This window comes from Lepus europaeus, chromosome 18, assembly GCF_033115175.1.
Source record: "Lepus europaeus isolate LE1 chromosome 18, mLepTim1.pri, whole genome shotgun sequence".
Lineage (NCBI taxonomy): Eukaryota > Metazoa > Chordata > Mammalia > Lagomorpha > Leporidae > Lepus > Lepus europaeus.
Window position 1 is genome coordinate 32054035 of NC_084844.1, and position 121896 is coordinate 32175930.

A 121896-nucleotide genomic window follows, 5' to 3' on the forward strand; every position below is an offset into this window, starting at 1 on the left:
ACCCAAACCTGCATGGGACACACCAGCCCCACAGATGTCTCACTTGCCCTCCTGCCCCTCCCAACCTCCCACCACCTCCAGGCACCTGCATTTCAACTTCTATGGTTTCTTTGGCTCTGAGTATTGCAAAGATAGCCTGGTTCTCATCCCACCCCAACTGAGCCAAGACAGAGCTAAAGCAAAATTCAACAGAATCCCGTTAGCCATCTCAACCAGAGCTTCACAGAGGCACACAGAGCTGGAACTGCTTCCCAGCCTCCCTCTGTGCTGACGAGGAAACTGGGGCTCAGGGAAGTGATGTCATTTGCTGAAAGGCCTCTGGTAGCCTGTCGTTGCCCAGTCTAAACTTGAACCCAGGGTCTTCTCTCACCCGGCCCCAGGGCACAGGAGGGAGGAGACGTTATCATCCCCAGATACTGCAAACAGCCTGGGCTTGGGCAAGGCGGACCGGGTTGGGAAGAATGTCTAGGGAAAGGTGTGGCCCAGGAAGAGTCCCTGCACATCCTTCCCTCCCTCCGGAAGCTCGGTCTGCAGGGCTGTGAGCGGGCCAGCTCGCAGGAGGCCCCCGCTGGGCTGCGGCCAGAGACACCCAGGCCGCAAGAATCCAGTGTCCTTCTGAGTGGCTGACGGCAGGCAGACTTTCACCTTAATTCTAGGAATCCGATGAGTCTGTGCACATCTGCCGTGGAGGTCCGGACACATCAGTTTCTCTTTCTCCAGGGCCTGTCCTCCAGCCACCCCGCCCCCACCCCACCCCTGCCTCGCCCTCCTTCCCTAGGCATGAAGATCCTCTCCTGGTTGATTTGGTTTGAAATGGGACACCGAATGAATGTTAACCGAAATCCATCCTGCAGTCTTGGCTACAAAGTGGTGCTGCTGTGTTTGGGAGATGATAGTAAAATAAGGACTTTTTTTTTTTTTTAAGCTAATGAATTGGTTGACGTTATGATGTCAGAAGGCCTGGAGCCAAAGGTGTTTTGCTAAAGGGAGGCTCCCCACAGCCCCCTCCGGACGACACGGCACCCCTGGAGCCCATAGTACTTGCGACTGTTCACGTTGTTTACACACCCAGCTGCCTGACTGCCTCTTTGTGGGAAGTTGTTTACATGAATTTATTTTGGGAAAATTCCATTAGACAGGACCAGGATTTCTTCACAAATCACTGCCTCTCACTTGTGTCTTGATCAAATCTGGGCAGGCGACTCTTTCTTCAGAGCCCTGTCTCCCCACGTTTCTGTGAGGGCTGGGGTGGGCAGGGGAGGGGGAGGGGCGAGGAGGATGGTCAAGTGCCCAGGGACGGCTTGGGAAGAAGAAGGGATCCTGGCTGATGGGATCCTGGGAAGAGAGTTTGGGGAGCACAAAGGGGTCCCCACTGGCTGGGGCACTGCAGACTCACACGCGTGCTTTTCCAGGCTACAGCCACAGAACGGACTGGCCCATCTTGTACCTGGCCCTGTGCTAGGACAAAGAGACAAATGGACGTTGTTCCCTGACCTCAAGATGCTGGAGATTCAGAGAGAGAGAGAGAGAGCGCGCGCAGCTGGAGCAAGCAATCCCAGTGAAATGGTCTTGAGGTTCTGTTGGGGGTCTCCTTGCCCCTGCCCCACCAGCCCTGCATCAGGTGCCTTGATCCCTTCCCACCGCTCCCTCTTGTCAAGCACAAACATGGGACACAACTCAGTTCATCATCATTGGTTGGACCTGACATTGGCATCACATTCACAGAGGCCTCCCGGGAGCTTCTGCAGCGTCAGAGCAACTCCCCGTTCCTCTCCTGAATGTAGGCCTGCTGGATTCCTACCACAAATCACCCACACCTTGTGCAACCATCCACACGTACTCTGTAGGAGCTGGGCCTGAACCCAGCAGCAGGGGGAAAGGAGTGGGGACCACAGACAAGCCAGAAAGCAGATACTCATCCCTGAACGACAGATGCTGGCTGTGCTTCCAGGTGGAGAGAGGGGGCTGCTGCTGGCGGTGTCCTGACCCCTTCCCTGGGTTGAGTGGCCTTGGGCTGTCATCCGCCCAGCGAGCCTGGATGCTCTATCCACTTCTCCTGACCATAAAGCTACTAAACCAGAGTTTAGTAGTTTAGTGGCAGAGTTCACAGATCACCACCGGGAAAGGCCCACTTCTCTGGGTGTGCTTCCTCATCTCTGATTGGAGGAAAGTGCCCCATCAGGTCTGCAAGTGTGTTAGCCACGGAACCTCTGTGGCAACAAAACCCTGGGTTGTGGCCGGCGCCGTGGCTCAACAGGCTAATCCTCCGCCTTGCGGCGCCGGCACACCGGGTTCTAGTCCCGGTCGGGGCACCGATCCTGTCCCGGTTGCCCCTCTTCTAGGCCAGCTCTCTGCTGTGGCCAGGGAGTGCAGTGGAGGATGGCCCAAGTCCTTGGGCCCTGCACCCCATGGGAGACCAGGAGAAGCACCTGGCTCCTGCCATCGGAACAGCGCGGTGCGCCGGCCGCAGCGCGCCTACCGCAGCGGCCATTGGAGGGTGAACCAACGGCAAAAGGAAGACCTTTCTCTCTGTCTCTCTCTCACTGTCCACTCTGCCTGTCAAAAATAAAAATAAAAAATAAAAAAAAAAAACAAACCCTGGGTTGCGTTAGTGGTCCAACGTAGAGAGCACTTACTGCATACCAGGCACAGGTCTAAATGCTTCCCATGTGTCAACTCCCCTAATCCTCACAGAAATCCTGTTAACTTGAGTTCTTACTGTAGGTAAGCCAACTTACGAAATAACTAGTAGCTTACTCAAAACTCCAATCAACCTGTGAGCCAGATAAAAGTGCAGTTCCTCTTGTCAGTGACGGGGGGTTTGCCTTGCTCCACCGAGTTGACTCTAGACTCTCAGATCTCAGCCCATGGCCCTTAGACTTTTAGAAGCCACTCCCAGGATCCCGGTTACCAGATCTTATCAGCAGGGAGGCAGTGGGACAGGGCAAAGTGGGCACTCATCTCAGATCTCATCCCTACCCCAACTCCAGTTATCACCCCAGGGCCAGGGGCTTCAGAAAAGCTTTAAACCTCCCCAGATCCTGGGTCTCCCAGGGTTGTCACGAGCATCAGGTGAGACAGTGTTGCAGCTTTCTGTTGTTGAGATGGATGCAAGACGCAGTGTGTTGTGCTGTATTCATGCAACACGCAGTGCCTTTATAGGCTCTTCCTGGAGCCCTAGACTGGCTACATTTGGGAGATGGACACCATCAGAGAGACTGCCTCTATTTTAGTTTATATTCCTCATGTACCTGTAAGTGCTACTGAATAAATGAATGATTTAGTGGATACAGTTAGATGGATGGATGGAGGGATGGATGGGTGGGTGGATGGATGGGTGGGTGGGTGGACAATCAGTCCTTTTTGGTCAATTCCCTATAAAAGTCTCCTGCACACCCTCGTATATGTCTCATTTCAGTACATCAGGATCCAACTCCTCACTGCTTCAAACCTGCCAGACACCTCATTATTGCCTGCCTGCCCAGCCCCTTCACACTGATGCGCTGTTCCACTATCTGGGAGTCCTTGACTCTGGCCTCGCCTCTAAGCCAGTGTCTTTTGGAGCCATCCTCCAAAGCCCACGGGCCAACTCTATCCCAGTTCCCAGCTCTGCCCTCCAAAACCCCAGTCTGTGCACAGAGCTTGAAAGCTATTGGGGAAGAGGTAATGGCCAGGCATTCATTCCCTGGAGCCCTAATCCCTGGAGACCTGGGCTGGAACAGTGGTTCCTGTGTGTCTTGACATTCCATGGCCAGACCCCAGCCATGCACTGAGGTTGCTTCATGCACAGCCCTAAGTATTCTGTGCTCTGCCTACGTAGGAGCCGGAAGCAAGCCCAGCCTGAGGCTCTATCGCCCTCCATTGGTGGCATCTAGAGGAGAAATGAGCCCAGTCTCCAGTTGCATATAGAACCATGGCCTGCTATGGTTTCCCCAGGGCCAAAGCAACCCTCCAACCACATCAGTCTAGGTGCAGTGAGCTTCCCCAAGGTCCAGGCCACCAGTCCAGCACACTCAAATAGCCAGTGTACCACCAATATTCTCTCACTGTCATCAGTCCCAGAAAACCCACCTGAGAGCTCACAGAATCTGTTCCCTTCCTCTGACATATGCAGCGGTCCCAAGGAATCTCAGGTTCAGGCTCCCATAGAACAGTATGCATCACCTTCCCAGTTTCATGCCTGGCAGGGCAGGTAAGAAAGGTGATATTGCCCCTCCCCTGTGACTGGGGAGTAGGGTGAGACCATGGTTATGGAGGCAGGCCTCAGTTTCTGGAAAGAGTACCCCACATTTCAGCAGGACTCTGGGTGGTGGGATGCTAATGAGCAGCTACAGACTCAGTGGGGAGGCGCCGGTCCTCACCTGTCTGAAGGCCAGCTCTGTACAACCACACACCCATGGCAGGTACCCCTGGCTGGAGAAGTGGGGGAAGGGCAGTTTGTGGTCCATGAGCTGCTCCCCCATGGAGCATGTGGAAGTACAACCACAGCTGGTGTTTGTCTGACACTTGTGCTTGCTTTGACTCTCGGTCACTGGCCTCTCTTGCCCAGAGGCCCTGATCCTCCCTTCTCCCAAGAAACCCATTGCCTGGGCTTCAATGCCGCCCTCTCCTGGGTACCACCTCTGTGTTGTCAGTTCCAGGAAAATGGGCATTTGATGGAGCAGACATGGATTCTAGGAGCTGCTCTAGAATCACTTCCATCAAATTTGGCCCAGAGCCCGTGTCTGTAATAAGTGCGTCCACTGTGCTTGCGATGACATCAATACCAAGCCCTCACCTTCCCTGCAGAGTCTGCAACCTGCACCATCCTGGACAGGAACAAGGCGCAGGGAGGCACTGGAGTCATCCGAGTGGACAGTTGGTCCCAAAGACCAACCAAAGCTAAGCCAGCTAGTTACCTGGTTGAACTAAAATTTAGAGTTCCTTTTCCTATCCTGCCTCTGTCTTCTGCAGAAGAGGAAGCTCACAAAGCAGACAAAATCCATTGTAAGAACTGAACTGCAGTCCCACTGTGTATGTGATTATAGTGGGAGGAAACTTATGTCCCTACTGAAAATACCTAAGCCATGACCTCAGAGGTGGGGTGGGATGCCCAGTGCTTGCGCTGGTTCCTGGCTTGGAGCAGGTGCTTAGATGATAACTGTCATTATTCTTATTTTTATAAAAGCAAAGTTTATTATTACTCTGCTTCAGACATCATAGGGATCAACAGAGACTTGCTCAGGGTTCTGATTTATTCCAGACAGGATCTATAGTCCCTAACATCTGCCCTGACACCCCCAGCCTGTCATTAGAGCCCCTTGCTCTGAAAAGAGGAGTCTCTGGCCTACCACAAGCCCAGGCTCCTGGAGTTGTTGGAGGGGGCAGACATGGGTAAGGGGGAAGTTGTCTACTCCCAGTTAGGACTTTGACCCTGCCCAGGTCCCTGGGATGGGAGTCTTGGCAGTTTTTTTTTTTTTTTTCCTTTTTTTTTTTTACAGGCAGAGTGGATAGTGAGAGAGAGAGAGAGAGAGACAGAGAAAGGTCTTCCTTTTTGCCGTTGGTTCACCCTTCAATGGCCGCTGCGGCCAGCGCATCTCGCTGATCCGAAGCCAGGAGCCAGGTGCTTCTCCTGGTCTCCCATGCGGGTGCAGGGCCCAAGGACTTGGGCCATCCTCCACTGCCTTCACGGGCCATAGCAGAGAGTGGCCTGGAAGAGGGGCAACCGGGATAGAATCCGGCGCCCCAACCAGGACTAGAACCCGGTGTGCCGGTGCCGCAAGGTGGAGGATTAGCCTGTTAAGCCACAGTGCCAGCCGGCAGTTATTTTTTTAAATAATTTAAAAAACAAATGCCCTTCCCATAACCTCTGGGCTGTTCATAGCGCCTGCCCTGCTGGGCAGAGGGGAGCATCACTGCAGATGTTGCTCAAAGTGTCTGGTTTTGTCCCGGTCTTTGAGAGATTGGGTCAGGCCAGCAATGGCTCCTGCGGGACATTTTCCTCTTTCAGAGCCTAAGCTTGAGTCATTCATTCGCCCATTCAATGCACTTACACACATCACTCTTGTCAAGTCCCAGACTGGGCTCTTCATCCCATACCCCACAATGCATCTGTCTGTATTAGCCAGGACATCACCTTAAGCTGGAGACAGAATCCAGAGGGGATGCCTTCTCCCATGGCCCCACCTTCCCAGTTTGCCGGCAGTTACACTGCAAATTCTGCTTCAGGAGGCTCTCCAGACTCTGTCTCTTCCTCTTCATCCACACAGCCAGTTCTTTAGTGTGTGTCTTCATCCAGCGTACCTGGGCCATTACAGCGGCTGCCTACCTCCTACCTCTGCCTACGGCCTCCGGGTCCTGGAAGTAACCTCCTCTGTTGCATCAACAGTGTCATGGATGGGGGGGTGGGAGGACCTTTGATGGCTCCCAATTGCCCACAGGGACAAGGTTCTGAACTCTTTGCTTGGCTAACAAGGACCCCTGTGACCCAGAACCATAGCCACTGCATCCCTCCCTTCACCTATCACCAACTAGAGCGGAGCACTCTCCACCACCCTGTACTCCCAGTACATGCAGGACTGCACTCACATTATTCTCTCAATCCCAAAAGCTCTCCTCACCTCCCCAGCTTTCCACATGTCACTGGGCATACAGAACTCCACTCAGAAGTGATCTGTGAGAAGCCTTCTCTAGTCCTCAACCCAATTTAATTGCCTCTTCATTTGGCACCAGCTACGTGCTGTGAGGTTTTATTACCATTTGACTAGTCTTGTCATGACCACTATGTGATCAGAAAAACCAGCTAGCTCCACCTAAGAAATGATTCCAGAACTTGTCCCTTTTCAGTCCCCTCCAAGGCTACATCCTGGTCCAAGCCACCACAATTATCTCCTCCTAATTGTTCTCCGTGCTTCCTCTTTGGCCTCCACCCAAAACGATGCTCTTAAATGCATCTCAGGTATTATTACTCTTCGGCGCCAAGTCTTTCTCAGAATAAATCCAAAGTCCTCACCACATGACACAAAGTCGAAGGAAAACAGCCCTGGTCACTTCTCACTTGGTACTACAGGATGGGACCCAATCACCTCTGCACAAGGCCCTAGAGAACAAGCCCTGTTATCTTTCTACAGGGTCCTACCCAGTAAGTCCAGTCATCCCTCAGAAGGTCCTCTAGGATGAACCTGTCTCCTCTCCACAGGGTCTTACTAGTTGGGGTCCAGCCATCTCTCTGTAGTATCCTAAGGGACTGGGCCCAGATACCTCCCTACAAGATACTACAAGATGGAACCCAGTTACCTCTATACATGGTATAGATGAGGTCAATGGTTCTACATGATGTGGTCTAGCCCCCTCTACCAGGTGCTACAAGATGGAGTCAACTCTACACAAGTTCATACAGGGCTCAGCCAGGTCCCAAGGGATGGGCCCAGTTACCTCTGTACAAGTTCATATATATCATAAAACCTAGGTGTCTGTCTACAAGGTTCTCTGGACAGGCCCTGTCTGCATGGGTCTCCTGGACAAGGCCCAGTCACCTCCCTAACCTCAGGATTTTTCTCTTCCAGCCCCAGCACATGCATTTGGCTGTTGCAATGCCTCAACCATACCAACAATGGCCGTGCTGCCGGGTCAGGGCCTTGGATTTGCTGTTTCCTCCCGTTGGTGAGTTCTCCCCCTCTTTTATTACTGCTCGGGTTCACTCACAGGAGAGGCCTCATCACCATCTCTCCTCAACCCTTCCCTTCTGTCCCTCCAGTTGCCTACTTAGTTCTTCACAGTACCTATGCCCCTTCCAACATGATACAGATTTCTCTCCTTCCTGTCTGTTGATGCAATAAGAACACTAGCTCCCAGTCAGCCTTGTTTTCAGAGCTGAAAATGACACGTAGCCTACAGGAGATGCTTATGAATTGAATGAACGAATGACAAGCACATCTGTTTTCCTTCACTACACGGCATTAGTTAGAAATACTTTGCCTTCATAGGATAGAAAACCAATTTAAACCAGTACAAACCAAAAGATATGGGGGTTGGCTCATTGAATCCTTGGTCAGATTCTACAAGGTGGTTTGTGGAATCTGACAGTTCTCACAATTCACGTCTAATAGCTTAAGCCACTCAGCCCACTGAACAGCCCACTCAGTTTCACATCCAAAAATTCCAGGGAAGGAACACTGATGGATCTTTTCACTGATGGTGTCCTTCCCTGAACCAGTCACCCGTGGGCAGGGGTGGGGTCACCGTGGACTGATAACATGGCAGCCCCCACAGTCTTGGGGTGAATGGGGAAGGAAAGGAAAGCTCCCAAAAGATGGAAGCCTGGCAGACAGAGGTAGCTGGACAGACAAGCCCACAGTGAACCAGGGTACCTAAACCCTAGCAGCATTTGTGTGTCCCCAGAAGAGCTTGACACAGGGTTTGCACTTATATAACCATCTGCAGTGTTTTTTTTATAATAACTGCTAATGTTTTTTATTTATTTATTTAAGAGACAGAAAGATGGAGAAAGAGAGCTCCCAACCACTGGCTCACTCACCAAATATCCACAGTGGCCAGGACTGGGCTGGGCCAAAGCCAGGAGCTGGGCACTCAATCCAGGTCTCACACGTGGGTGGCAGGTGGCCAATGTCTGATGCCTCCCAGGATGCACATTAGCAAGAAGCTGTAATCAGAAGCACAGCTGAAACTTGGACCCCTTACTCTGATGTGTGATGTGAATATATTAACTGACGTCTTAATAATTAGGCCAAACACCCAGCCCTGCTGCTTGTGAGTAATCTGAGCTGCTCTGTGTATATTAGTCCTTGAAAAGCAGGACCGAGGGGGTCTACTGTACAGGACACCTGATGCCTGCCCTCGGGGAGCAAGCAACCAACTAAAAATTATTTCCAGACATGCACTCGTGCTGCAGGCCTTTCTGCTGAGCTAATATGTAAAACAGGTGACAGAGGAAGCATCCTGGTGGGGAGGGGGGAATCACTTGTCCGCCTGTTCACCTTCCAGGCCATGCTACTCCCACCTCCAGAAGACTCAGCCTCTACACAGAATCCATCAGACCATGTAGAGCCAGACCAGGTGATCCTTAAAGGTAGGTTTATGTCTTTTCCATCCTTCCACCCCTAGCGCCCTATCAGTACATAAAACATGTTTGTACTGGTAGACTGACTCAGTGATAGAAGGAATCCATAACATGAATCCACAACATTGGAAAGGGAAATGCACATGAAATATTTAAAGACTTGCTGCCACAAAACAATGTGTTTCATAGATAGTTGGCCCAAAGAAAGCACTCAGAGTTTAATAGGGAAAAGCAGGGGGGACTTTCTGGGAGAAGAGGACTTTGAAATAGAATCTGGAGGAAGCATAGGATAATAGAGTAAGGCAGAGAGAGAATTCAAGGAGCAGAGCCAACCGGAACAAAGATACGGTGTCAGGATAGAGCTTCGCTGACATGGGGTAAACTGAGGGCTCTAACAGGGCTAATGAGAGTGGAAGTCAGTGCAACAGCTCCATCTCCTTTTGCTTATACATTTCCCAGTGTTCCAGAGGAGGAAGATGGAATTCCAACAAGAATGTCAACGTGGCCCTCTGGTGACATTGACATTAACTGGAATTGTTTCCTGTTTAACATGTCTTCCATCTCAGTGAAACTGTGGGACAGGATACAGAAGGTGCTCCAGTCTACTGCCGCTAAAAATGATGAAAAGAAAAAGATAACTCTTGCTTTTCCCTTGATTCAGCTCCTAGCAGTTGAGGACATTGTGTGCTGGACATGACTCTAGAGGCAGGAGACACCAAGTTAGCTAGACCAGCCTTGCTGAGGTGACTTTGGCTAATACACACGCAAAGACCTAACCCCTGGTGGTGATCACCATCATGGAGGAGGCAACACAGGTGCAGAGGACAACTTGGCTAACTTTGCCAGAGAAGTCTGGGAGGCTTCAAGTGGGAGACAACTCTGAACTGAGTCTCTTTGCTTTTTTTTTAAAAGACATTTATTTCTTTGAGAGTTAGAGCTACAAAGAGAGAGGGAGGAGAGCTGGGGTATGTGGGGAAGAGAGATCTTCTGTCCACTGGTTCACTCTCCAGATGGCTGCAACGGCCAGGTCGAAGCCAGGAGCTTCATTCAGGTCTCCCAGGTGGGTGCAGGGGCCAAGAACTTGGGCCATCTTCCACTGCTTTCCCAGGTGCATCAGCAGGGAGCTGAATCAGAAGTGGAGCAACCAGGACCTGAACAAGCGCCCATATGGGATGCCAGCACTGCAGAGAGTGGTTTAACCTGCTATGCTACAACACCAGCCCCTGAACTGAGTCTTATCTATGCTGTAGAGGACCAGACAGTAAATATTTGAAGATGTAGGCCATACAGTCTCTGTTGCAGCTGCTCGGCCCTTCCAGGGCAGTGCAAAGTCATCACAGATGACAGGTCAACGAATGGGCATGGCACTGGATGACATTATCCATGGACATTGAAATTTGAATTCTACGTAATTTTCACTTGTCATGAAGTACTGTTCTTCTGACAGTTTTTCAGCCATTTAAAAATTTAAAAACTAACAATTTATAGGCCATAGAAAATCGGGTAGTGGGCTGGATGTGGCCTGTGGACAGTGGTGTTTTACAGAGCCCTGTCTTTAAGGATGAAGATGGAGGGAGAGTGAGAAATACAAGCAGAGGTGCCTCCACAGTGTAAGAGCCTCAACAACACAGAAAGATATGGTCTACCTGGCAGAGAGGGGCTTGGTGTGACAGGAGGAGCTGGAAGCCAGGTGAACTGGAGAAGTTACTTGGGATTGAATGAAGAAAGTCCTTATCTTACAAATTACAGAAATCCCAAATGCTTTGAGTTGGTTAAAGACACAGTCAGGGGGCCAGCATTGTGGTGTAGCAGGTAAGGCCACCACCTGCAGTGTGCCAGCATCCCATATGGGTGCCAGTTCAAGTCCCTGCTGCTCCACTTTGGATCCAGCTCTCTGCTGTGGCCTGGGTAAGCAGTAGCAGATGGCCCAAGTTCTTGGGCCCCTGACCAGCATGGGAGACCAGAAGAAGCTCCTGGCTTCTAGCTTCGGATCTACCCAGCTCCGGCCGTCGCCACCATTTGGGGAATGAACCAACAGATGAAAGACTTTTCTCTCTGTCTCTCCCTCTCACTGTCTGTAACTCTACCTGTCAAATAAATAAAATAAAATAAAAAATGTTGAAAGAAAGAAAGTTAGTAAGTAAGTAAGTTAGTTGAAGCCCCAAAACTTCTTCTAAGATCAGATGAGATCGGGCACGTTCGGTGTGGTATGGCCATAGATTCCAAAAGCTTCTAAAAAAAGTCAGGTTTGTAGTTTAGGCACTTAATTGAGGAATGAGAAGAGACAGGGGCATTCATAGTGTTGGCCTCGATCCTACTGATTCCAGCCGGTGAAAGCTGATTATTAATAGTGAAGAGTTGTAGAAGCCAGCTCTTGAACATGGTCACTGGTGGATATTTATATTATAGAAATTTTCAACAAAATGAATTACATTTGAAGCAAAGGTGAATACTCAAAAACACATCACTGCCTAGTTTATGACATTTTAAGATGATATTTGCTCTTGAGATTATTTGTGCTGGTGCATCCCTTTGGTAGAAATGCTATGCAACGACAAGGCACCGTGTCTCTCACCCAGCTCTGTATCCTGTGATGTCACACAAGCAGCTTGCAATTGGCCATTGTGGGAATATTTACACCACAGGAACTGACAAATGCTAAGACTCGGGGCTTCTCTGTTGTTCCCCAGAGAATGGGTTGGGAAACAAGGACCAGCACGCCACCGAGAGTGAGCTAAAGAAGACACAGCCAGGGCTAGGGCAGCGGTGGTGTCCGGAAGAGAGCAGGATGACTGGGAGAGAATCAGACTCAGTCCCAGAGCTTTGGAGGGATGAGGGAGAAGACTGGTCCCAAGCCAGAGAAGTAATGATGTATTGATGTAATGATAAAGAAGCACTCGGCTCTGCACCTCTTCCACGTGCCTTCTCACTAATGTCTCACTTAACCACAGAGCTAATCGTGTGAACCCAGAGATCCTGCCCTCTAGCAGTCCCAGGCATTAGGACGGAGGGGAGCTCTTGCCTAAGACTGCCCCCGAGGAGGAGCTGATGCAGTGCAGGCCCCAGATTCCACGCAGCCACAGCCGCTGCACCGCAGCTCCTGAACAGCCGCGTGCAGAGCTGTGTGGGCAGCCCTACATACAGATCTCCTGCCATCCTTCCACACATCCCCCAGGTGCCTGGGGCCTGCTGCTTGACCTCACATCAGGGGCCATGTGACTAGTAATTGACTCTGATGGGAACCACGCTCTGCCAGCCAAAGACACACAGCCCACCTCCCAGGGCCCCCACCCTCCAACAAACCTGGAGGCCCGGGCCTTCCGGGTGAAGCCCTGCTGCAAGGCAAGCTATAAACATGCCACAGGTTGGCCCCGCACATGGAAATGAGGCCTGCGGTGGCGCTGGCGCGCAGCCACACGCCTGTGGCCTTGCCACTGCCAAGTCTCTTTAGCATGAACTTCGTTCGCACTGGCCCTCCTCCGCCCCCTTCCAGTCTCTCTCATCCCGTGTCGTGTCTCGCACTCCCAGTTTGTGGTAGCTCTTTCTAAGCTGGGATCTCATCATCAAGCCTGCACACAGGGTGTGGCCCCCATTTGGCAATAAATAATAACCACAATGGCATTGGACTTGCACTTGCTGCGCCAGGCTGCTCATATCTCACTGAAGCATGTAGAGGCTGCATTTTACCAACAAGGAGCCCAAGGCTATAGAAGGAAGGGTCATTGAATCGAGGGAGCAGAGGCTGAAGAGGTCAGGGTTGGTGTAGCTGTTTGGGGCTCCCAGAGCTACACATGCCAGCCCAGAAGGACCACTGGGTGCAGGAGAAAGAAGCTGAGGCTGGCACAGGCCAATGATTGCCTGGGTAGAGAGAAGGGGATTGTTGATGCGCAACACACAACAACCAGGTAGCTTTGGAGGGGCGAAGGAGAAAGAAGAGGAAAAGAAAGATGCCTCCAAGCCAGAGAAAGAGCTATTTATAAAGAGGACAGTGAGCCCTTTTCTAAGCAAAAGTAGGCAAAGCCATCCAGAAGGCTGTGACAGCAAGCAGGGCACCACGCCATGGGCACAGGCTGTGCCTGGTAGGGCAGGGTGCTCCCGTGCAGGCTGTGCCAGCCTTGGGCTCCTAAGGGGTCTGGTCTGGAAGCTCTCTTTGAAGGCACAGCCCAAACAGCTCCCCAGGCCCATCCTCCGAGGATGTCAGTCTACCATGTCATCACCAGCATTTCACAGCCAGCCCTGGCATGGGGTCCAACAACCTTGGCAAGAGAGGAGACCAAAGACTTCTCTTATTCTCCAAGGACAGTGGCCCAGGGAAGGCTTCCCTGGACTTTGTTCTCTTGAAGCCCCTGAGAGACTGAGGTTAGTCCCAGGCTGGGGCTCAGCTCACCTCCTGCCCTCAGCTCGGCTCATCTCCTTTGCAGTTTTGCCCACTTAAGTATTGCACATGTGAATATGCAAGCTTCTGCCTGCCTCTCCCTTTCCTGCTCTCTCCTCCTCCCTCCGGACCCTTTTTTCCTGCAATCTTAGCAGAATATTCTTTCTTGGGTCAAACCACTGTGATTTGCACCCCCTCATCTCCTGCTTCTGCCCTCAGGGGCCACGCTACACACATCACTAATAACAATGGCAATGGGGAGAAGAAGAGGAGAGAGGACAACAAATAATATTATTCAGCTCTCAGTTTGTGCTAAGAAGTGCCCACGCATTATTTTTACTGACCTCATCACCAACCCCAGAATAGGTTCTTTTACTATGCCCATTTTAAAGATGGAGAATTGGAAATTTGGAGAGATTAAGTACCTTGCCCCATGGTACACAACCAACAAGTGAAGGGATTAGGATTTGTTCCTAGGCAGTGAGATGCAACAGCCTGTTTTCTTAACCACTGGGATGTACTGATTTCCCTCTGTCTTCCATTTGCAAATCTTCAAAAACCAAGACTCCACATCTGTGTGGGCCAGGATGCTCTGGCTTTGTGGTCATGCACTTGCCAGCATCTGCTCCCTCAAGCTGGTTCCCCCAGGCACGGCAAAGCCACATCTTCTCTACCCTGCTGTTCCTGACCCAGACATTTCAGAGCTGAGTATAGGGCTTTACCCAAATGCCTGTCAGCCCTCTCGAAGTTCATCTCATCCATTCTTTGCTTTGGGGCCGGAATGCACTGGCCTGTCTGAGACCTTAAAAATTCAACCACGAAGGAGAGATGACAGAATAAACTGTGCTAAGCACCCTCAGGCACCACGCCCACCACCTAGCTACGTCACCTGCGGTCACCCATGTGGCATCTTCCCTAAATCAACCTCCCATCCCTCTGTGGCTCCTCCAGCACACCCCCTCCCTTCCCAGCCTCTGTCTGCCGCTCCCATGCCTTGGGCAGCAATAAACCCAGCTAAAGTGCAAGCCCAAACCCTGGCCATTGTCCCTGTGGTAAACAGCCTGGACCCGAAGCCCACCTCCCTCACTCCCCAGAAGATTCATAAATCAGATTCAGACGCCTATTATTCTGGACACAGTCAGAATCAATTGCAGGATTTTAAATCTCTCAGCACAGAGCAGCTGGCTGGCTACACGAGGCCCCACCATGTCTCTGGGAAAGCTTGCTGGAGATGCGAATCAGGAGGAAAAAAGGAAAATCAAATAATCAATAGTTCCCGCAGACTCCGGGGCGGCTCCGCACGTATCTCTCCAGAAGAAGGTCCCTGGGTTTATCACGATCCTTCCCTATTCAGGGCACCAGGAAGGGGTTAGAAAGTCAGGTCGGGGAAGGCAGCGAAACAGAAAGAGGCAGGTCTGGTGGGCCCAGGGCTAGCCCTCAGCTGGATGGGGCCACTCCGCACCCACCTCCTACCCTCTCCAATAGCTCATCCCGTGTGCAAATGTTTGCAAAGTGAGCTCTCACTGTGAATTCCAGTTTACGATCCCAGAATTCCCAAGAAGAATTCATAGAAATCCTTGTATCGTAAACTAATTATCACCCTGGCCACCCCACCCCTTCGGCTTGGATTGTGTTGTGTTGTTTTGTTTTTTTGAATCCCTTACTCTCGTGGGAGACATAGTGTGCCCGCCACTGCCGCCTGAGTGGCTGCGAGCGTTTTCCCGAGCTGTTTATGTGGAAAATCATAAAAATATTTGGTGGCCAAAAAAAGAGAAGGGAAATGCTTTGGTGGTCTGATGCAACAGAAATGCTTTTTTGGAGGGGAAAAAAAAAAAAAGCTGGATGTCTCATTCTAATCCAAAAGCATGCATAAATGCCGTATTGATTGAAAAGTACTAGGTGGAAGGCACATTTTTCTCCGAGACCTGCCCACCCTGTCCCCTCTAAGCAGACAAAAGCACTGTTGGCAGCTGGCAGAGGCTAAGTCACTTATAATCCGGCCACAGGGTTTGGGAAGAGCTGAAAGCAGAGATTCTTGTGGGCTGTGTTTTACTCTGGGCCTGGCATTCAGCTCCTGCCCTGGTGGCCTCGTTCTGCGGAATGAGAGAGGAGGCAACGATGCTGATGTTGATGTTGATGGTGGTGGTGGCGATGGTAGTAGTGGTATTGTGCCATTGCTGCTGCAGCCAGGGCTGATAACCCACTCCCCCTCCACGCGCACACACACATCTGTGCTGCTGTTTTGAAGTAGAAGTCACAGCACCTGCACTCTCTCCTTTGATACTCACAGAGACGCCCTATAGGAGGTAGGGCAGGCAACACCGTCATATCACAGCCATTTCATGGAGGAGGAAAATGACGCCCAGACAATGCATCTGGCTTAGGAGAGCACATCATGTCAAAGCAAAGCCAAGACTCAAACCCTGCAGATCAGCTTTAGACCATGTGGCTTGACCTCTGAACAGGCAGACACTAGAAAGATAACATGAGTCACAGGTGTCATTTAAAGTCTTATAGTGGCCATTTCTTGAAAAATAAAAATGGTAAAGTTGATTTGAATAATGTAAATGACACAACCCATTCTATCTAAAGTACTATCATCTCAACACATCATCAATGCAAAAATCATCAACAGAACATGTGACATTCTTTGATTTCCTACCGCTTGTCATCTGCTGTACAGTATGCACTTTGCATTCACCTCATTTCAAACTATCCCCACATGACTAATGGCTACATTGCTGCCTGGCACCAGCTTAGCAGGATTTGGCAATGGCAGTGATGTTGAGTGTGGGATCAAGAGAACCTCAGAGAGAAAAGTAGGATCATTGCTTGATTCATTTTGATTGTAAAGAGGCAAATCTCAGCTTCAGCTCCCCAGAGTCCTGAAGGCAAAGTGCAAAACTCATTTCAGCTCACAAACTGTATTTCTTCTCTTCTTTCTCCATCTGCTAAAACAGCCAAATATTAGGTGACATGTAAGGCAACTGCAAGCAGCTACTTGGTCCCTGCCTGAAGATTTCTCACTTGCAACCCGAGTACCCCTGGGCTACCCCAGGCATGATGCAGAAGTCATGCTCCCTCCAACAACAGTGGGCACTAGGGCACAAGAGGAACAGAGGGATGGCTGGAGGAAAGAAGGGAGGAAGAGCACGGGGAAGGCAGTGTATTGGGTTGATCGTGTCCTCTGCAATTCACCTGGGACCTGAGAATGGGCTCTCACTTGGAAGCAGTGTTTTGCTCAAGCAGTTGATTCAGATGAGGTCAAGCTAGATTAGACTGGGCCCTAACCCAATGACTGGTATCCTTGGAAGAGGGAAATTTGCTCATAGACCCAGAGGGCATGGGTCAGGACACCATGTGAAGTGGAGGTGGACGCTGAGTGATGCAGCTACAAGCTGGGGAAAATCAGGACTGCTGGTGACCACCGGCAGCCAGGACACAGGTGTGGACAGGTTCTTCCTCAGGGCTTCCAGAAGAAGCCAACCCTGCCCGCACCTTGGTTTTGGACTTCTGGCCTCCTGAACTTGGAGAGAATATATTTATCTTGCTTTAACTGTCCAGTTTGTGATGACTTATCACAACAACCCTAGGAAACAAATACAGAGAGGAAGGGCCGACCTAGACTTGTAAAAACTCAGTAAGGGGATATGTGACCAAAATAAGCTTGCAGTTGAGAAAGTGAACTTGGTCCTGGCTTCCCTGTCCACACTCTCCCAGGTGCCTGTGAAGTCGCATCAGCTTCTCCCACCTTCTCCACGCTCTGTCATCTGTTCCAGTAGTTACACCTAAGACCTGTGAAAAGACACAGCCTTCAAGGGGGTGGCTTAAATATTTAAAGAGTGTCCTACAAAAGAAGAAATCGCTTACTCTGGGTGGCTTCCCAGGACCTGATGGAGACGAAAGAGTAAAAGAGGAAAGCGAATTTCAGTTCAGCCTATAGAATTCTTGAGTAACCAGAAGCAATGGATAGAAAGTGGACCACAGCATGGTACTGGTACAGAAACAGATGGATAGACCAATGGAACAGAATAGAAACACCAGAAATCAATCCAAACATCTACAGCCAACTTATATTTGACCAAAGATCCAAATCTAATCCCTGGAATAAGGACAGTCTATTCAATAAATGGTGCTGGGAAAATTGGATTTCCACATGCAGAAGCTTGAAGCAAGACCCATACCTATCACCTTACACAAAAATTCACTCAACATGGATTAAAGACTTAAATCTACGAACTGAAACCATCAAATTATTAGAGAGCATTGGAGAAACCCTGCAAGATATAGGCACAGGCAAAGACTTCCTGGAAAATACTCCAACAGCACAGGCAGTCAAAACCAAAATTAACATTTGGGATTGCATCAAATTGAGAAGTTTCTGTACTTCAAAAGAAACAGTCAGGAAAGTGAAGAGGCAACCAACAGAATGGGAAAAAATATTCGCAAACTATACTACAGATAAAGGGTTGATAACCAGAATCTACAAAGAAATCAAGAAAATCCACAACAACAAAACAAACAACCCACTTAAGAGATGGGCCAAGGACCTCAATAGACATTTTTCGAAAGAGGAAATCCAAATGGCCAACAGACACATGAAAAAATGTTCAAGATCACTAGCAATCAGAGAAATGCAAATTAAAACCACAATGAGGTTCCATCTCACCCCGGTGAGAATGGCTCACATTCAGAAATCTACCAACAACAGATGCTGGAGAGGATGTGGGGAAAAAGGGACACTAACCCACTGTTGGTGGGAATGCAAACTGGTTAAGCCACTGTGGAAGTCTGTCTGGAGATTCCTCAGAAACCTGAACATAACCCTACCATACAACCCAGTCATCCCACTCCTTGGAATTTACCCAAAGGAAATTAATTTGGCAAATAAAAAAGCCATCTGCACATTAATGTTTATTGCAGCTCAATTCACAATAGCTAAGACCTGGAACCAACCCAAATGCCCATCAACAGTAGACTGGATAAAGAAATTATGGGACATGTACTCCATAGAATACTATACAGCAGTAAGAAACAACGAAACCCAGTCATTTGCAACAAGATGGAGCAATCTGGAAAACATCATGCTGAGTGAATTAAGCCAGTCCCAAAGAGACAAATATCATTTGTTTTCCCTGATCGGTGACAACTGAGCGCCAAAGGGGAAACCGGTTAAGTGAAATGGACACTATAAGCAACAATAAACTGATCAGCTCCTGTCCTGACTTTAGATGTACAATGTAATACTTTATCCTTTTTAGTATTTGTTGTTGTTGTTGCTGTTCTAGTACTATTGGTTGAACTCAGTAATTAACACACAATTATTCTTAGGTGTTTAAATTTTAACTGAAAAGTGATCCCTGTTAAATCTAAGAGTGGAAAAAGAGAGGGAGGAGATGAACAATTTGGAACATGCTCAATCGGTCTGGCCGCAAATGGTGGAGTTAGAAATGTGCCAGGAGATTCCAACACAATTCCATCAAGATGGCATGTACCAATTCCATCGCACTAGTCCAAGTGATCAATTTCAGCTCACAATTGATAGCTCTGATAGGTCTAAGAGTCAAAGAGATCACACAAACAAGACAAGTATCTGCTAATACTAACTGATAGAATCAAAAAGGGAGAGAAAGATCCAACGTGGGAAGTGGGATACACAGCAGACTCATAGGATGGCAGATGTCCTAAACAACACTCTGGCCTCAGAATCAGCCCTCAAGGCATTCAGATCTGGCTGAAGAGCCCATGAGAGTATAGCAGGCATGGAAAGCCAAGATATCATGGAAAAAAAAAAAAAAAGACCTAAATGAATGATCTCTGTGAGATCCCAGTGGAAAGAACGGGGCCATCAAAGAAGGAGGTACCCTTCTCCGAAGGGGGGAGAGAACTTCCACTTTGACTATGACCCTATCGGAATAAGATCAAAGTCAGCGAACTCTAAAGGCTTCCATAGCCCTGGCAACTCATGACTAGAGCCTAGGGAGATTACTGACGCCATGAACAGGAGTGTCAAATTGTTAAGTCAGCAACAGGAGTCACTGTGTACTTACACCCCATGTGGGATCTGTCCCTAATGTGTCGTCTAAAGCCAAATGATGCTATGACTGCTACTGAAACAGTATTTTTATACTTTGCATTTCTGTGTGGGCGCAGACTGATGAGGTCTTTGCTAATTATATACTGAAGTGATCTTTTGTATAGAAAGAGAATTGGAAATGAAAAAAAAAAAAACAACCTGGTGTTAAAATGGAAATGGCATAGAAAATTAATTAATTTGGAAAAAAAAATTATGTAGGATCTCTGTCTTTAATGTGCTGTACATTGCTATTTAATGCTATAATTAGTAATCCAATGGTAGTTTTTTCACTTGATGTTGCTATATGGGCAAAATGTTGAAATCTTTACCTAATATACACTAAACTGATCTTCTGTATACAAAGAGAATTGAAAATGAATCTTTACATGAATGGAAGGGGAAAGGGAGCGGGAAAGGGGAGGGTTGCGGGCGGGAGGGAAGTTATGGGAGGGGGGAAGCCATTGTAACCCATAAGCTATACTTTGGAAATTTATATTCATTAAATAAAAGTTTAATAAAAAAAAAAAAGAAAGTGGACCACATCACCAAGTCCCTGTTGAAAGATGCTCCTGGAGGTATTAAAAGGGGGCCAGGTGGGGCAGTCATTTGGCCTAGAGGTTAAGACACTTATATCCCAGGGCCAGCACTGTGGTGAAGCAGATAAAGTCACTGTCTTCAGGGCTAGCAGACCACATGGGTGCTGGTCCAAGTTCCAGGTGCTCCACTTCCGATCTAGCTCCTTTCCAATGTACCTGGGAAAGCAGTGGAAGATGGCCCAAGTGCTTGGGCCCCTACACCCATGTGGGAGACCTGGAAGAAGCTCCTGGCTCCTGGCTTCAGATCAGCCCAGCTCTGGCTGTTAAGGCCATTTAGGAAGTGAACCAGTGGATGGAAGATCGATCTCTCTCTCTCTCTCTCTCCCACTCTCTCACTCTATCACTAACTCTGCCTTTCAAATAAATTTTTAAATCCTTTAAAAAAAAAGACACTCACATCCCTATACCAGAGTACCAAGGTTCAAATCCCAGCTCCACTTCTAATTCGAACTTTCTGCTAATGTTCACCCAGGGAGGCAGCAGGTAACGGCTGGAGTAACTGGGTTCCTGCCACCCACATAGGAGACCTGAATTTCATTCTGGGCTTCTGGCTTCAGCCTGGCCAACTGTCAACCACTGATGACATTTGGGGAATGAAACAGTACATGGGGATGCTCTCACTCACCTGCCCTCCCTCCCAGGACCTGTGGGGCCCCAACCTCCAGAAGACAAGGCCCTGGCCCATAACACTTGACCCTGCCCCTGGTGTTCGGTGACCAGATCATCATGCATTTTTTATTGCTATGGAAACTAATCAGACAGCTAGGGGACCTAGAGCAAAAAGTTGGTTGGATAACTGGAACCACAGAAAGGAGACTCCCAGTGTTCAACTTATTTCTGCGTATCAAACTACTCTGGAACTGAGTAGCTCAAAACAATAGCCCTTTCATTTTATATTGTGAGTTTGTGGGTTGGTAGCTCCAGCAAGGCTCAGCTGGAAGTCACCCCCATGGTAGTCAGTTGGCAGGTGGACTGCTGCAGAATGTCTAAGATGCCTGCACGCTTGGACACCTTGGACAGCTGGAAGTCAGGGCTCAGATAGGGTTGAAAATGTGAGGGCCTATTGTGGTCTCCCAGGGCAGCTGGACACCCTAGGAGGTGAGTCAGGCCTCCAAGAGCAAGTGTTTCAGCAAATGAGGCAGAAGTTCCATGGCTGGGGTGTGTACTTGGGTCATCCACGTCCCATATCACAGTGCCCAGGTTGGAGCCCCAGCTCTGCTTCTGGCTTCAGCATCCTGTTAATGCACACCCTGCGAAGAAACAGATGCTGGCTCAAGCACGTTTTTCCCTTTCCTCCACATGAGAGATCCAGATTGAGTTCCAGACACCTGATTGCAGCCTGGCCCAGCCCTGTGGTTGAGGACATTTGGGGAGTAAGCCAGTAGACAAAAGGCCCTTCCCATCTCTCTCTCTCTCTCTCTCTCTCTCTCTCTCTCTCTCTCTCTCTCTCTCACACACACACACACACACACACACACATTTCTGTCTGCCCTTTATGTCCAGGAACAAACCAGGTCAGGAAATCTCAATTTGATCCAAGCTCTACTAATTTCACTGAATTTTCCTAGATTTCAGCTTTACAACAAAGGGGTTGGCTACAGACGACTTCCAAATTGCCCTTAGCACTAAAGACAACGGCCCGTCATCTCTGCACAGAAGTAGCGCTCGCCTCCTGCCTCTCACGGAGTAACCTGGGCTCTGCTCTAATTAGCCGGAGCAGCTGGCAGCACCTCTGGGGCCTTGACCCCCTCCAACAGGAAATGCACTTGTTGCCTCCAGGGCCCCGCTGACACATCTGCCCTTTTTCCTGTAGATGCATTCCTTGGGCTTTCTGCCTTGAACAAGAGTGTCCCCTCCTGGCCATCTCAGGTCTTCTGCATTTCTCTCCATTGCTTTGCTATCTGTGGCACCTGGTTCCTTCCCACGTTGACCGGTGAACACTCCTGCTCCCATCCTTCACCCCCCCCATCACAGGTCACCCCATCCACCACCCTGACCTGCATTTCAAGCCCCCATTCCACCATCACAAGGGGGCCCTTCCAACACCCATCTCTGACCTCTCCACAGCATCTCCTTCCTGGACACAGCAGCATCACCCTCTCACCAGTGCCTAAATGCCCACCCCCTGTCCTCACCAAGCCCTCTCTTTGCAGCTTTCCAACGTCCCTCCCTTCCTCGCCAGCTTGTAGGTCATCATTCCTCACTTAATGTACTCTCCTGCCATCATTGTCAGCCCCTCAGCACCTTGTCCCTCGGTCACATTGAACCCATACAGCCTTATAACTCTGTAGCCAGCCCAGCAATGCACCTACTCCACCTTCAGCTCTGGCTGCCAGAATTCCACCAGCAAACGCCATCGAAGTGCATGGACAACTGTCAGAGCAAAGGAAAGGCGTCTTGCAACAGCTGGGCCTCGACAGAGATTGGCCATGCCTTCACGGGTCCCTCTCAGGCCTTCCTCTGCCCCTGTGGTGCCTTCCAAGCTTCCCGGGCCTGGGAAGCTGACCGTCTCGCTCTCTGGGGATGACCTCACCTCCTCCTTCACAGAGAAAATAGCGGTAATCAGGAAGGGACGCCCTCACCTTCCTGCCACCCACCTACAGCTTGGCCCCCTCGCCCTGCCCTTCCTGCCTGCCCTCCTGCTGTACTGAAGGGGTGCTTCTCCAACTGTCCAGGGCTAATCCCACCACCTGTGCCCAAGATTCCACCCCACCCCCATCTCCCTAAGTCCCTGCTCCGCCAAGAGTGCCACCCCTCTGCTCCGTGTCCCCTCCCCCATCTGCGGCACCTTTCTCTCAGCCCATGTACTTGGTCATGCCTCTCCCTGTTCCCCCCTTCCCTTCCTGGCTGCCAGAACTGAAAGCAGGCACTAGGCTGTGACATCTTTCTTATCTGGTACATTTGAAAAGTGGCAATCTTTTAGGATCTTCTCCCTTTTATTAATAAGTGGATATGTGCTCATTACTTAGTCACAAAAGAACCAAACAGGCCGGCGCCACGGCTCACTAGGCTAATCCTCCGCCTTGCGGCACCGGCACTATGGGTTCTAGTCCCGGTCGGGGCACCGATCCTGTCCTGGTTGCCCCTCTTCCAGGCCAGCTCTCTGCTGTGGCCAGGGAGTACAGTGGAGGATGGCCCAAGTCCTTGGGCCCTGCACCCCACGGGAGACCAGGATAAGCACCTGGCTCCTGCCATCGGATCAGCGCAGTGCGCTGGCCGCAGCGTGCTACCGCAGCGGCCATTGGAGGGTGAACCAATGGCAAAAGGAAGACCTTTCTCTCTGTCTCTCTCTCACTGTCCACTCTGCCTGTCAAAAATAAAAAAATAAAATAAAAATAAAAAAAGAACCAAACAATGCAATAACATTTAAAAACCAAAGTTGAACTCTCTCCTGCCGGTGAGTTCTACAGGTTGAGCGCGCTGCTGCACAGCTTTGCTCCCAGGCGTCTGTCACTCACAGATACGTGCCCATGCCACACTTTGCACAGATGGGCTCGTAGTCAGCGGATGGCCCAGGAACCCACTTTTCTCGCCACATGGCGGGCCTGTCCATGTCAACAAACACGGACGCCCTCATGGATGGCTTCCAGCATTCCTGTGTATGGACTTGACGTCACTCACTCAACCAGTCTCTCCATGCTGCATTTCGTTTGCCACGTAACTCTCCTCCTTCCAATTCTCCCTCCTCTCAAGTAAAAGAAAAGCTTGTCCAAACATTCAGGGGACTCTCAGAATTCAGTTGTGGGAAGTACAGTCAGGCCCAGAGACCAAGAAATCAAAATATCACTCTCTCTCTCTCTCTCTCTCTCTCTCTAATATCTCTGTTTCTTCCTGGGTGCCTACTCAATTCTTCCTTCTCTACCAACTAGTCCCCCTGCCCATCATCAACAGGCCCCTGTCCTGCCAAGGCCACACACACACACACACTCCTGCATCTGCGTGGTTCTCCAACGTTGTTCCCCAGGGAACACACTGTTCATTCAAAGTCCTCTGAACCAGGCCACACTCTGCCACCACGGTCCCCTGGCAATCATACCAAAGACTTCCCAAGATCCAGAGACAGTGGCAAGTGCTGTTTTGCTGGCTTCGCTCTTTGATCCTCTTGCACACTGCCACTGTTGATCTCACCATCCTGCCTTCCACTTGCTTCCAGGCCACCGCCACCTGGCTCTCCCTGAATCTCCTTGACCCTCAGACCAGGTTTTCCCATACCTTAAAAGCATCTGCCACCACCTCAAATTCAGCTTTCTCTCAAACCATTCTCCACCTCTGCCTCCTGGGCCAGCACCATCCCAGACCCCCTCCTCGGGGACTGGTGCCCTACACTGACCTGCAAAGGCTCTAAGTAAAATCCAGGATTTCCCTTACTCTAGGGCAAAGGTGGCAAAGATCACATCAGTGCCAGCAAGACCCAGGGAAGGTGCACACACACCAGGCTGCAGGGCCAGCAGCATCCAGACAAACCCCAGGAGAAAGTCCAGGGATGAGCCCAGCTTCCCTGCTGAGCCATGGAAGAGCGGAGTCCAATGGGCCCTCCGTGGCCCAGCTGCCATGTGAAGTGGAGGCAAAGACACCATCTCACAGACTGGGGTTTAAATCTCCTCCCACTCCCAGCACTCAGCAAGCTGCACAACGGCTCTGAGCCCTTCCCTCTCTGTACAGTGGAGCTAACAACTGCAGGGGTCACGGCAGAGGCAGACACATGGCAGGTGCACCGTACACTGGGGCGCAGGCTCGGAGGGAGGCAGCAGCGGCCATCGCCATCATGGCTGCTACAGGAGTGGAATGGTCCCTGCATACAGAAAGAGTCTCAGAGGTGCAGAAAATGTAGGGACCTGAGTCCAGCTGGATGGCCTGCACAAGGTAAGGGGACGAACAGAGGCTAATGCACTGAGCATTTAGGCCTTGGTTAACTTGTTTCTCACCTAAAGCCCCTGAGGTGTCCATTTGGAAGCAGAAATCACTCCAGGTCCTTCAAATAGGGAGACTGAGGACAGGGCATGGGCTCTCTTGGCAGAGAAGCCAAGCAAGGACAGGGACAGCCTGGAGATTGGCAAGAGGAGGAAGCTACTGCTGGGCCGACACAGGGCCTGGTTGTTATGGCCTCTGCGGTAGTCCGGAAGCTGGGACCTCACAAACAGGCAGCTGCTTCCAGAGTTCAGGTGGAAGCAGATAGGGAGGGAAGAAATGCACCCCACCCCCCGGCACCTCCCATTGGCTAAACTCTGCTGGAAGACAGGTAGGGGGCGGAGCTAGGAAAGTCAGGCCTCTCCCAGGCCCTTGCTTTACCAATAGCTAGCAAGGCACACGGGCAGGGCCAACATAGGTACCATTATTCTATGTACACAGGAAGCAGTAGGACACAGGAAAGTTGAGCCACCTGCCGGAGACCACACAGCTGGTGGGAAGTGAAGCCGAGGCAGCCTGCCTCCCGAACCCACCGTTTCCACTGCGATGCTCTGAACCTGCCTGGAACCCTCTGGCAGCTCGTGACTCCCATGTTGCGTTTCTTGGTCCTCTGTCCCTCCAGCTTTTTCATTTCTTTATGGTACAGATGGTGTTGCTGATGCAAACAGGGGTCTTCAAAGCCAGGCACACATAAGTTCCATCTCCAGCCCGGCTACTGACTAACTGGATAAAGCCGCTCCATCTAGTCAGTCAACGTGCATTTACTGAACACCTAGTGTATGCTAGAGTCCCCAAGTGCTTAGCCTCTCCCAGCCTCTGTCTTCTATTCTGGACAGTGGGTGTACTGATAGAAAGGGGCCAAGCACATACATCAAGGTAACTGAGGCTCTGTTTCCCCCAAATGCAAAGTCTCTACTCTTCTCGCTTTCCCATATTCTTGTTCATCATCTCATCACTGCTCACATCTTCTTGGGGCTCCTGGAGTGGACATCCCTGGCCCCTGTGGAGCTGTCACTGTTGAGGGACCCTGTGACTGGGAGGAGTGCAGGACACAACCCAACCTCTCCTCTTGCCCTCTGGGGACCTGCAAGTCTTCTCCTTTGGACAAATCCAACAGGAAGCCGGAGAGCCAGGGACCCAAGATACTGTGCTGTGTAGAGGTCTGGCCTCCCATGTATGTGCAGAGCAAGAAGGACCAGAGTCTGCCTGGAAGGGCAGCAGCCATCCCACTTCCTCACAGTGGCCCTGCAGGAGGCCCGGCTGCTGCAGATCACCCGGCATGCCTGGTCCCTGCTGTGTTCAATACCAGTTGCATCGTCCTGTTTACCATGAACACTGACCCCACTCATCCCAGGGGATGAACTTGGCTTTCCCTTGTCTTCTTAGGGAGGAAATAACTAATTTCAGCTCCAATCAGATGGTGAACCCCCACCTCTCTTCTCATGTCACAGAATTGGCAGGGTGCTAGTGGGTGGGTAGAGCAAAGCCCCTGAGCCCCCCACCCCTTCACCTGAGCCTCACATCCTCGGGGCTCCCACCATCACGTGCTCTTTGGCTCCCAGAGTCAAGAAATCCAGGCAGTGAATGGACACTAAGCCCTGCGTACCCTGTGGCTCCCTCGTGCAGCACAGGGGTTAGCAGCACGCACCACTCGGGAGCCAGGCCAGCCCCAAATATGCTGGTGACCTCCTCTGAACCTGAGCTTCCTCACCATGAAAACGCAGCTGCTGCCCTCCGGCAGGTGGCTGTGAACACAGACAGGGAAGGTCCGGCATGGCAGAGAAGAGACTCTCGCTCACCTCATGGTGCAGGTGCGACAGACGAAGAAACAAGGACCAGCCCAGGTGAGGGGTTTCCCAGGAACCCCAACCAGCACACTGCTCTCCAACTCAGGTATGCACAGCTCAAATCAGGGTTGTTCCACACCCACTCACCCCCCACTTCTCCTGGCTCACAGACCCCATCAGAAGATAATCTCTCTGCTGGGAAGAAGCCAAAACCATTTACTTTGTAAAATTTGTTTGTTTATTTTATTTTTTAATTTTTTTTTGACAGGCAGAGTGGATAGTGAGAGAGAGACAGAGAGAAAGGTCTTCCATTTTGCCATTAGTTCACCCTCCAATGGCCACTGCAGACGGCGCATCTCGCTGATCTGAAGCCAGGAGCCAGGTGCTTCTCCCGGTCTCCCATGCGGGTGTAGGGCCCAAGCACTTGGGCCATCCTCCACTGCCTTCCCGGGCCATAGCAGAGAGCTGGCCTCGAAGAGGGGCAACCGGGATAGAATCCGGCGCCCCAACCAGGACTAGAACCCGGTGTGCTGGCGCCGCAAGGCGGAGGATTAGCCTGTTAAGCCACTGCGCCGGCCTATGTTTGTTTATTTTAAAGGCAGAAGGAAGGAAGAGAGAGAGCTGGAATAAAAATGAATGAGAATCTTTCTTCCACTAGTTCACTCCCCCAAATGCCCACAACAGCCAGTGCTGGGCCAGACCAAAACCAGGAGCCAGAAACTCCATCCAGGTCTCACACCTGGGTGGCAGGGACCCAAGTACTTGGGCCATCACCTGCTACCTCCCAGGGTGTGCATTAGCAGAAAGTGGGGTCCAGGCACTCGGATAAGGGATGCAGTTGTCCCAACTGGTGGCCCAACCCACCATACAACACTCACCCCAAAAACATGTCGTTTCTACTTGGTTTGAGGACACAATCTGTGGCTTTATTTTTCTGGTAATTATTTCTTTGTCCCTGTGGGCAGATGGGAATATGGGTTTGCGACCATCAGCCCCCACGGATGGCAGCTGTGGACACAGCTCTGAAGGCCACACTGCGCCGTGGGAAGTCTCAGGGTAGCACATCCACGCGAGGAGACCGAGGGACTGACGCCATCTGGCTGCAAACTACCAGCATGGGGCTTTGGAGTCAGAACCCTGGGGACCCCCACCCTTATTCCTGACCCCCGGATCCCATCCTCCAAATCTGGAAAATGGTGACACAAAGTCGTCCTGAAGTCTGGGATCCAGTAGTCACCGTCAGGAGCGGTCTGGGAATGAACTTTGAAGCCAGCAGATTTTAGCTTGCGTCCTGATGTGAGCTGTTTCTGTATGACCTCAGACAGGTTGCTCCATCTCTCTAAGCCTCAGTCTTCCTGCAAAGCAGGGTGATGAGCATAACTCCCAAGGTCATCAGAAGGCCAAGGGGCAGGGAGGCTTCCCACAGCCCTGCCAGGTGCACGGGGAACAGGGCCAGTGGGAGCAGAAGCTGCCCTCCCCTGCCCACCCGGACCATGGAAGCCCGAGAACAGCTTCCCAGGCAGGTTCCCGGCTGCTTGCCTTTGGCTTCTGGGCCTCTGTAGGCCAGAGCATCCTCTGCCTGGAGACCTTTGTCCTGACTACTCTGCACGGCCATTCCCTCCATGCAGAGTGTGTCCTGCCACTTTTCTGGGTTTTAAAAAAATATTATTGTTTACCTAACAGTTCCTCTGTGAGAAATGGGTGTCTGTTCCTTTAAACAGAGCACAGCGTGCAGACAGAGTGGCTCCGGGGTTGTTTGCAGCCCAGGGGCGGGGGAGAAGCAGAGCATCCTGTTGTTGAGTGGAAATGACAGCGAGGGACAGACTGACCAGACCGACAGACGGAAGGGGGAAGAGGTCAGCTCAGTGTTTTCCAAAGCAGAATTTTCTTTTTTCAAAAAGAAAAAGTTCATCCTTTTTTTTTTTTTTTTCTTTCGCTGTATCCTGCCAGTCTAACCCAATATACTACTGGGTTACTTCTGACTCGGGAGCTTCTCCAGCCGGACTCTGCCAGGAGTAGTGCTGCAAGAGAAAGATGGTGGTGCCAATCTCCAGCGCTTGAGCTACATGCACAGGGTGGCGAGCGCTTCGGCCACATTCAGGACTTGGGGACTGGACCAGGGAGCACACGCCTGGTTGACTGAGTGGTCATACTCTTCCTGCGTAACCTCCGATCTTCCCCACAGCCCTGCCCAGGGGGTCTGGGCCTCCCCATGTGACCAGCTGGAAGCTGAAGCTCCAGAGAGAGCCCCACTGGACAAGTGTTATCACCGTGAGTCTGCAGGCTGCTCCTTCCAGCTCTCCACACGGCCTCTTTGTGGGCCCAGCACCCATCCGAGGGGAGCCCAGGAGGGGACAGGGAGAGACAGAGGGACTTTGGCTGTGTGTGGTTGACCGGCCTCTCCTTCATACCTCGGGCAACCTCTTGGTTCCCTAGGGTTCTCCAGCTTCAAAGACCAAGCCCAGGACTGGAATCTCCTCCCTGCTGCAGGGAACACGTTGTAGGACAGTGGGGAGAAAATGGGTCACACAGGAGCTCGCAGACCATCCCCGAGAACAGGGTTTCTCCAACAGCACTGCTGAGACATGGGGCTGGAGAATTCCTTGCTATGGGGAGGCCGTCGTGCATACTGTAGGATGTTCGGCAGCACCCCTGACCTCCGCCCACCAGGTACCAGGAGCAGCCCCTCAGTCATGTCGATCAAACAGATGCCCCTGGGGGGCAAAGTCACCCCTGGTTGAGAACCGCTGAGTGAGGACCCCTTAGCAGTAGTAGCAGCAGCAGCAGCACCTGGAAACTTGTTCAGGATGCAGAGTCTCAATCCCACCCCCACCTGCCAGATCCCAGGCCCCGGAGGTGAGCCCAGCGATCTGTGTTTGCACCAGTCCAGTCGTGATCTGGGCCTCACCGGAGAGGAGAAGCCCCACTGCTGTAGGGGTTGTAGAAGCACCTCAGGAGCGCCCGGCTGCAGCTTCCTTCCAGGCTACATCGCACGGGCATGTCGCATGAGTTGTCTTAGATCATGTGCCCCACTGGGGCACGGGAGAGGCAGCCACACAAAGTACATCAAGTCCGGAGGGGGGCAGTGCCCGAGAAGGTGGTGGTGAGGAGTGCTATTTCCAGAAGCTGCAGGGATGAGGTGCTGGGCAGGATCAGCCCCTCCTGAGCCCCTGGGCACTCACAGGCATCTTCAGGACCTTGGATGGTGCTGAGTGCAGGTTGCCTTGGGTGGTGCCAGCAGGCTCTACTGGGGACATCTGTGGCCTTGGAGAAGAAAACCTGGTTTCCCTCCAAAGTTGCGCTCTTTGCCAACTCCATACACTTGGGCTCCTCAAGCCACAGCTTCCTATTCGGCACAGGGCTATGATAATCCTTGCCCCGGACGTCTGTTGTGAGGGTGAAGTACAATGATGTCAATGTCCCAGATATTTCTTGCGGGAAAGGCTCAGATTTGCAGAAGTGAACAGGGCAGGTAGGCAGGGGGGGCAGTGAATTACAAACCCCTGTTTTCCAGCATTTTGAAAATAGTCCACCAGGCATGCTCCACACCAGAGGCCCCTCCAATTCCAATTAAAGTATCAGCAACGGGAGTTCTCACATCTCAGCCCTGGCATCAGGATACCTGGTGTTAGAGCTTTGCAAGTGCTTTCTCATGCGTTATCCTGGGGAATTTGATCTTTACCACATCCCTAGGAGTCAAGGAAGCCTTCAAATGTGTATTTTGTACATCTGGATATTGAGAATCGGCATAATCAAAACTGGACCAGGATCACAGCAGGCAAGTCCAAACTCTCAAAGAACCGGAAGCAGGTGGGGAATGGCAAGCCAGGACACCTCACTGTGGTGAAACCCACGAATGTGCAAAGGTTCCTGAGAATAGGTGCGCATGCTCACAGTCCCCGTCCCGTTCTTGGGATGTCTTGACCTAGAGGTGGACAGAGACCCTGTGGACCCGTCAGTGGCCTGGTAAGTTTTATTTAAGAACCAAGTGTACTCAGAAATGCCACATCTGTCCTCAATCATGCACACCAAAACTCAGCAGATGCCACCCCAGGTAATCCCTTTGTCACGCTCAGAAGATTCTACTTAGATGATTGGCTGAGCCTAGGAAAGCCACCACGCCCGGGAGGCCAGAAGCAGATCCTCACTCACCATCCACAATGAGAAGGGGACTCCTCCTCCACCCCATGGGCTGGCGAACTACACAAAGAAAGCGGATGCAGGCTGGAATCCAGCCCAGCTCTGCCTTCCCCTGACCCCCACCCTGAGTCACGGATCCCCTGACCCAAGGCTCGGAAAGTAAAATGTGAACCAGGCTTCAGCCTCCAGTGGCCACTCGTCTGAGCACGCTTGTGCAGTGTACAACCTGCCCAAACACACATGGCAGCCTTGTCTCCCCAGATAACACTGGGCTCTCCCCTCCCCGAAGGGTAACAGGCAGAGGGAGCCAAGTCGTGGCTGCAGGGCACACTGCGTCTGTAGCATCACACTCCCCCTTCAGCCTCTTGTTTATGTGGCCTTCCTGGTCCCCAAGGTATGTGGGTTTATGACCCTTGTCTTCAACAATAACTTTTTTTTTACATTGGTTTATCCAGATAATTAATTTCACGGTCTATTTCTGAATGACATTTTGCTTTCCCACCCAGCCAGCACTCCTGGTTCATCTATTTATTTTTACTCTACCTCCTGCTAAAAATATATATGATACAACAATATTTTCAAAAAAAAAAAAAAAAAAAGAAAGGTCAGACTCCTGGTAGTCTCTGGAATGTGGGACAAGCGCTCTTACCGCAAAGTTATATTAAGAAGTTTAATTATCAGAAAATGACTGTATAATAAATATATCAAACATGCAGTGTGTGCACTGTATATATGCACTGAGAATTCCTGGGCAGCCTTGTCTACAAACCCGCTCACCTCGCCCACAACCTCAGCCGACTCTTTCCTCCTTTCTTTGACTGGCCTAGGAGATTTTGAGATCCACATTTGCTGCGTAATCTCGGGCTCTCCCTGAGACCGAGACTTAGGCTGAGTTTTGAAGACCATCCGGAGGACTTTGTCAGCTCACCTCCAGCCCACCCTCATCTTCCCCTTCTGTAGCACGGACCACTCTCAAATTGTTAGGCATTTACTTGTCCACTCCCCTGTCCTGTAGGAAGCCGTGGGGCTCCAGGTGGCTACTGTAGGTTGTCGCTGTCAGCTACAGTGTGTGACAAACAACCACAAACATCACAGTGGCAACAAGTATTTCTCGCCTGTCCGCCTCGGGGTCAGGTGGGGTGGTTTTGTCAGGCTTCAGGTCTCCAGGTCACCTGGGATGGCTTTATTTGATGTGGCTCTCATTCCACTGGGCCCGTGTCACATTTTCTTGTGGCAATAGCAGACACGCAAGGTGGCAAGCGGAACAGCACAAGTACGTTTCAATGCTCGCTCATGCCACACCCACTAAGGCTTCCTTGGCCAAAACAAGTAAAAATGGCTAAATCCGAAGTCAAGGGCAGGCAGGGAGGTACGTTTGCCCTGTGGAGATGTACAGAAAGAAAAACAACTGAATATTCACAGACAATGCCTACCCTCTGCTCTTTGGGCCACAAATAGTCACTCTCACCCCATATGCAAAATAGCCACTCAGTCCCTAAGAACTCCAAAAATCCTATCCAATCCTAGTACTGAGCTGCAAAACCTGATCTACATCAGGTCTCAGGGAGGCTCCTTTTGGCTTGATAGGACCTAAAGATCAAAAAGACACACCCAACACTCCCAACACGCAATGGTGGAGCAGCGCAGAACTGTTACACAGATGCTCGCTTCTGAAAAGGACACAGACAGGAGGGCTGTGGCGCTCACTGAAGTGCGGCCACTCCGACACTCTGCTGGGAATTTCTTGCCAGGTCCCCATAGCCTGGAGGTGGACAGTGTTCCTCAATTTGCCCCTGTTCTGCACGGAGTTGCTCCCCGGCCCTTTCTCATCCAGGCTCTTGGCTCTGCCCTCTGGGAGCTTTTCCCTCCCTGTCAGCCTAGAAGAGCTGAGGAGCACACTGGGGCTAGGACAGGGGTGACAACTACCTGCTTCCTGGCTGTGCAAAGGTGGGGACCCTGAGATGTGGGTGCCCCTCCACCAGTCTCTCATTCCTTCACATCTGTCTGGCAGTAGTAAGTAATATTTATTGATTTTCTGCAAACTTGATTGGACTCAACTCCAGGAATCAAAAGCTTCATCCATAATTCTTTCGGGGACATGCATGCCCTTGCTTTTTCTAGGCAGCCTTTCATGCAGCTAAAAGGCTACAACTAGACATTGAATGTCCATGGGGGAAGAGCAGCCTAGTGGAGGTCAGAATCAAAAAGCATCAACTAAAGAAAATGAATGCAATTGAGCCAAAAGTTTCCCTGAGCTTCCTGGGGGCCAAGGCACAGAATGTGCTAAGGGGGCACCACTAAACAGTGTCCGCTAGTTTACTTGGCAAAACACCACCATTTCTCCTACGCACCATCCAATACAGTAACCGGGACAAAATTCAGATGGAGAAAACCTCCTGCAGCGCAGACAACTTCCTGCAGGCCTGAGAACTCAACCATGACCTTGGGACTTGAAAAGGAGGACCTGTCAGAGCTCACATAAGCCTCAAGCAAGGACATCACATCCTGAAGGCAGCATCCTGTTTCCTGGGAGCGAGACGAAGCAGGGGTAGGGGAAAAGAGAGATGGCATTTCAAGCACCTGCCAGGAGAGAGAAACTTGAGAGATACCCAACTGTGTTTTACTTGGTTTTCCAATTACAAACAACTGGGAAGAATAAAAGCTTAATTAGCTCAGCTCGCTGGAGAGCAAGAGGAACATGCATTATTTCAGGAGTTCTTTGGGTTGTTGATTTGCAGGTTTCATTGAACTCTTGTTATTTTGGGGGTGCTATCTAGTCTAAGGGATGATGTGGGGGGTGGTTTTGAGTATGTCAGGGGGGTGTTAAGATTTTGGGTGCACCTGCACTCCTGGTTTGGAGAAGAGTCATACACTCAAGCCCTTGGGCTTTATAGGCGAGAGACTGTGCTGTCCCCTCGGGTGTGGAGGGACAGGGCGTGTGCCAAAGAAGGAGTTACTGGGGTGGGCACTTTGTTGCAGCAGGTTAAGGGACACTGGCATCCCAGAAGGGTGCCGATTCCAGTCCTGGCTGCTCTGCTTCTGATCCAGCTCCCTGCTAATGTGCCTGCGGAAGCAGCAGAAGATGGTCCATGTGCTTGGATCCCTTCCACCCACATAGGAGACCCAGATGGAGTTCCAGACTCCTGGCTTCAGCCTGGCCCAGTCCTGGACCTTGCAGCTGTTTGAGGAGTGAATCAGTAAATGGCAGATCACTGTCTCTTCCTTTCCCTCTGTCACTCTGTCTTTCAAATAAATAAAATAAATTAAAAAAAAAAAACAGGAGGGTTATTATGTTAATAATAGGAAGTGTTAAAGAGATTCCTTGTGTTGAAATTCCCTTTTACCATATGGGGTAGGATTTGGTTCCTGGGACAATCAGTTTCCAAACTCATTGCTTATTCATGGTTTTTGCACAACAGTCAATGCCTGCAACCCTGCAGTTGACATCATTGTGTTTTGTTCTGGAAGCTGGGCTTTGGGGCTCTGAGGGGCACTGTCAGAGAAGGGCAGAGACAAGTCTTCCTAGGTCCAGCGTACACTTTGCTAGCAGTTCCAGGAAAACCAGCTGCCCTGTCGCTTCCGAGCTCCTGGCCCATGGCTCCAACCCTCCTCAGTTCAGTTCTGTTGGGCTTTATGTGGAGGTGGGGGCTTCAGAGAAAGGAGGACAGAATTTACTGGATCCCAAAGATGGAGTTGTAAAAGCACCGTGGAACTAACCGATGCCACCAACACAAGAGGCAGTTTTGTCTCCCCGGCCGGTGTCCTGTCTGGTTCATGGCCGAGTGCCGAAGCCAAAATTTGGTCAAGCTCTTTCCCGGATTCCCAGCTGGGGCTCCCCTGTCCTAGGTTACTGGCATCTTCTCTGCTTGCTAACTGTGCTTTGTGATCCCAGCTAGTGGGAGGCAGCAAACCCACTGCTAAACAGGGAAGCAACTGAAAACCCAAAATGCCAGCACGTCTAGTCTGGACACAGTAAGGCACTCTCCCGTTCATTCATTCGTTCGTTCAGCTCTCCATTCACAAATATCTCTTGCCTGTCCACTGCAAGGCCAGGGCTTTCAGATCTACAAGTTTCATTCAAAACAGGAGAGGTAGAATGAGGGAGGGTGCCTCCAGTCTATAACAACGCAATTGGCCACAGCCTGGAGCCAGGGTCCTCCCGGGAGACCCCTCTCCAAGCTGCGACTTCCTAAAGAGCAGCGTGAAAAATGAGATGGAGCCAGTGAGTTAATAAAGCAATCACCGAACAAAATGAGGACAACGCTCAGTGCCAGCCCCCAAAGGGAGGTTAAGAATTGGAATGCAGCCCTGTGAGCTTCATCAGCACCTCAGTAGGAGACTGTCCAGGGACACCGCGGAATGGGAGGCGGCCCCCCCTGCCAGGGAGCAGGCATCCTTGGCCAGCACGAAAATCTTCAAAGGCTCCCGCAGCAGCAGGGATGATGCTCCAGCCATCAGACAGGGGAAGACAGATTTCCTGTAAAATACGCCTTGAAAGGCCGCTCATTTGCCTTCATGGGCCCCGGGAAAGGCTGAGATAGGTGTCATCAGGAAACCCGGACACTTTAAGATCCACATGGTTTAATGCAGCATGAGCCCCAGGTCAGGCCCAGAAACGACTTCCTGCCTGTCGGGGCTTATTGGACCATGAAAGAGGACTCCTAGAGAGACTGTGAAATCGCCTCCTCTCAAAGGGTGTAGATGCTGGTGTCTCCGGGGCGGTGGCCCGAGGGCCAGCCCACAGACAGGCAGAGGGCTCTCATAGGTCTTCCTGCCTGCCGTCTCAGCCCAAAGGTACCCTCCTGTGTAAGAAGCCTCTCTGTCCACCCTCTCTGGGTGGACAGTTGAGTCCAGAAAGTGGGTGGAGGTGGCAGATGCTAAATTCAGCTTGGATGGCTCTCAAGCACTTGGGGGCAACAGGAGGATGAAGCCGGCCAGGTTTCACCTTTTTGTTTGGTTTTGTTTCCCAGAGATGGGGTCAATTGGGCAGCAGGCTCCAGCCCTTCAAGCACTGCCTATCTGGAAGCTGTGTTCATAGTTCAAATGCGTGTGCTTTCTGCAGCTCTTTGCCAGCCGTTGAATGTAAAATACAACCTGTTTCTCTCCCGAGAAGGCTAAAGCATCAAACGGTACATCAGGGAGGTGGGAGGCAGGGATGTGTCTTAAACCTCAGAGCTCCTGGAGCTGCAGAATTGAGATCGGCAGATCTGAGAGCTTTGCAAGTGCCCCGAGCATTTGCATGCAAGTTCCCCGGATGACGCCATCAGACCCATCAGATGCAAACAGGCTGTGCCTGCCCACAGCTGGAGCTGACATTTCCGGATCTGAAGAGAGCAGACTGCATGGAGGAGCGGGGGAGGGGGAGCCCTTTCATCTGGGCTGCTTGGGTTTGTGCTCCTCCTCCAGGATCACTCTTAATGGGTCTCTCCAGGGCACCACGACTGCCACCCCAAGACAGCTGCCACAGCCCACTCGGCTAAATGAGACCAGGTATTTAATGCCTATTTATTGGGCTCTCCCGTGGCTCCAGGAAGGGAGCTTTGTGGGTGGAACTGGGCCTCTGAGAGGGCCACTGTGGCCCCTGTCTTCCCGGGCCTTCCTTTCCAGCTAGAACTCTATCCTTGGTGCTTTGGCAAGCACAGAACGTTTCACTCACTCGCCCTCTCACTCACTCATTCATTCATTTCAATGCATTCAGTAAATACTCATGGCACCATTCCCAAGAGCTGGAAATGCAACATTGAAGAAGACAGTCTACTACCCTGCTCCTAGGAGCCTCACCTTTAGACTGGTAAACTATGAACAATGGTATGATAGAGATAGAGAGATGATAGAACAATGATTTTATTTATTATTGATAGAAAATATTTTAAATTTATATATACACATAAATACATACATACACACATACACACACACACGATTTCAAATAATGATATGTGCTAGGAAAGAAACAAAATCAAACGGGCTGGGCCCAGGTAATAGACCAGGAGGAAACTGGGCCCAACGTTAGCTTGGGTGAGCAGGAAAGGTCTCTCTGTGACACTTAACACTGCAACCTACGTGAACAGGAGCTCCCCGGCCCCTGAATGTCCGGGGAGGACTCTCACGTGGAAGCCTGGCAGGTGCTCAGGCCATGGGTGCAGGAAGGAGCCTGGCATGTTCAAGGAGCAGACAGAAGGGCAGCAAGGACGGAGCATGGGGAAGAGCAGGCCCGCACAGAATTACACAGGTCCAGCTGGGACTTAACCAGAATTAGTGCCAGGCTGAAATTTAGGGATCATGAGGTTCAGTTCCCAGCCTGATGGCTGGAAACTCTGAGGCTCCCAGAGATAATGTGACTGGCTCAAGGTGACCCAGCAACTGGAGCAGGGCCAGGACCAGTCCTTGCACCTGCTGACTCTTGCCCAGTGTTTTATCCATTGTGTCACATGGGTTACAGCTCATGTGTGTACAGTGCAGGCCCGGTAGCAGGCCCCTGCATATTTAATACCTGTAGCACTTAATAGGGTAGGTCAGATTGGAAAAATATAAAAGAAACAGGAGATGAAAAAAGAGAATGAAGAATTAGACTTCAGTGTTAACCAGAGCCAACCTCAAGTTCACATTATCCCTTACTAGATCCATGACCTGAGGGACATCTTTTAATCTCTCTCAGCATTGATCTTGCCATGTGCAAAGTGGGACAACATAATCCAATGTCATAGATGAGCTGTAGGGATAGTGTGTGATGGTGCAATTAGGGGACTTAGCACAGGGTCTACTGCATATAAGAAGCCCCTTTTACATGTTCTTTGCTGTATGATTATTATATAGTCTTGGGGACTGAAGGTGCTTCCCCCATGGTGCCAAGGAAAGCACCCACGTACAAACACTTATTCATGCACTCATCACTGTTGAACACCCGTTCTGTGATAAGCACTGCACTAATCACTGCAAGGAACAAACGCAAACATGGCTCTGCTGGCGTAGGAGACAGGCAACTGAGGCACCAGGATAGCAAGGCTTTGGAGGCTTTGAGAGATCAGCAAGAGGAGGGTAAACTGGTTGGGAAGGGTGGCTCAGGCTTCCCTTAGAATCTAAAGCTTGGGGTGCAACATGAGCCATGAACTGGGAGTAATTAGTAGTTGATGAGAGCAAGCATGTGCCAAGGCCTTGGGGTGGCAAAGACATGGTGGGCTGGAGTGACTGAAAGGAAGCCAGTGGCTGCCAGAGGGTACAGGCCAGTGGAAGCAGAGCCCCGTACCAAGCACAGCATTGTTGTAAGCATGGGACCCTATACACGTGCACAAGTTGCGTGTGCGTGAAGCCTGCCTGGGTAAATTCCATTCACTCTGCAGATCAGAAAACCGAGACACCTGGTAAAGCACTCTGCTAGTGTCACTCAACTAGAAACTGATAAAGGAAGGCCCCAAAATAAATGTGGGCCCTCTAATTCCAGGTCCAAGACTCTCCCAATGAACTAGGACTGGCCTGGTTTCTTCTGGGTTGTGGTATTCCAAGCAGGGACATTTTAAGTATCCATAAAAAGCAATATAGACAAAGAAGTGCGCTGTGAATGTTTAGGACACTGCCCTGTGGGAAACTTTTCAACATTTCCCATTGCTCTCAGGACAAAGGACAAAGGCTTAGACTGATACACAGACCTTTTAAACTGATGGCCAGACCTTTTGTGGTCTGACCCCTGATTAAAATTCTCCTGCTGCACTGCCTATGTCTGCTCCCTGCCTCTAAGTGTGCTTTCCAACCTCACACAGCTCCTGCCATTTCCCAGCTGGGCCTTGTTCCTCTGGCCTGCAGGCCTTTGTTTAACTACTTCCTCTGTCTCAGATGCTATGTTACAAAGAGTGACAACAAACCAGCCAACTGAGGCAAAGGATGGGATGAGGAAAGGCAGCTCGAGCAGAGGGGGAAATCACAATTTGTCTGCATCCTTGGAACTGAGGTCCATTCTTCCATCCATCCATCCTTCTTCCCAACCATTTGTCTACTTTTCCTTCTTCCCTTCCTACTTTTCTTCCTTCCTTCTCCCTATCATCCATCCATGCACCCTTGCCTCCACCCTTCCATCCACCCATGGACCTTTCCATCCAGTTTCCTTCCACCTATTCATCCATCCAACCATCTGTCCTTGTATCCATCTATCCTTCCATTCTCCTCTTTCCATTCTTCCACCTATACATCCGTTCATCTATCCATACATCTATGTATCTACATTTGCATCCACCCAGCCCTTCCATCCACCAGTTCCTCATATATCCACTCATTCATCAACCCATATATCTATCCATCTGCCTGTCCTTCCATTATTCCATCCACACTTCCATCCATCTATTAACCTCCCATCCATACATCTCTCTTTCCATCCCTCTATCCATCCCTCTATCTGTCCATCCATCTATCCACCCATTTACCTACCTATCCTCCCACCCTTCCACCCACCCATCCATCCATTTATTCATGTACACATGCATCCACCCATCCATTCAGCCATCCATCTATCTATCCATCATTCTTCCACCACCCATCTACACATCCACCCCTGCACATACACACCCACCATTTATCCAACAACCATTTACTGAGCCCTGTGTGCTATATGCCAGGCACCAGGGATCCAGAGATGAGCCAGTTAGACTTTCCTCCTCAAGGAGCTCATAGTCAATGGAAAGACAAACAAGTATCACCCAAACAGAGATCACTTTAAACCCTCCAATTTCACAACCTGTGCGTGTCCAGACCCCTCCCCACAATCTGCAGAAATTCTTGCTTTCTTCCTCCTGATCCCCTCTCCATTTCTCTGCCCATAGGTATCGTCCCAGGGTGGCCTTGTGCTGGCGGGGAAATAGTCCTAGATCTCTTTACCCTTTTACCACAAGAAATAAAAACCCAGTGATGATAATGAGCAGTTGGTGACCTCACTGTAGATTTGAAAATCTATAGTGAAGGGTCTTTCCCTATACTTTGCAGCCTTCCACCTCTTATTTATTTCCCACCAAAAGCCCCAGCAACTAGCACTGGACCCTCCTCCAGTGCAGTCCCCTGGGAGTGAAGTGTACTCTTCACTTCCTACTGAGACATGCCCCCCAGGACAGAGGGCTGCCAGAATCTAGCAAGCACATTGTGCTCCAACTCCTTGCAAGAACAGACCCCACAGTACAGGGTGGCGAGTGCTACAACAGAGGGAAGTTCCGATGTCCCCACAGAGGCTGGCACAGAGAAGGGGGCCCCAGTTAGCCCAGGTGTTGGGGAGGGGGTTCTGGGAAGGCTCCCTGAATAAGAGGGGAGGTAGGGAGAGGACATTTCAAGCAGAACAAGTGACAAAGACAGAGAAGCCAGAGAGGACATGTTGTGTGAGGAGGTCCAAAAGTCTTTCAGTATGGCTAGAGAATCCAATATGAGGAACAGCAGGAGACAACACCAGACAGAGGTAGGCTGAGTTACACAGGGCGGACCACGCGACTGTGTGTTGGAATCTGTTAGGCCACTGAGGCCTGATAGAACCCGTTAGGGCACTGAGGCCTAAAACTCCCAAACCCGATAAAACTGGGCACAGATAATCTAAAGGTTAGTGGAATGTTCATTGTTTGGACATTCCAAGTTGCTGAGACAAGACATTGTGACAAAGGGACTTGGCCAACCGGCCCTTCTGCAACAGAACCCCTCCCGAAAAAACAACATAGTTGGACTGCTGCCCGTCGCCTCCCTGCTCTCCGGGCGGTCTACAGTCCTATCCCAAACTCCCTCTATGCTGTCCTGTCTACAAAAAAAAAAAAAAAATGTTTTCTGCTTCTCAGTGGTCTCTGTGCCTCTTTGAGCCCTAAAATCCTAAAACCTGACACTTCGGACTTTAAGCTACAGTCATAGAGTTGCTATTAAGGGGTCTTAAGCTCTTAAGTTCAGAAGTGATGTGGTTGGCAGTTCTAGAAAGAATATAGGGGGCCTAGCACTGTGGTGTAGCAGGTAAGGCCACCGCCTGCTGTGCTGCATCCCATATGGGCACCGGTTGAAATCCCGGCTGCTCCACTTCTGATCCAGCTCTCTGCTATGGCCTGGGAAAGCAGTGGAAGATGGCCCAGGTCCTTGGGCCCCTGCACCAGCATGAAAAGCCCTGGAGGAAGCTCCAGGCTCCTGGCTTTAGATGGGCACAGCTCCAGCCATTGCAACCAATTGGGGAGTGAACCAGCAGATGGAAGACCTCTCTCTCTCTCTCTCTCTCTCTCTATCTCTGCCTCTCCTTCTCTCTTTGTGTAACTCAAATAAATAAGTCTTTTTAAAAAATTGAGACTGGGATATGGGGTCCCTTAACTGCAACCTCGGGACTGTGGGAACCTCAGAGTCAGGGCCAAAGCTATGGAACAACAACAGTTCCTTTCTCTCCTAAGGAGTGGGTGTGAGACCAGAGCAATCCTATGGACTCAGGCCTTGTGCTAAAGACAGGCAGTCTGAGCCCCAGGGTAGCCAACTCTGCGTCCTGGGGAGGTAGCCTGATGCCTGCTCTATTCTCCAACAACCCTTCTTGGGGCTCTGTTATCAGACCAAAAACTCAGTGCCAGATCCACAGACAGTCACGACCCAACAGATGGATTCATACTGATGCTCAAACAGGTTCAGGGCAGAGAAACCTCACATGCCTTTTTCCAGAGTGCTTTCCTGCTCTCCACATCCCCACAACCAGCCTTCCTGCTGCTTAATTCTAAAAGCCACATGGACTTCAGAGGGAATGGAATCGGTCTGGGCCTGGTTCACGTACACTTGAATCCTCAAACAGGCTCTTTGGTAAGAGATCCCGAACTCCCAAGACACCTCCCCAGCGCCCTTACACAACATCTTGTTTTGAATCAGGGAATTGTATTTTGCCAGAACTGTATGTTCAAGTTCAATGTTAATGTCAGAACCCATGAAATGCGAGTGGGTTCTAAATTTGGAAACCATGGTCTCCCATCTCTCCCCCAAAGCATTCCTTCAGCTATTGACCTTGGAGGCAGCTTCTCTATACCATGTGACTGTTTGCTGGGACTGACACACTTCGAGCCTTCCAACCTGTGGGTGCTGACTCAGCAGATCGATCACCAGATCGATCGCACGGTCCCCAGTCTCCACAGAGCACCACAGAGGCGATCCCATCTGCAACCAGCTTCCTTTCTTGGCAAAGCTGCCAAGTCCAATCTGGTTTCCAGGGGACGCGTCTGTCCTGACTTAAACTTTGACTCTCTACCAGTGTCCTTTTCTAAGCTATTTGCACTGTGAACATAGCACCTAAAAAGATTTATTAAAGAAAAAAAAGAGAGAGCCGAATGTCATTTTTAGAAAGGCCAGACACCCGACACATCCTCCTCTGAGTAGATTTCTTTGACAGCTTGTGATGTTACCTGAATGGCTAATACACCCTCAGACTCCAAGTAAATAATCCATGGCATGTAACTTGGGTATAAAAGAGGACATTTTACACAACGTGGCCACAGACGCCTTGTCATTTCCCAGAAAATTAGAGGGTCTCCCAGTGACCCTGCAAACGGATCGCACAAGTATTCTGCCACAGCTGCAGGAACAGACGGGGTCTGTTGTAATAATGTTTTCCAGTCCCCACAGATAACATGCTGGGGACGGGGAGGAGGGGGGACGCGAGCCAGCCTCCGATGGCTCAGAAGGAAACCTGCGCTCTCGGCCTCCGGGGGTGTGAAAGACACTTTGTTAGCAGGCAGTGCTTCAATGCTGAAGGGAGGCAGTGAGGAGAGACGGGGTGAGCCCTGGTTTCTTCATTGGGAGCCCCTTGGGCCACCAAGATAGAAAAGGATTGGCTGAAAGAGAGGTGCACACCCAGAGAATGGCTCCAATCAAAGCTTCAAGGGAGCTTAAAGGTATCCTTCTGCCTCCAGAAGGGACCAGAGAGGTTTTGAAACCAGAAGATGATTTCACAGCTTCCCTTAGCAACTCTTTCCCAAATCTCTGCAGAGATGGAGGAAGAAGAATCTCTATCTTCTGTGCAGGACCTTGTGGTTTGCTTTAAACCAGGTCTTCCCTTCACTCATAACAATAGCTCATGGCAGCTGAGGGATGCCCAGGTGCCTGGTGCTACGCTGAGTCCCTGATGTATTCAATGAAATCCGTCAGCTGATCCTCTCCATCGTGAACACCAGAAGAGGAAGACGTCGTTCAGAAAGCTGACACCTCGCCCAGGGCCAGCACCGGGTAAGGAAGGGGCTGGGGGCGGAGCATGGTCCCCGCAAGGCTCTTGGGCTCTCGCTAGGTTTTTGCTTGCTCTTCAGTAAAGTGGATCTAATCGCTGTCACAAGAGACTAAGGGGTTGTTTATGTTTGGTTGTCTGGTTGGTTGTTTTGGTGGGTTGGTTGGTTGATTGGTTCTTTTTCTCTTTTTTACTTTTTTGGCCGGGTCTCTGTACTTTGCATCAGTATTTCAATGATGCATCTTATTCCCAATCCTCGCCACCCAGCTGCTTAACAATGCTGAACTTGACATTGTACTTATATTTATGCCACCGCCATCCAGACTTTTCAGTCAGGGTCTTTTAATTAGTCAGTCCATTGCCTTTTTATGCCATCATCATGCCTTTAACCACATCTCATTATGCTGATCTCTGCTTAACAAAAACAGACATCTGTTTTGTTCTTTGCTTTCCACGAATCATTTTATATAGACCTATTTGTATGTGATCCTTACAACAATCCCGCCAAGAAAAGATAAACGGAGGGGAGGGTTTTAACATGGTTGTTAAGACGCTGGTTGGGATGCTCATGTCCCATATCGGGGCACCTGGTTCGAGTCACAGCTCCACCCAGACACCCTAGTCCAGCTTCCTACTAACGTACACCCTGGGAGGCCACAGATGATGGTGTAAATAGCTCCGTCCCTACCATCCCTGTGTGTCTGTCTGCCTTTCAAATAAATAACAAGTTTAAAAAAATATTTAAAGAAAGGATACACAGATAGATTACTTATTAGTAGTAAGTAGTAGTATTGTCACCTTTTACACAATAGTTAAAGTGAGGCCCGGGCGTTTTAAGTGAGTGCAGGGTGTAGAATCTAAACCCAGATCTGTGATGGTTAAAGCTGAGCCCTTCCCGCTACTGCATGTGACACAGCTGTGGGCACTGCCTTGTGCAAGCTGCCCTCCGGCAGGAAGCACTGATGGACATCCCTGAGCACAGTCAGCAGCTCCTGACCCAGGAGCCCGGGTTCCAAATCTTGCCTCTGCTCCCCACTAGCTGGGTGAGCGTGGGCAAGTGCCTCAGTTTCCCTATGGGTAAATAGGGACACTAATAGAACCTTCCACAGCATTGTTGTAAAGCTCTGAGGACAGTGTCTCAGCTCAGGAAATGCCATCTCAGGGCTGGTTGCTCTCACACGGTTACAGAGATACCTGGAAGAAGGACAGAGTAGGGCAAACGATGCCTCGCTGGGAAATAGGAGAAAGGTAGCAGAAACTAACAGGACACGCGGCTCTGCAGCTCCCCACTCTGCCTCTGCTCCCGGGGCAGCCTCACACCAGTCGCTTTACTCTTCTTGGGTTTTTCTCCTCAGGTGAGAAAATTCAACAAGGTTGTGCAGGAAAAGTTTGGCCAAGATCCCTCCTAGGACCCAGCGCCCCTGGAGACTCTGAGGAGTACACGCAACCACCCCACCCTGACTGAGACTGACGGGTGAAGAGCACCAGTTACTGTCACGTAGGTCCAGGCTGACCTGCTCATCCCGGTTCCGCATCCTAGGAGCACAGCAGCAGAAACCCAGGAATGCTTGATCACCCATACTAGGTTAGATCCTTTTGTAAAAAATCTTCCATCAGGGTGGGCGTTCGGCACAGCAGTTAAGACGCTGCTTCGGGCGCAGCCTCCCATGCTGGAGTTCTCCTCCGCTTCTGATCCAGCTTCCTGCTAATGCGCACCTTGGGAGACAGCAGTGATGGCTCAAGATGTTGGGGCCCTGCCACCCACATGGGAGACTTGGATGGAGTCTCAGGCTCCTTGCTTCTGCCTTGGCAGTTGTGGGCATTTGTGGAGTGAACCAGCAAAGGAAAGATCTCTCGATCTCTCTCTCCCCCCCCCTCCCCCTCTCCCTCCCCCCTCCCTTCCTCCCTTTGTCACTCTACCTCTCAAGTACATGAAAATATAAAAATAAACAAAGTCTCAGATCTTAGAGAGACAGCCCTCCATGCACAGCGGTTCACCCTGCTTGTTGGTACCCAGTCATCTGGCCACCAAGACCTCCCCCTCCAAAAACTGCTGCTTTGCCCCAACATCCCTGCCTTGCCCAGACACTGCCTGGGGAGCACGATGGTGTTTTTATGGGCAGAGACACAGGAGCCCACTCGGGAGAGGTCCTTGTTCCAAGGAAGAATTTCAGCAAAGGAAAGAAAACCAGCAGCAAAGGACAGAGGACATCGCCACCTCCGCCAGGCTCAGCCAGCTCCCCCAGCGGACTAAGGCGACGTGAGGCAGCAGCATGTGGCGGAAATGCCAAGGCCCATGTCACCACTATTTCTTCTGAAAACATGCAAGTGCAAAAACTGGTTTGCCACCCAAGACTCATTACCCAGACAAACGCCAAACTGTCCTACAAAGGCGCTCCACCCCTAGCCTGCCCCCCTCGCCCTGCCAACCCTCCAGGTCTGTGAACACCACTCGCTGTCTCCACCCCAGGACTGACCTCCCCCTGCCCACGGCTCTCCATCCCAGCCCCAAACCCGTGACTCCCAGGCTGCGCCCCGAGCCCAGCCCGCATGCTCCTCTCCAGACCTTTCCCAACACCTCTGCAGGGCCTCCAACGAAGCGCATCCAAAACTCAACATGTGCTTCTGCTCTGTCCAAACCCACTCGCTCTGCCACCATCCGGCCCTTCGTTCAAACTCTGTGCTGCCTCTTCCTCCTTGTCCCCATATCCGACCCCATCAACTCTATCACCTGGACACTTGTCTGTTTTTTAAAGATTTGTTTATTTATTTGAAAGGCAGAGTTACAGAGAGGCAGAGGGAGACAGAAAGAGGTCTTCCATCTATTGGTTCATTCCCCAAATGGCTGTAGTGGCTGGAGCTGGGCCAATCTGAAGCCAGGAGCCAGGAGCTTCTTCTGGGTGTCCCCTGTGTCACCTGTACATCCACAGACCCTACCCCCACCCTGCACCCCAGCCCTGCCCCCCTCCTCCAGGCCACGTTCCCCGCCCTGCCGTTTCACACCTGTTGCAGAGGTTCCCAATGGTCTTCCACAGCCACCTTGGCTTCTCTCCCAGCCATGGGGCAGGCAGCTGCCTGTAACTTTTTTTTTTTTTAATGCAAACCTCACTGCCCTACTTAAAATCCTCCTGCTGTCTCCAAAACTCTTGCAATGATTCCCCAAATCGTTCACATGGCTATCGAGCTACTGGCTGACCTGCTGTCCCTCCCTCTGCCAGCTCTCCTCTCCTCTCCCTGCCCTGCTCTTCTCAGAGCCGCCTTCATTCGCTCAACGCTTCCATGGTCTCGACTCCAGGGCCTGGCACAGATGGGAACAGGCTACCTCCTGCTTACCCCTCAGCACTCAGCTTAGCCAGTGCTCCTCTGGGAAGACCACCCCCCCTCCCGATCCCCCTGTCCCAGATACACGCCACAGCTCCCTGAGCTCCCTGGCCTCCTCCTTCACCACACTTTCTTGCACCTTAGCTGTCTACCTTTGGGCTGCAGCTTCCACAGACACAGGGACCACCCCCAGTACCCCCACACCTGGCACTGCGCCCAAGGAGGTGGCGAACGGCCCACAAGTACTTGGTGACTGAATGACAACGAGGAGGCTGCCACCCACATAGAGGTCTCTGTCCTCCTCTCCGTCCACTTTCTGAAGGAAACTCAACAGCACGCATGCTGGCCCGAGACAGCAGTATCTGGTGACACCACTGGGAGCAGGGACAAAAATGTTGGCGTTGTAGGCTCACCCAGCTCTCAGGAAGGACTAAGTATCGGGTCACGCCGCACCGCACGCAGGAAGAACACAAGCCGGTGCCGGCCGCCGGCGCGGGGTGTCCCAAGCCTTCGGGCTTGGGTTTCTCTTCCTTGGGTATTTTTATCCATCCGGAGGAGCCGGCTGGCCTCATTCATTGTGAGTGTCCGTCCACCACGGCAGCCACACACAGCACGCACTGGATGGCACACCTTAAACGCACGGCCCGGTTCCTCCACCTGCTGTGGATAAGCAACGGGAAGCACAGGGCTGAGGCAGTGCCGAATGTTTGCCTTCCTCGTCTTAGAGGAGCCAGGCTGGTGGGTTGGGGTATTGTTGGTGTTTAATGGAGTGCATTGTCCATTGAGAAAAGCAGGGTTAGGAGGTCCACAGTGTTGGACTAATTAACTGGACAATTCCGAAGTGGTCCCCAGAATACAGATTCACCCTCAGGCTGCAGCTTCCATGAAGACGGGGCCGCACCGGTACCCCCACACCTAGTGCTGCGCATTCAGTGTCCAGAGCCTTAAGACGAGAACCATGAACACATCATAGACATCTGGGCCAGGCACCATTCAAAGCAAATGCGTTAGCTCACTCCTCACGACAGCTCTACGAGGTGGGTGCTGCCAGCGTGCAAATAGGGAAACTGAGGCAGGGGAGGTGACTGGCCCAGGTGTAAGTGGCAGAGCTGGGATCCCAGCCCAGGCAGCCTCATCCAGAACCCAGGAACAGTCAGGCCCCAAGGATCCCCACGGTAGGAACGCAAGCCACACCCAGGGGACTGCTCCCAGGCCCCAGCCCTGGTCTGGCCTTTTCTTTCTGTGAAGACTACAGAGAAGCTACAAGCACAGCCCTGGCCTCAGACTGGCATTTTTGCAGGGAGATCCAACAAGAGCCTGCACAATTTGCCATCACACTGGTAAAGAAATGGAGGGGAGGTGCAGGGCAGGGGATCCAGGCACCACGGAGAGGCTGTCTACGGAGGCAGCAATGCCACCCCTGCACCCCTGCCCTGTGCTAGCTAGGTTTTGTCACTGTGGGTGAGTGAGTTACCCTTGCTGAGGCTCAACTTCCCAATCTGTAAAATGGGGATGATGAGGACAACGTACTAACTCCTATCTCACGGCATAAGGACTGAATGAGAGGAAGCGCGCAAAGCACTTTGGGCAGGGAATATGCTGGCTATCCCGGGTACCATCATTCACTCATTCACAAACACTGATCAAGCGCCTACTAGCAGTGCACCAGGCACTGAGCTGGGCGCTAGGGACACAAAGGAGAGAGCAATCAGGCTCAGAGAGAGGTTGCAAAACAGGTTCTGAGAGCGACAGCACAGAGGCTGCGGTGAGAATTTGGCTAACCAGCAGGTTGGAACCCTGGGTCCCTCGCAGAAGGAATCAGAGAAGGTGCCACGGAGGAACGTGACAAGGACAGGGAACTGGGTGACAACTTCAATGCACGCAAAGCACCTGCAAGGAGCAGACTTCCGGGAGTCCCACGTGCAGGGCAGGTGGCCTTGAGACTGGCTGGTGCCGCACAGACAGGACAGGGCCAGGATCCCGGCAGGTAGCTCTGCGCTGGGGCAGCCTCCCCACCCTCCCACAAGTGAACTCCTCTTTATCTCCAGGCCACAGAGAAGAACCAGATACAGAGGGGGGAATCTAAGTGGGTTATTCTGTGTGTCGCCAAGTCATTTGCCTGTTTGCCAGATTGATAATAAAACAGAGTTTATGTCTCACCAGAGAGGCACCAGAAAGTACAGGCGGGGAGAGAGAGATGGGGGAGATGAGGCAGCACCTCCCAACCCCAGCCTTCCAAGTGTCCCCTGCGGCAGAACCCCGCAGATCTGTTCCCCTGCAGAAAGCGAAGGACACTATTTCCCACCCTTGTGCCTTGGCACACCCTGCTGCCGTCCCTGTCGGTCTCAGGGAACTGCCAGCCGGCCTCGCTGCCCGGCCCCTTGTCCAGGCAAAAAACAGAACAGGAAGAATTCATCCGAGTTTCCCTCGTGGCACCCTCGGCAGCACCAAGATAACCAGAGCCCAAACCACAATTGGATCCTTTTTCCTTCGGCCCCGGAATGCAAAGGTCGGGGCAGTTGGCCACCTTGGCACCTTCCCGCCATGACAGCCGGCTTGTTTAGTCGGTCCTCTGGTCTCCCTTCTCTGCTTCGGAGAAAAATACATTAGTAATTTTTTTTTTTTTTTTAGCGTTAGGCAGGAGATGTTGCAAGCTGTCAGACAGCTGGCGCCTGCTCCACCAGGTAAGCGGCGCGCGTGCTCCTGCGGCGGAGACACACTGCCCCCTGGCGGCTGGCCGGGCGCTTGCAGCGGCGGCCGCGGCTCGGTCCAGGCGCTCCCGCGGCCCGGGGGCAGCTCGATGCTGCAGCGTGCTGGCGTGCTGCGCGGGGCCGGCACCGCGACTCCACCGCGGCCCGACAAACGCACACGCTCACACATCACACCCACTGTGTGCATTCTCTCCTCCAATCCAGAGAGGCAATTCCTTCTCTCCTTTGCCAACTCCAGGCAGCGCGCATCCCCAAGACCCCTAAGCATCCCCAAGACCCCTAAGCGGTGCGCTCTTTGGGCTCCAGATAAGCCCTGGTGCTCTGCTCTTGAGCGGTTGGTGGGCGAGGCCGACGGGGGAGCTGCATGACCAGGAGAGGGAAGAAGGGAGCTGGCGTTTGTGCAAAGGCTCCTGGGGCCAGGCCCTGTGCGCAGTGACACCACTGGAGACCCACAGCAGCCCCACTGGAAAGATCTGGAAATCGAGACTCAACGACCGAATGCCTTGCCCAGGTCTCTCCCCATCCCCACCCCATGACCCAATTTTTTTTTTTTTTTTTTTTTTTTTTTGCTTTTAATAAATATTGACATAGCACTTATCCACCAGGCATACCTGTGGCACTGTTCCTAGACTAAACTTACTCATGTGGCCTCTTCATCATAACCCTATGAGGGAGGAACTATTAGCCCATTTCACAGACGGAAAGCAAGGCCTAGCAGGAGCGACTCCATGACCGAGAGTCCTTGGCCCCCGCACTGGCCTGGGCACACCCTGGATCCCTGCAAGCTGGGGCCAGGAGTCTTCCGTGCCGCTTCCGTTACCACCTAGGGGTGAAGGGTAGGAGAGGGGCCAGGGCTCAGGCACCCCGGGAGGAAGGCCCCAAGCTCCTGGAAGACACAGACCCTCGGAGTTCTCCCCGGAAGTTTAAGGATAGGGCCGTGGGACTGCTGGGAGAGAGGCTGAGGGCACCGCTTGGTTCTCAGAGACCGCCTACGAGAGGTGCTCACACCCCCAGGCTCCCTGTGCGTGTGGGGGCCGCATGAGCGCATGCGCTGAGCCACACCTGAGCAGCCACTTGCTCACTGACCTCCCAGGAGTCCCACGAAGGCCTCCTGACTCCCTCAAGTCCACCACGGGAGCGCGGAGGCCTTTGCCGGCCAGGGGACTCATCCCCAGTTTCCACTGACGCAGAGACCCCCCCCACACCCAGGTTTGTGGGCGCTGCCAGCAGACACCCCACCCCAGCAGCGCTGGCCTGGTCCCCAGCGCTTCCTCGCGCAGGGCCAGGCCTGAAGACCTTTGTCCCAGCTGGTCCCTCAGCCCGGCCTGCCCTTCCTGAGTGTGGATCATCCCGCACTTGGCTGCCTGCTGTCATTCCGCTGTCGGCTCAGATGTCCCTCCTCCAAAGCCTCCCCTGTGCGCCAGCCCGAAATAGCCTTCCAGTCACTCCCCCGTTGCATCACCCTTTTATTGACTTCCCAGCAGTTATTAATCTCTGCTAATTTCTGCGTCCGTTACTATTGTTAGTCCCGTCTCCTGGGTGAGACCCACCAGTGACACAGCACAAACCCACCCAGTGCCAAGCAGGGCTCCAAAAGCTGCCTGCACTGGAAGTCACCGAGTCTGCACAACCGCCCCTTCCTGGGGGGGCCTGGCGTTATCCCCATTACACAGGAGAGGAAACTGAGGCAGGAGAGCTTCCAGAACTGTCCGAGATCCCACCCTTAGTAACCTGAGCTCTAGTCTCTCTCACATACACACCAGCCCTTCGACAGCAAAGGACAACCCAAGAAGGTAAACAAATAGCTAACAAGTATATGAAATGCTCAAATCATTTAGAATTTGGGGAACACAAATAAGATATCCCCTCACAATAAGATAGCCCCTCACACCCACTAGTTACTACTTAATTAGCAATCATACCCATTGACTACTAATTAATTAGTAATCATATCCACTAATTACTGAAAATTAATTTTAATGTTTATTTTTTATTTTCATCTACTTGAAAGGCAGAAAGAGAGAGAGAGAGAGGTCTTCCATCCACTGACTCCCCAGATGCCCACAACAGCCAGGACGGAGCCAGGCTGAAACCAAGGGCCCAGAGCTCTACCCAGGTCTCCCATGTGTGTGGCAGGGGCCCAAATGCTTGATCCACTGCTCTCAGGATGCACGAGCAGGAAGTTAGACTGCAAGTGGAGGAGCCGGAACTCAATTCAGCACTCGTATGTGGGCTGTGGGTGTTGCAAGAGGCGACTTAACTCATTGCACCACAACACCTGCCCCTCAATTTTTTTTTTAGAAGTGGGACATAAGAAGTTGTTGGCAAGGATGTGGGGAAGCTGGAACATTCGCACTTTGCTGGTGGGAGCGGTGCAGGGGGCTGCTGGGTGGTGTGGTTCCTTGAAAAGTTACCCAGAGAATGGCCTGGGTGTTTACCCAAAGGAATTGGCAACAGGTACTCAGACCTGAATGTTCACGAACGTGGACGTATATGGCAGCATGGCTCCCAAGAGCTCAAAGGTGGAAGCAACCCAAAGGTTCAACTGGTGAATGGCTAAACAAAATGTGCGTGACCCATAACGGTGGAACATTATTCAGCCGTGAAAAGGAATGGAGTCCCAAAAGCTCTCTGCCTTAGACACGCTGAGGGCTGGAAGGCCACGTGGTGTGTGGCTCCACTGACATGAAATGCCTGCAAGAGGCAAATGGGGGCATGCAGAAAGCAGAGTGGCGGTTGCCAGGGGCTGGAGGGAGGGGGGAGGAGTAAGGGGTGACTGCTTAAAGGGTCCAGGATCTCATTTAGGGCTGACAGAAAGTCCTGCAGCCAAAGAGGTCGCGGTTGCACCACGTGGTGTCCGTACTAAGCACCACTGAATCGCATGCGGTAAAGACGCTACTGTCTACATCACACAAACTTCATCACAAGTATCCTCAACCAGCTCGGCCTCATCCGTCCACCTCTGCCTCCCTGTGGCGACGCAGGGTGCACAGTAGGTGCTCAGGACCTGCTTCCTGGAGAAACGAGTCAAGCGGCTGAGAACCCACACTCCCCAGGCCTCCGTCGCAGCTTCTTCCCACGGCAGAGGGAAGTTTCGGGAAGCCCCAGGCTGAAACGCCCAGAAGAGGCTGCTGGAGCCCAGGGCTGGGCCTTGGCCTCTGAGGATCCTGACACTCAGCGCCCGAGGGTCTCACACGCTGCCTGCCGGCCCCCAGAGCCACACCTTGGAAGCCAGCTGTGTGCCAGGTGAGCCTCGTGAAGACAGCTCTGCGGAGGGACTCCTTATCTCTATCAGCTGAGCCAGGGGAGGTAACTCGGCTGCCTGAAACCTCCTGGCTGCCCCGCAGGGCTGGCCCCCTGTTCTGACTTCAAGGCACGCCCTGGCCACAGCTTCCTGCCTCTCCTCACATCTGCTTCCCTGTGCCCCTGGAGTAATGTCCAAAGTCCTCACCTTGTCACAGAGGTGGCCAAGGCCTGCAGGCCCAGCCCCTGCCTGTCTGCCAGGCTCACTACTCTCTCCTCGATCTTCGGGTGAGGTTTCAATAACTCTGGAAGCTCCTAGAACAAACCAGCCCCCTTCCTGACCCAGGGCCTTTGCACTTGCTGCTGACTGCCTGCAACAACTCTCTCCACCCCATCCCGCAGCACCCACCCCACCCTCACCCCCAGCTCCTTTGGCCACCAAATTCCTTAGTCACTGAAAGTGCCCCTCTAGGAGGCTCTCCCTGATGAGGCTGGGGACCTGAAATGCCCCACGCTCCTGCACATCTTGGCAGCGGGCCTCATACGACGTTGTCCTCCACTGCTGGCTCCTGTGTGAGGGGAAGCCTCATGAGGTCGGGATTGGGTCCCCAGGGCCTAGCACAGGGCCTGCCACACCGGGAATAACAAAGCCAGAGAACAAAGGCGCCGTGCGCCTGCTCCAGGGCCGGCATCCCAGCCACGGGGCCCCGCTCTTGATGGAGAGCTGCAGGGAGAGGTGGGGAACCAAGTCTAGGTATGTAGAAGCAGGTACCTTGCACAGAGCTTGTCCCTGGACCTGGAGAAGCTTTCTTGCCCCTTTCCAGCTGGCGGGCAGCGGCTGACCCTTCCTGCCTCGGCTTCCGTGGCACTCCCTGCTGACGTCATCCCCAGGCTCCCGGCAGAGGAAGACCTCAGGTGCTTCTCCTAACTCATCAGAGGGCTGTGTTTGCAGTTCAAGGCCAGGATGGGCGCTGCAGCGCAGGACGAGCCGTCACCACTCAACAAATAGCTATTCACGGAATGCTACCCAGGTGCCTGGCATGATCGAGGCGTGACACACCACACCCACAACAGTGAAGCCACCGCTTGGGGCCCTGCATCTCGTATCAGAGTGGCTGGTTCAAACCTCCCAGGCTAATCCATTTCTGATCCAGCTTCCTGCCAATGTGCACCACGGGAGGCAGAGGTGATGGCTCACGTAAAAGTTGGGTCCCTGCCACCCACAAGGAAGATCAGGATTCAGTTCCTGGTTCCCAGCTTCAGCTTGGCCCAGCTCTGGCTGTTGTGGACATTTGGGGAGTGAACCAACAGGCAGGATCTCAGTCACTTGCTAAGTTTTTAAAATAAAAACAGGGGCCAGCGCTGTGGCATAGAGGGTAAAGCCGCTGCCTGCAGTGCCAGCATCCCATATGGGCGCTGGTTCGAGTCCCAGCTGCTCCTCTTCCAATCCAGCTCTCTGCTATGGCCTGGGAAAGCAGTAGAAGATGGCCCAAGTCCTTGGGCCGCTGCACCCATGTGGGAGACCCAGAAGAAGCTCCTGGCTCCTGGCTTTAGTCTGGCCCAGCTGTGGCCATTGTGGCCATATGGGGAGTGAACCAGCAGATGGAAGACCGACCTCTCTCTCTCTCTCTCTGCCTCTCCTTCTCTCTGTGTGTAACTCTGACTTTCAATTAAATAAATAAATCTTTAAAAATAAATAAAAATAAAAACAACACACTAATAGCTAGTGACTATTCAGTAAAGTAATCATCACAATGCATTTTGAACTAAAGTACTATAATTACTCCCATTTTATAGATAGGGAGACTGAGGCCCCAAGAGGTTCATCAAGGGCCCACCCAAGGTGTGAACACACTGGACTGACTCGGAGCCTGGATTCTGAATTCTGTTCTGTGTCGTTGTGAAGACAGTCCTCTGACGCTGTCACTCTGGCTCCACTGCCAACTGTGAAGTTTTTGGGGTGAGGGTTGGCAGGTGAAGCTGCAGGGAACCCACCATGGGCCCCTCCCTCTGTTGTGGATAAGCAGACGCTCTGTGTGTCCAGGGGCAGGAGGCTGAGAACCAGGCTGTCCGTGACTCGGGCAGAAGCCTCTGTGCTCCCCGTGCGGAGCTGGGGCCCCTGGTGCGAGAGTCACCGTGGGCTCCCTAGCACCTCCAGGAAGCCCTCCTGCCTCTGCCCGGATGCAAGCCTGTGCCTCTGCTTCATGCTGAATTCTGCCACTCTCCTCTCTGCTGGGACCTGTGCATCCCGTCTCCACGTGCACATATTCACCTCCTACTCCTGTTTTAGGATTTATTTATTGGAAAGGCAGAGTGACAGAGAGGGAGAGACAGAGACAGAGGTCTTCCACCCGCTGGTTCACCCCCCAGATGGCCACAATGGCCAGGGCTGGGCCAGACTGAAGTCAGGAGCTGAAAACACCATCCGGGTCTCCCATGTGGGTGCAGGAGTCCAAGCCCTGGCACCATCTTCTGCTACTTTCCCAGGTGCATTAACGGGGAGCTGGATCGGAGGCAGAGCAGCCAGAACTCAAACAGCTGCTCTGATACGGGATGCTGGTGCCACCAGTGGCGGCTTCACCTGCTGCACCACAAGGACTGCCCCTGAGCTCCTCCTCCTTAGAGAGCACCCTGAGAGGCAACTGGGGACGCGGCCTAAAAGGGAGCGTTCTGCCCACCACTTCTGCACACACCCCAGGCCAGACCCAGCCCCCACATTAAATGTCAGTGCCTGGCACCCAACCGATGCCTCCCCTAGGTGTAGGGTGCTGTTGTGTCCCTCCCAAGATAAACACATCCCCAGATCTCAAGGAACTCAGTTTAAAAATATTTATTTTACTTATTTGAAAGACAGAGTTACAGAGAGAGGTAGAGACAGAGAGAGAGAGAGAGGTCTTCCATCCTCAGGTTCACTCCCCAGATGACCGCAACATCTGGAGCTGCGCCGATCCGAAGCCAGGAGTCAGGAGCTTCTTCCAGGTCAAGGAGCTCAGTTTTAAAAAAACCACTCAAGGCAGGCCAGCGCTGTGGCATGGCAGGTTAACCCACTGCCTGCAGCAACGGCATCCCACATGGGCGCTGGTTCGAGTCCTGGATGCTCCACTTCTGATCCAGCTCCCTGCTAGTGCACCTGGGAAAGCAGTGGAAGATGCCCCAAGTGCTTGGTCCCCTGCACCCATGTGGGAGACCTGGAGGAAGCTCCTGGCTCCTGGCCATTGCAGCCATTTGGGGAGTGAATCAATGGGTAAAAGATACCTTTCTCTCTCTCTCTCTCCCTCTCTCTAACTCTACCTTTCAAATAAATAATAAAGAAATCTTTAAAAAAAAAAAAAAAACCACTCCAGGGACAGGTGTTTGGTGCAGCAGTTACAACATGGCTTGAGATGCCCACATCTCGTATCGGAGTGCCCGGGCTTGAGTCCCGGCTCAGCTCCTGATTCCATCTCATTACTAATGCACACCCTGGGGGCAGCAGTGATGGCTCAAGTGCCTGAGTCCCTGGCACTCACGTGCAAAACCTGACTTGAGCTCCTGACTCCTGGCCCAGCCCGGCCCAGCTCCAGCTGTCATAGGTATTTGGGGGAGTGAATCAGCAGATGGAAGATGCCTGTCTGTCTGTCTGTCTCTCTCTCTCTCTCTCAGACAAATATTTTAAAAATACAATTTCAAAACGTTTAAAAACCACTCAGGGGTTGGAGCAGGCATTTAGCCCAGCCATTAATATGCCCACATCCCACACTGGAGTACTGGAGATGGGCTCCTGGCCCCAGCTCCTGCGTCCAGCTTCCTGCCAATGTGGACCCTGGGAAGCCAGATGATGGCTCACGTAATTGGATCCCTGCCACCCATTTGAGATTCCTGAATTGTGCTCCTGGACCCAGCTTCAGGCTTGGCCCAGCCCCAGCCATTGCAGTATTGAAGGAGTGAACCAGTGGATGGAAGATGCCTCTCTCTCTCTTCTCTCCTCTCTTCTCTCTCTCTTTTCCCTCTCTCTCTCTCATAAATAACTACACAACTCCAGGAAGAAGAGGCTCTGGGTTAGGACATAGGTGCAGCGTTAGGGACCCAGAGTAGTGAGGGCCTTCCTAGGGTCAAATTCTAGCTCCTCTGCCTAACAGCTGTGTGAACTTGAGCTTGTGGTTCCACCTGTGGCAGGCAGAATAATGACCTCTCCAGAGATGTCCATGTCCTGATTCCTGGAGCCTGTGAATACCTTACCGTACGTGGCAATGGGGAGTTAAGGATGCAGGTGGGTTGAGAGTGCCAATCATGGGGAGAGGAGCCTGAATGGGCCCAGGGTAACCACACAGTCCTCTGGAGTGGAAGACGGGGCAGAAGGGAAAGTGCGGATGATGTGCTGGGAGGCAAATGCAAGTCACAGGAGGCTGAGCAAGGCATCGGCCTCCGGAAGCTGGGAGGCAGGAGACAGGTTTGTCCCAGAGCATCCAGAGAAAGCAGCCCTGCTGACACCCTGACTTCAACCCAACGGGACTTGTGTGGCACTTCTGACGTGAGGGAGGTAAGATGGTCAGTTTGTATTCTAAGTGATTTGTTATAGAAAACTGATGGACTTGGGGCTGGCGCTGTGGCGCAGTGGGTTAAAGCCCTGGCCTGAAGCGCAGGCATCCCATATGGGCACTGGTTCTAGTTCCGGCTGCTCCTCTTTCGATCCAGCTCTCTGCTATGGCCTGAGAAAGCAGTGAAAGATGGCCCAGGTCCTTGGGCCCCTGCACCCACATGGGAGACCTGGAAGAAGCTCCTGACTCCTGGCTTCAGATTGGCAAAGCTCTGGCCGTTGCAGCCATCTGGGGAGTGAACCAGCGGATGGAAGACCTCTCTCTCTGTCTCTACCTCTCTCTGTAACTCTGTATTGCAATTAATAAAAATAAATATTTTTAAAAAACTGATGGACTCCCTAAATTCAGCAAGCCCCAGCTTCTTCATCTATGGTCTGGGGACAACAACCAAATCTACTGCATGGGGTAGGTGTGATGGTTCAGAGGGAGTGTACGTAGAAAACCTACGCAGGGCTCACCCTGTGGTAAGCATAAAGTGAATCTTGGTATCATCCTTGCTAAGAGGCTCAGGACCTCTCTCCCTACACAAGCCTACCCAGCCTCCCTTGGCACAGGCCCTGTTCTGTGGCCCGGGTGCATAGGCATCCCTCCCCTTACCTTATCTTGAGGATTCCAAATTCTCCTTTCCCTCAAGCCATGCTGCCCACCTCCCCTTGCTCTCTGAACTTCTGCTTGTGTTGGTCCCTGACTGTCCAATCCCTGCCTATGGGTGGTTGGATATAAGAGTTGTGCAAAAAATGTTGCCTTTGCCAGTGGCATTGAGTTATAACCCTATCTTCAGAGGTGGCCTTTGCACAAAGGAGCTGGGTGCTGGTGTTTTCTTCCATTTGTGTATTCAAAGAAAAGTAAGATTTAGGAAGCTGGATTTACAAAGATAAATAAGGGAAGGAAATCTTGGCATCTCTTCTTGCAGGGGGATGAAAGAAGACACCACAGAAAGCAGGTTTGACATCAGCATTTATTAGGACAGAGACAGAAAGAGAAAAATACTTGACCATAAACTCAATGGCCCCACGTGATGTGCCTCATTGCAGGGAAGTCATGGCCAGGCAGCTGCCCTGGCTCCCGGTCCAGAGATTCCAGCTCTGTCAGTCCCAGGGAAGAATCTGTCTGCCCAGCCTGATGAGTCAGCAGGAGATGTTTGAGGGCAATGGGAGCCACACTTAAAGCTATTAATTGCAAAGATTCATGCAGGTTAGTCTATTGAAGCGGCATATATATTTGCCATCCCCAAGGCAAGCTTTGGCACACCCAACAGTTCACAAGGTCTGCAGAAATCCATCTCCACAGTTTGCAAACAAATGAAAGGAGAAGTTTATCCTGTTTTGGCATTGTCCAGGCCATTGCCTATCATGATGCTTGCTGGAAAAGAACAAGAAAAAAATGTTAAGGTGATTATGCGGAGGGGGGGGGGTTGATGGTGATGACATGGGGGTGATGATAGTGATGATGGTAATGACAACAGTGGTGGTGGTGGAAGTGATGATCTTGGTGGGGATGGTGATGATGGTCCTGTTGACAGGGAAGGTAGAGGTGGTGGTAATGATGATGGGGTGGTGATGATGATGGGGGGGATAGTGATGATGGTAATGGTAATGACAACAGCGGTGGTGGTGGTGGAGGGGCGATGATAGGTGGATGAGAGTGGGCATGGGAATGATGGCGGCAATGATAAGGATGATGATAAAGTGATGATGGCGATGATAGTGATGATGATGTTGATAAAAAAAGGAAGAAGACAGGAGAGGAGGAGGAGGCTAAGGCGAAGGAAACAGCCATCCACCTGTCCCTTCCTGAGCAATTCCTGTGTCTATGCCAGGCAACGCTATTTTCCACGCACTGACCTCTTCCATCTCCAGGACAGCGATGGCATTACTACCCTCATTTTGCAGATAAGGAAGCTGAGACATTTTTCCCAAGGTGGTTCAGCCAGTGAATGGGGGAGTCAGTACCCGAAGGCTCTCTGACCCCAAGTTCCAGGTGGACGCAGCCCACCAGCTACTGCTTCCTGGGCACTGTGCAAGGGGGACCTTCCTAGCCAGAGGCCTCCACGGATCCCTGCCTCACCAACACTGCTTTTTCCTGCCTGGAGGAAAGCCCTCCCATTTATAGAGGTACTCATTAGGCCTCATCCTCCATGGACATAATTTTTTTGTTGTTAATTTGAGAGACAAGGAGACAGAGAGAGATCTTTCCATTGGTTCACTCCCCAAATGCCCACAACAGCAGGGGCTGTGTCAGGCCAAACACAGGAGCTGGAACTCAACCTGGATCTCCCACATGCATGGCAGGGACCCAGGTACTTGAGCGAACACCTGCTGCCTCCCAGAGTACACAGGAACTGGAAGGTAGAATTGGGAATCGAGCCAGGACTCGGATGCTGGCACTCCCACACAGGACACAGTGTCCCAACAGGCACCTCAACCATTAGGCCAAATGCCTACCCCTCCATAGCCATTGCCATCACTCCAATTTACCCACATAGAAATGGGGAGCCAGAGAGGTCAGGCTACTTGCTGAAGGCCACAGGGTTGGGACCCAGGAAGTCAAACTCAGCTCTGGCCAGTTCCAGAGTCTGAGCGTGTAATCCCTGCACGGTTCCGTCTTCTGGAAGAAGATGTATGATGGTTTCCAGTGCTGGAAGGGACACGCCCTGGGTGCAGGGCAGGCAGCAGCCTGGGGATCAGGAAACGGAGCCAGAACAGAGTGGAAGGGGGACGTCAGCCCGGCTGCCAGCCCTCCCTGCAGCTGAGCAGCACCCTGTGTGTGACAGCTGCTCACGGGGATTCCATTCCACACCTAGGATCAGGCCGTCAGTCAGAGAGAAGGGGCGGGATGTGGAGAGGGCAGGGACTGATACCCAGCATGAGTTAGTGGCTCCGTGGGGCTCAGTCAGCTCCTCACCAGAGTTAAAATGCACGCCTTCCAATGACACCAGGACATGAGGAGGGTTCAGCGAGAGGGTTTATGTGATGGCCCCCTGAAAATTACAGTGATAAGCTAAAGGGCGGGTCCCTGTGCCCATTCACAGTAGCAGAAAACAAACAACAATGTGAGATTTCTCTTAACCACGGACGATCATCCTGTCCTGCTCGGTCCTGCTCTACAGAGGAAGAATGAACTTCGCTGGCTTTGACCTCTGAAGTATTTTTGCTACCTTAAGTAATAAGATTTAGGAAGCTGGGGCCGGCACTGTGGCGCAGCAGGTTAAAGCCCTGGCCTGAAGCGCCGGAACTCCATATGGGCGCTGGTTCTAGTCCCGGCTGCTCCTCTTCTGATCCAGCTCTCTGCTATGGCCTGGGAAAGCAGTAGAAGATGGTCCAAGTCTTTGGGTCCCTGCACCCATGTGCAAGACCTGGAAGAAGCTCCTGGCTCCTAATTTCAGATCGGCGCAGCTCCGGCTGTTGCGGCCATCTGGGGAGTGAACCAGTGGATGGAAGACCTCTCTCTCTGTCTCTCCCTCTCTGTAACTCTGTCTTTAAAATAAATAAAATAAATCTTTGGAAAAAAAAAAAGATTTAGGAAGCTGGAAAGGAGATGAGGACGGACAGGAAGAAGCAAGCAGCCCATCTAGGAACAGAGGTGCGGAGCTGGGGTGTGTGGGGTATGCTGGGAATGCTGGGAACGCTGGGCAGGCCCTGGCAGGTGGGCTGGGGGAGAAGGCCCAGGGGGAGAGCGATGGCGGGGAGAGGGCGGGCAGACTGCCAGTGGGAGAGCTGTGGGAAGGCAGTGAGGAGCAGGAGCGAGACGCAGGAGAGAAGCTGCCAATCCTGGTGATGCTGTGATGATCACAGTGAATGTCAAGATCGAGCCCACAGGTGCTGACCCCACCTGGGGAGAGACCCATGCCTCAGCAGGCCACCCTTCTCCAGGCAGGACAGATTCCAGAATGATCTCTGCTGGAGGGCAAAGGAGTCACGTCCTAGTGACTCCGCAGTCTCCCCGATGAGCCCTCGGAGCTCCTCTTAACCTGGCTCCTGCCCGTCTCCCCTGCATCACTCTCGACACCCCAGCCCACAAGCAGCCAGCCGGCTGGTCTCCCTGACACCGTGTTCTGGCAGGTCTCCCAGCCCGTGCACATGCCACCCTCAGCAATCTCCCTCCGACAGAAGGCCCCCGGGACACAGGGACGTACCAGGCTGGGCCCGAGCCCCCTACACGGGGTGGACCCGATTCCTGTCACAGTGGGGCTTACAGTGTGGGTTCAGCCAGTGCTCCAGGAACTGCTCTTCAGCACGATGCTCCAGGGCCAGCAGGTGCAGCATGTACTCCTGTGGAAACAGACCCACATTGAATGAACACGAACAGGGGGCTCTCGCCAGGGACAGCTGGGCAGCGCATGTGCGTGCTGTGGCTCTGCTGCCTCGGACAGGGCGCAGCCAGCAGGAGGCAGTGCAGGAGCAGAGACGGGGAGGAAAAGCCAACAGTCACGCCCACACCTCTGTGGGAAAGGCCAACCAGGCCCATGGTTTCACCCCAGATGGCTGCAACGATGCGCTGATCTGAAGTCAGAAGCCAGGAGCTTTTTCCTGGTTTCCCATGCTGGTGCAGGGGCCCAAGAACTTGGGCCACCTTCTACTGCTTTCCCAGACCATAACAGAGAGCTGGATTGAAAGAGAAGCAGCCAGGATTCAAACTGGCGCCCATATGGAATGCCAGTGCCACAGGCAGAGAATTAACCTACTCTACCACAGTGGTGGCCCCAAAAACATCTTTTTTAAAAGGCAAGGGGTAATCAGAAGAAAGCTAGAGTGGCTACACTAAGTCCAAACAAGATGACTTTAAAACAAAACAAAAAAAATTAGTAGAGGGCCAGCACTACAGCATAGTGGGTAGAGGCATCACCTGTAATGCCAGCATCCCATATCAGTTTGAGTCCCAGCTGCTCCACTTCTGATCCAGCTCTCTCTAATGGCCCGGGAAAAGCAGTAGAAAATGGCCCAAGTATTTGGGCCTCTGCACCCACATGGGAGACCCGGATGAAGCTCCTGGCTTCGGCATGGCCCTGTGCAGGCTGTTGCATCTCTCTGGGGATTGAATCAGCAGGTGGAAGATCTCTCTCTCTCTCTCTCTCTCTCTCTCTCTCTCTCTAACTCTGCCTTTCAAATAAATAAATCTTCAAAAACATTAGTAGTTATAGAGAAAAGTTTGTAAAAACATTCTGGCCAGCCATTCCTCAACATGTTAAACATGGAGTTAGCACTTGGACGCCTGGCAAGTGAACTCTGGGCTGCACACCCGAGAGAAGCGAGAATGGACATCCACGCACAAGCGAGAACCCGGATGCTCCCAGCAGCACTCCTCTCGTCAGTGAAACACAGAAACGGGCCAGCGCCGTGGCTTAACAGGCTGATCCTCCGCCTTGTGGCGCCGGCACACCAGGTTCTAGTCCTGGTTGGGGCGCCGGATTCTATCCCGGTTGCCCCTCTTCCAGGCCAGTTCTCTGCTATGGCCCGGGAAGGCAGTGGAGGATGGCCCAAGTGCTTGGGCCCTACACCCGCATGGGAGACCAGGAGAAGCACCTGGCTCCTGGCCTCGGATCAGCGAGATGCACCGGCCACAGCGGCCATTGGAGGGTGAACCAACGGCAAAAAGGAAGACCTTTCTCTCTGTCTCTCTTTCTCACTATCCACTCTGCCTGTCAAAAAAAAAAAAAAGAAACACAGAAACAACCCGAAGGTCCACTAACAGAGGGATGGAGAAGGAAAGCATGGTGCCTGCACACCGCGGAGGACGAGGCGAGAGTAAAATCCTGGCACGTGGTGCCACCTCCCAGACAACCTTGAAATCATGACTCCCAGGGAAGCAAATCAGACACAAAGACCCGCGCGCTGTATACTCCATCTCTGTGAAAGAAAGACATGAAACAGCCCTGTATGGCGACACCTCCTTAACAGGATGCGGACCCTGGCCCTGCCCTGCCCGCCTCTCCCCTGCACCTGCATCTCCCTAACAAGACGCAGACCCTGGCCCTGCCCTGCCTGCCTCTCCCCTGCACCTGCACCTCCTCAGGCACTCAGCTCTGCACACAGAGTCTCACCGTCTTCCTCACCCTCAAACTCATCATAAGACTGAGCACCAGGACTTGAGTCCATCTCCTGAAGAGTTCTCAAATGTTCTCCCCTCCACTTCTGCCATTTTTGTTTGTTTTTTCAAAGCAGAGAGACAGAGAGATCTTCCATCTGCTGGTTCACTCTTCAAAGCTGGGCCAGGCCGAAGTTGGGAGCCATCATCCTCTGCTCTCCAGGGTGCCCATCAGAAGGACGCTGGGGTCCCAAGTGGAGCCAGGACTGGAATCCAGGCCCTCAATCTCCAGGGAGCCCAGGCTGAGGCCAGCCGATCAGATAGCTAGAGAACAGGTAAGCTGTGTGGTCCCCAGAGTCAGCCTCCAGGTGCCCAGAGCAGGGTGGAGGGAGGACTGGGGCTGGTGGAGAGAGCCAGCGTCAGCCAGGATGAGAGGTGACGCTGCACTGCTGCCAAAAGAAGGGCACAGAGAGTTCCACTTGTTCACAGCCTGCCCTCAACCCCCACGGACGCCACCTGCAGCCTGCAGACAGGCCTTCTCCAAACGTGGTGCCGAGGCTGCGAAATTTCTGTATACCATCACGCACTGGGTCACCACAACGAGTCATGCACGAGCAGGGGCGTTTAGCTTAGCAGCTGAGACATCTGCATCCGAAATGGGAGAATCTGGGTTCAGTTCTGGCTCCGGCTCCTGACTCCAGCTTCCTGCTCGCGTGCATCCTGGGAAGTAGCAGTGAGGGCTCAAGTGACTGGGCTCCTGCCACCCACGTGGGAGACCCAGCTTCAACGGCCAGCCTGCCCTGAGCATTGCAGGCATTTAGGGAATGAACCAACAAATAGAACCCACCCCCAATAAATAAATATTTTTAAATGATGCATACAACAGAATGATTAATCTACAAAACGCTTCGTAAATAAAATAATGCACCAGCTCTCTTGTCTTCATCAGTGACGGAAGTCTCTTCCTTCTCTCTCCACCTCGTTTCTCTGTCTGTTGGTGCAATATCTGCCCCATGAGCTCAACCCAGACTGCCTGGGGTGGTTCATCACACAGCCACCCACGGCATTACAGAGCTAGCGAAGCCAGAAGCTTCCACGTGCGCCCCTTCCCTACCCCTACCCTCACCATGGATGCCCCTGAACCCTTCTTCCCCCAGCCCTGCCACGGTCTCTGCCCCACCTCCCTGCCTCATCCTCCACTCGACTCTTCTCCTTCCTCTCATGGGGTTTTCAGTTTGCTTTGTTTTAATAGACCATATTTTTTTAGAGCACTTTGAGGTTCCCAGCAAAACTGAGCAGAAGTACAGGCAGTTCTCATATAGCCGCTTCCCGCACCACACACCCACAGCCTGCCTTCCATCAACATCCCCCACCAGCGCGGCTCATCTGTTGCAACTGATGAGCCTCCGCTGACACATCAGTGTCACCCAAAGGCGACAGCAGACATGCGTGCTCTCTCATGGTGGTGTACATCCCATGGCTTTGGCCAAAAACAGGTGGACCTGCATCTGCCAGGTCAGCATCACACAGCCTGGATTGTGCTGCCCTAAATTCCACTTTGTTCTGTCTCTTCATTGGCCTAACACCTTGCCACTACTTTTGGCTGTCCCTAGCATTCTTCCTTTTCCAGAATATCCTATAGTTGGAATGGTACAGTATGCAGCCTTTTCAGATTGGCTTCACACACTTAGTAATATGCATTTACGGGGGCTGGTGCTGTGGCATAGCAGGTGAAGCCGCTGCCTGCAGTGCTGGCATCCCACATGGGCTCCGGTTTGAGTCCCGGCTACTCCACTTCCGATCCAGCTCTCTGCTATGGCCTAGGAAAGCAGTAGAAGATGGCCCAAGTCCTTGGGCCCCTGCACCCACATGAGAGACCCAGATAGGCCCAGTTCCGGACATTGTGGTCAATTGGGGAGTGAAGCAGCAGATGGAAGACCTCTCTCTCTCTCTGTCTCTGCCTCTCCTTCTCCATCCGTGTAAGTCTTCCAAATAAATAAATCTTTCAAATAAAAACATGCATTTACATTTCCTCCATGTCTTTTCTTGGCTTGAATGCTCATTGCCTTTTAGTGCTGCATAACAAATACCCCATTGTCTGCAAGCACCAAGCTTATTTATCTGTTTTAACTCCTAAAGGATATCTCTGTTGCTTCCAAGTGTTTGCAATTATGAATAGAGCTGTGTTATACATCCGTGTGCAGGTTTTTGCATGGACATATGTTGATACCAAAGAGTGAGATTGGTAAATCTCGTGGCAGGAGGATGCCTGGCTTTGTAAGAAGCTGCCAAACTGGCTCTCAAAGCAGCCGCAGTTTGCATTCCCAGCAGCTACGAACGAGCCTTCCTGTGGCTCTACATCCTCACCAGCACTTCTCGCTGTCACTGCTCTGGATTTTGGTCACCCTCACAGGTTTTAATCCTGCTTCTCCCTCCCAATGACAAATGACACTGAGAGTCTTTTCACATGCTTATCTCATCTCATCTCTGATGAGATTTCCATTCAGGTTTTTTCCAGGGTGGGTTTCACACAAGAAAAATGAAAATGGCTTCAAAAATTTCTGGGGAGAGTAAGTATTGTGGTGCAGTGAGTTAAGCCTCTGCCTACAGTGCCGGCATCCCATATGGGTGAGTCTTGGCTACACTGCTTCTGATCCAGCTCCCTGTTAATGTGCCAGGCAAAGCAGTAGAAGATGTCCCAAGTGCTTGGGACCCTGCACTCACATGAGAGACCTGGAAGAAGCTCCTGGCTTTGGCCTTGCCCAGCCCAGCCTGTTGTGGCCTTCTGGGGAGTGAACCAACAGATAGGAGATCTCTCTCTTTCTCTCTCTCTCTCTCTCTCTCTCTCTCTCTTTCTCTCCTTCTGTAACTCAGTCAAATAAATCAACAAATCTTTCTTTAAAATTATTTTGGCATCTATCAATATCATTAAAATCTTAAATCATGGAAACCTCCCACAGCAGGGATAAAGCTTTAACAAAGAGTACAGTTTGGAACTTTAGGTTGTGGAGTTTCCAGAATGTTCTCCAGGACTGTGCACTCTGTATTCATACGGTCCTTTGAAAGACCACGCCAGGAATGAGGCATGACGTGCCCGACTTCACTGCAGACGGTTTTCTTCCCCCCAGAACCCATGCAGTTTGGCTTTGTTTTGGTCATCGTTGCTTTCATGGAACTCATCAAAATACGCCCCACGTCCCAGCAAGGAGCCTCTGGGGTGGCAGGGAGAACGGTAGACAGAGAGGGCTCCTTGTGGGACCAACGATGAGTCCCCAGCGGTGAATTTGGGACTAAATCCCTGCCCTGGCCAGAGCCTCTTTGGGCAGCGTGCAGCCCTATAAACAAGGAACAAGCCCCTAGCACACAGCTGCACTTGTTCAACCACTACGTGGACGTGGCCCAGCGGACACCCACCTGACCTTCTCCACGCCTGCCTGTTTGCCAGGAAGTGTGGTGTAGAAGCAAAGAGGCCTGAGTCTCCTTCAAATCCTGATCCTGCCAAGGCGGCTTTCCCTCCCCTGCCTCAATAGGTCCATCTGAAAGATGGGTGTAACACAGACATTGACTTCACCAGGTCAGTGACATTACGTGAGATGAGACAACTAAATCTCTGTGCCCGAGAGGGAGCCTGCAGTTGTCCCTCCAGACTCGTCCTCTCCCTCTCTCTCCTGGTCCTGTGACCTGGATGAATGGTAACCACAGAGCCCCTTCTCCTGTGGCTGCCTGTCAGTTTCTTTAAGATTGAAGGAATTACAGAGAGAGGGGGAGAAAAGGAGAAAGGGAGAGTGGGAAAATGGGGGAGAGCGAGACAGAGATCTTCCATCTGCTGGTTCATTCCCCAGATGGCCACAACAGCCAAGGCTGGGCCAGGCTAAAGCCAGGAGCCAGGAGCTTCATCTGGGCCTCCCATGAGGGTACAGGGGCACAAACACTTGGGCCATCTTCTGCTGCTTTTCTAAGGCTATTAGCAGGGAGCTGGATTGGAAGTGAAGCAGCCAGGACACGAACTGGTGCCCATATGGAATGCTGGCTTCACAGGTGGCAGCTTAACCCACTACACCACAACGCCAGCCCCTCCAGTGCGGGAGGGACTGGGGGCCAGGAGGAGGTGGAGGCCAGGGTATTTATTCCCCCTGGTTCTGTCCTGAGGGTCCCAGCAGGTTGGAATACCCAGTTCCTGAAGGCCACGGCTCCTAGGGTGCCAGCTTTGCTGTTCCGGGAGCCATGCCCTTCCCTTATTCCTCCTGCCCTAGGGGTGGTTAGCCTGGCACCTTTAGCATTTCTGGGTTCACCCAAATCCTGCCTGTGCCTCTGTAACAAGCCTCTTGTGAGCCCCCCTTCAGGAATCCAGCGGGACTCCACTGCTAAAGGAGCTTGGGAGACCACTGCTAGCATCCAGCCAGTGTGAGCTGCTATTTGGTTATCACTCACATAAGAGAGAAACGCTCCAAGGACATTTTGAGCATCTTTCTGCAGAAAAGACTCTTGGAATAACAGCCCAGAGCAGCATTCCGCAATATGTGGCCTGTGCTCCCCACGGGGGCCTGGGAGGTCACTAAGTGTTTGTAGAGCAGTATTATTTTTAGAATAATACTCAGACATGATTTGCCTTCCTGCTGCACTGGCATTTGCACTGATGTGCCAAAGCAACGGTGGGTACGACCGGCGCCTGCACAGGGAGGTGGGCAGCCGGACCCGTCTGTTCTGGCCATCCCTGACTCCCTCGCCACCACACACGCAGAGTCACGGAAGTAAAGAGCAAGCATTCAGAAAATGGCTCGGTTTCCCTGCAGAAGCGGTAACAAGCGACCTCTTGGGGCGTTTGCAGGCAGCTCTTGTGTGACAGAGAGCAAGGAAGAGCACCCGTGTTCTGCGGGTGCCAAGGACTGAGCTGTGTGGGTTGGGCAGACATCTCTCGAATGGGCCAAGTGACCCTGTCACCTCAAAGAAAATGATTGTGGGGGCTGGCGTTGTGACACAGTGGGGTAAGCTGCCGCTCGTGATGCCGGCACCCCATCTTGGAATACCAGCTGGAGTCCCGGCTGCTCCACTCCCGATCCAGCTCCCTGCTAATGCACCTGGGAAGGCAGCAGAAGGTGGCCCAAGCGCTTGGGCTCCTGCTACCCATCAGGGAGACCTAGATGGAGCTCCTGGCTCCTGGCTCTCTCTCTGTGTCTCTTACTCTTTCTCTTTCACTCTGCCTTTCAAATAAATAAATAAATCTTTCTTTGAAAAAAAAGAAAGAAACTGACAGTAGTTGTTGCTACATGATGAAATTTGAGCTTTCAGGGGGAAATTGGAAATTGAGAAAATGTCTATCTGCTACCGTGACACCAACAGCTTCTCAACACTTAAAGCCCTGCCAATGAGGTCGCCGGAGAGACGGCAGAATGTCGCCACTGGCGTACAGCACCTTCCATGATCAGTGCTCATTTGCAGCCTTACTCACTTAGCCAGTGCCCCTCTAAGCCAAATGTCCAGTTGGGTTTTTTGATGGCAGTGACCAAGGTATCCCTAGTACGTGGCTTAGCAGTGGGCCCACCGTAGGACTCCAGTAAGACTCACTGGGAACTGTTCAGCTGAGCGAACGGATCATTGAAGTGCCGGTCCCTTCTCCCTAATCTTCCCAAATCCCCCTCGGGAAGTTCCTTGACCGTGTCAGCCGGTTCATTATAACGGCTCAGGCCAAACGCACATAAAAAACATCAAAAAGTCATATATATTTCACACTGCTAAACAGCAGCTGAAATCATCGCTGAAGAAAAACAAGCAGAACAGACACACACGGAGAACAAGAAAGAAACCAGCCCCGGTTTCCATGACATTTCACTATTTATTTAAAATGTTAGGAAAATGAATATGCCACAAAGGCCTAGAAGTCATCATTAGTCAAAGATGAAAAGCCAGGCTGTAAATCTGCGGCAAACCACAAATTCAACAATTGCATTGGCTGGGTCAGCAGTGACCCCGCATTGATGATAATCTCAAATGTTCCTGGACTTAGAAAGAGGGGCAAATGGAAAATAAGCCTTAATTCCTTTAGATTCCTTTCTTCAAGGGAGGAAAAAAAAACTGAAGCAAAACAAAAACCAATATCTCTGTTCCGTGTCCAATGCCAACCGAAATGATTTCAGTAAATAACTTCCTGGTAATTAGGGAAATAATCCCTTATTATGGCCTGGGAGTGGTGTGATAATGAAATTAAATATCTACCGGAACCTGATCTAAGCTGAGTATCACCAAGCGGACACTTAATCTATTAAGGAAGGAACTTTCCCAAGAAAGCCAATTCCTTCCTGCGGCTTTCGCATGGAACTAAAGATCCATCGACATTTGGAGGAGCTGCCGTGCTCATCAGAGAGGGGAAGGTGGTCACAGGGGCAGGAGGCTGGCTCGGAACGTAGCTGCTCTGCAGACGCTGAGGGCTCTGCCCCAGAGGGAGCAGCCGGGTGCTGCGTGGGCTGACATCACAGTGGCTCTGGGCTGGTCCCCATGAGATGCTGAGGGTGCTGGAGTCGCCATGTGCATTTATCAAGGGTTCCACATTCGACAAAGACGACTCACAATAAGGCTACTATGATTTATATTTGCCCAACCAGAACATTCCTGAAAGGAACACGGGCCAGAATGGAAAGTTTCCTAGGAAGGCGTAGTCCCAGGGTACACAAGCACTTACGAATCCAATCACAAAAGACATAATTTAAGCTTGAATGTCATCTTTTTAAAGAATTTCCATGGTTCATCCCAGCACTTGGCAAACCATTTCCTCCCTAAAATTTAGGAAGAGTGGGAGAAATTTAATGAGTGTAAGTGAGGCAATAGAAAATATTTCTTTGAAATAACCTCCAGGTCCTACAACAAAGTTATGGCTCACAAAACTTCTCCCCTGGAGAGAGAAGCAAGGAAGGAAATGTTAGTGAGTATCATGAGCATTTAGCAAATGCCAATCCGGTGCTTGGTGCTAGGCACCCAGGAGTGAAATCCAAATACTCCCCCACCACAAGCGATGTAGAACAGTCTCGGAGGAGGCACGGGAAAAGGTCAACCAGAGCCATCTTGGGCTGCAGGATGTTGTGATTCACTGGGGAGGAAACAGAGACATCGGAAGGCCTCTCGAGACAGACATCAGCCAGGGCGAGTCTCGATGCGCACACAGGAGCTCACCACATAGGACAAAGGCAGGTGCCCTGAAAGAACTTGAAACACGCCACCGTTTCACCTAATTTGCCTATCCTTGGGGATGTTGGAAGCCAGCAAATGGTATTAGAGCATCCACACCGAACTGTAGAAGCCAGCCTTTATTTCAACTCCCTCCTCACTGCACCTGTTCCTCCAGCCCCAGTAACAGACAACTGGGCTTGCATTTAAGGCATCCTAAGCAGGTTCCCAGCCAGTTTACCTTAAAACTTCTACTAGAACAGTCTCTCGGAGGTAGGAACATCAGTTATTAACACTGTTTGGGGGGGGGGGGGTTCGGCACTGTTTGGTACTAGCGCTGTTTGGTGGGTAAAGTCACCACCTGTAGTGCCAGCATCCCATATGGGTGTCGGTTCAAGTCTGGGCTGCCCCACTTCTGATCCAGCTCTCTGCTATGGCCTGAGAGCAACGAAAGATGGCCCAAGTCCTTGGGCCCCTGCATCTGCATGGGAGACCCAGAGGAAGCTCCTGGCTCCTGGCTTCGGATTAGCACAGCTCCAGCCATTGTGGCCATCTGGGGAGTGACCCAGCGGATGGAAGACCTCTCTCTGTCTCTGTCTCTCTCTCTCTCTGCCTCTCTTTTTCTCTCTGTGTGTAACTCTGATGTTCAAATAAATATATAATTCTTTAAAAAAAATACTGTTTGGGAATGCAACTTGATAGTGTAACCTAAAAACCTTAAAAATATTCATTATCTTTAGACACACTGATTTATTTTCTGAGAATATACCCACAGCAAGACTATTCCCTACAACAACTTAAAATATGAAAAGCACTTTGTGCACAAAAATGTTCTGAGTGCTGTTTATAAGAAAATTATTGGGTGGGGGGTATGTTTGGCCTAGCGGTTAGGATGCTGGGTTGGGGCGTTCATGTCCCATATCAGAGTGCCTGGGTTCAAGTCCCAGTTCCACTCCTAATTCCAGCTAATCTGTTAGGGCGGGAGGCATTACCCTGGGAGGCAGCAGGTGATGGCTCAGGTGGTCCCTACCACCCATGTGGGAGACCCAGATGAAGTTCCAGCCTGGCCCAGCCCCAGTTGTTGTGGGCATTGTGAATCAATAGATGATCTCTTTTCTCTCTCTCTCTCTCTCCCTCTCTCTCTCTATCCCCCTCTCTCTTTCTCTCTCTCCCTCTCCCTTTCAAGTAAAATAAATTAAGTTTAAAAAAATTTTTTTAAAAACAACAACTATGAGAGGCTAAGAATACTGCAAAGGAGCCCTCCCAGCAGGAGCCCTGACATGGGCCGGGAACACTGGAAATCCCGTGAGCCGAGCACTCAGGGCAGGCAGAGAGACCACCTGTGTCGACAGCAGGGCCTGAGCCCAGCCCCTCCACAGTCCTGGAGGGCCGGGGCCTTGTGAAGGCGCAGGGCCCCTGAGGGAGGTGTGGGAAGGAGCAGGGGGCCCGCCTGTCTGAAGGGCTCCCAGGCCACACCCACACAGCCTGCAGGGAGCACATTTTACATAGCAGGAGCTTAGACACCACCCCCCCACCCTGAAAACCAACAGGAGCGCACTCCACACTGGGAGACACTCCGGCATACTCTGCCAAACACAAATCCAGCCTTTCTCACTCAGCCCTCTGCTCATCACTTTGTCCCTAAGCAGAGTTTTCTGTCCCCATCAGAATCCCTGGGGCTTTGTGAGACCCACGAGGCCTCTGCTGTGATGGGGCAGCAAGTCCATTCACCTGACGCCCACCTGTCTCCACGTGGGTGTCCCCAGGCCAGCTCCATCCCCCGGTGAGCGCCCACCCCATTCCTGGGAGGCCTTAGAACCCTGCTCTCCAACATCTCTGAGGATCGGGGACCAAGAGCTTCCTGAATCGGTCTCGTCACCGGTTTCTCCACCAAAGCAGCTCCCAGATGACCTTCCGTTTGTCAGCCGCCATCAGCCCACACAACAGGCCAGCTCCAAAGAGCCTGAACACCAGGTTGCTGTGTAGAGATGTTTCCTAGGTTTGAACGGCAGAGGGCATGCACAGCTCAGAGCAGAAAACAACTTCTATCTCAAGGTCAAGTGCTTCCTGCTACAGGGAATTTTGCACTGGTGTAGCCTCTGCAGGCCCTCTCGCTCGCTCACTCTCTCTCTCTCTGAGCCCTGTTCTCATCTTGTCCCCATACACTGGGTCTTTCATCCTGTCCTTCCTGGTGACCTCCATATATTCAAAATCCCTTCCCCTTTCTTACCCACGCCATCTGCCCCCCTCTTGATCTCCATCTCCAGCTCCTCCATCGAGGGCTCCCACAAGGTGCTCACGCTCCTTGTGGGGGGGAGGGGGGTTGGCCCTCCACACAACAGAGAGGCACAGCAGTGATCTCTTCTGTTGTGCTCTCCAGCAAAATGTCAGGAAACAGCAGCCGTCGCAACCAATCGGCAGGATCTACATCCAACAGCCACATCCCTTGTGTGCACCAGCATGGCTGCTCTGAACGTGTTTCCAAGATGCCTGCATTTCCACAGCAGCCAACACTGGCCCATGTTGAAGAGGGCAACTGTCAAGAATACATATATCTATATATTAAAATTTGTTTTTCATTTGAAAGGCAGAGATAGAAGGAGAGAGAAATCTTCTATCTGCTAGTTTGTTCCCGGCTGGGCCAAGCCGAAGCCAGGAGCCAGGAGCTCCTTCCAAGTCTCCTATGTGTTCTCCCACAACAGTGCAGGGGCCCAAGGACTTGAGTCATCTTCTGCTGCTTTCCCATGTGCATTAGCAGGGAGCTGGATTGGCAGTGGAGCAGCTGGGACTTGAACCAGATGCCGATATGGGATGCCAGCACTGCAGGCAGAGGCTTGACCTCCTAAGCCATAGTGTCAGGCCCCATGTGTCAATTATAAACTGCTTCACAGATCTCTGTGGGGAGAGATAACAGCAAATTTTTGAACTTGCTTTCATGTTGAGTTAACGCCTCCCCAAAGCACGGTGCATTGGCCCTCACCAGTGACCTCTCGAAAGGGTTTGCTTTTGCACAGTCCCTGAGAAGGGAGAAGCCAAATCAAATAACCTCGCCTGTCAGCCCTCGGTAACTTAGAGTTGGTAGTGAGCACACGAGTCCCAGGGCTCAGTTCCCAAGGGCACACACATTCCCCAAAAATCACAAACTCCACTCATCTGCCTACGTCCACCTGCTTTTCTTTCGGACACCATGGCAAGGAGGTGCAACCACACATCCAAAAATGCCACTTCCCATTTCCCACGGAGGGCAGCGTCTGGAAACCAGCATTTAGCAGGCTCCGTGTCCTGATAGACAACCCTGTGAACCAGATTCAGTCACAGCATTCCCCCTGCTATGATCCCTGAGTGCTTCCCTGCTGTGTCAGCCCAAGGACCTGCCAGCCTGTTCCAGGACAACCTTCCACTGGCCATCTCCCTCACTCCAGATAGCCCAGGTACTCAGGTCAAGGTCAAGGGTGGGAGCCAGACCTTCTGCAAAGCCTTTTCCAAAACACACACCCTCACATACACACACTCTTAGACACACAATGTTGGCAATCTCAAACACACAGGGTGATGCACCCATCCCGCCCTGCTCCCTGGCAAAGGGGCTGCCCGTAAGCAGATGGCTCCTGGCCTATGTTAGGAAAGAGGCAGGTGCAAGGTGGCCTTGGCTGAAGGGGAAGTGTCCTTCTCCAGGAATCAAGGGTCCTGAAACGCTTAGCTCCTTCATTCCTGCACTGAGGAGATGCGAGCCCGTGGGGAAGCCCTTGACCTCTGCAGGCCACAGGTCCAGCCGCACAGCCCCTCACGATGTACTGACCAATCCGCGGCTCCCATATCTTATGCTCAGACTCAACTGGGAGTGCACGGCTGGGATGATCTGGATGGTCAGCTGCAAAGAATAAATCACCTCTTCTCCCACATCAGCCTTGCTATTATTAATTTTGCTTTAAGTAAATCCATAAAAAGGAAAAGAAAACAATGAGACCCAAGGCGGGTGGGGAGCACAGGTGACCCAGTGCATCCTGGGTGCTGACTTTCTACTTCCTACTCCAGAGGCCTTAAATAAACCACCTGGCTCCTCCCCCAGGTAGGTGCCCTGCTGCCTGTAGCTCTTCCTCCAGCTGCGACACCAGGAAATCTGTGTCACCCTCAAAGCCCTATCCAGAATCCTGGAATATGAGACCTGGAATGAAACTTCTAGTCCAGATTCTGGGCCAAATACTGCATTTTATAAACGAGAAACTTGACTCCAAAGTAGGAAGTAGAGTCCACACTCGTTGGTGATACAATATTGACGTGAATTGCCCAGGGTCGAACGTTCTGCCCACCTCACCTCCACCCCTTCCACTGCCTGAGAACTCCTCAGGCCTCAAACCTCAGCTGGGTGGACACCTCCTCTAGGAAGCCTTCCCAGCCTCCCTCTTCCTTTCAGTAAGAGTTCAAGGCCCTCATCTCCTGTTAGAGCCCAGCGGCCCTAGTCCCAGATGTTCTCATTAGAGGACTTGAGACCTGCTGGCACACGCCGCCTCCATCTTCTCCAGCAGGCACCTGAGATAAAGGAGGGATGCCTAGCTCATCTTCCATCCTCGGTCTCTGGGGCTTGGCGGGGCACGGTCAATGTAAAATTTACTTAAGTGCACATCTTGTCCTGCAGCCTGCACCTGACACTCACTCACGTGCCCTCTGTCTAAACAGTGGATTCTTACTCTCCATGACATTGGTTCAACATCAAACTGTTGTCAAAATGCCTTGGAGTTCCCAGCGAAACCACAGGAGCTGGTATCACACGTGGCTGAATTCCCCCAGAAGGCCTTGCCCAGTGGGTCTCAGCCCCAGCTGCACCTCGGTAACCAGTAGGGAGCTTTAACTGTGTCCCCCTCCCCAACCTTAACACACACACACACACACACACCCCGGCCACTCCTCTAGGAATGGGACCCCAGGCACCAGATTCTCCAGGTGGTTCCACCAGGACAGAAGGCCTGAGGATTTTGGACAGTGGAGTCAAATGTCTGGGGGAGGGACATGCCGAGCTGGGGTGCATCCGGGGCTGGCTGGGAGATGGTGCTGGGACCGCAGGAGGATTCTAAGGCAGGAAGGAGTCATAGAGGAGTTAGATCAGGCAAGGCCAAGGCACCTAAGTAGAGCAGGCAGTGGTTAGATCTGTACAGATGAGCCAAACAAATGAGAAAAGGGCCAGGCATTCAGTAAAACTATGGAGCTGTGAGCCAGTGGAAGGTTGTCGAGGACTAAGGGAGGTGAGGACCATGAGCTGGGAGAAGCAGTTCTTGGGGGGTAGGTTCTGAGCAGGAAAAGGACCACTCGCAGCAGAGCTCCAGGGCACAAGTCAGCAGAGTGACAATTGGCAGGGTAGCAGGTGCTGGAAGGGGCCTGGAGGCAGCAGGCTGGGCCACAGTGGTACAAACCCTCCGTTAGTCCACAATCCAAGTTCAAAGCAGCCAGGTGCTGGCAGAGGAACTGTCAAGGGGCCGATGCTGGAGAGCCTGTCTCCCAGCACCTGCAGCAGGTGTACCCTCCTCGGAGGCCCTTTACCCAGGTTTCTCCAGCCTCCCTGGCTCCCGGGCCCCTGCAGACATCACAAGAAAATCCATCTGGAGGGACCCCCAGTGCCCCTCTCTCCAGGCACGTTCTTCCCCATCCTCCTGTGCTCACAGAAAACCCTCCCTCACCCCACCACCCACCTCTTCCCTCTATCCTGTCTGCATCCCCTGCCAGCCCCCCGTGTCCGCCTCTGAGTGTGGCTGTCCTCTGACTTCACCCCTGGGTCTCTGCTCTTTTCATTGCTTCCTAGGCCACCTGCCCAAAGCCCGGATCTGTACTCCCTTGTTTGAAAAGTCCTTTACTTGTGCAGGAATGAACGCGAGACAAAGTCCAGGGTTCTCAGATCCTTTGGGATGCCAGCCTGACCGATCTCCCAGACTCCTCCCCCTGCACCCGGATATTCTGGGCCACTTATTATTTCTTCTGCCAAAATATCACAAGCCACACCCACTCAACAGCCTGAAGTCCTTGACATTTTAAGTCACTCTGGAGCACAGCCATGAGCTCATCTCCACCAGGGTCTGAGCAGAAACCCAGGGGATGCACCTGCACAGCCTCAGCACCTCGCCTGGCCCCTGCTATGGCAACTCTCCGAGGTGGCGTTAGCATTGGCTGAGCTCTGCCCTAAGGGCTCTGCTCTGTGCTACCTTATCGTGCCTTTCATGAAGTACTTACTTTACGTTATTGTTTATAATATATCATGATAATATAAGTAATAATACTTATTATCCCTATGTCACAAATGAGAATACAGAGTTTCAGAATACAATGAAACATCCCTAAGGTAACACAATTAGAAAATGAGGAGATTCAGACCCAATCTGACCCTACAGCCAGTACTCACATCAGTGAGAAATATCACATTCTTAATAAGAGCCCCTTGAAATTTTTTATTTGTTTTTTTCATTTTATTTGAAAGGTAGAGAGAGATCTTCCAGCTGCTGGTTCACTCTCCCATCAAGCAGGGCTGGGCCAGACCAAAGCCAGGATCCCAGAACTCCATCTGGGTCTCCCACATGGGTGGCAGGGACTCAAGTCCTTCAGCCATCATCTGCTGCCTCCCAGGGGCATTATTAACAGGGAGCTAAATCAGAAGCAGAGGAGCCGGGACTTGAACCCGACACTCCAACAGTTGTCCCAAGCAGCAACTTAAGCTGTGCCAAATGCCTGCCCTTAGTAAGAGCCTTTTCAATGACATAAACAAAGTGCGTGATTCTTCATGGAGTGGAAGTAAATGAGGATGAGCCAGTGCCCCCTAAGGAGGCACAAGGAGGGAGACCTCCCCAGACATCCCGACTCAGCTGGATCACTGCTCCTCACCTCCACCTACGTGGGGTCAAAGCACTCAAAAGTCTGGACCGCTCCAGCCACAGGAGGAGCAGAGCCGGCTTTGAACCAAGTCCAGGCCTGGCATGCCAGGGTCTACAGTGTCCAGGAGACTTGCAAGCAAAGGCAGGAGGGGGTTCCCTGGTTCAGAAAGACCAGGAAGGTGGTCACCAGGGACCCACAGGGCAGAGCTGATGCCAAAGAGGGCCGCAATGGTGGCCGAACCTCACAGGCTGTGGGGAACCAGCTGCTGTTGGCCAAGGATGCTGGCCCAGCCTGTCGGGGCCCGGCGGGGGAGGGAGAAGACGGGAGTTGGCAACGGCTGAAGGGACAGCGCCCAGCAGCAGCTCATGATGACCCTTAGCAGCGTGCTCAGCATCCGGGGACACAGCCAATGACTGTTCACAACAGGTGGATGTGCAGGTAGTTTGCATGTTTCTTGCACCTGAAACTTTAACCCACCTTCCCCACCCCACCCCCAACTAGCAACCCTCGCTGGGACCAGCGCCTCCCTGGCTTAGCTTCCCACCAAACCCGCATTCAAACGATCATGATCGCGTTTCCTCCAGGACCCCCAGGGCCGGGCACTCACGCGCATGGGCTCGTCACGGAAGCCGGCTTTGCGGGGCCACTCCTGCCTCCGGGATCTCAGGAGCTGCTTCGCCTGCTTTTCCGTCAGGAGCAGCGGGGAGGCCTCTGAAAGAGTTGGTGCAGGGTCCTTCAGGGCTTGCTGGCCGGGGGCAGGTCCGCGGGTCCACGCCCTCCTCCCCTCCCCCCGACCCCAGCCAGGACAAAGGTTGCGCAGGCTCAACCTGGGCTAAAACAAAGCCCTTCTCGACCAAGGGCCTGGCCCAGAAAGCATGGGATTCTGGGCGGCTCTGCAAGGAATTTCAGTGGCTTCTCATCGAGTGAAGCCCGAGAGAAAGCTGCAGAACTGAAACCCATTTACCTCCTGCAATGCCCTGCTCCTTGCAAAGCGAGGGTTAACTGAACGAATTCGCTCCAGCCTAATTTCTGCAGGTCTCTAGTCTGCTTCCCATCCCCTGCTTTTGCCTGAGGAAGGCTTTTTTTTTTAAATCCTCAACAGACAAAATCAAGTTTAGAGCTGTTGAAAGCTGCCCATGACAATAAGATTGTGCCAAACTTGACCACCAGATGTAGCTCCTCAAACAAGGTAGTATGCTAATACAACTGTACTGCTTTGATAATCACCCATTCCAACTGTGAAAGATGTCATAACACAAGTATATCAGATCTGGGGGATCTCATGAGCTCTAAACAAAGGGATGAGGGTACTTCAAAAAGTTCACGGAAAAACAGAATGAAAAGCCAAGTCTATATAGCTGCCATAATGTATTTATGTCAGGATGTCTAAAAGATCTTAAATGTTCTCACTGCAGAGAAATAATAAGTATTTGAAAGTATTTGAATTCCTTTGCCTTCATGGCACAATGCATGCCTCTATGGAGACATCACATGTTACTCTAAATTTTTTTTTTAAAAAGCCTATTTTTGGTGCAAAAAAAGTTTCGGAATTTGTGAAGAACAGGGTCTTCAAAAAGTTCCTGGAAAATGCATATTATGAAAAGACTATGCATGGATTTCAGAAATTTTTGCACCAAAAGAAACTTATCTTTTAAACATCATTTTCCACAAAAGTCCCTTTGTATGTTTGAAAATTTTATCAGCATTTTTAAGAACTAGTGCTCAATTACCTTTACGAATTTTTTTAAAAATAACTTATCTCTAATGATAGCAGTTCTAGAAGCCTGCTCTAGGAACAGAAAAGGAAAAAAAAAATCACTGAAATATCTATGTACATTATACACTATTTGAAATGAAAAAAAAAAAATACGACATATAGAGTACCAGCCTGGTTCACCACGCCAGCATGGAACCAGGCTGGGTTGGGAGCGGGCGCTCACCTGAGCAGAAAATCAGCCCGGTGATGAGGAGGAGCAGAAACATCTTCATCCTGCACAGCGTCCTGTGTCCGCGGTCGCTGAGTGAGTCCTCCCAGCTCGGGTGCACCAGCCTATTTGAAGGAGGCACGGCAGGCTCAGGGCCAGCGCGTGCTTCCTCCAGGAGGACTCCGGGGTGATGCTGAGTGGATCTGACTAGGAGCTCCAGTAATGACCGCCAAAATATTTCCCTCCGAATTCCTGTGAATTTCCATCCTGAGGAAGGACATTATCCTCCAAGACATTTTTTTAAAAACATATTTTCTTGAGAGTTTTTTTTTTTTTAATCCTCAATACCCTAAATCAAGTGTAGAATTGTTGAAAGCTACTCAGGGACAATGAGACGGCTGAGCCCAATCCCCAGATAGAGCTCCTCGAGGAAGGTGTTATAGTAATAAAATGGTGTTGCTTTGATGATCACAAACATGAACTCTAACAGTCATTTCATTTCAACACAGCGTAGGAGGACCGACCTGCTCCATTGACAGTCATCTCTTATGTTTGCTTACTTTATGACACTTTAACGAAGCCCCTTCACCCATCTGATCCGAGCCTCCCGATAATCTCAGAGGGAGGCACAGAAATCAGCAAGGAGCGTGATGAAAGAGAAAAAACTTTTTATTTTTCTCAGCTGACTTAGGGAGCGAGGAAAACCAGAGTTTAAACTGTGGCTTCTGCTCTTGCCGGCAACGCAACCTCAGGCGAGCCGCTGACCCTTGTGGAACTTCAGCTTTGTCCCCTGTGAGAAGGGAGCCTCGTGGCAGCCGGTCCTACCCACCAGAGCCACCTCCACTCCACAAACAAGCAAAGTGCTGGGCCAGAGCCTCCTCCACCTCCTGCCGCGCCCCGCGCAGCAGGCCCCTGGCAGCCTCCACCCAGACGGAAAACCGGAAGGTATGTGGCCCGTACTTGGATAAAATTCTCTAATCAAAGAAACTGACCTGGTGTTCCTCTGGCCGCTTCGCCAGCTCAGAAGAAAACAAGACTGGGGCCGGGGTTTGTGCTAATGTAGTGTAGCTGATACCAACTCTAGATGTTCTGTCCACGGCCCCACGGTGTGGGAACAAAGATACTTTGAGCAGACTGTAAACAAGGGGGAAAAAATCATGCTTTGTGAGCAAAGGTGCCCCCAGTATGAATTTGCTCAGAACTTGGTGTCTGATTTCACGTACTCTGTGGCTGTGAATAGCCTTCTGTTGTCCTGTAGTTTTTGTTTTTGTTTTGTTTTTGTTTTTGTTTTTGACAGGCAGAGTTAGACAGTGAGAGAGAGAGACAGAGAGAAAGGTCTTCCTTCCATTGGTTCACCCCCCAAATGGCCGCCACAGCTGGTGCGCTGTACCGATCCGAAGCCAGGAGCCAGGTGCAGAGCTCAAGGACTTGGGCCATCCTCCACTGCAATCCCGGGCCACAGCAGAGAGCTGGACTGGAAGAGGAGCAACCGAGACAGGATCCAGCACCCCAACCGGGACTAGAACCCGGTGTGCCGGTGCCACAGGCGGAGGATTAGCCTAGTGAGCTGCAGCACCGGCCCTGTAGTTTTTAATAACCAAGGAATTTGGGGAGCATTACTTTGGGGATGCATCTTTGTCACATTAAACACCTTGTGGTTCACTAGAATACTATTTTGTTATATCAAATAAACATTTTCCATGGATGAGAAAAAAAAAAAAAAACCCTGTACCCAGCTAGCATTGGCTAAGGTGTCCAATGTTCCAGTGTAAATATGCGATCAAAGCTTTTTTTTTAATTTAGTAACTTTTATCTATATCAGCACTGTCCAATAAAGACAAAGTAGCGATGGAGGTTTGGCGCAGCAGTTAGAACAGCGGCTAGGACGCCTGCATCTCCTAGCAGAGCGCTACTCTGCTTCTCCTCCAGCTTCCTGCTGATGCACACCCTGGGAGGGGCAGCAGATGACGCCTCAAGCAGTCAGGTCCTTGCCATTCTCATGGGAGACACAGATTGAGTTCAGGGCTCCTGGCTTCAGCCTGGCCCAGCCCCGGCTGCTGCAGGCATTTGGAGCATGAACCAGCAGATGGCGGATCTCTCTCTCTATCTCTCTGTCTCTTTGCCTTTCAAATAAAATGAAAATACATGATAAAGAAAAAAATTTTGAAAACATAAGGTGAGCCAAAGTTGCAAGACACATACATAGTTGAAGTTTTTCCAGTAGCCACATTTTTTTTAAAAGTTAAAATTTTTCATATACTTATTGTAGTTATTTGAGAGACAGAGCATCTCTCTATTGGTGCCCGCAAACAGCCAGGGCTGGGAATTCAACCCAGGTCTCCCACAAAGGTGGCAGGAAGTCAACGATATGAGCCCCACCGGCTGCCTCTCAGTGTGCACAGCAGCAGGAAGCTGGGGTCAGGAACCAGAGGTAGGAGTCCAGCCCAGGCACTCTGATGTGGGATACAGGTGTCTGAACCGCCAGGCTAACCACCTGCTCCCTACTCTATGTCACTGAACACAATGAAATGCCCACAGGTTAGCTCAACCTGCAATCAACACAAGCAAATGATTAACCCTCTCTTTTTGTAAAGCCCTCAGAATCTGCTGTGCCTTTTACCTTCGCAGGGTCCCAGAGCTCAGAGCCGCAGGTGGCTGGTGCCTGCCAGGTGGACAGCGGGGGTCCAGAGCCATCCCCGCCCTGAGTCCACGCCTCCGTTACCGTCCACGCAGCTTCCTGCTCCAGGCTCCTGCCCCGTCTCCCAGCTTCCCTTCCCTTTGCTTCGATCCATTCTGCCTGCAGCAGCAATGATCTTTGTAAAACAGAAACAGGAAACACAAGTTGGGCCTTGTTCTTTCCCTGCTTAAGAACCTTCATTATTTTCCCACCGGACTCAGAACAACAGCCGAGTCCCTGCCACGTACTACCAACCCTGGGTCATCTGAGCCGACGGCTCTCTCCAGCCACCCCCTAAGGTCATTGCAAACCAGCTGCACACAACTACTTTCACCTTCACAAGCTTGTTCCCACCTCAGGACCTTTGTACATGCTCCTTTTTTATAAAAAGTTTTATTTATTTATTTGAAAGGCAGAGTTACAGAGAGGCAGAGGCAGAGAGAAAGAGAGAGAGAGAGAAGGGGTGGGTGGGCAGGTCTTCCATCCACTGGCTCACTCCCCAAATGGTCACAATGGGCAGAGCTGAACTGATCCAAAGCCAGGAGCTTCTTCCAGGTCTCCCACATGGGTGCAGGGGCCCAAGCACTTGGGCCATCTTCTACTGCTTTCCCAGGCCATAGCAGAGAGCTGGATCAGAAGTGGAGCAGCTGGGACTCGAACCAGTGCCCATATGGGATGCTGGCACTGCAGGTGGCAGCTTTATCCATTATGCCACAGTGCCAGCCTCTGCACATGCTTTTTTAATCCTACATCCTTCTCATTCTTCAGTTTTCAATTTGAAATTTCTGCTGCTCAGACCAGCCTTCCCTTACCATCCTACTTATAAGTTCCCTATCCCACCACCATCACTATCCATGTCACAGCTCTTTACTTTTTAACAATCTAGCTCCTCTGCTGGACTGTAAACTCTAAGTATGCTCACATGACCTTTACAATTTTTAAAAAAGCACAGGGGACCTATGGAGGTGACACTGGAGAGACTCAGAGTCTCGATTATACCCTGGGTTGCAGGTGCCAAGTCTCAGGTGGTGGAAAGGGTCCTTCAGGTGTGATACCAGCAAGGCCACTCAATGTCCTCCACCTTGGCCTCTGGAAATATTGTCCCAAAACTGCAGAGGTTGGGGTCAGAGTCTATAGGAAGATAGAGAGGTGGCCGGTGCTGTGAAATAGCAGATAAAGCTGCCACCCCACCTGCGACACCAGCATCCCAAATGGATACCAGTTCAAGTCCCGGCTGCTCTACTTCTGATCCAGCTCCCTGCTGATGTACCTGGGAAAGCAACAGAAGATGGATCAGAAGTCCTTGGGCCCCTGCATCCATGCGGGAAACCTGAATGAAACTCTTGGCTCTTGGCTTTGGCCTGGCCCAGTCCCGGCCAGTGTGGCTGTTTGGGGAGTGAACCAGAGGATGAAAGATCTCTGTCTCTCCTTCTCTATCTGTAACTTTGCCTTTCAAATAAGTAAAATAAAACTTCTTAAAAAAAAAGGATGGAGAGCAAGTGTTACCTGTTGGGGAGAACTCTCTTCTACCTGCTACCCCCAGTTCCATTGAAAGCCACAGCCAAGTAACTAGGTGAGTCACCTGGATGCTCTGCGGAAGGTGCGATTCCCAACAAATCCACAAGGTGGCAGAGTAGAGAGCAGAACTGGGTCAGCCAAGGTCATGGGAAAGAAACTCCAGGCCAGGAACCTAACTCTTGAAGAAGCTGCCAGGCGTCCCAGGGACTCCGCCGGAGGTGGAGAGAGACGATGCGGTAGTGCTCGAGAGCACGTCCCTGCTATGTTAACTGACGTCTTCATCAGACAGTGAGGCCTGAGAAAGCTAGGTTGCCAATCTGACATTTGAGAAAGGAAGAATGATGGCACACATAGTCACAGCACTCTAACATAACCAATATCTCCATTTTTGTGAGTTTCCCATCTCTTTTTCAATGGGATTCGCAAAGGGCACGGATATTTGAGGATCACTGATAGAGCCAACACTATGGAGTTCCCAGTGTTATAGATATGGTGTCCAGTCTGGGGGTGGCTTGTTATACAGCAGGACCCAGATCACAGCTAACTGATGCAGGGGGTTTTAATTGGATGGGAAGTGTGTCCAAATCAGGTGCTACCAGGCCTAAGACAAAAATAGGGCCGTGCCAGAATATTCACACAAAAGGCAACATATAGCTACTGCTCCTGTGTGGGCAGTGTGGTGTGATGGTTAGGAGGGTGGCTATCGAAGCACAGGACTCGACAGGCCTGGGCTCGAATCCTGGCTCTGCAACTTACTACCTGTGTGACTTCAGCATATTTCTTAACTTTCCAAGTCATTGTTTTCTCATTTATTCCAAACATGTTAATAGTCTTTCCTCCTAAGGCTGTTCTATGACTTAAAAGAGACAGTGCATCAGGGCTGGGAATCCACGAGCCCCACATCCAGGGATTTCACCAACGTGGATTGAAAATATTTGAAAAAAAAAATTGCACCTGTACTGAGCACATACAGACTTATTTTCTTGCTGTAATTCCCTAAATACCGTATCCCAACGGTCTGCACAGCAGGTGCACTGTCTTAGGTATTCTGAATAATGCAGGGAGCATGCGGGGGTGTGCACAGGTAATACACATTACCCCACTTCAGAAAGGGACTGGAGCACCCTGAGATTCCAATACCCACATCTGGTCCCCAAATCGATGTGGCGGGGATAGCGGATTCGGACAACTGCGGAAGCAAGACGTTTGACAGATGGGAGTGTAATACAGGAAAGCATTATTATTATTGTTAATTTTTTTTGACAGGCAGAGTTAGACAGTGAGAGAGAGAGACAAAGAGAAAGGTCTTCCTTCCATTGGTTCACACCCCCCCCCAAGTGGCCGCTACAGCCGGCACACTGCACTGATCCAAAGCCAGGAGCCAGGTGCTTCCTCCTGGTCTCCCATGCAGGTGCAGGGCCCAAGCACTTGGGCCATCCTCCACTGCCTTCCCGGGCCATAGCAGAGAGCTGGCCTGGAAGAGGGGCAACTGGGACAGAATCTGGCGCCCCAACCGGGACTAGAACCCGGGATACCAGCGCTGCAGGCAGAGGGTTAGCCTAGTGAGCCACGGCACCGGCCTTATTATTATTATTATTATTATTATTATTATTATTATTATTATTCCCACACCTCCCCCAACCACACTCACCCACAGTGATGCAGTCATGCATCTGAGTTACACTCAGGACTGTATCGTTAGGTAACTCTGTCATTGTGAGAACGTCACAAAGTGTCACTGACGCCAATCACCAGGGCTATGACATCGCCAGGCGACATAATCCACAGGACCACCGTGGTGTACGTGGCCCATCCCTGAGCAGGGCAAGCCAGATCTGCACACTCATCCCCCTCTCAGACACAGGATCATCTGTGAAAACCAAAATTCAGAGCTCAATCACACACATACAAAGATATATCACTTTATGTATTATTAGGGGGAAAAGAAAGTGCATTTTTATTAGGAAGAAAAATATGGCTCCTTTGTTCTCTGAGTTGATCTCTGTCACTGCACCCCACGGCCCTGGCTTCCCTGTGTACCTCCTCAGCACTTCCACACACACGCCCCCTTCCTGTTTGGAGCAGCAATACAATGGCAAGATGTTTGGCCGTGGACAGGGGCCTTTCCGGCCTGCTGCACGCTCCCACAAGTGGACCACAATCCCTGCTCTGTGTCTAAGACATTGACCTCAAGTGCAGTCTGCCCAGCAGGTGAAGACAGCCAAGGTCGGCGTCAGGTTCCCTGTGGCCAGGGCCAGGCTTGCCTCCAACCTAAACTGGGGGGCAGGAGCGTTGGCAGAGGCATGGGAATGTAAGATGGGTACAAATAAACACACGAGGGGAGCGCGGCGCAGATGGAATAATTCGTGAAGCCACTTCTAAGGCTACTGTCATATTACATCTCCTCCAGGAGAAGGGAAGTTCTAGTTCATCTAAGGAAAAAAATACTGAAACGAAGCTTGTTTTTCTCTGTGAGGTCCTAGTTGCAATGACAAAGACCCAGTGACAAGATGAAGAGCTCTCGCTCACTTCCTCTTGCTCCCATATGGGTGCTGGTTCAAGCCCCAGCTGCTCCACTTCTGATCCAGCTCCCAGTTAACACGCCTGGAAAAGCAGTGGAAAATGGCCCGAGTCCTTGGGCCCCTGAACCCACATGGGAGACCTGGATGGAGCTCCTGGATTCAGCTTAGCCCAGCCCTGCCCATTGCAGCCATTTGGAGCGTGAACCAGTGGATGAAAGATATCTCTCTGTCTCTGTCTGTCTCTCTGTCTCTCTGTTCCCCCTCTAAGTCTGAGTTTTAAATAATTTAAAATAAAATAAAAAACAGGAAACTCTAGCAGTGATTCACAAACCTCACAGTGTGTAAGAATCACCTGCAGTCTCATAGACATCTGAATCTGAGGATGCCTCTGGCACAGAAAATTTAAATAGGGAGAAAAAAGAGATTAAAAAGAGAGGGGCAGGTGTTGTGGCACAGTGGATAAGCAGCCACAGGGGACACCCACATCCTGCATCCGAGTGCCTGGTTCGAGTCCTGGCCACTCCAGCTTCCTGCTCCTTCACATCCTCTTAGGCAGTAGTGATGGCTCAAGTACTTAGGTCCCTGCCTCCCACATGGGAGACTTGCATTGAGTTCCATGTTCCTGGCTTCAACCTGGCCTACTCCCAGCTGTTTTGGGCATTTGGGGAGTGAACCAGCAAACGGAAGACCAATCTCTCTCTCTCTCTCTCTCTCTCTCTCTCTCTCTCTCTCTCTCTTCCTCTCTCTCTCTCCTTTTCCAGTGAAAATAAATAAATACAAATTTTTTAAATGAGAGGACTTTTACCCAAATGAGTTAAAATTCATGTCCTCGTGAAAACTTGCATACAGGTATTAATAGACTGATCCTTAATCGACAAAACTTGGGGGCAACCAAGATGTCCCTCTAGAGGTGAATGCATTGATAAGCTCCGGTCCATCCAGACAAAGTACTGTGATGCGGCAGTAAACAGAGCCATGAGGCCCTTGCATGTGTATGGCTACATGGAAGAAGCCAGGCTGGGTTCACACTGCCGGGTGAGCCTGCTACAGATGTGTGCTTGCATTTTTGGTGCTCACCCATTCCCCTCTTCCACACGCTAGAGCCCGCGTCAGACATCCCTCCCTCCCTGGGAACGCATCCATGACAACCTGCTTCTGAGAACCCGAGGGAGGCCCTGATGAGCTGAGACGGGAGAAGAGACAGCTACCCCTTCCCTCTGCAGCCACGCATTCATCAGATCTCAGACACCAAGCTGCCCAGGAGGCCCCTCTGGGACTCACCAACTTCCCGAGACCCTGCCCACGGCCTTCCCACGTGGCGTCTTCTCAGGGGAGCTGAATCCAGGTTCTGTCTCAAGGACGCTGTCAGCTTGTCTACTCCTGGAAGCGTCACAAACAGGGCGAGGCTTGGCCTTGCTGTTCAGTCTTCTGAAACAAACCTGCATTGTCTAGAGATACTTTGCAGCGTGGCGCACCTGCAGAGCAAAGAACGGAAATGAGGCCGGCGTAGACCAGGACAGCAGTATCCTCTGATGGAGGGTGGGAGGGCGGGCCACCAGGCAGGCACGTGGGAGCCCCCTGAGGGTCACTCTATTAGGCTGGGCAGAGGGCACACAGATGTCTCGTATTATTATTTTCAATGGTGCATGTTTTAGAACCGCTTCTGTGTGTGGTATGCTTCAGAATGTCAACCAAAGACAAGTGAATTTCCCACATGACAAAAGTGTGCACATAGAGGTGAGTGTTTGAACTAGTAGCTAAAAAGTTATTTAGGGGGCCGGCACTGTGGCGTAACAGGTAAAGCCACCGCCTGCCGTGCCAGCATCCCATATGGGTGCCAGTTCGAGTCTTGGCTGCTCTGCTTCCAATCCAGCTCTCTGCTGTGGCCTGGGAAAGCAGTGGAAGATGGCCAAAGTCCTTGGGCCCCTGCACCCACATGGGAGACCCAGAAGAAGCTTCTGGCTCCTGGCTTCGTATTGTCACAGCTCCAGCTGTTGCAGCCAATTGGGGAGGAAACCAGCGGATGGAAGATCTCTCTCTCTCTCTCTCTCTCCCTCTTCTCTCTCTGTGTAACTCTTTCAAATAAATAAATAAATCTAAAAAAAAAAAAAGGTTGTTTAGGATCCCTTGAGGGATCCCTCGAGGCCAGTGCTGGGGCACAGCAGGTTAAGCCACTGCCTGCAACCCTGGCATCCCAAACAGAGCACTTGTTTGAGTGCTGGCTACACTGCTTCTGATCCAGCTCCCTGTTAATGCACCTGGGAAAGCAGCAAGGATGGCCAGCAGGCCCCGGGCTCCGTGAGAGCTGGGATTCCTTGCATAGTGCTTGGCACGTAGCAGGTGTTCAGCCAGTATGTGTTTAACGAAATCAGAAAGCTCCTGATTTTTATTTTAATGCAAAAAGTGTTTGAAATCCCACGCGTAGCTTTCATAAGACACATTTTCCATGAACTTTTTTGAAGACCCCCGTAAATGCATAAATTTAAAAACATTGTGCACCCAACGTTATCTTGTCGTTCCATCTTCCAGGAACTTTCCTAAGTGCCCTCACAATCAGCAAGCATGCAGGTGACATTTACCCGGGACTTGGGCCTACCCCCCTCTCTAGTATAGACATACATGACACTGCCAAAACTGCCAGTTCTCTTCCTTCCAACATGCAAAGCCGTACCAGCTGCCGCCTCCACCGCAGCGGAGGTACAAGGTCCCAGATAAGCTCAAGGCATACTGTAACTCAGCCATACCAGCAGTTTCCGTTACGAATTACAGCGTGCAACCATCCCGCCCCTCTAACGCCTCCACTGTTACTCCGCCCACCGTCTTCCTTGGCCCCGCCCCCACCGCGCAGAGTCCCGCCCCTCCTAGCTCCGCTCGGCTGGTCCACGGCCCGGCGAGGCACGGGGGCTCGCCGCCGCAGCCCCCCCCCCCCCCCGGGCCGAGCCGGCCGCCCAGCGCTCCAGCGCCAGCCGCAGGCCCAGCGTCCCGTCCCAGGCCGGGGCCGAGGGCGAGTCGGGGTGGGCAGCGCGGAGGCGCGGACCTCCGAGCCCTGGAGGAGGAGGAGGAGGAGGAGGAGGAGGCAGCGCCTGGGCCCAACGCCGCTGCGAGCCCCGGAGTGGAGCACGGGCCCGGGCGGCCGTGCCGAGGGGCACAGCCCCGACGCGAGGGCGGCCCGCGCGGGTGTGACGCGCCCTCCCTAGGCCCGGCGGGCGACGAGGCGAGGCGGCAAGTGGCCGTGTGCGCAGGGCGGGGACGGACGGCGCTCGCGTCAGCGCCGGGAGGCGGGAAGGAGGGCGGGGAGGGGGCCGGGCCCGGCGGACCCACCTGTCTCTTTCGCGGGTGGACCGGTCCTCGGAGAGAAGATGGAAGGGGAGCGGCGGCCGGCGCCGGGCCCGCCCGCCAAGGGCCTGTTCGCGGACGGCCAGCTGGTCCTGTGGACGCTGTGCTCCGTGCTGCTGCCCGTGGCCGTCACCCTGTGGTGCAGCCGCCAGCGCTCGCGGCGGCAGCTGCACCGCAGGGACATCTTCCGCAAGAGCCAGCACGGCTGGCGCGACACCGACCTGTTCGGCCAGCCCACCTACTGCTGCGTGTGCGCGCAGCACATCCTGCGGGGCGCCTTCTGCGACTGCTGCGGGCTGCGCGTGGACGAGGCCTGCCTCCGGAAGGCCGACAGGCGCTTCGCGTGCAAGGAGATCGTGCTCAAGAGTGACGCCGGGGCGCCCGACGCCATGCCGCACCACTGGATCCGGGGCAACGTGCCCCTGTGCAGCGCCTGTGCGGTCTGCCGGCGCCAGTGCGGCACGCAGCCCAAGCTCTGTGATTACAGGTAGGGCCCCTGCCCGGGGAGGCTCGGGGGGGAGGCGGGCCTGTGTGCAGCGGGTGTGAATCCTTGCAGATGGCCTATGCTGCGCGCTTTGCCAGCATGCCCGGTGTCGTGCCAGCGCGGTGGCACCGCAGCCGTTTGCCGAGACGAAGCGCCTATCTAGACGCCACTCCTTGGCCGCCCTGCCTTGGTGGAGCGCCAAGCTTGGCCCTGACTCCTGCCGGGAAGCCTCGGGGTACTGCCTGCTTCCTGGGCACTGCATGTTGCTGTGTGCTGGGCTGTCGTTGGTGATCTCCCGGCTTTGCATAAGGCAAAACGAAGCGCTGGGAGGGTTGGCTTACGCCCTTCCTCCGCACGACTGTTTGGGCCTCGGTGCCCTGCAGAGAGCGTACAGGATGAAAACAAGTGTCCCTGCCAGGCAGCCCTTGGGGCACCTCGCGCTTGTTGCCGTGGTGAAATACATCCAAAAAGAACAGGGCTCTTCCGAAGTGACCTTGATTGAGCCAAGAATGTTTTCATGGCTTTGGCACACGCAGTAGGCAACGCACTTGTGTTCTTGAATAGTGTCTGAGACAGAGGATGCCTTGGGCTCCTGTCGGAGGTGGGTGGGAGGGACGCTGCTTCTCGGATCATCTGTGCTGGCTCCCTGCACCCTGGGGAAGGTTGAAGGTAAAGGGGGACCAGCTCGAGACCTCTGACCTCTGACCCCTGACCCCTGGGAATGCTCACACCTCGCCTTCTCTGAACCTGGGGTCTGGACATCTTCATTGTCACGGGTTTTATTTCCAACGTGTAGAAATGTGCATAAACACGTTTAAGAACTGAAAGAGAAAGCAGGCACTAGAGAGGAAGCTTCTGTTTTGTTTTTACAGGGGAAAAATAGTTTTTTACGTAACATGAGCACTTTTATGTCAATATCTGTTCTTAAATCTTATTTTAATTTTACACTTCAGATGTAGGCAGTAAATTTTCAAAATCTTGTGTTAGACAGCTACAGAGTTTTGTAGCATTCTTATGTGATGTCTTTAGGATTTAGAGTGTTCTGTCTTCCCTCTTTACTGGGAAGAGCCGTTACCCATGACCTTCTGTGCATTTCATAATGAATCGACCACTGTTACATTTCCTTCCCTTTTCTGTATTCGTGCAGAATTAGATAAAGATGGCCTCTGTAAATATCTGACCCGTATTTCAGATACTCCAGGATGGATAACCCCAGCACTTCTGGTCCCTCACCCGGAGGAGCTCCCTAAAACCGCACATCTGACCAAGTCCCCGCTTCCCTTCACAGCCTTGAAATTGCTGCCTGTGACTTACACCCTGGGTCTGACAGCGTCAGCTCCCCAGTGCCCAGTGCTCACCGCCGTGCACCTGCACCGCTCGGCCTCTGCCCTTCCAGGCTGAGCTACCACCACCTACACTGAGCTTTGTGAACCAGCCACACTTGGCTGTCTGCAGTTTTCTGCAAACATCACAGCTTGTCTCAGGGCCCCTCTTTTTGCCCTTTTCTTGCTGACCAGCTTCTGGGCATCCGCAAAGATGCACCTGTGTCCTCTCCCCCAGGGTCCCTTGCCTGACCTGCTCATTTTCCTCTAGCATGCCCTCTGTGTGCGTGGTGAGATCATATCCTGTGCCTCAGGGCTTCTCAGAGGAAGAACCCTTAGATCCGATCTGTTAGAAACGCAAGTTCTAGGGCTGCCAGATGCTGCAAATAAAAAGTGTTTGTCGTATTTGGGACAGACGTACACCAAAAATTTGTGGTGTTTACTTGAAATCCGGATGTTGACTGGGCATCCTCTGTGTGTCCCTGGCCACCCCAACCCCACCGCAGACCCCACTGCACCAGATGTGTGGACGGGGATCAGCAGTCTTTGGTTCAGCAGACTCTGCGGGTCATTCTAGAGTTTGGAGAACCATGCCTGTGATTTTGTACCATTTAAAACCTGAGCCTCTGTCCTGAACCTGTGTCCTCCTCCTGCTGAGCACAGCGAGTGCCTCCTTAGCCTGTCCTTGTGGGTTATCCAGCGGCCTGTTCCCAGCAGGCTGCACTAACCGCCCACGGTGGTCATGGTCTCTGTGTGTCCAGGAGGAAAGAGCGCGGTGCCCTGAAGAGCTACCTGTGAACTGATTATGTTAGTGGACGGGGAGAGGCAGGTTACAGTCTGTTGAAGCTTTCTCTCTGAGTAAGGCTTTCTGCAGGAGAGACAAATTGCTGTTTGGAAGCTTTGCCAGGACGTGCCTGTCTGGGTCTTAGCCAGCCCTGGGGAGGGCTTCTCCCGCCGCTGCATCCCGTTCCCAGGGAAACCTGGGAGCTCAGCCCCACAGGTTAGTTCTTCAAAGGGCAGGAATGACCACAGAGCCCGAGGGCCTGGCGACCTCAGCAGAATACACCACAAACACCCCTTGGTCATTAGTGTGTTTCACTGGCATCTTCTCTCTCCATCCCCATCCTTCCTTCCCCTCATCTCTCTTCTGACTCCGATCGGGAGTTGGGTTCTGTTTTATAGTTTCGTTATAGTCATTAAATAAGCTTTGGTTCTTGTACTCTTCTGCCGCTGGGGAAGCAGCCATGTGACTGATAAAGCCTTTTCTTCGTTTCACCCCTGCAAGACATACACCTGCTGAGGAGTCAGAGGAAGCTCCTGACTCTGAGAAGGCAGTTCTAGAACGGCCGCTGTAGTCTCTGCCTCCAGCCTAAATGTTGTGTTTTTGTATCCTATTGGTTTGTGTTCCTTCATTTCACAAATCACCTGCAACAAGGCCTCTAAATAAACTTCAAAGCAAAAGATAGGTCTGTATCTGAGAAAAATAAGCTTATGTTTATTAAAAAGTTAATTTAAGAGAAAACGGAAACGTGCTTACAGTTAATATGGTAGGCAAGAGGTTGATATGTTCGGTAAATGGAAGTGCAGCAGGGGCCGGCGCTGTGGTGTAGCAGGTAAAGCCGCCGCCTGCAGTGCTGGCATCCCATATGGGCACCGATTCAAGACCCAGCTGTTCCCCTTCCAATCCAGCTTTCTTCTATAGCCTGGGAAAGCAGTGAGGATGGCCCAAATCCTTGGGCCCCTGCACCCGTGTGGGAGACCTGGAGGAAGCTCCTGGCTCCTGGCTCCTGGCTTCGGATTGGTGCAGCTCAGCCATTGCGGCCACCTTGGGAATGAACCGGTAGATGGAAGACCTCTCTCTCTCTCTCTCTCTCTCTCCCCCCCTCCCTCCCTCCCTCCCTCTCTCCCTCTCTCCCTCTCTCCCTCTCTCCCTCTCCCTCTCTCTCTCTCTCTCTCTCTCTCTGCCTTTCCTTCTCTGTATAACTCTGACTTTCAAGTAAAATGAATGAATCTTTAAAAAAAAAAAAAAGTGCAGGCAGGTGTTGACGCCTGGTAAAAGATGAAGCTAGGATGTTCGTGAATTCACTAAGGCAGGCAGGAAGCGTTTCCTCAGAGAGGCTCAGAGGCCTCCAGTTTAAAACAAGAGGAAGGGGGCCAGCGTTGTGGCGCAGTAGGTTAAGCCTCCACCTGCGGCACCAGCATCACATATGGATACCAGTTCTAGTCCCGGCTGCTCCTCTTCTGAGGTTCTAGTCTGACTGATCCGGCTCTCTGTTATGGCCTGGGAAAGCAGTAGAAGATGGCCCAAGTGCTTGGCCCCTGCACCCATGTGGGAGACCCGGAAGAAGTTCCTGGCTCCTGGCTTCGGATCAGCTCAGCTCTGGCCATTGTGGCCATATGGGGAGTGAACCAGCAGTTGGAAGACCTTTTTCGCTATCCCTCCCTTTCTCTGTCTGTAACTCCACCATTCAAATAAAAATAAATAAATAAATAAACAAACAAACAAACAAGAGGAAGATCTTTGCTATCGAGTCATCAAGGAAATTAAGTACAAATCAGCACCGTTAATGGGCAGTGCCTGTGATGAACTGTGCTGGTCCCAGGCACATGGGATAGACATGGAGTTCTGCAGGGCAAGGCTGGCTCCCATAGCACTAACCTCTGCGGTTGGCAGAGAATCTCATTTGTGTTGGGGCCGTTCATCCCATCTCTAATTTAAAGATAACCTGTCCAAATGTTTCAAAAGGCAGAATAGGGGTTTAGGTAAATTTAGTATATCCATATGATGTAATATTATACATTTACAAATCATGGCTTTAAAAAAGATTTAGTGGCATATGGAAATATTCATGGTACAATGTGGGAAGAAAAGCAGTATCTAAATATATATGTATCATATTCCTAACCTGAAAAACATAGCTCTATAAAACTGAGAAGGGCTAGATTAAAAAGTTAAGAATATCTCTGACTGGTTTTTACTCTGTGCCTTTCAGTATTTCTAAACTCTAAAGCATAGGCTAGCGTGTTCTTAGAATGGTTTTAAAAATACATGCAAGGTGTTGGTGCTGTGGCGTAGGAAGTAAAGCTGCCACCTACAATACTGGCATCCTATATGGGTGCTAATTTGAGTCCCAGCTGCTCCACTTCCGATCCAGCTCCCTGCTATGGCCTAGGAAAGTAGTAGAAGACGGCCCAAGTCCCTGGGCCCTTGCACCTCTCTCTCTCTCTCTCTCTGCCTCTGCCTCTGCCTCTCTGTAACTCTGCCTTTCAAATAAATAAATAAATAAATCTTAAAAAGTAGTCTGTGAATATATTCTGGTTTTTAGGAACTCAAAGTACAAGCACTAACACGTAATGTTCTTCCTATCCCTCGGTCCGGGTCCTTCCCAGAGGAAGCCATTAGGAAATAATTCAGTGGTCATTCTTTGAGGTTACTTTCAATAATAAGCTGTTGTTTTGAAGTGAATGATGGGCCAGTGGGTGGGTGGGGGAATTAGACGCAGGCTGCGTAGCCAGTTTCTCAAGCTTAGTTTGCAAGTAAGCCTCGCCGGTTACTGTGCGAGTTACTTTACAGTTTTCTCTTTAACCAATAATTCTTTTTAAGGGTAGGCAGAACTCCTGAGTAAGCAGCAGAAATTGCTCAACAAATCTGAACAACCAGAGGTGGGGGAAACCTCTTAAAATAGAAGGGCCCTGCGGTGGCCTCCAGGTGAAGGAGAGCTTGGCCCCTTTATTCATCTAATTACAGCCATTCTTTTCTGCTGCCCTGCCTTTGTGCCCTCAGATCAGCCTTGTCTGTGAGTGGATTAAATGCTCAGCAGATTAGTGGCAGAGCCCCAGGCCCTTGCCAGCCTGTTTGAGCAAAGCAAACATAAACATATACATTATTTTTGGTTACCTGTCTCTCCCCCACCCCCAATGGGCTATTTCACTCTTTACAAACCAGGAGACTTGATGCTGGGCCCCAGGAACTCTCCAAGGGCCAGGGCAGTGGGGATGTTTAAGCAGTAGGGAGTTGAGGCCTCCAGAACCTGTTTTGGCCAAAACAGGACTGATTGGTGACCCTTTGTTCTGGGTCAGCTTTGGTTTCTGTGGTACTCACCATGTGACAGATTTCAACAGAAATTGTTAAAGTATGTATTCATTTTCAGAGTAATGGCAATATAAATAATGCATTTATATGCAAATAAAGGAAAATGCAGTGAGAAGGTTCTGTGCACATTGTCTACCATTTGATGTAAGGGACCCTAGCTTTTGGTGTGTTTAGGATGGGGTCCTGGAACCAGTCCCCTGAGGATACCAAGGGATGACTCTATGTTTGTTTGTTTGTTTGTTTGTTTTCCTGACAAGAATGATTGGTTTGTGGATCAGTAAACTTGCACTTCAAAATTAACGAATGCTTCTGTCGCTTCCTTTCCTCAGGTGCATTTGGTGTCAGAAAACAGTGCACGATGAATGCATGAAAGCCAGCTTAAAGAACGAAGAGTGTGATTTTGGAGAATTCCGAAACCTCATCATCCCGCCCAGCTACTTGGCTGCCATTAGTCAGATGCGAAAGGACAAGAGAAAAGATTATGAAGTGGTAACTACGGTTTACTTACGTGCTTGATTCCTAAAAAAAGATTGTTTAAGTCAGGGCATAAGACAGTTCAGGCTGTGTATGGGAGAAGAGTTAGGGCCAGGAATAAAATAAGCATAATAAAAATGTCAAGGCCAAGCTCGGGGGAAGTACAAAGTCATCCTGTAAGCCATAAATCCTGCCCGTTCCTAGTGATGTGGCACAGATTTCAACTCCTGGGTTCTTTCATGTCTGGAGCAAAGCAGGAAGCATCAAACCAGTGGTTCTAACTGCATCCAAACCCTTGGAGAAATTTCTTTTTAAATAGATTCATGAGCCCACTCCTAAAACCACATCAAATGTTGTAGATTTAAAAAACCTACATACATATATATATATATATATGTATTATTTTAAGGTCCTCAGATGATTCTGACAAACAGCTAGATTTGGGATTCTTAATCATTGTCAGTCAAAAGAAAACATGGATTTTCCTCTGACCTTGTTCTAAAAAAAATTGTTCCATTTAGAACTTTACATAGGATCCCTTGAAGTAAGTTCACATTGCACGTTAGATGCTACCGCAAGTAATGCTGGAGTTAAAGTGCAGTGTGTATGTATATGCATGAAAAGCAGCACGGATACAGCTCCCCATCTTTATGTTGCTCTTGAGTACTGACTATAAAAAAGGACAGACTTAAGTCCTACTTGAATATTCCAACAAATTTATTTTGTTTTAAAATTCAGCTTTACCTTGTTGAAGCTCAGATTTTCTATCTTAACCATCAAGCCTCCACATTGTGATACAGATGGGTGATTTTTCACTGTACAAGCCCCTTCCTGAGTTCACTCTGAGATCACTAAGTAAAGCTATGGAATAGCTTCCTCGGTGGTTCTGTCCACAAGGAGAGGGCAATGTGGCAGCATACATCCAGCAAAAGAAGGTCAAGGTGAAGGTGGGAGAACGGTCGGTGTCCATCCCGCAAGAGGCTGGAGGACCGTGGGACGTATTGCCCAGCAGAGAAGACTGGTCAAAGGTGCAGTGCTTGTGGGTTTGAGCACAGAGCAGTGAGGGGCAGGAAACAGCCATTCCTAGTTGACTTGGGAAACAAAATCAGAATAGGCTGCCTTATAGTGAGTCCCTTCTTAATGCATCAGAGCATATGCTGGGTGACATATAGAACAGAAGATGGTCAGAGATTAAGCAGAAGCTTCAACTAAGCTCTGTGGTCCCCTTCCAGGCTTAGACTTCTTCCATTTTCACATTGTTTTGACAGCACCAGTATGGTTTGAATTTCAGCAAATTACAGCACCATTGTTATCAAGGTGTGAAAAGTAGGTGCCTGCCACCTTTGAGATGTTAAACCCTTTTCACTCTGGTTATCATTTTTTTTTTAAGCTAGCTTCTAAGCTTGGAAAGCAGTGGACCCCATTAATAATCCTAGCCAACTCTCGAAGTGGAACTAACATGGGAGAAGAACTGTTGGGAGAATTTAGGATCCTGTTAAATCCTGTCCAGGTAAGTAGAAAGCTTTCCTTTCTTTATTAATCTTGCATTATCCCTAAAATGTAGTGAATAATGCCTTTGATCATAGCAAAGAATAATAATGACAGAAGAGTGACACCACTCACATATGAGGAGGAACAGGAGTCCTTGAGTAGCAATAGACAGTGGTACATCCACTTTGACAGTTTTGTTTTGTTACTGTAAGATTTATTTGTTGGGGCTGATGTTGTAACATACCCAGTAAAGCCATTGCCTACAATGCAAGCATCGCATATAGGAGCCAGTTCATGTCCTGGCTGCTCCACTTCCTGTCCAGCTTCCCTGCTAATGGGAAAAGCAGCAAAAAAAAAAAAGCCAAAGTGTCTGGGCTCCTGCCCAGATGAAGCTCCTGACTCCTGGTTTCAGCCTGGCCTAGCCCTGGCCATTGCAGCCATTTGGGAAGTGAACCAGTGGATGGAATCTCTCTCTCTCTCTCTCTTTCTCTCTCTCTTTCTCTCTCTCTCTCTGTGTGTGTGTGTGTGTCCCTTTTTCTCTGTAACTGTATTTCCAAAAATTTGAAATGGAGGGAGGGCGCGTGGTCAGCGCTGTGCCACAGTAGGCTAAGCCTCTGTCTGTGTTGCCAGAATCCCATATGGCCATGGTTTGAGTCCCAGCTGTTCCTCTTATTCAGCTCTATGCTCATGGCCTGGGAAAGCAGTAAAAAAATGCCCCAAGTGCTTAGTCCTCTGCACGCACATGGGAGACCTGGAGGAAGCTCCTGGCTTCAGATCAGCCCAGCCCTGGCCATTGCGACCATTTAGGGAGGAACTGGTAGTATGGGAGGCCTTTCGCGCTCTCTCTTCCTCTCTCTTTCTGTAACTCTACCTCTCAAATAAATAAATAAAATCTTTAAAAAAGAAATTTGAAATCAAGAGCCTGAAACTCCATCTGGGTCTTCCACATGGGTGGCAAGAGCCCAAGCACTTGGGCCATCTTCTGTTGCTTTCTCAGGTGCTTCAGAAGGGGGATGGATTAGAAGTGGAGCAGCTGGGCCTCCAACCAGCATTCATATGGGAGGCAGGTGGCAGCTTAACCTGCTGTGTCATGATGCCAGCCCCTTGGCAATTTCTTAAAAAGTTAAACATACATTTGCCTAGCAATCCCACTTATAAGAATCTGCACAAAGGAAGTGAAAACATGCATCCCACAAAGACTTGCTTGCAAGTCCTCATTGCAGCATGATTCATGATGGCCAAAAAACAGGAGCAGGTGGACTGTCCCATCAATTGGTGAGCAGATAAACAAAACTACAATGTACCCATACAATGGGATACCACTGGGTGAGGAAAAGGAATGGCTGACCACTGACATGTTAGAGTGAGTGAGCCGTGAAGAACCCAGACACAAGGGCCTCTCATTTATGCCACCTGCCCAGAAAAGGCAGATCCACAGGGGCCGTAGGTTGGGGGTTGCCTGAGGCTAGGAATGGGGACTGCAGACAGGCATGGAGGAACCTTACTGAAGCGGTTAAGAGTTCTGACCTGAGTTGTGGTGGTGGTCGCACAACTAGCAGTCATTGCCTTGTTCTCTTTAAGTGAGTGAATTTCATGGTATGTAAATTATACCTGGTTTTAAAACAAGGGGAAAAAAGAATCTTGACATTAACATTGAGGGTACAGGCTAGCAACTTGTGGACAACTAAACCCATTGTGCAACCATCAGGTAGTAAATTTTTTCCTTCTTTTCAGTTTTTATACTTTCTTTCTGTTTTTAATACTTTCAGTATTACATTACTTAGGGAAAATTACAAAAAAAAGAAAAAAAGGGCAGATCACCTACATTTTCCCCACACAACACATGTTCTCATTTGTTCGTGTCACTTGCACAGTCTCTACATCTATGTATTAATAATGCTGTCATAATCTAGATACAAATTTGCATTGTTTTATTAATGGTATATTTTCCCTGTTTCAACGTAGTCTTCATAATTACATGTTTAATGGCTAGGAGAGTTCATTGAATGGGTGTATCATAATTTATCCAGTCACTTGCTGTTGGAGGTAGAGAGTGTCCCCAAGGTTGTAATATGATAATTAATGCAACGGTGACTATCTTTCTCTTCAGAACATTTTTGTATTTTGAAATATTTTCCTAGGATCATTTACAGGATTGGTGACCTCAAGCTTCCTTGCATTTTTGTATCATTTCTTGGATATTGCGGAATTATTGTCTAACATGCTGTGTAATTTGTATTAACTTGAACTAGTGATTTTTTTAAACAAAAAGTATAAAATATGAAACACTGGGCAGGTGCTGTGGTGTAGTGGGTAAAATATGAAACACTGGTTAGAGATGAATTCAGCCCTTGTGGAGGAGGAGACGGTCGGGTATAATGGCTAGACCGTGAGTCTGGATTTGAATTGTGGCTCTTTTTTTTTTTTTTTTTTTTTTTTTGACAGGCAGAGCGGACAGTGAGAGAGAGAGAGAGAGACAGAGAGAAAGGTCTTCCTTTGCCGTTGGTTCACCCTCCAATGGCTGCCGCAGCTGGCAAGCTGCGGGCGACGCACCGCACTGATCCAAAGGCAGGAGCCAGGTGCTTCTCCTGGTCTCCCATGGGGTGCAGGGCTCAAGCACTTGGGCCATTCTCCACTGCACTCCCGGGCCACAGCAGAGAGCTGGCCTGGAAGAGGGGCAACCGGGATAGAATCTGGTGCCCCAACCGGGACTAGAACCCGGTGTGCCAGCGCCACTAGGCAGAGGATTAGCCTGTTGAGCTATGGCGCCGACCTGAATTATGGCTCTTGGCAAGTGATTTGCCTTCCTGGTCAGCACAGGAGGCCCACTCCCGCCATGTAGAGTGGGTGTGAGAAGGAGCCCCACTGAGTACAAGTGCAGGAGGCACACGCCTGGCTTGTTGTTAAAGATACATACATGGTAACTGGTACCTTTTTCAGCCGTGTCTAGTCATCTACTCATGGAAGGAGAACCGGGTTAGAGAAAAACAATTCTCTCCTTGTTCTTTCCTTTCTAGGTTTTTGATGTGACCAAAACGCCCCCTCTCAAGGCTCTGCAGCTCTGTACCCTCCTTCCCTGTAACTCAGCTCGGGTGCTTGTCTGTGGAGGGGACGGGACCGTGGGCTGGGTGCTGGACACTGTTGATGAAATGAAGATCAAGGTACAGAGGCACTGGTCACAGAGCATTGCTGAGATAAGTGACACTGGGGGGGGTGGTGGCTTTTGTTACCACGCAGGGTAACAGGCAGCTAGGAATGAATTATTACCATGAAGCACTTTACTCAGCCTGTAGCTGCGATTTTTGTATCCTTGTTGGTTTGGGCTTTAAATTTTACAAAATATCATTACCCTACAAGTGTTCTGAGGAGGAAACTCTAAAACAAATGTATGTTCCATGTTCCAGGGACAAGAAAAATACATTCCACAAGTTGCGGTGTTGCCTCTGGGAACAGGCAACGACCTGTCCAATACGCTGGGCTGGGGTACAGGCTATGCTGGCGAAATCCCAGTGGCACAAGTCTTAAGAAACGTAATGGAGGCAGATGGCATTAAACTCGATCGGTGAGTGACTCTGAGCCGAAGGAAGACGTCTTGAGCTTTGGGAACATCATGCGATATATAAATGAAGACATGTGTAGTTAAATGTAATTTAAATGTAAAAGGCCATTTTAGTCATACTTACACCCGGTACTTCAGAAAGTTCATGGAAAATGGGAATTAAGAGTTAGTTTATTTTGGCGCAAAGATTGTGAAATCCATGCAAAGTTTTTCATAACATGCATTTCCCATGAAATTTTGAAGACCCCGTGTATGTGTGGATTTTAAAGATTTTTGGGGGCTGGTGCTGTGGCACAGCGGGCTAAAGCCCCAGCCTACAGTGCCAGCATCCCATATGGGTACTAGTTCGAGTCCCATCTGCTCCACTTCCAATTCAACTCTCTGCTATGGCCTGGGAAAGCAGTAGAAGATGGTCCAACTCCTTGGGCTTCTGTACCCACATGGGAGACCCAGAGGAGGCTCCTGACTCCTGGCTTTGGATCATCTCAGCTCTGGCCGTTGCAGTCATTTGGGGAGTAAACCAGCGGAATGAAGGACTTCTGTCTCTCTCTCTGAGTCTACCTCTCTCTAACTCTGTCTTTCAAAATAAATCTTTTTTAAAAAAAATTTTTTTTGCATGAAAACAAACTTATATTTTAATTCCATTTTCCGTAAAAGTTTTGAAGTACTCTCATACATGGGTACTGCTGTTCCATTATTATATAGGACAAATAGATAGGCCATGCTGAGAACCTAGGACATTTGCACGCTCACTCAGATATGATCACTTTTTGAAATACTAATTTACCAGAAAAACATTATCTAGTAGACATCCAGAATTCAGTTATGTTGGTAAAAAGTACTGACTTTTCCTCTTTTTTAACTTTTATATTTTTAGGTGGAAAGTTCAAGTAACAAATAAAGGATACTACAACCTAAGAAAGCCCAAGGTATGTGTCAGTGCTTCATTGGGAGTAGTTGGAGCGAGCACATGGGGTGCACAGCTGTGGCCTTCTGTGGGGGACACCGAGCTCTGGGGCTTCTCTGAGGTTGGTTACAGAGCAGAAAAGGCCCAGCGCTGCTCTACGGGGCTGGGATGGTGAACAGTAGGGAGGCTGCAGGGGCGTGGCGTCCAGTCTGTCTCTGGGTGAAACTGTGTAGATAGCAGAGGGGGAGCCAAGGACTTCGGGGGGAGAAGCGGAAGAGACAGTATACAGTTGGCAAAGAGCAAGTAACACACACAGAGAGCAGACCTGTTTCTTTAAACGCTCCTCTGGAGATACTGTGGAAATAGCTTGGAATAGAAGCTGGCACTAGGGTAGAAACTAGGGGAATCTTAGGATACGGGTAATCAAGCACTTTTGAGAGCTAGAACTCATCAAGACTTGACAGTCTGTTGGTGTGAAGGGAAGAGAGAGGAAACACAGGTTATTACTAGGCTTCCAGTTGATAATGATCACAGCTAAGGAAATAGAGATAAGAAAAACAGATTTCAGCTTTAGCTTGGAAGAAAATGAGTTAGATTTGGGGGTATCAACCCAGAAAACTGTGGAGCACTGACAAAGATTCTGGAAGTTGAGGCTTATTTGTCAGGAACAAGGAAACCTAGAGCTGTAGATCGAGGAATCCAGGTGGGGCTGGGGAGGAAGGTAAACCCAGCGGGCACAGTTGCCTGCGCTGGGGCTGCTGGAAGCTGCCAAAGTGTAAGAAGAAGATTGGGAACACAGCAGTGGAAGCCTTGAGGGTAAAGCCGAGCCATTGAGAACAGCGTGCGGAGCGGAAGTGGAAAGTAGGGCTCCTGCATAGCTGGCAGCCACTGAGCGGAGCTGCGGTTCTGGTGTGACTGTCTACATGCTGAACACGTGGGAGCAGGAGCAAGGAGCCAGCTAACGAGGCTAAGAACTACATCTTAAAAACAGACATATTTTGGGGATGTACTGATGAAGAGGGGACTCGTGTAGGGAGTCAGAGAAGGCAGTTCTAGAAGGTGGGTGATAAACAGCAGTTGATGCCGACTTGGAGCCAGGGTGCTCGGGCACACGCCTTTGTGGCTGGCTTCATCCTGGCACAACTCTGCCTGTTAGGAGTCTCAAGGGAGCAAAACCAGCAGATAGAAGATCTCATTCTGAGTCTTTCAAATAAAATAAGTACATTTCTTTTAAAGATAGTAAGTACTTAAAATTGGAAAATCATGAAATAACAGTTGGAGGTGGGTGTTTAGCCTAGACATGGAGACACCCGTCTTAAGAAGCCTGTATCCCACCTCAGGGTATCTGGGTTCAATAGCCAGTTCTGGTTCCTAGCTGCAGGCAGCTTGCTGCTAATACAGGCCCTGAGAGGCAGCAGGTGATGGCTGAGAACTGGAGTCCCTGCCACCCCCGCGGGAGACCCAGATGCAACTCCCAGTTTCTGGTTTCAGCCTGGCCCAGTCCCAGCCATTATGAGCACTTGGAGAAAGAACCAGTGGATGTGAATGCTCTCTCTCCCTCCCCCCTCCCTCTCCATATAAGTAGAGAAGGTGTTGAGAGATTTTCTAAAATGCATCCTGTGTGTAAAAGTACTCGTCATTTATCATAATACCTGAAATACCAGCATTAAAGATATATGTCTCTTTTTGGTAATAGCCAGCCTAGCAGGTGTAAGGTGATACTTCATTGTGATTAGTGCTATGCTGAGCATTCTTGCATATACCTGTTGCCAATTTGTGTTTTGACAAGTGTCCAAGACCTTTGCTCATTTTTAATAGTATTATTTTCTTCCAAGAGAATAGTTTGGATTCCTTGTTTCTTGGGTAATGCAAATATTTTCTCCCAACTGGGTGATTTTCTTGCTCTGTTAACTATCTCTTGGCTGTGCAGAAGTTTGCTAATTTGATGTGATCCCATTTATCTATTTTTGTTTTCAATGCCTTTGCTTTGAGGATCATTTCCAAGAAATCACTCTTGCCAGTGTCACGGAGCTTTTGCCCATTTTCTTTGGATAGTTTATAGTCTGTTCTTAACATTGAAGTCTTCCATAAATTTTTGGTTGATTCCGTGTAAGGAGTGGAATGAGGAGCCATTTCCATCCCTCTACATGTGGACATCCAGTTTTCCAAACACCATTCATTGAAGAAACTGTCCTTTCCCTGTTGTGTGTTCTGGGCTCCTGTCTTGAAAGTCAGTTGACCATAAACGGGTGGGTTTACGTCTGGGCTCTCTACTCTGTTTGTCTTGGCTGATGATGTAAGTGTTGGTGAGGATGCAGAGAATGGGGAACTCTCATGTGCTGTTGGTGGGAGTGTGAAGTAATACAACCATTTTGGAAAACAGAATGGAACTGCCTCAGAAAAACTAAAACTAGAACTTACTGTATGATCCACTGGTTCCATTTCTGAGTATTTACCCAAAGGAATTGAAAGCAGTATGTCATAGAGATACTGGCACTCCCAAGGTCATTACAGCAAATAACCAAGATGCAGAATCAGCCTAAGTTCATCAACGGGTGAATGGATTTTTTTTTTTAATTTGGTACATATACCCAATAGAATCCTGCTTAGCCTTTTCTTTTTGAAGGGCGGTAGGGGTCCTATCATTTGAAACAACATGGATGAACCTAGAGGACATCACATTAAGTAGGCCTGGCAAAGGGAGACGGACAGCGTATGATCTCACGAATGTGTGACATCTGAAAGAGTTGAATTCATCAGAAGTAGAGTAGAATGGCAGATACCAGGGTGGATGGACAAGGAGAGACATTGCTCAGCAGTCAGATGGGAGAGTGAGCTCAGGTGTTCTGTCACACAGCACGGTGACCACAGTTAAGAATGTTTCAAAATTGCTAAAAGAGGGTTCTAAATGTTCTCGTCATAAAGAAATGGTAGAGTTGAGGATGACTGACATGAAAAAAAAAATGTTTTTCTCATCCATACCAGAATATACTGCTCAATAGTAAAAAGGAGATAACTGTTTTAAAATACTTATCAGAGGTCACTCTTCCAAAGAAGGACTTGGGCAAAATTTTGTGCCAGTTAGGTGATTCAAATAAGAAGGCATACTCTCTCCACCCATTTGCTATCAGAAACAAGATAGGCCACTAAGAAAAGTTATGCTGGGGCCAGTGTTGTGGCATAATGGGGAAAGTTGGCCCCTGTAATACCAGCATCCCATATGAGTGCCAGTTTGAGTCCCACTTGCCCCACTTCCAATCCAGCTCCCTGCTAATGTGCCTGAGAAAGCAGCAGAGGATGCCCCAAGTCCTTGGGCCCCTGCACTCACATGGGAGACCTGGAGGAAGCTCCTGGCTCCTGGCTTTGGCCCAGTCCAGCCCCAGCCACTGTGGCCATTTGGGGAGTGAACTAGTGAATAGAAGATCTCTCTCTCCCCTTCTCTCTCTCTCTCTTTCTCTTTCTTTCCTTCTCTCTATAAGTCTGCCTTTCAAATGGATAAATATTGTTAAAAGGAAGTTATGCCACCATTAATAGGGTGCACTCATCTCTGTGGAAGAAATTTCAAACATACACAGCAAGAGAGAACCTCATTCTTTCCAGGAGTGGGAACATCTGGTCCAAAGGCCATATAAAGCCCTCAAAATCATTTGATGTGTCCCTGCCAAAGCACCTGCAGGCAGGACTCGAAATTCAATAAATCTGTAGCAGGCCAGTTTTTAAGTTGATAATTTTGTATGGTGTTATAAGTACCCAAGTGACCGCTGGTATGTTGAGATGCTTATTCTGTGCCAGACGCTGTCCCGGGTGTGGGAGCTTTGGCGGTGCAGGTCTTCCCCTCATGGAGCTCGTGTTGCTCACCTTTAGTTCCAGAATTACTGGGAAATGGACAAGAGGAATTTTAGTAAAAAATAAAGGCAAATTGATGTAAAAGTTTTCAGTTAAATTGATGTACTTTTTAAGATGTTTAACGTGGGTTTTTTTTTTTTTAAGAATTGAGATTTTAGTTATATTTTGGCAGTGAAGGGACAGATTTAGTGACTCATAGGTCCATGAGAGACAAATGCAGAAAGGAGGAAGAAAATGAGCAACTGAATTTCAGCTTCGCCCTAGAAGGGGCTGAGAGCATCTTTGACTTGGAGAACAAGAGATACACTGAGTAAAGGCAGGATTTTCAGATGGCAGGAAACACATGAGAATTCATACCTGATGATATCACGCGTTCCAGCAAAGCAAGATCACGTGAGCGTAGCAAAGGGAAGGGGCTGATGATGAGAGACTTCAGAGTTGTACTTTTCCAGATAAGCTCCTGTGGGTTATGGAAAGGAATCGCCCCATGATGGATTGGAAATAGCAAGCTGTAAACAGAGAGAATTGTAACTGCAAGGCTCTCACCAGCAGTGCCCAGCAGCCTGGAAACAGCCAAGAAAGGGCACGTGAAGCAGATGAACAATTCAGGCTGATAGGGGCGAGGAGAAAGCCAGAGATGAGGTGCTGCAGAGCACAGAGGTGGACGTGGTTGGCCACCACGTCCAGGCTGGATCGGAGAGGGTGACAGGAGCAGAGAACCCAGTGGATACGATCCAGGGGAGCAGCCTCACACCCAGAGGGGAGCCAAGGCAGGGGGCCAGGTATGGGACTCCGCAGGCCAGACAGGCGTGGCCAAGGCGGGTCCTGTCCATAACGGGCAGCCTTGAACTCATGCTTCTTCCTGAACACTGTCAAAGTACAGGAGGAAAAGAGCAGAAAGGATCAGATTTGCGTGGTTCAGGGTGGGACAGGCGTGGACAAAAGCTCATCTGTTGCTCATCCTCCCCGATTCACGCAGGAATTCACAATGAACAACTATTTTTCTATCGGACCTGACGCCCTCATGGCCCTCAATTTTCATGCTCACCGTGAGAAGGCACCATCCCTGTTTTCTAGCAGAATTCTTAATAAGGTGTGTTGGATAAAATAACATTTGCTGCTTATCACTGAAGGTACAGTAAAAATCAATAGTTCACTATATTTAACACTCTTAGATGCAAGTTGAACTAGCGTATGGACTCACTTACCTGCTCTGCTTGTGTAAGACTGTCAAACTGGATTTTTAAATCTTAGAGCTGTCCAAATTTTACGGTACGTGATAGCTTATCTTAAATGGTGATGAAAGTGGGAAAGAAATGTTAGACAGAATAAATTTTTGGTAAAGTCGTTAATGAAAAATTAGATTCCATTGGCCTGGGAAAGCCCCAGGAGGCAGTCGAGGCACAGAGAGGAGCAATTCATTTCTACAGCTTTAGGCCACAGCCATCTCCAGGGCTGATGGAAGTTTTGTTCTATAGTTTTTTAAATGACTTTTGGCGATTGAGCAGTAGAATGCGAAGCATAATGTAAAACAGTATTCCTGGTTCTGTTTACAAATATCTCAAATTTTAAAATCGCCTAGCAATTAAGACCCCCTCATCCCACATTGGCATACCTGGATTTGATGCCTGTCTCTATCTCCTGATTCCTTCTAATTGGCTTCCTTCTAATACAAACCCTGGGAGGCTCAAGTAATTGGGTTCTTCCCACCCACCTGGAAGACCTGGCTTGCGCTCCCAGCTTCTAGGTTCTGCTTGGCCCAGTCCAGCCCCAGCACTTGCAGGCATTTGGAGAGTGAACCAGTGGATGGAAGTTCTGTATCTTTAAAAAAAATTTTCAGCCAGCGCCGTGGCTCACTTGGCTAATCCTCCGCCTACAGCGCCGGCACCCCAGGGTTCTAGTCCCGGTTGGGGTGCTGGATTCTGTCCTGGTTGCTCCTCTTCCAGTCCAGCTCTCTGCTGTGGCCCGGGAAGGCAGTGGAGGATGGCCTAAGTGCTTGGGCCCTGCACCCACATGGGAGACCAGGAGGAAGCACCTGGCTCCTGGCTTCGGATCGGCGCAGTGCGCCGGCCATGACAGCCATTTTGGGAGTGAACCAATGGAAGACTTTTCTCTCTGTCTCTCTCTCACTGTCTAACTCTGCCTGTCAAAAAAAAATTTTTTTTCTTAAAAGTAGATAATGTTGCTATTTATACAGCTCAGCATCTCCGTGCTTCTGGCGGCTTTTCTGAATTCAGAAGTGATGGTAAAATGCTTGCTAAGTTTTGTCTGCATTGCTTTCCTCAAGTAACCTGAAGTACTGAAAAAAGTGGAATTTTCTTGTTTTTATGCAGTATTTCTTTTTAAAATGTAGCTTTTTGGATAAACAGGGAGAAAACACCATGTGCCCCTCAAAGAACAGGCTAGTTAAACTGTAAAGCAGTGGCTTCTACGGTCCCCTGCTAGAAGAGAGGGATGGTTAATGTCACTTGTTGTACCACAGGTCAGCTAGAACTGTTCAACCCTTAAGAGCACAATAGAATAAAGCATCACATTTCAACAGTGCCCAAGCTGCCTGCAACACGTGAGAGACATTTTACACTGCATTTTACCTGGGCACCTTCCCTGCTGTCCCACGTGAGTTCCAGTTTAAGAGGTGTTGGATGGAGCGAGAGGTCGCATCCCCGAAGCATCCCTTTGGGGCCCTTTCTCCCCTCAGAATCCAGTCCATTCTAAGAAAGTGCGATCCAACCGTCAGATCAGACAGCTGGGGCCCACTGTGTTTTCCTTCATGTTTGCAAGGTTTGTCAGGTTGTTCTAATATGATTTTTGCCCATTTTTCATAGGCTGTTTACTTATTCTATGGGACCAAAGATTGTTTAGTGCAAGAATGTAAAGATTTGAACAAAAAAGTTGAGGTAAGCTACTAACGCCTTCTCTAAAGTTTAAGATGGTATCTTGCTTAATCATAAGACTCTTTTGTTTAACAGAAATCCTCAGCTTCCTATTAGTGTCTTTTGGTAATGTATGTGGGGTATTTGCGCCAGGCACTTTGCTGTACCCAGTAACCTCAGTCCTCACCATGACTTTCTAAGGCAGGGAGTATTACATTCCCATTACAGAGACGGGAAAACTGCACACATTTATTCACACAGTACCTGCATAATCAGGATTGGGGCCGAGTCTTAGACACTCCAGAGCCTGTGTGCCATACTGAATGATAACAAATTTGTGGAGTTCTCAAATTCAGTGCCTGATACATCATAAATGCTCAGAGGAAGTTTACATGCAAGTTTAATTCAGTTTGCTTTTGTGAGATCTCTCTCGAACATACTAAATCAGTAAGATAGGATATTGATGACTGATGTTGCTGCAGTACCCCTAACATCATTGTATGGCAATATCTTTGTATATATCTATTCCTTACTTCCAGAAAAATCTGTAATGGTTAATAGCAACCATAGATAGTAATAGAGAAGTGGATGTCGTGTTGAAACTTGGAACGCCAGCATCCTATGCTGGACTGCCAGTTTGAGTCCCAGCACTTCCACTTCCAACCAGCTCCCTGCAAATGCATCCTGGGAGATAGCAGAGCTTGGGCTCCTGCCGCCCACATGGGAGGCCTGGATAGAGTTTCAGGTTCCAGGCTTTGGCCTGGCCCAGGCCTGGCTGTTGTGGGCATTTGAGGAGCGAACCAGCAAGTGGAAGTTCGTTTGTACACATTTGCTCTCTGTCTTGCTCTCTGCTTCTCTCTATGTCCCACTCTGCCTTTCAGGTGGATGAAAAGTGTATTTTTATATTTATGTTTTTAAAAGATTGATTGACTTACTTATTTATTTATTTGAAAGGCAGAGCAACAGAGAGAGAAGGAGAGACCCAGAGAGAAAGATCATCCATCAGCTGATTCTCTCCCTAAATGGCTGCAATAGTCAGGGCTGGGCCAGCCTGAAGTCAGGATCCTGGAACTCCATCTGGGTCTCCCATGGGGGTTACAGAGGCCCACGTACTTGGGCCATCTTCCACTGCCTTCCCAGGTGCATTAGCAAGGAGCTGGATCAGAAGTGGAGCAGCCAAGACTTGATCCGGCACTGTGATATGGGATGCCAGCATCACAAGCAGCGGATTAAACTACTGTGCCAGTGTCTACCCTAAATAAACAAACACTTCTTAAAAAAAAATTTTAATACAGAGAAACCTAGAGCTAGTACAGTATAGTCAAAAGACAAGAGATGATGCATAGCTTGGGAGAAAAGAGTGGGAAAAGAAAATGAGCATGGCCCAAGGAGCTGATTATCCATTACCAAGGAAAGCTGCTGCCAGCAGGAAGAGCAAGAATTTGCATTTAAAAAACGTCATTGCTGCTTTATCATATTTCCTTTTCCTTGGCTTGGATAGTATTGGTAGAGTGAAGCACATAAGGTAGCACCTTATTTTATTGTCTGATATTTAATTCCTTTGAGGTCACCCACAAAGTGCAGGGCACTGGCATAGGTCCTGCAGATCTAGTGACAGATCCCTGTCCTAAGGCAGGGGCAGGGAACGTCTGGTCTGTGGGCTGAGGAAGGCCACAAAGTCACGTGGTCTGGTCCTGCCAAGGCAGCCACGGGCAGGACTCGCAATCCAGTGCATCAGTTTTGAAAGATTTGTTTATTGGGAAGGCAGAGTTATAGAAAGAGAGTGGGAGAGACAGAGACAGATCTTCCATCCACTCATTCACGCCCCCAAATGGCCGCAACGGCCAGGCTGAAGCCAGGAACTTCATCTGGGTCTTTCATGTGGGTGGTGGAAGCCCAAGTGTTTGGGCCATGTTCTGCTGCTTTCCCAGGCACATTAGGAGGGAACTGGATCAAAAGTAGAGCAATTGGGACTCAAACTGGCTCCCATATGGGATGCCGACATCTCTGGTGGCTGCTTAACACACTGTACCACAATGCTGGCCCCTGGGTAATAATTTTGTATGGCCTACAAATGATGTTATAAATACCCAAATGGTCTTTGGCAGAGAAAAGCTTCCTTACCCCTGCTCCAAGGTTCCAGTCTCAGGAGAAGAAAGGTACTTACCTTGCAGTAAGACAACATGGGGAGGGACGTGCTCAGGTCTCCTGGAAATCAGCAAGAGCCAGGCATGACCCAAGGACGACAGGGACCGTCTAGGGGAAGTGACAAGCTAGAACCTGAAAATCCAGAGTGAGCTCAGTGAAGAATGTCCCAGGCTAAGATCAGCACATGCCGAGGGCCCAGAGGTGTATAGTGGAATGGGGCATGTTTGAGTCTGAGCTGGAGCCCAGGAACAGGAAGGAAAGAGGCAAGCCCTGAGGCTGGGGAAATGGACAGGGCCTGAGTCCCAGCAGGTCCTGTTGGCCTGTTGTGGCACTTGGATCTCATCGTGAGCACAGAGCCACGCCACTGAAGGGCCACGAGAGAAGAGTGACACCGGGGGCAGACAAGCCAACTCGGGAGGAATGATGGGAAAAGAGAGAGCTAAAGGATCAGTTGCTTTTAGCAAATTAATTGGATGAGGAGGATGAAGACAACAAAGCGAGACAACGCCCAGGTTTCCAGGGAAGCAGGCAGGGAGGGCGGGACAGACTGGCACAGCCGTGGCACATGGCGCCATCAGTGCAAGCGTCATGCAGGCAGTTGGACACGTGGGCCTGGCCCAGCTTCCGTCTGCGGCTTTAGCAGTTAACGGTGCGGAAGTGGCTAGGGCTGCCCCCCAGGGTCTGCAGCAGAGGAGGAGCTGGACACGTAGCTGGGAGGAAGCTGTGGGACAAGGCAGGAAGCAGGGCTGGCAGCAGTGACTGAGCAGTGATGTCCCGAGACGCAGGGTGGTCCCCGGAGAGCCGGGGGCGGGGCTGAGTCAGGTGCACTGAGACGGTGAGCTGGAGAGGCCCGAAGAAGTCTTGGACTTTAGCAGAAAGGGTGTCTTGTCCTCAGTGCCCTGGACAAGTACACTGGCCCTGAAAAGCGGGAGCCGCCAGGCCCTCACGTGCGGGAGGAGGTCTCCCCCTCAGCAGGCTCTGTGGCCTCGTGTCTGCACACACGGTCGGAAACTCCAAGGGCGCTGTGGGGAGTGGCGTGCCTTGTAGTAACTAACTGCTTGCCTTTCTTTAAAGCTAGAGCTGGATGGTGAGCGAGTAGAGCTGCCAGACTTGGAAGGCATCATAGTTCTGAACATTGGCTACTGGGGCGGTGGCTGCAGGCTGTGGGAAGGCATGGGAGATGAGACCTACCCGCTAGCCAGGTGCGTGCATTGCTGTCCGTCCCCTCCATCACTGATTGCATGGAAGCACTGTGTTGTTCTCAAAGTAATATTTTTCCCCCAAAGTTTCCTTTTTTTATGTGTACCTCATTAATACTAAGTTGACAGCCACCTGGTTAAAAAGTAACTGCCCCAACTTGGCTGATTTTCCTGCTGTGCATCAGAGACTTCTAGTTCCTTCTCCCAATTTAGGCATGATGATGGTTTACTGGAAGTGGTTGGAGTATACGGGTCTTTCCACTGTGCCCAGATTCAAGTGAAACTGGCGAACCCTTTCCGAATAGGACAAGCACACACAGTGAGGGTGAGTGACACAGGGCGGGGCCACCGGTCCATGGAAGCAGGTGTTCATGCCGTAACGGCTCTGGACAGCTGCTCACGGCCCATACTATTGGTCACCCTACATCAGGGGCTCGAGTAGGATGGGGAAGAAGAGACAAGACACCTGACCCTCAATGCAGCTGAAAAAAATCACATGGCCCCTGAAAAAGAATCCCTTACACCGCCTGCCAATAAAGATATAGTCACGTTAATTTTCTAAAAATGAGATACAGGAGGGTGAAGGGGCTGTGGGTGGTCCTTGGGAGAAGCACCCTCCTGAACGCTATTGGGACTGACGCTTGTCTGACTGTTCCCTAACATCAGCTGATCTTGAAGTGCTCCATGATGCCGATGCAAGTAGACGGGGAGCCGTGGGCCCAAGGGCCCTGCACCGTTACCATAACTCACAAGACCCACGCCCTGATGTTGTATTTCTCTGGAGAGCAGACAGACGACGACATCTCCAGTACTTCTGACCAAGAGGACATGAAGGAAACCGACTAGACGGAAGCGGAAATGCAAACTTCGCCTCGCCCCCTCCCAGACAAGCAGCTGCAGCTCATCCAGGAGCAGACGGACGCGCTCTGTCAGTCTTGCAGTCTTGATGGCACTAGGAGTGGGACAGGTGTACATTTGTGTGGCTAGCACCCCAGAAACGGCCAGACTTCCTGTTATTTACAAACGCCTGTTCTTCTTTTCCAGTGAAATACTTCAATCATACAGCACTGACTTTGAAAAGTCAGAGAAGGTGGCCCAGAGGTGGACTGTTGTCCATGGCTGTGTGTCTGAAGAGTGAGCCTGGCTCAGAAGGGTGCCGGTCTCAGTCCTTACTCTCGAGCCGCACGCTTGCTAGACACAGGATGTGCGTGGAAACCTCGTCTCCTCTTCATGTTAACGAATGGACACCACAACATTGTACACTCCCTTGCTTTTGTGAAAGGACCTGGTTATTGTCACACTGGCTTGGTTAATGCTTGCCTGCAGCCCAAACCAAGTGATTCGTACATACTGATTTTCAGGAAACCCCAAGAGGAGAAAAAAAACAGTACTTTTAAGTCATTATAATTCAAATTGTAGGATTATTTTCAGAGCCCCCAGATGTTGCTTAATTAACTCTGTGAATGACCAGGCTGAACTGCAATTCAGGATCTGTTTTCTAGGCCCAGGATGTCCAAGAGAGAACAGGATAGATGAATTGGTAAAAGTAAGGGCCAGAGCACTTGACTGAAAGACACGGGTTCTGAGCTGGGAGGTTCACCAGCTTCTCTTTTGACGAAGAGACCGTGTCAACATGTGTTTTTATATGTACTGAAAAGGAACTGGCCTGATGCATCGCTCAAAGAATGTTCAAGGCTGACTAACAGCTTAAAGATTCAGTGTTCGTGCAGTGCCTTGAAATACAGCCGTCTTTGCTATCTGAAGCACTCCACCGAGCCTCCCTCGGGGAAGGCAAGTGTACAGACCTCTGCTAAAGTGTTTGTATCATATTTATTTTAAAATGAGATCTATATTTTTAACTTATTTATTATTTACCTTCTGACTCCTGTGTTCAGTGTTTACACTGTGGAGCTTTATTTAATGAGTTCAGTTGATCCCATTGGTTCTGCTAGACACAATGGATAGAAATTCCGCCTACTGACTAATTAAAATGCTAAGTGAATTCGCCTGGCAGATGTATTACCTTGTTATTCTGATTCTCCAGAAATAGTCTTTAGTGTCTGGGGAGGTGGGGGGAGTCGTGAAAGCACTGGTAAACTACTGTGGAAAGTTGAAAGATTTTGCTGCATGCTTTTTGCCAAAAGCTATCGAAAGGCTGGTTTCATGATTACCCATAGAGGGCGCTCTTCTGTTCTTATCCAGCCTGCCCTTAACGCCCCGTGGCTAAGCAGGCTCAGTGGGCTCCGAGCCCGGTGTTTTGAGACAAGTGGTCCGTTGTGGGCTTGGCGGTCTCCCGTGGCATTAATCTCTGCAGGATTAGAACGTGTCCTCCCACACGCCGTTGTCTTCCTCCCGGGGCCTGTTCGCAGTCGTTGTCTGTGAGTGGCCACAAACTCGCACCTGAGTCACTTCTGGTCCGGACCGTGTTTTGAAGCAACGACTTGGTAAGGGATGATCAGGTCATTCCACAACATGCTCTTATCTGGCTCAATTAGCAGCTTCACACCTCCACGGGTGATGCCAAATACTCACCTTGAAAGGCTGTGTGCGCCGCTGTGTTTCCAGCTTATTCTCGCACTTTGAGGAGCTCGCCGTGGTGTGGCGATGGCAGCGTTTTGTAGATTGTCCTTTAGGGGCTGATCATGTTTTGAGTGTAGTGAGGTTTATTCTTTCATTCATGATCAGAATTGTTACAGATCCCGCGTTTTATAAATACACTGTTAAGCTCACTTTGCTGCAGGTTATATTTCACATATAATTTGTAGTGCTAACTATAGTAGAAGCAAAGTACCTAGTGAATTTGGGATGTCAGAGTTTAACATAACAATGTCATTGTTTTTTAGTTGCTAAAAATGACCATAATGTTACACTGGATTTAGGACAGGTTTATGTAGAGTGCCCTCATTTATTTAAACAAATCTTTACCCTTCATGATGTGTTTTTGCTGCCTTTTTCACTCATGCAGAATTAACTTTTACTTAGGAAAGTTGTTTCAGATTACTGTATCATAAAACATGTCATTATCTTGTCTTAGCAAAATTCACTTACTTTTTTAAGGCACGTCTACCCAGCATTTCAAATAAATGTATAGGCTTGTGCCTTGTTTAAATAAATACAATTTGTGAGAGATACAATTCGTGTTTGCAAGTTAGGTATTAAGATCATAATTGTTTATATTACCAGGGATTCTACACTTGAGAAAATAATTTACCATAAGATTTTTCTCATGTTTCATTTAAATTTGTTCTACTAAAAAAACTACATTCTCAGGAAGAAAAAAGATAACTATAATAATTCCATATATGTGTCCAGCTTTCCCTCATCTTGTGCTTTGCTAACACATTCCTAAAGCCTCGTAAACTTAGTGGCTTAAATACTGAATACCTGGCAGCTCTCATAGATCCTATAATAGATGAGGATAATTTTCAGTGATAGAAATAAAATCGACTTGTGTTTTAAAATACGAGTTGCCTAGTGGTAAGAGTACATGATATAAGTGTGTTCTAGGTTTTCTGCAACAATTAGCTGTGATCCCTTAATGTAGCTAATGTTCATAAAAGTTTTATAGTCAAAATAATTTATTTTTATTTTTTTAGTGTATATAAAAATGTGTAGTGTCTGCTTTTTGAAATACATTTGCCTCCTTAGAGTTGTAAACCCTACTGTGACTCAGAAGTTGTAAAGATGTTTTTGTGCTATAAAAGTGAATACTACCAGCATGTCAAAGGAAGATTAACTTGCATTTGTAATATGAAATAAAATTCTATTTCATGTATATTTTGGAATCAGTGGTGCGCTGATGTGGGACTCAAACTGGCAGCCTTATGGGATGCTGGCACTGCAGGCGGCAGCTTTACCCGCTACTCTGCAACGCCAGCCCCTCTATCAGTAATTTTAACCCTCCTCATGAAAATAATTCCAGGTCAGTATAGTTTTATCAGTGAATGCTATCAAACATCTGAGAAAGATATAATACCAGTTTTATACAAGTTTTTGCAGGAAATAAAGGAGGAAAGAACAGTTTCCAATTTACCTTTATGAAGACAACATGACCTTGATGGCAAAACCTGAGGAAGGCAAGAAAACTAGAGACCCCCGCCCCTCATGAGTGGCTAAAACCACCCTTAACCAAAGAGCAGCAAATCCAATCCAGCAGTGCGGGAAATGGTGACACACCGGGACCAGGGGTTATTCCAGGAATGCATGGTCGGTTTGATGTTCTACCTGCTTATTCATCACATTATCCAAATATAGAAGAAACAGGATCACTTGCTAGAAAGAAACATGCTTAAATAATCAAGAGTACCTCAATAAAATATAATCATAGCCGTTATGGAGAAAGTAAGAACTCTTAGACTCTACACTTAGGGTTAAGAGTAGGCTCATGGTGTGGGAGGTGGACACCATGGTCTTTCCCACACTGGAGCACCTGAGGTCAGGAGGCCTCCATCCCGGGCCCTTCCCCATCTCTGGACAGTGGACGTCCTCTGTCACTTAGACTTCCCAGGCCGTCCTTCAAACAGGAGCAAGAACCGATGACCTTCCCACGGGGCTGAGGACTCGAAGTTGGATGCTAGAGCCACAGCCACAGTCTGAATTTCAATTCCACGAGGGTGGCACTGGTGGGAATAAAAGGCAGATTGTATCTGCAGGCAAAGGAGGTTTATCACTCTGCTCTCCCAAGCTCCAGCACAGTGGGAATCTGCTTAACACTGCTAGCCATGGGCCAGCCTGGGCCACATAGCTCCCTTGTGACCAACGGGGTCACCTTTGGCTTGAGGACATTGTTCTACTGGGTTCCTGATCATCGCACAGCCTCCAGCCCAGGGGCAGTCCCTGGCCCTCTGGAAGCCCGTGGCAAGGGCTAACATGTGTGGTGCCCATTCCTGCCGACATCAGTGTGTTTTGTATGTGCTTCATTTGTGCCCATGGTATCCCTGCTACAAAGGTATTCCTGGGCTCTGAGTTTCATCCATGAAGGCACCACACTTCTGGCAGGAACTGGCCTCGCACCACGTCACCCCTGCATAAGGCAGGCCTGTGGCTGACTCCCATGCCCTCCTTCAGCACTTGGTCTGTTTGACGGCAAGTGTCCATAAACACTGCATGCCGGGCCAGCGCTGTGGCGTAGTGGGTAAAGCTGCCACCTGCAGTGCCAGCATCCCATATGGTTCAAGTCCTGGCTACTCTACTTCCAGGCCTCTGCCATGGCCTGGGAAAGCAGTAGAAGATGGCCCAAGCCCTTGGGCTCCTGCACCCATGTGGGAGACCCGGAAAAAGCTCCTGGCTCCTGGCTTTGGATCGGCTCAGCTCCAGCTATTGCAGCCAATTGGGGAAAGAACCAGTGGATGGAACATTCTCTCTCTCTCTCTCTCTCTCTCTCTCTCTCTCTCTCTCTGCTTCTGCCTGCTGTAATCTGCCTTTCAAATAAATAAATCTTAAAAAAAAAAAAAAACTGCATGTGATCTGATGAGCCTAAGTGTGGCCCTTTGGTCATCTTCAGTGTCTTTCCAGCCCTTCTAACCTATAAACTCTGTTTATAAGGGAATATGGGAAGAGAATTCCACCTTCTGGCCTGAGTCACTGGCCACCTCTCCCACAATAACTAGGTTAGAGGGCATTTCATAGTGTTTATTTCCTGGACACTGCTCCACTCCTCCCTTGGGAGGCAGCATTTTATATTGAGAAACGTTTGTTTCCTAAATCAGGCCGGGTGCCAGTATCCATTGTTATTTAGCTTCTCTAAGCCTCGGTCTTCTCTCTAGCGTGAGCTCCTTTCCCCTCCCTCCAGGAGTAACTGTGAGGATTAAATGAGACGCCATGCGCGAGTTTGAAGTCAGGCAGCTCTCACTCAATTCCTGGACTCCCCGAGGGGCTAAGGGCGGTGAAGCTCGCGGATCTAAGCTGGGATAGAGCAGTGCGTGATCAGCTTGTGTTGCAGGTCTCTGGTTGCTCCACCGAGCTTGTGACCCCCTCTTTGACGGGCCAGGAACCGGAAGTGAGTGCGTGCTGAGATGCTCTGACGGTCTGTCTGGGGTCTCACTTGGTTTGATCGGAGTGTTGGGTTCCTGTGAGGCATCTGAAAATCCAACCATAGGAAGTTCTCTGCAGAGGCGAGCGCTGCGTTCTGAGTCTGGGGACCTGGGGCCTGGGGAGGCCGGCCTGACCCACACACCACTCCCTTACTCTAGCGAGTAAAGCTGTGAGCAGTGGACTTGCAATCCTCAAAGTAGGAACAAAGGAACTGGAAGCTACAGGGGGGAAGCTAAGGGCATCAAAGGCACTGGGGAGAGGCGGCTTGGTTTCCCTTTCACCTTATTTTTTGACTGGTTGAGCGTGGAAGAGAAAAGAATTTATGTGAAATGTCTATGCTGGAAACCCAGCCACCAGCCCTGTTTGACATCAATGGTTCTGCCTGACCCTCAGTCTTCTATCGAAGCAGGAATCAATCACCAGGGGCTGCAGCCGCCAAGGCTTGTGGGATCTAGGCCAGCGACGACGGTGGAGGTGTAGGCTCTGTGTACATGAACGAGCACCTGACCACAGGAACGGGCCCCGTGGGACACAGCTGATTTTCCCAGAAAAGATAGAAAGTCAGACTTTTTCTGGGACATCTGGTTTTAAAATGTTGGTTGGCAACCTATTGACTACTTCTAGCCTTCCATGGGGTTATATGCTGATAGTGGGGAGGTTGAGTGGTGAATGCATATTAATGTGTTTTCTTCCATTTGGATTTTCATAAAACTTTATGGTTTATCAGATAGGGCTCAGGTTTCACATAACACTTTGTGGCATATAACTTTTATTCATTTTAGTTGGTATTAGAGGGAGGAGATTCTATGATTCCAGGTTATTCTGTAATCTTTACCCAGAAATCTGTTTTTACAAAATTTGTCGAAATAGCTAAGTTCACAATCACTTGCCTGCTTTTTTAAAACACTGACAAGCACGACATCCCTTTTCCTGATGCATGATTTTGAACATGAGTGATACATGGCCATGATGGCCACTGAATGAACTTCACCAGGAGGTCTCTCATATTAACTAAACAACTGCGGTTACACTGGGACATCAGAACATGGAGAATGGATCAAGGCTGCTCTGACCGGAAGGTGTAGGTTCCTGTGTTGTTCTGTGTTGTTTGCCTAGAGGTGTTGAGTGACAGTTTTATAGTGCTATAGTCCTAGGTTCCAATCCTGGCTCCACTACTTACGAAGTATATCTTTTGGCTACCATGGCTGTGTGACAAATTACCTGGGAACTTAGTGGCTTAGAAAAACATTCATGGGGCAGGCATTGAGCCTAGTGGTTAAGATGCTCATGTCCTACATCCAAGTGCCGGGGTTCAACACCCAGCTCTGGCTCCTGATGCCAGCTTCCTGGTAGCGGACCATGGGCAGCACTGGTGACGGCTCACATAGTTGGATCCCAGCCACTTATGTGTTCACAGCTCCTGGCTCCAGCCCTGGCCCAGCCTTTTGGGTGTCAGGGGAGTGAATCAGTGGATGAGATTCATTCTCTGTCTCTCCGTCTCTCCGTCTCTCTGTCTCTGTCTCTGCCTCTCTCTCCCTCCCTCCCTCTTAAATATATAATTTTTTAAACAAAATGTAAATTAAAACAAGGAGGTAGATTCTTGGAGAGCAGAATGCTAAGGTGGAAAAGCTGAGAGCCGGGGCCTGGGCGGGCACTCACTGTCAGAAGAGCAGACAGGCGGAGTCAAAGAAGAGGAAATGACAAATAACCAGAAAAAGAAAGCAGAAGTGAGACTCGAAGCAAACAAGAAAATGAGAACATCAACATGCAAGGAGTGGTTCTCCCATGAAGACGGCCACGGTGTGGACGGTGTGGACCCTTCCCCTCCCAGGGAGCCAAATCACACGCAGAAAACTCCCCCCGGATGCAACTGCTGGTGTCCCCTGAGACCCGGGATTCTCAGAGTGCTGCTCCCAGACCAGGAGCACCAGCAACACCTGGGAACTTGCGAGAACTGTGAATTTTCCAGCCTTACCCAAGACCGGTTGAATCAGGAACTTGGGGCGTGGGGAGGGAGGTGGTGGGTTGAGCACACAAATCTGATGTCAGCCCCCAGGTGTCTGGGGTGTCCCTGACATCTGAGAGCCAGCACACTAAAGCCCTCGATGCCAGAGACTTTGCACGTGGGTAGTTGGGTGGGGGACAGAGAGAACCAGTCCTCCCAGCAAAGCCAGGGCCTGTGGTGGGTGCTGAGGTCCCCTGAGGGGCGCTGAGGATCTTCTCTGTGGCAGCTGCAAGAAAGGACTCTCCCTCAGCTGTCAACCAGAGGATGGATCCAGGACATAAAGGCTAAACTCAGCTCGGAGACACTGCCATGGAGGACCCCTGGGAAGGATCCATCGTCTTTTTGTCCCGTTCTCTAGCACTCTGGGAATAGTCATATTTAGCATAGAATTTGTTTGTTTGTTTAAGATTCATTGATCCATTTGAAAGGCAGAGTTACAAAGAAGACAGAGAGTCTTCCATCCACTGGTTCACTCCCTAAATGGCCTCAGTGGCCGAGATGAGCTGATCCAAAGCCAGGGGCCGAGAGCTTCCTTCAGGTCTCCCATGTGGGTGCAGCTGCCCTCCCAGGCACATCAGCAGGGAGCTGGATCAGAAGTGGAGCAGCCCGGACTCAAACCCAGCACCTATATGGGACGCCAGCACTGCAGGTGGTGGCTTTACCTGCTACACAAGGCACCCGCCCCCAGCATCAGGTTTTAAACTTTACTTGTTCCCTCTGTTATAAATTCCTCTGGCTGACCATCTGCTACACACCCTCGGCTCATGTGCCACCTTCATCCAGCGTTTCTTGGGCACCTCCTATGCCCCAGGCTCCTGCCTTCATGGAGCTCACTCTCTAGTGGGAACAGAGAAAAGATGAAAGGAAATGTGGCCTTTCTCACATCCAAAACCATCCAAAGCCCAGACCCATGGCGACCCCAGGGCCTTCACTCCGCCTGTGCTTTGCATGGTCTAGCCCCTCCTCCTCTTCTCTCTGGATGCTGAGCAAATGTGAGCCCATCAGAGGGACCTTCCTCAGATAGACCAGCATACACTGGTACCCTTCCCTGGCTTCAGCACCTCCATAGCCCCCGTTGCTGTCTCTGTGTGTGTGTTGTCAGGTCTCTGCCCTGCAGTAGAGACCCCAGGAAGGCAGGGCTGCAGGTTTCTTGTTCAGTGCTGTGTCTGCAGCATGGGAACAAGTGCCCAACACATAGTAGGTACTCAAGAAGTATTCCCCCTGGGCCAGCATCATAGCACAGGGGGTTAATCCGCCGCCTGCAGTGCCTGTCCCATATGGGTGCCGGTTCATGTCCCAGCTGCTCCTCTTCCTATCTAGCTCCTTGCTAATGCACCTGGGAAAGCAGCAGAAGATGGCCCAAATCCTTGGGCCCTGCACCCACGTGGGAGACCCAGATAACACTCCTGGCTCTTGGCTTTATTGCAGTCATTTGAGGAATGAACCAGCAGACCAACCTCTCTATGACTCTGTCTCTGTTCCTCCCTCTCTGTGCAACTCCGCCTTTCAAATAAATAAACCTTAAAAAAAAAAGTCTTCACTGAATGAGTAAGTCACGCCTCCAGGGAGGAGCCAGTCAGTGGTCCGAGTTCCAGGCAGGGAACCACAGAGGCATACTTGGGGCAAGGGGAAGGAAAAGTCGCACAAGGGACAGCCAACCTAACAACACAGCCGGAAAGGACCACGCACCCCCCCGCCCCCCGGGGAGGCCACGCACACCCCACCAGGTGCAGCAAACCGACGGCATGGCATCTGCTAGGGAATGCAGGGGCATTATCCCCCACACAGGAGAAGGAGACACTGAAAATACAAAGAGAGCTCTGCGGACTAGAATTCCAGCCTTGCCTAGCTTTTTTTTTTTTTTTTTTTTTTTTTTTTTTTTTTTTTTTTTTAAGATTTATGCGTTTGTTTGAAAGGCAGAGCAATAGAGAAGAAAAGGAAGAGATCCTCCGTCCACTGGCTCACTCCCCAAATGCCCAAAACAGCCGGGGCTGGGCCAGGCCAAAGCCAGGAGCCAGGAACTCCATCCAGGTCTCCCACATGGGTGGCAGGGGCCCACGCTGAGCCACGATGCCAGCCACCACCCCCACCCCATGCTTACTTTCTCTCTCCTTTTGGTCTCTACCTTGCCATAAGGCTGGAATGATCACTTCTAAGTCTTCTCTCCCCCAGCACAGCGCACACACTGCTGCTTCCATCCATGGACAGCACTACCTATCCTGCCAACCTTAGTTTCTGGTTGTTGGCTGCCTCCCCAGCTGGTGACAGGTAAAAGGTCATGTGTCATTGTCAGGGCATCTTTTACATATCTCTGACTTGAGGCCTACTGAACAGTTAGGCACAGAGAGAAATGTCTCATGATGAGTCACGGGAACAGGCAAGAAAAAGCAAAACAGAAACTGCTCCACCTTGAAGGCGAAGCTCCTGTCCACAGGACAAAGTCCAAAACTACAGCACCCCATATTGGG

At 50.7% G+C, this 121896-nt stretch overlaps 2 protein-coding genes across 7 annotated transcripts; one reads left to right on the forward strand and one right to left on the reverse strand.

The window, feature by feature from the left end:
* Positions 1-57923: 57923 nt before the first annotated feature.
* Positions 57924-87122, reverse strand: C18H17orf67 (chromosome 18 C17orf67 homolog). 4 transcript variants are annotated; one of them, XM_062216415.1, is made up of 8 exons: positions 86940-87122; positions 84788-85006; positions 83201-83453; positions 81562-81754; positions 78957-79066; positions 77624-77727; positions 61175-61250; positions 57924-58341 (listed from the first exon to the last, which is right to left on the reverse strand). In XM_062216415.1, exons 4-8 carry the CDS (start codon positions 81633-81635, stop codon positions 58295-58297), a joined length of 411 nt encoding a protein of 136 aa, XP_062072399.1. In that variant the 5' UTR covers positions 81636-81754; positions 83201-83453; positions 84788-85006; positions 86940-87122; the 3' UTR covers positions 57924-58294. The 4 variants fall into 4 exon arrangements, with proteins under 4 accessions (XP_062072399.1, XP_062072398.1, XP_062072400.1 ...); XM_062216414.1 differs by having other exon boundaries at positions 57924-58148; positions 86940-87121; XM_062216416.1 differs by having other exon boundaries at positions 61115-61250; positions 86940-87120.
* A 1869-nt stretch (positions 87123-88991) lies between these two features.
* On the forward strand, positions 88992-115137 carry DGKE (diacylglycerol kinase epsilon). 3 transcript variants are annotated; one of them, XM_062175665.1, is made up of 11 exons: positions 88992-89481; positions 95223-95382; positions 96758-96877; positions 99876-100019; positions 100263-100420; positions 101295-101346; positions 106150-106263; positions 107996-108067; positions 111266-111393; positions 111604-111715; positions 112057-115137. In XM_062175665.1, exons 1-11 carry the CDS (start codon positions 89018-89020, stop codon positions 112234-112236), a joined length of 1704 nt encoding a protein of 567 aa, XP_062031649.1. In that variant the 5' UTR covers positions 88992-89017; the 3' UTR covers positions 112237-115137. The 3 variants fall into 3 exon arrangements, with proteins under 3 accessions (XP_062031649.1, XP_062031651.1, XP_062031650.1); XM_062175667.1 differs by lacking the exons at positions 111604-111715; positions 112057-115137 and having other exon boundaries at positions 111270-111383; XM_062175666.1 differs by lacking the exons at positions 111266-111393; positions 111604-111715; positions 112057-115137 and adding an exon at positions 108998-111245.
* Positions 115138-121896: the final 6759 nt, after the last annotated feature.

Coding starts and splice junctions, on each gene's coding strand:
- C18H17orf67 (XM_062216414.1), bottom strand. CDS start 81,635: ATGGCTCTGGACCCCCGCTGTCCACCTGGCAGGCACCAGCCACCTGCG. Junction 79,067..81,561: donor AGCTCTGGGACCCTGCGAAG/GTAAAAGGCACA, acceptor TCCTTCAAATAG/GCTGGTGCACCCGAGCTGGG. Junction 58,149..61,174: donor GCACTGGCTGAACCCACACT/GTAAGCCCCACT, acceptor TGCAATTAATAG/CTTTAAGTGTGGCTCCCATT.
- DGKE (XM_062175665.1), top strand. CDS start 89,018: ATGGAAGGGGAGCGGCGGCCGGCGCCGGGCCCGCCCGCCAAGGGCCTG. Junction 96,878..99,875: donor TCCTGTTAAATCCTGTCCAG/GTAAGTAGAAAG, acceptor TTTCCTTTCTAG/GTTTTTGATGTGACCAAAAC. Junction 100,421..101,294: donor GATGGCATTAAACTCGATCG/GTGAGTGACTCT, acceptor TTATATTTTTAG/GTGGAAAGTTCAAGTAACAA.